The 111365-nt window shown below is 40.5% G+C and overlaps 1 protein-coding gene and 1 long non-coding RNA gene across 14 annotated transcripts; one reads left to right on the forward strand and one right to left on the reverse strand.

Annotated features, from left to right (window-relative positions):
- The first annotated feature begins 7437 nt into the window (after positions 1-7437).
- Positions 7438-92211, forward strand: RNASEH2B (ribonuclease H2 subunit B). 13 transcript variants are annotated; one of them, XR_003434766.1, is made up of 13 exons: positions 7441-7749; positions 33513-33584; positions 35605-35712; positions 37974-38050; positions 41801-41915; positions 52436-52500; positions 54126-54231; positions 56655-56736; positions 65513-65555; positions 78033-78113; positions 82664-82690; positions 85935-86049; positions 91405-92211. XR_003434766.1 is itself a non-coding variant. In XM_027116369.1 (12 exons), exons 1-12 carry the CDS (start codon positions 7686-7688, stop codon positions 91435-91437), a joined length of 873 nt encoding a protein of 290 aa, XP_026972170.1. In that variant the 5' UTR covers positions 7441-7685; the 3' UTR covers positions 91438-92211. The 13 variants fall into 13 exon arrangements, 7 of the variants coding, with proteins under 7 accessions (XP_026972175.1, XP_026972172.1, XP_026972176.1 ...); XR_003434765.1 differs by lacking the exon at positions 85935-86049 and adding an exon at positions 89276-89377; XR_003434767.1 differs by lacking the exon at positions 91405-92211 and adding an exon at positions 89276-89371.
- Positions 38695-47569, reverse strand: LOC113625645 (uncharacterized). Its single transcript, XR_003434771.1, has 2 exons — positions 46310-47569; positions 38695-40778 (listed from the first exon to the last, which is right to left on the reverse strand). It is a non-coding gene; the product is annotated as an uncharacterized LOC113625645 (long non-coding RNA).
- Positions 92212-111365: the final 19154 nt, after the last annotated feature.

Genomic DNA, 111365 nt, shown 5'->3' on the forward strand with positions numbered 1-111365 from the left:
AGTGAATACGTGAGGCACGAAGAGAAGGAGACCTAAGAAATGAGTAGTCTTTGGCAAGGAAAGGAGGACGTGAGAGGACTTTTGGGTGGGAGTGGGAAGAACTTCCCGGCAGAGGGAACACCTTGTGCCCAATTTTTGAGGGTAGAAGGAACACGGCATGTTGCAGAGGCAGAAAGAAGACCTGAGAGGCTGGGGTCACGGTGACCTAGTGGTGGGCAGGGGTCAGCTCATCTTGGTGTTGAATGCCAAGTTGAGGATTTTAAATTTTATTTGTTGGAAATTGTTGGAATTTCCAACATTGCTGGAAATAAAGGGGTTTAAGCAAGGCAGTGACTTGTTCAGGTTTTCACATCATCCACATTTCAAGTGCTTAAAAGCCACAAGTGGCTAGCAGCTACCTTAACAGAGAGCACAGATATAGAGCATTTCCATCATTGCAGAAAGATCCTTTGGATAACACTGTGGGAAAAATTGGACACTTGCTGTGTGGTAAGTGGGTTGGATTGGAGGGGATATTTCCAGGGTACAATAAAACTTGAACCTATGCAATGGCAAATCTAAGAACTTTTTGCAGTGGCAAAAAAATATATTTAAAAGTATAACCTAGTTGAAAACAAATTTTGCGTTTTGAAAGGACAATTTAACAGTTCTGAAAAGTACCAGTGCTTATATACTCATAAAACCAAGCTGTTCTCAAACATTTTGAGAAACTCTCAAAACATTTTGAGATCGAGTTCTAAAATTTGCACTGTTTTCTAAAACAAATATATCTAAAGATTGGTCTGGAGATAATGAACAGAAATCTATTAGCAAATTTACTAATTAGGGTCATGTCTACCCTTCTACGGAAACATTAAACATTTGTTTATTTGAAGTAAAGTCTCTTTAGTCAACTACCATAAATATTGGCTGCCTGTCAGAAATGATGTACCCGAATTTCACATGTTTTACATTTCCTAATAGTGACTTAGCCCACACAATATTTTTATATGACGACAGCTGTCATGAAAGCAGAGTATCTTGTATATACATTGGCTTTTGATTAATGAGCTAATGGTGGTTCCCTGTTTAAAGTCATTAGGCCTTATGTATGTTTAGCCAAAGCTCACTCAGAGTTGACAATGATGTTGATTATGTCATCCACATGTTAGGGTGTAGCCAAAATGATCATATTACTGATTAGCAGTGCTCTTTTAACGGTACATCACAACCCATTACTAGGTTGTGAAATCAACTTAGTAAATGTTATCAGCATTGAATAAAGAAAAGAAATCTAATAGCCTACAATTAGAGTACATTGAACATAATGTGTGTAAGTATTGGTTTGTGAAGCTTCTGTTTTATTTGTATGTGTGTCTTTTGGGTGATGCTGTAAAGTATATTTCTTACTGTGGATTACAGTGGAAAGCTTTTGAGCGACACTGGGCTTCTTTCATGTTTTTAGTTGCAACTATGCTTGGTTGTTCTACCTTTTTCCCTTTTCTTATGCTTTATTACACTCTTTTAGCACTCCTTGGTCAGCCCTCTGGGGAATCCCATTTTACCCCCTCCCATGGCATGTAAGGTTCTCACTTCTCCAAACTCATCTCCTGCTACCTCTTCCCCTTGCTCACCCCATTCAAGCCACGCAGCCTCCTTTGCTGTCCTCGAATGTGCCATAAAAGCTGCAGTCTGGAGCCTTTGCACTGGCTGTTCCCTGTGCCTGAACACCCTTCCCTCAGATATATGCATGCCTAACTCCCTTTCTTCCTTCAAGTCTTTGCTCAAATGTTACCCTCTTAATGAGGCCCACCCTGATTGCTTTATTTAAAACTGCAACCCTCTTAGTTCTCACAAGCCCACTTGCCCTGTTGTATTTCTTCCCTACACTCTACTGGCCCTCTTCTACTGCACTATAGAATGTGTTTATTATGTATATAGCTTCTCTGTCTCCCTCTACTAGATGTAAACCCCAGGAGGGTAGGCATTTTTATATGTTTTATTTACTGATATAGCCCAAGCAACCAAAACAGTGTCTGGCACAGAGTAGGTGTCAGTAATATTGTAGAATTAATTTAGATTGGCCCAAGTGGAGAGAGAGAGAGAATGAGAGGTACCAAGCACCAAATACAAAGTAACAACCAGGAGATTATTATTTCATTATTAGGTTATTTCCTGCCTTTTATCAAAAACTTCTAAAAATTGAAGTTTGTACGTACTTTTAAAGGACAATCGTTTTATTAAGTTCTTAAAAAATAGGAATATTTAATAAACTAATGAAGGAAGACTGAGTTTTCAGGAATGTCACATGGTCACTGTAATTACAAAAGTCAACATGAAATTGACTATTATTCTGTAGAAGGTGCAGCAGTTCCTCTTGAAATAGTCACTCATTACTTATTTTTGCTGTTGAACAAAACATGGGGTGGAATTCACATTACCAGAAAAATTGTTAATCTTTTGCAACAGATCAGCTATATTTAGCAGTTGCAGTTCCTATTTTCAGCTAGTTCAACAGAATTAGTTAATAAAATATCTTATTACTATTTGAAGAGTATTTTACTTGTAGGCAGAGAACAGCAGCAATGTACTGTTTTGACGTTATAAATGAATGTGTATCTTTTAAGTCGCTTAATTATGAAATTATTAGTAAAAGCAATCAGGACTTACCAAAAAGAGAACCAGAATATTATTGTTTTAGCACCTAGGAGGAAGCACAGAGTAAAAAACAAAAACAGAGTAAAAAACAAAAAAAAAACAGAGTAAAAAACAAAAACAACCTAGAAATTAATATTTGATATTAATTAATTAATTTGATATTAATATTATCAAATTAAAAATATTAACTGAACAATTTTGGAAAATATATCAAAGTAGAAAGAAATGATTAAAGGACAACTATGGTTAGATGTTAGTCACCAATCTTTTATTTTTATTATTCTTCTTAGTTGTAATCATATTCTCTATACAAGTTTGTACCCTGCTTTTGAAAATTAATATTTAAATGAAAAAAATTTTTTAATTAAAAAAATAAAAACTATGATGGATTTTGTAAACAGGAAAAAAAAAGAAGTCAGTATGTTTAAAAAAATAATAATAAAATAAATGAAAAATAGCCAGCATTTTGGCATTTCTCCATTCGTTAACTTGTTAGGTAACTCATAGCGTAAAAAACATGTCTCAAAAACTCTGCACTGCAGAAAATATTAAAAGCACATATAAAAGCAAAGTGAGAATAACTAGGACATCAAGCTATTGAAATTTTCTGAAGTGTATGGTGATTGCTTAGGCTGTCATGCAGCAAAACATGTAATTATCTGACTATCTGATTCACTTGACCATGGTGGCCTAGCCCTATAGGTAGTTCAGTTGCAAAAGTACATTTTGGAGCTTGAATTGCCTGAATTTTCTTACTACCTTAATTTTATGTGAATGTATGTAAGGTTTATAACTGTACACACACACACACATACACACAGGGAAATGAGTAAACACAGTGGCAACCCCAAGTTTAGCCCAAGACCACCAGGAACACCCCTGCAGCTGAACGGGAGAACACAGGCCATGGGAAGTCAGGGGCATCTTACTAGATGGAGGATGTTGGGAGGAAGCTTTGGAGGGTTGGGCTCTGGTTGGGTGACTTGGGGAGGGTCTAAGGATGCAGGGATCCACTCTAGTTTGGGTGCTGTTAGAAAGTGGTGTCCCAATAAATCTCCTCTACAGGGAGGGGGGAGCTGGGGTGAGGATGAAGCTGGAATTAGTAAAGAAGTAGCAGTCACTCATTTCAGCTAACAGATGAAGTGTTCAGTATTTTGTAGGTGGCAGAGTGACCTGTTTTTGTCTGTGCTTTGCCCAAATCATGAAGTGGCCTTGCTCTGTCCTCATTTTATTGTGGTCTCAGGACAGCCTTGTCTGAGGCGGGTGTTCTGGGAGATTTGTTTAAGATACTGGGAGAGTCACCATGATCCAGCTGGGAGCCCCAGGCCAGCTTCTGAATGTCTGGGGCTGCTCTTCTTTCTTTCTCAATAGCTTCAGTCATTCTTGTTGTTCTATAACTGGCAGATCTCACAGTTTTATATGTGGGTATTTGCATACAAATTATGCAACCTTTTGCAACAAGTAGGATCCCGTTTTGGGTTGGGTTGGATAAGAGAGTGAATATAAAGGAAATATTCTCCCCAGAAAGAATGGTTCAGTACTACTGCTTGGTCTCTTTTCTAAATAGTTGGCCCTTTTGAGAGCTGATGCCTTTCTCCTCCCCATATGATTCTCCAGTACTGTGTTGCCTTCCCTGTTGTCCCTAGATGAGCATTTGGCAACAAGACAAAACACAAGGCAACAATTCTTTCTTAGGATGAAAGTGATGATAAACATGGATTTTCATTCTTATTTTGTTTTGAAGGAAGAATTCTCATAAGTGTTTAATAATCTATTAGAGAAAAAAAAATCACTACCCTTAGTTCAAGCTCTCTCTGTTCTGGTCACCACTAAGCACTGGTAGAGGTCACTGGATTCTGAACTGTTTTTAAAAATTTTCCCCAGTTCCTTTTATTTTTCCACTAGAAAATGAACGTTTCTTATTTCTGGCATTTAGAAGAGTTTCTATGTTTCTCTACTCAGAGGTATTAATGTTGCTGTTCCCTTCTTATTCCTTGAAGAACGACCTGCTTGTCTCTTTGCGTGTTAGTATAACTAGTATAAAAATTAATTTATGGAATATTTTATGATATACTAGATGTAATCACTTTGTTCTTGTTTATAAAACTTAGGAATGGCACAGGCTACACTGACTATTACCATAACTGCCTATCTATCCACATACATGTTTATTCAAAAATATTTGTGGAGCATATGCTATGTGCCCATACAGCTTTGTCCTAGGCATTGGGACACTAGGGAAGAAGGGAGGGAAGGTTAAGAGCACAATTTCTGGGTTGGAATTCCTGCTCTGCCACTTGCTGGTTGTGTGTGTTGGGTAATTAGTTGATCTCTCTAAACTTTACATTCTTCCTCTGTAAAACGTGGGGATCATGCTGATACTTCCCCTTAAGACTTTTGGGAGGACTGAAAGAGTCAGAGTAACATGTTCAGCGCAGTACTTGTCACAGTTGGTATGCAGTGAAAGGCATCATTATTTTTTGAGGATAAACTGGTGAATTATTAGATGCTGTCCTTCCTCAAGGAACTGACTGAAAATCAGGCTCACCCCTTAGTGAGGTAACTGAGAAGACTGGAGGCATCTCATTCATGGGGAGGATGTTTGGAGACAGGAAGTGGAGTGCAATGAGAAGGTTTTGTCTCAGTGAGCCTGATATATGATGAAATGTTGTCTAGGCGAAGTAGATGGTGAGAGAAAAGGCAGAGGAATGAGGCTAGTTGAGAGGAGCGTGGTTCCGACATTAGGAACACAGTGTCAAGTGCTGGATGTGACAGAGGGGGCAGTTCCTCACGGCCAGACTGTGGTCAAGGTGGGGAGGGAGGGAGACGGTAGAAACTGTGGCTGGAGGGGCAAGTGAGAACCAGATCTCACAGGCCATGTGTTCCAAGCTTAGTACCTTAGACTTTACCCTGAAGACAATAGGAATCTTGAGCCAGTCTCCAACATCACCACTGGTCCTCCTTCCAAGAAGGTACTTAAATAATTTTTTTAAGTGAATAAATGAAATTGCTTAGAGATGTTTGTTGCAGCACATTTTTTTAAAAAAAGTTTTCATCCTTGGACCTAAATGTCAGAGAATGTATTATACTCTCATTCATAGGACATAGTGACAGTCATCCACGTGCACCCTGGCCCCTTTTGATTTTTCTTGCCTTCTCATTCCTTATCCATCCCCAATCCCATTCCCCTCCCTTTTAAAGGCACCCATTTCTTACGTGATACATGGCCTTAAATGTGCATATATCCTTCTAAAAGATATAATGTTGTTTTATGTGTGTTTTTAATTTACCTACATGGTTTTCTGCCATAAATCTCTTCCTACTTCTTTGTTTCCCTCTCGATATAAAGCATCCATGCTGCAACGTGTGCATCTAGTTCATTGCGGGTACCTCTAGTTCATTGCTTCAAACTGCTGCATAGTCCATATATAGTATACGTTGTAGCATTTTTTAGAATAACATTTTGAAATAATCTAAATATTGTACACTAAGGATTGGTCAAGTAACCTTGGTACATTAGCAATGTGAAATAGCATGTCTTCAATGACAGTTCTGGATGCCATGGGAAATGTGTTCATGGCAATGTTAAGGTACAAAAGCAGACAAAACTGTCTTTGCATTGTGAAAACAACCACATAAAAACACATGTTCAAACAGCCAACGGCTGGAAAGGATCAGAAAACGATGAAAACAGCTCTAGAGCAATACCAATCTGCTGCCTGCCCCAGAGTTAGCATCTGGGTCCCCCTCCTCAACCAGAAAGGCTTCCTCTCTGCCAGGTGTGTCCTGCAGTCAACTTGAGCTGCATTTGTCTCCCCTCATGGGAAACAGGACTGAAATAAAAAAATCTTTTCAGAAGGCTGAGATAGATCTAGTGCTGCACAATTTAACTCCCTTCAAGATTAAGCAAAAAAAGTTAAGTGCATTAAGAGTTATGTATATTCTCTTCCATTTGTGCAAAAAAAAAAAAAAAAAGACACATAAACTTGTTTTTGAATGGAAAAATTCTGAAGAACAGACAAGAAACTGTTAACAGTGATTGCCCCTGGGGAGGGGGACTGGGGATCTGGGGTAGCAGGGAGTCATACTATTCTGAAGTATGAGACAAATATTTATTATCTTCTTTTCTAAAACCATGGACTATTAAAATTTTATTTTTAAAAGTTTAAATGACTCTTAACTTTTTGAACATCGCTTTTAAAAGTCTTAATTTTTAACTCATTACAAATCAATGTCTTCCAAAACAACAAATGCACGTTTTGAGCCTCAAACTGTGCCCCTCTTTTTAGTAATGAGGACTAACCCCAATTTGAGGACCGCTTTACATGCATTTTGTTATGAATCACAAAGCACACCAGATTCTGACATTAATTCCAACGCAGAATGCAAATGATACAAAGAAACGTTGACAAGGAACGGTGGCATTAGGATTCCGATGTGATAGCTGTTGTCCTTAACGTGGATTTGCTCCACGCTTTTCCTCCCGCTAGGTGTGCGCGAGTCCGCCAGCCCTCAGAGGTGGTAGGCGTCATCCCTCCGGGAGCCCCTCTCCGCAGAGACTCGGCCTCGGCCCGCTCTCCGCAGGGTGGGGAGTCCCTGGGCGGAGGGCCGCTGGGCGCGGTGACCAGGCGCCCCGAGACTGAGGCCACCCCGCCCGCCGCCCGCCGCCCGCCGCCCGCCGCCGCCGCCGCCGCCGCCAACCTGGGTCGCCGCCCCCCGCGCCGCGTCACTGGGCGCCGCGGGTGAGCACCTACCATTGGCCGAGCCGCGGAGGGGAGAGGCCGTGACCCTTCCGCGCCGGCGGGCGACGCGCCAGTGGGCCGGCGGCCTGGGCCTGGCGCTCAGTTTAAAAGCTTAACCGGGACCGCTGGCGGGCTCCGGAAACGAAACGAAATTCGCCCCGCTGGCCGCCCTCCGGGCCCTGCCAGTCCCTCCGCGCGCCGCGCTCCCCGGAATCGACCCTTCTCCCGCCATTTGCCACCGGGCTCTCGCTGAGCCCGCCCTCCCAGGGCTCAGAGGCCTGCGGCCGCCGGAACCGAACGGGCGGCATGGCGGCAGGCGTGGACTGCGGAGAAGGGGCTAGCGCCCGGCAGCACGTGTTCCTAGTCCCAGGTAAACACGCCTGTCCCGGGACGGCGGCGCGCCCGGCCAAGGCCGGGCCTCCGGCCCCGGGCGGCCCGGCGCTAGAGCGCGCCAAACAGCGGCTGGGGCGGCTCCCGGGCGGGTTCTCGGCGGCGGCGGGGCGCGCCCCCTCTGGCCCGCGGCCCCTGAGCGCGCACCCCAGAGTGTTCACGGGTCAGCGCAGAGCCGAGGCGCAGCCGGAACAGGCCCTGCGCGCCCCTCGGCCGCGCGGGCGGGACCCGAGTGCCTCGCGGAACACGTGGTTCCTCATCTTGGTTACGAGTGCCAGCAGCTCCGCTTTTCAAAACCTCAGCAGGAAGCGCAGAAACCGACCAAGCGGATTTTCCCCGTTCTGGTCCTTTGTGGATCCATCGGGTGGGCTGGAGGGAGCGGCCCAGGTGGGGGGAAAGCAGTGCGGGTTCAGGGCCCCGAGTCCTGGAGGTGTCTGCTCTTGGGGTGTAATTAGGAATCCCCCACTCGACAGCTGGCTTGGCGGCTGAGTCCTACTGGATCGGAACCTAGGATCCAGTAGGTCCACATTGGCCTGGAGGCTGCGCTGTCTTAACAGGATCCCAGCCCTGGGACAGGCCTTGGTTTGTGAGGCAGGAGGGGAGCTGGATGGTGGCAGGGGTTAGGACAGGGGTGGTTCAGAGAGGTTCAGGCAAGTAGCTAATGACAGGAATGCTGGAGCCAGTATTTTCAGCCTCCCCCGGGATGATGACCACATCCAGGGTCTGCTGGGGCTTGGGATGATGGACATCAGTTGCCACCTATGATGGCATAAGATGGCAGAGTAAATGGAGTTTAGAACCAGGGAGTGCAAGACAGAAAGGTTTGGCCTTTTCATAGGATGAAACATTGATTTGACGGCATAACATTGGCTATAAGGAAAACCGATTGTTTTCTTTATGTAACTTTGATATTTAGCTTAGCAAATACAGTATTTTTGCAGTAAATGATACTCTGATAACTATATAGTCCCCCAGTAACCTAGATTTTTATGATGGATATTGAAAATAGTTACATGACCACCTGTCAAGACTATGTTGTGCATGTTTAACTTTTCGTCCCTTTATAAAGAAGTGTACCATACATAACGTGTACCAGTTTAAGTGTGCAACTCAATGAACTTTTCATATGTATACACCCCTGTAACCATTCCCCAGGTCAAGACCTAGAACTTTTCCAGTGAGCTCCTCTTGCCTGTTGGTAGATAGCCTCAGTAACCTCTATGCTGACCTCTGTCACCAGAAATTTGTTCTGCCTGTTTGGATAAGTGTGTGTTAACTTTGTACCTGGCGTCGTTTACTCAGCTGAGGTCCACCCATATTCTGTGGAGCAGTAGTCTCGTTTGTTGGTTGGTTTGTGTTTTCTTTGCTGGGTGTATTTTATTGTATGCATACTCATAATATTTATCTCCACTACTGTGGGTGGATGTTCGGATTATTTCCCGTTTGTAACTATTACGAGTTACACTTCTAAGAACACTCTTTTATGAGGCTTTTGGTAGATGGAAGCGCTCATTTCTCTGCAGTATAGACCCAGGAGTGGAATTGCCGGTCCTGGATATTGTATGGTCAGCTTTGGTAGACTCTGCTCAACGGTTTTCCAAAGTGCTTGTACTGATATATACTCCCAGCTGTTTGTGAGAGTTCCCGTTGCTCCATATCCTCACTAGAGATGTTTGTAGTTTGTATAGGAAAAGTTAGTGCAAAATTCAGGGTTTTCACAAAATCTAGTAAAGGGCTACCTGATACATGCTTTACAGTAGAAAACATCTCTTCTCACTGTTGTCACATCAATTCAATGAGATTTTAACGGTGGGAACTCATTCAGAATCAAGCGCATTATTTTTATTCAGATACACACAATGGCTGAGAATAATTTGAATTTCTTATCTTGTTCTATTTAATCAGTATTGAAATTTTCATTCTTAAAGTATGTCTGTATCCTCACCGTATTAAACACAAAAACCTTTAAGATCATTTAATATTGATCGCATCTCTGATAACTGTTGGTTTAATATGTCTACTGTCAGGCGGCGAGAAGAATTTCAGTCTAGTTCCTGTTCACAGCTGAGTTGAATTGTGACCTTCCAACTCATTGGAGGAGGCTGAGCCAGCTGTTAAGGAACTGTTAAAGAACAGTGTGGTCAGGCAGGCTGGTTCTGTAGGTCTTAGAACTTGAGCTTCTAGTGCCTGTAATTCTTCTAGCTGGACTTTACTGCCATCTGCAGGCCCTGGGTGTAGAAACACTGGTGGTCTGATAGTTAACTGCTGTGCAACTATGCTTCTCAATCTTGAGGGCATCAGTCATCTGGGGAGCTGGGCCCCATCCCCAGAGTCTCTGATTCAGTAGGTCTGGGGTGGGGGCCCTGAGAATGTGCATTTCTAACAAGTCCCCCCCCCCCCCCCCCCAGTGCTGCTGGTGCTGCTGGTCAGAGGACACCACTAGGAACCACTGAAGTAGGACCAGCCCTAGGGAGCTGGATTGGGAGATGGGAACCGCCAGCCTCAGAATTAGCTGTCTTTCTGGCGGGTCAGAATTTCCATGGTCAGGGGAGTGCATGTAAGTACAGGGTATGAGGCCCATCTTCACAGATGTATTTGTTGTTTCTTCCAGCCTATGGGAAGTCATCCCCAGTAAGTTATGCATTTAAGAGATGGAGACTATACCCTACCATAGGGCTGTATTATATAGTAACAGAGGTCTCTCTGCCACTCGTTTTCAGTTTGTCTGGAAAAGTCAAATATCTCAGAAAAACAAAAGCTGAAACTTGGAAGGGATACTTGGAGGTGGTCGGACGTAGCCTTGATTTTCATAGGCCAGTGGAGATAGAGCTGCCTTCCGTTTCAGCAGGGTAAGCATTCCTTGCACTTTGGGATGATCTCAAACGTTTCTCCCACACTCCCTGGAATACTAGCCTATTCGCAGCTTTGGTTACTGTAAGAGACCGTGAACATCTCAACTTTTTGGAATAAGGTAGAAGTTTCCATCTCTCTTTGCTGCCCTAAAAGTAAATGTTTAAGTTATATTTTTAATATTTTTCTCTAGTCCAAGTTTTGTACGCTTGTCAGTCCTAATAAGTTGGAGTGGATGCCAGCGTGAGAGGCCAGCGGGAACAGATTCACTGAATGTAGGAGAGAAGACTGTGTTATATGCTTCTGTGGCTGAACTCTGTTACTTAGCCATCTCCAAGGAAATGTTAAAGCATTGGGAAACCCTAATGTTACTTGTGGAAAAAGGGAAAGACAGAAATGATCTCAGGATCCACTTTGGCTGAAATCATCCCCCAGTCAGCCCCCTGATTAAAGAGCCTCCAGGTCAAACTGGAATTCAGATCACATCTTCAACTGTAGACAAGTTTTGCAATAAACTTATTCCCCTTCATTTTATGAAAATACACATTTAAAAGTATTTTAGGAAGAGTATTTCTCTTTGTTATTTTTTTCCCCCAAGATAGCATAAGTAATGCCAGTTTCTGGGGGGTAGAGGAAGGGGTACCCTTTGGGAGATAATCCCAGGCCTGCCTGCCTACCTTAGACATTCCAAATACAGTAATGACCCTTTTATGTGAGGTGCCATGATAATCACCATAAAATGTCATATTTGTCTCTCCAAAAGGAACACAAAAATAGATTTGTATAACTGCAAGCTTTAGAACTGTATTCTAATTAAAGGATTAAAAAAGAAATCAAATTTAAAAGGAAAAACTAATTTCCTATTTAATAATGGAGAAAATTTATGTTATTTCTGATTAGAGACTTGTAGCTTTTTAATAAGCCCACAAGAAACACCTCTTGTTTGAAAAGTAGAAGTTTAAAGTATGTGGCAAAGGAAGAATTACTATAGACCCAAATGACTTTTCAATGACCCTAAAAAAAAAATAAAACTTTTTTCCTCTTTTACCTGAGGGCATGTGGTTAGTCTCAGAAGAAGAAGCAAGTATTTTGTTCTTTGTCAACAGTGTTTGCTTGTATGTATGTTTGTGTTTAGAAATATACCTCGTGGGCTGAAAGCTTCCCTACTTTCAGAAGAGTTTTTTAACCAGGGAGGAACCTGCATTAACTTGGCCAGAGATAGGGAACCTGGAGGATTCAAGTGCTGACTTTAGACAACTTCTGAATCATTCAGCTCAGCTTCTTGGAAGATTTGTCATTTACTGAATAGTCTCCTGCAGGCTGTCAGCCGTTAGGGAGTCTTTGAGTTTTCCAGCACAGAGTGTATTTAACATTTTCCACACAAATCCTGAATCTGGCTTTGTCTTTATGAAACGTTTTTGGAGGGAACCCGACTGACCTTTCTCAGATGGCCACTCACTGGATCTGCTCCCCTTGCTATCCGAGCACATTCTGAAGTGGATGGACTTAATCGGTTGCCAATTGGTATAACTGGGCTGTTTCCAGAGCCTGATCTTGTCATGCTAGTAATTGTTCCAAAAGGCCCCTGGACGTTTATAAGTCAGAACTCATGACTCCCACATATTTATCCTCCAGGGCAGAAAAAAATTCATAAAAGGAGAGTAAGAAATGTTCATGATTTTTTTTCCACTTCAATTGCGGAATAGGGACTGAATGGGTTTTCCCCGTATCCTCTGAGCTTTAACCATGCTGTTAAGAAACAAACAAACAACAGTGTTCTTGAAAGCCTGGCTGTAATAAAACACACCTAAAACTAGATTTATGCTATTTATGAGCTCTGTGTCCTTGGACAGATTGCATGCTCATTGTAAAGCCTCGATTTCCTCATCTCTGCAGTGGGGAGAACAGTACCGGTCTCACGGGGTTGTTGTCTGTTGGTTTGAATTACACATACGCTCTCTCTTGCACCCCAAGCTTTTAGCCTCCCTGGCCTGGGACAGAGCAGGCATTCAGTAAACATTTGAAAGAATAAATGGCTCACATTCTGTTTCTCCCTGCAGCCATTGTCTTTGCTCACGCTGTCCTTTTTCTTCCCTTTCCATTTCCATCAACTTTAGCTTCCATGAAGCTAAGACATTTGTATGTATCACAAAGTGAATTCCAGTGTTCTTTTTTCTATTTCTGCCTTTATTGTACTAGCTATTCTTACTACGTATTTATTGGAACGCCCACTAAAATACTTAGCGATATTGAGGTTGCATAACTTCTCTTTCTTTGAGTGCGCATGACTTTGTGTCTGCCTGGACCCCTACCCACTCTTTCCCACGTTCTCTGCTTGGCAACTGCGTACTTATCTTTTATACCCAGTGCAAGTGTCACCTCTTCCAGGAAGCCTTCCTTCTGGGCCTCTCCCCGTTAGTGTGCAAGTTAGTGGTACCTCTTAGACCACCTACACATTTCATCGTCGTTATTCAGTTCACCGTCATTTTTATATGAGTATGTATGTATTGGACGCCCAGTACCTGCCAGAAGCTGGGGAGGATCCAGGCACGTTCTCCCCGGGTGGCCCCCGTTAGCTCCTTATTGGTGGGCTCATTGGCCTTAAGCTTCAGAACCCAACCTTGCCTGGTGCCTCTGAAAGCAAGCATGCCACCTAGGCCTTCCAGCCTTCAGAGGTCCTTTATATTTGTTTTTAAAATATCTTTGAAAGTGCCTTTCTGTTCTAGGTATGACTGTTCGCTAAAGTGGAGTGAGCTCGATGGTGAAAGGGTCCGATATGCTCTGAGCCTGTTTCCTTACCTGCCTCTGGAACTGCTAGAATCCAGGCTGGCTGAGGGCTTCCCAGCCAGAGCTGATTTCCCTGCGAGGGCCTGAAGTCCTCACAACATTTGGCAAGACTCTCTTCCATCGTCAGTTGCTCTTTTAACTTCAGTTCTGACCATCTAACTCTTCACTTACACGTTTTTTTCCCAGTGGTTTTTTTTTTTTCATTAACCTTTTTTATTAGAGCAGTAGTACGTACCCAGTGTAGAAATTTTAGTAATGCAGAAAAATATACAGAAGAAAAGAATTTGTCCATCATCCTGCCACTGAAAAATAACAATTTTGGAAATATTTTTTCCAGACTTTTTGTGTTGTATGTATCATAGAATGAATTCCAGTGTTCTTAAATATTTTCTCATTTTTCTATTTCTGCCTTTATTTCACTATTTACTCTTACTTCTTATTTGAGGGAACACTGACTAAAACACTCAGGGACACTGAGGTTACACAAGAGTACTGTCTGGTTCTGTTTACTATAGTTATACATAGAATTAGAAAAAGATGGTTAGACTGATTTAATGGGGAGCTAGGGGGCTGAAATTTTTTTCTTTTAATTTTGATAAAGACAGAAACTCAGACAGTGACATGAATAAAGCTGACAAAGAATCTGTAGGTCGTATTTTGAGCACTGAAGAGGCTTGTTATGAGTTTACTTATAACAAATATACCAAATAAGAAGTATTGCTTCACAGAGTAGGCAGTACATACTTGAAATGGATTATCTTTTTTTTTTAATATCTTTATTGGAGTATAATTGCTTTACAATGTTGTGTTAGTTTCTGCTGCATAACAAAGTGAATCAGCTATACATATACATATATCTCCATATCCCTTCCCTCTTGCGCCTCCCGCCCACCCTCACTATCCTACCCCTCCAGGTGGTCACAAAGCACCGAGCTGATCTCTCTGTGCTATGCGGCTGCTTCCCACTAGCTAGCTATTTTACATTTGGTCGTGTATGTAAGTCAGTGCCACTCTCTCACTTCGTCCCAGCTTACCCTTCCCCCTCCCTGTGTCCTCAAGTCCATTCCATACATCTGCGTCTTTATTCCTGGCCTGCCCCTACGTTCATCAGAACCATATTATTTTTAGATTCCATATATATGTGTTAGCATACGGTATTTGTTTTTCTCTTCCCTTTATTTTTTATTTATTTTTTTTTTTGCGGTACGCGGGCCTCTCATTGCTGCGGCCTCTCCCGTTGCGGAGCACAGGCTCCGGACGCACAGCCTCAGCAGCCATGGCTCACGGGCCCAGCCCCTCCGTGGCACGTGGGATCCTCCCAGACCGGGGCACGAACCCGCATCCCCTGCATCGGCAGACAGACTCCCAACCACTTCGCCACCAGGGAAGCCCCTGTTTTTCTCTTTCTGATTTACTTCACTCTGTATGACAGACTCTGGGTCCATCCACCTCACTACAAATAACTCAATTTCATTTCTTTTTATGGCTGAGTAATATTCCGTTGTATATATGTGCCACGTCTTCTTTAACCATTCATCTGTCGATGGACATTTAGGTTGCTTCCATGTCCTGGCTATTGTAAATAGTGCTGCAGTGAACATTGCGGTACATGTCTCTTTTTCAATTATGTTTTCTCAGGGTATATGCCCAGTAGTGGGATTGCTGGGTCATATGGTAGTTCTACTTTTAGCTTTTTAAGGAACCTCCATACTGTTCTCCGTAGTGGCTGTACCAATTTACATTCCCACCAACAGTGCAAGAGCGTTTCCTTTTCTCCACACCCCCTCCAGCATTTATTGTTTGTAGATTTTTTGATGATGGCCATTCTCACTGGTGTGAGGTCATACCTCATTGTAGTTTTGTTTTGCATTTCTGAAATGATTAGTGATGTTGAGCATTCTTTCATGTGTTCGTTGGCAATCTGTGTATCTTCTTTGGAGAAATGTCTATTTAGGCCTTCCGCCCATTTTTGCACTGCATTGTTTGTTTTTTTGATATTGAGCTGCATGATCTGCTTGTATATTTTGGAGATTAATCCTTTGTCAGTTGCTTCATTTGCAAATATTTTCTCCCATTCTGAGGATTGTCTTTTCGTCTTGATTATGGTTTCCTTTGCTGTGCAAAAGCTTTTAAGTTTCATTAGGTCCCACTTTGTTTATTTCCATTTCTCTAGGAGGTGGGTCAGAAAGGATCTTGCTGTGATCTGTGTCATAGAGTGTCCTGCCTATGTTTTCCTCTAAGAGTTTTATAGTGTCTGGCCTTACATTTAGGTCTTTAATCCATTTTGAGTTTATTTTTGTGTATGGTGTTAGGGAGTGTTCTAATTTCATTCTTTTACATGTAGCTGTCCAGTTTTCCCAGCACCTGAAGAGGGTGTCTTTTCTCCATTTTATGTTCTTGCCTTCTTTATCAAAGATAAGGTGACCATATGTGTGTGGATTTATCCCTGGGCTTTCAATTCTGTTCCACTGATCTATATTTCTGTTTTTGTTCCAGTACCATACTGTCTTGATAACTGTAGCTTTGTAGTGTAGTCTGAAGTCAGGGAGCCTGATTCCTCCAGCTCCGTTTTTCTTTTTTTGTGGTACGCGGGCCTCTCACTGTTGTGGCCTCTCCCGTTGTGGAGGATAGGCTCCGGACGCGCAGGCTCAGTGGTCGTGGCTCGCGGGCCTAGCCGCTCTGTGGCATGTGGGATCTTCCCGGACCGGGGCACGAACCTGCATCCCCTGCATCGGCTGGCGGACTTTCAACCACTGCGCCACCAGGGAAACCCTCCGTTTTTCTTTCTCAGGATCACTTTGGCTATTTGGGGTCTTTTGTGTTTCCATACAAATTGTGAAATTTTTGTTCTAGTTCTGTGAAAAATGCCATTGGTAGTTTGATAGGGATTGCATTGAATCTGTAGATTGCTTTGGGTAGTATAGTCATTTTCTTCCAATCCAAGAACATGGTATCCATTTGTTTGTATCATCTTTAATTTCTTTCATCAGTGTCTTATAGTGTTCTGCATACAGGTCTTTTGTCTCCTTAGGTAGGTTTATTCCTAGGTATTTTATTCTTTCTGTTGTAATGGTAAATGGGAGTGTTTCCTTAATTTCTCTTTCAGGTTTTTCCTTGTTAGTATATAGGAATGCAAGAGACTTCTGTGCATTAATTTTGTATTCTGCTACGCTACCAAATTCATTGATTAGTTCTAGTAGTTTTCTGGTGGCATCTTTAGGATTCTCTATGTATAGTATCATGTCATCTGCAAACAGTGACAGTTTTACTTCTTTTCTGATTTGGATTCCTTTTATTTCTTTTTCTTCTCTGATTGTTGTGACGAAAACTTCCAAAACTATGTTGAATAATAGTGTTGAGAGTGGGCAACCTTGTATTGTTCCTGATATTAGAGGAAATGGTGTCAGTTTTTCACCATTAGGAACGATGTTGGCTGCAGGCTTGTCATAGATGGGCTTTATTATGTTGAGGTAGGTTCCCTCTTTGCCCACTTTCTAGAGAGTTTTTATCATAAATGGGTCTTGAATTTTGTTGAAAGTTTTTTCTGCATCTGTTGAGATTATCATATAGTTTTTATCCTTCAGTTTGTTAATATGGTGTATCCCATTGATTGATTTGCATATATTGAAGAATCCTTGCCTTCCTGGGGTAAAGCCCACTTGATCATAGTGTATGATCCTTTTAATATGCTGTTGGATTTGTTTTGTAATATTTTATTGAGGGTTTTTGCATCTATGTTCATCAGTGATATTGGCCTTGGATTATCTTGAGGAGTGGATAAAGACTGAAAATACAATCAGATGCAGGAGGGGTGAAGATAAATTCACAGAACCATAGTGAACATACAGCCTGGCCAGGATGTTTTGAAAGCCATTTGAGCTTGAATTTTTGAAGACAAGCATGGTTTTCTGCAAACGACCTTGGTGTGTTTGCCATAAATAGGATGCCAGTTTGAACGGACCACGAGTCTACCTTAGTATGGTAATAACTCTTTCTTTAGTGTGGGGCCAACGCTTCCTGATTGTGTATTAGAAAGCGTGACTGTTGCTTCTTCAGGACTTCCTTAGCAGGGCCACGTGTTCCTAAGAAGGGCCGGCTGTGTTGGGGGCAGGGTGGCGGGCTGGTGGAGAGCTCAGAGACCTCTGGAATAGGGCATTGCAGTACCAGGAGGTCCAGGGTTTCTGCCTCTCTCAGCGTTAACTTCCTTGTCTCAAATCAACTTCTTCCGATTCCTATAAAACAGGCTGCATACACCCTGCACCAAGCCCCAAGCCTCCTGGTGTCTGCTGGGAGAAGCGACCCCTCTTTTCTTAGTTCTTTGTTTACGGTTTTCAAGACAGGCTTCTGACCAGCCCCTGAGATCACTTGTAACCCTAGCCTCTACCCACTATGAGCTGTAGCCAGGGAGGGGTGAGCTCCACTACCATTACAGGTGGGAGAGAGCGATGGCAGAGGGCGCTGAGGGTAGGGAGTGTTTTGTCCAGAGGAAGGAAAAGGTGCAGGATGGACAGCACAAGAGCCGACCACTGCCCTCCCTCTCCAGTGAGACCCGCTCCGGCCAGGAGCCTCAGCCACGTCACCCAGCCTGTCTCAGTCCAGCATTCTGAGTTTCCTGTTAATTGGTGGTCTTTGAATGGCATAGAGACATGGCAGAGGTTTATTGTATGGAGAATTGGGTTTGGCTATAACTTATACTCTCCTTCCTTTGCCAAGGTTTATATAATTTTTAGGAAACCTGTCTCCTGGGCCCGTATCTTCCATCTCTTATACCATTGTAATACACTCTGATGATATTGTGTGTTATTGTATTTGACCCTCACAGTGACCATGGGAAGTAAGCAACACAAGCTTTATTATCGCCATTTTACAAGACTCAGAGAAGTCAAATAATCTGCCCAACACTCAACAGGAATTAAGTGGCAAAGACTGTCAGCTCTCCTGCGTCCTCCAGGGCCCCTGCTCTGTGCGCAAGGCCACTCTGCTGGCCGATGATGGTCCTTGCCCCTGTGGGAGAGGTGGGAGGACAGGAGGGCTGGGTGTCCTCTGTTGTCAGTTTGATGACCAGGAACCAGGCACACCTCCTCTCCATGAGCCAGTGCCATTGTCATTGGACGTCCCAGTCAGGTCTGTCCTTTCTATCTCACCAGAATTTTCCTGCTTCCCGGATGTCTCAAGGCCTCGGCTCCATCTCTATATGTTGCTGTTCTTTGTGGCTTTGAGTTGGCTACAAACTTGAAGTTCTGCATCAGTTTCTTCTTCAGTGCACAAGCCATTCCTAGAAATGTGGCCATTGATAGGTCAGCCCTAAAAGAATGGAGATTTTATCTTCTATGGTCTTGGCAAAGGCCATTTTCTTCAAAACTTCAAAATGAAAAGATATTCTTAGAGGAACCCGGTACTTGGAAATTCTTTTTCTATTGCATGCCACTCTCTAGCTTTTCTTGGTTTGCCTCCTGTAGTGTTTGAGGAAGCTGAGAGCTTCAAAGCCAGGAAAATGACCCAGATCTCTTTGATGGCAGTACTAACATCTTGGGAGAGGAAGGCATATAGTTATTACTGAAGTTAGCATTCCTGGAAGCGGCAAGTAACTTGGAAATTATGCTGATTTGTCTTGCATGCATCGTATTTGTGTCCTAGCAAAGCGTTCCCAAGGAGGTATCTCTGCCAATCAGACAGAAGGGAACCAGTGGGTCTGAATATATTCTAATGGCTGAAGTCTAAAGAAAATGAACTGGGATCTGTTTAGGGCATATTGCATGAGTGTGAGAGTGATAATCTCTCTCTCTCTCTCTCTTTTTTTTTTCCTATTGGATCTTCATAAGAAACCTGAATAGCCTTGATATGGTATCTAAAAATAAAATGAGTGGTGCTTTGATGTCTGTTCTTTCTTCTCCGTTTAACAGGGGGTGTGTTTTTCTCAGAGCTTATCTGCTATGTGCCAAAAATCGGACAGGGTCACGAACAAATGCCCATTGCTTCCAAGTCATAAGAACACTTGGCAAAAAGGTGGCTCTCTCTCTCTCCTGTCTCGTGTCTTTGAACTTTAAACGATATGAAGAAACTTGTCTTAACCAAGAGAGGGATAAGAACGAGCTGCCAAGTTTAAAAACTAGTTGATAAATAACTTCATATCAAGTGTACAACACCCCATACTGTATACTCTGCAGATGAAAAATAATGTTCCATTTTGGCTTGTACAATACTTCACGAGTAACTTTTCAAACATACTGAATGTTTAAGTCTATGCATTGATAATGTGCTGTGCACTCTAATTTTTAAGCATTAAGATGTCATAGATAATTGGGGGCAGAGGATATATGCAGCTGTGCATAGGGTATTGTAATCGCTAATAACATCAGTTTCCTTTTTTTTCCATTGGTCAAACTTGACTTTATCTGTTTTTATCACCAGATGTTTCTTGTATCCCACAACAAATTTCTCTCATCCTTCTTTTATCTAGTTTTTGATCCTTTCCTTTTCTCTTTCTCACTTTCCTTAGCTCCCCCTCCTTCTCTTCCTTCTGCTGCACCCCTGACACTTGGGGGGTACTGGCTGGATTGGAGTGGGGCAACTGATGAGAAAGAAACCTCTGAGGAGGACAGGACAGGAGGGGGACAGATGAGTTTGAGATGTTGTGTCATAGGAGAACAGTTATACCAAGATAATTATTGTGCTTCATAGCCACAGTTTTGTTTCCTGAGTTAAGAAGGAAGGATGGGACTTCAGATTAAGAGATTCTCTAGGGCTTCCCTGGTGGCGCAGTGGTTGAGAGTCCGCCTGCTGATGCAGGGGACACGGGTTCATGCCCCGGTCCGGGAAGATCCCACATGCCGTGGAGCGGCTGGGCCTGTGAGCCATGGCCGCTGAGCCTGTGCGTCCGGAGCCTGTGCTCCGCAACGGGAGAAAAAAAAGAGGTTCTCTAAAGTGTCATAGTTTAAAATGTTTGTTGCCTGATTTAAATCTTGGCTCTGTGTATAGCTGAATAGCTCTGTGACCTTGGACAGGTTTCCTAACTTTAGGCAAATTTATCATCTACAAAACTGGGAGTTAAAATGGTACCTACCTCATAGAGATATTACAAGGATTATATGAGGATTATATATACATATAATCTGATGAATATATACGTGTATATATATATATATATATACACATACCTCATATATATATATTATAATGTCTGGTATACAGTAAATGCTGCATACATATTAGCTTTTATTTGTTATTTTACATTCACTGGACACAGTTGTCTCTTTGTCATGGGTATATTTTCTTTAAAGTTCAAATGTCAGGAAAGTAACAATCAGAGTTTCCTTTCTGTTGAGGTATTTAGATCAGGATGGTAAACAGATGGAAGATTTGCCGCTAGAGTTTGTGGTGACCAGTGGGACATAAAATTGGATCTTTATAGAGAAGGCAGAGACCATAAGAAAACTGTGTGGAATTGGTTAGACATCAACTCAAGAGGCAGGGCTTGAGATAATTGGAAGTTTAAGATATTATTGAATCTGAAATGCCGAAAGAGACTGAGGACCTGCTTCTGATTTGTCTGATTTTTTTCTGTTTTTGTAAAATACTCTTTTAGCCAGCATGGCTTATGTCATCTCTTATGTAAGAGAAAACAGTCAAAAAAAGAAAGTGTAAAGCTTACTCTTTAAAAAATGAAATGTGAAGTCTTATTTTATTCAGCATGGTTTTAAAAGACGGTGTTTCACATGAGTAAATTTTCCATATAAATGAAGTTTGGCTCCTTAAACATAAAAACTTGCTTTTATCATTTCTTACTGAGCTTGTTCTAAAAATCAAACAACACATTCATGTAACATTTATCGAGCATATTCCATGTGCCAGAAACTGCTGGGCACTTTACTACATGTTATCCTAATTTTTGCACATAAAATGCATTGTGTTCTGGCTTCTTAAAAAGAAAACACAAGCATAATTCTATGGCGCTTTGCTTTATTGCACTTCACAGATTCTGCATGTTTTTACAGGTTGACAGATTGTGGCAACTCTGCGTTGGGTAAGTCTACTGGCGACATTTCTCCAACAGCATTTGTTCACTTCATGTCTCTATGTCACATTTGGTAATTCTTAGAATATTTGAAACTTTTTCATTATGACTGTATTTGTTATGTTGATCAGTGTGATCTTTGTTGTTGTTGCTACTGCAAGATTACGACTCACTGAAAGATCCAATGATAGCATTTTTTAGCAAAATTTTTAAATTAAGATGTACTTTTTTTAAGCATAATGCTATTACACACTTAACAGACTACACTATAGTATAAACATAACTTTTATGTGCACACTGGGAGACCAAAAAATTCTTGTGACTCGCTTTATTGCGATATACGCTTTATTGTGATGTTCACTTTATTGCAGTGGTCTAGAACTGAACCCACAGTATCTCCGAGGTGTTCCCATACTGGTCCTAATTTAGTCTGCTCTTGGAAAGCTAATTGTTAGGCCCTTTGGTAGTTCTGTGCTTGGAATTCTTGACTTTTATATTTTGATCTTAATATTCCCAACACATTCTTAATGTTTCCACATAGTTAAGAGCAAGGACACTGGTTCTTAATTGAGTGCTTATTGCATGTTCTAGCCACTTTCACATTTATTTAAGCCTAACAAAAACCTGTAAAATAATTACTATGCCCGTTTTGTAAATGAAATAAGTGAGGCATGAGAGGTTGAATATCTTGCCCAAGGTTACACTACTGAGTAAGAAGAGGAGCTGGGAATGGATTATGGATCTGTCTGACTTCAGATCTTGTGTTCTTTCTATGCTGACATGACAAAGAAATAGGTATCAGTTGAAAATAGGTTTATAGAAGAAAACCCTTCTTTACAGTCCCAATCCTACTTTTCTGATTCTTTCCCATTATTCTAAAAGCAGATATTTTTTGCTTCCCTAATTAATTTACCTATCCTTCAGCTGGGCTGATGTTGCAGGTAAAAGTTAGAAAAACGATGGAGCTTCCAAGCTTGGTGGGTGAGGAGTTAGCCCATGGGATAACCCAGGATTTTCCAAATTTAAATGAAAAATTTTAAACTCTCTATCTTTTTTTTTTTTTTTTTTGCGGTACGCAGGCCTCTCACTGTTGTGGCCTCTTCCATTGCGGAGCACAGGCTCCGGACGCGCAGGCTCAGCGGCCATGGCTCACGGGCCCAGCCGCTCTGCGGCATGTGGGATCTTCCCGGACCGGGGCACGAACCCGTGTCCCTTGCATCGGCAGGCGGGCTCTCAACCACTGCGCCACCAGGGAAGCCCTAAACTGTCTATCTTTGACAGAGCCTTTAGCTTATAGTCAAAAGTAATTTTGTGTGCTTAAGGGACACACACAAAACTATCAACTAAGGGATATATTAGAAGTATTATAACAATATGAGTTATTTTTTCATACTAAGTCTTCAAAATCTGATGGCGGTAGATCCACTCCTCCGTAAAAGCAGTGAAAACATTGGCAAAGATGTCCAAAATCAACTTTTTCAGAACTCTTGAAATTAGCCAAAGGCTTCCAACAATCCGAGGAGTGTTTATTCAAGAAAAACTGCTGAATCTCACTGAGCAAGGTTTGTGGCATTGCAACTTGAACTGCTCCCATCTCCCTTTGCTCAGATCTACCGTAACCTTGAAAACCAGCAGGCTTGCAACCACTGGATGGGCAGGCCATGTTTGGGGCTCCTCAAAAAAAAGTCCCATTCCCAGAGCATTGTCCCTATTTGACCTGTCTTCCAGCTCCCTGGAAAAGCCCTGTTCACAGGGCATTGTTGTCATTTGACCTGACTGGAGCTCAGAACTCACTCGGCAGGAAAACCCTATCCCCAGGACCTTTGTCGAAAACACTCAGCGGCAATTGATACTCAGCTGCTGAGGGGGCAATGCCAGTTGCGGAAATGAGAACCTGGCCAAAAACTTAAAAGGAAGATACGGGAATAAAATCTCCGTAAAAGGCTTTGAAAAGCTCTGACATATTCCTAGGGAATTACAGCACTGTGCACACATGCAAGGCTGTGTGCATACCTAGGAAAGACCTGAGAAGCCCGATTCTCTCACCTCTGACTGACCTTGAGGCCCAAGAAAAGCAGTAAATAAAAGCTAAGGCAGAAGTTTAAATTGCCTGAGTGTTGAAGGCATGCCCCAACACACATGAAGATCCCCTCAGCAAATGTTGGGAGACTTTTTGGTTCAAAACTTTTAAGGATATCTCAGACCAGTCATTAACTAACGCTAAGCTAACTGAGACATCAGTGTTTGCACACGACAGGGAATAGAGACTACAGGATTTGTCCAGAAAAGTCACTAAACAAACAAATTGTAACAATTGCAACGATGACCAAAAGCAGCAACAACAATAAGTCTTAGAGAGTTAGGTAAAGGGACTCTGATTTCCAGAATTGTCACATTTATTGTTATATTATCTAAAATGTGCAGTTTTCAATAAAAAGATGTGAGACACATGAAGATATAAGAAAGTAAGCCTCATACACAGGGGGAAAAAAGTAATCAATAGAAACTGCTCCTGAGGGGTCCAAGGTGTTGGACTTATTCTACAAAGATTTTAATCAGCTATTTTAAATATACTCAAAGAACTAAAGTAAACTATGTCTGAAGAATTAAAAGAAAGTATGACAATGAAATCTCACAAAATAGAGTATATCAATAAAGAGATAGAAATTACAAAAGAATATATAAATTCTGGAGTTGAAAATTACAATGACTGAAAAGAAAATTTCATTAGCAGGCTCAACAGCAGATTTAAGCTAGAAGAGGAAAGAAACAGCAAACTTGAAGATTGATCAATTGATATTATCCAGCCTGAGGAACAGAAAGAAAAAAGAATTGAGAAAACTGAACAGTCTCAGAGACCTGTAGTACACCATCAAGCGTATCAGAATATTTATAATGGGTCCCAGAGGAGGAGAGAAAAAGAAAGGGGGACAAAGAATATTTAAACAATTAATAGTGAAACATTTCTCAAAATTTTTTTTTTTTTTTGCGGTACACAGGCCTCTCACTGTTGTGGCCTCTCCCATTGTGGAGCACAGGCTCCGGACGTGCAGGCTCAGTGGCCATGGCTCACGGGCCCAGCTGCTCCGCGGCATGTGGGATCTTCCCGGACCGGGGCACAAACCCGTGTCCCCTGCATCGGCAGATGGACTCTCAACCACTGCGCCACCAGGGAAGCCCACATTTCTCAAATTTGATGACAAATAATATACAGATTTAAGAAGCTCAGTAAACTCCAAGGGGATAAACTAAAGGGGATCCACACCTACTCACATCATAGTCAAACCATCAAAAGACAGACACGAAGAGAGAATCTTGAAAGCATCAAGAGAAAAATGACTTATCAAATACAGGGAGCCTCAATAAGATTAACAACTGACTTCTCAGTAGAAACCATAGAGGCTGGAAGTTAGTGGGATGACATATTAAAGATGCTGAAAGAAAAACTGTCAACCAAGGGTTCTCTGTCTGATAAAACTATCCTTCAGAACTGTGGGAGAAACTAAAGTATTCCTAGATAAAGAAAAACTAAGACCTGAAAATCACAATGGGGTCCTTCAGATTAAAAGGAAAGACACTGGATGGTAACTTGAATCTGCATGAAGACTATAGATCACTGGTAGAGATAAATACATAGATAAAAATATAAAAGACAGTACAGATGTATTTTTGTTTGTAACTCTTTTCTCTCTCTGATTTAAAATACAACCTCATGTGGCAATAATTATAAAACTGTTGATGGGCTTATATGAAGATGTAATTTGTACGATAATAATAGTACAAATGAGGGGGTAATACATTGCAGGGAAATTTCTTTATGATATTGAAAATTTCAAGTTAGCATTAATCTGAACTACGTTCTTGCAAGTTAAGATGCTGATTGTAATTCCCAGGACAACCACTAAGAAAATAACTCCCCCTAAAATATAGTGAAAGAAATGACAAGGGAATTAAAATTGTGTTCTAGAAAATATCTATTTAATGGGAAAGAAGTCAGTAATAGGGGAAAAGAGGAACAAAAACTTCATGACATATAGAAAACAAAGAGTTAAATGGCAGATGTAAATCTTACCTTATCAGTAATTACATGAAATGTAAATGTATTAAAAGTTGTTACTGGACAGAAAAGGGGATAATTATAATGATAATTAGGAAGCTGTAATAATTATAAACACATGCACCTAATGACAGAGCCCCAAAATGCATGAAGCAAAAACTGACTGAAAAGAAGGGTAATGTGGAAAACTGAGCAATAATAGTGGGAGATTTCAATAACTCATTTCAATATGGATAAAACAACTAGGAGGAAGATCATCGAGGAAATAGAAGACTTGACCAACTCTGTAAACCAGCAAGACCTAAGAGACATCTATAGAACATTGCACTCAACAACAACATTCACCAGAACAGACCATGATCTAGGCCATAAAACAAACCCCAATAAATTTCAAAGGACTGAAATCATACAACATATGCTCTCTAAAAATAGTGAAACGAAAATAAACAATTAATAGAAGAAAATTTGGGGAATTCGGGCTTCTCTGGTGGCGCAGTGGTTGAGAGTCCGCCTGCCAATGCAGGGGACACGGGTTCGTGCCCCGGTCTGGGAGGATCCCTCATGCCGTGGAGCGGCTGGGCCCGTGAGCCATGGCCACTGAGCCTGCGCGTCCAGAGCCTGTGCTCCGCAGCGGGAGGGGCCACAGCAGTGGGAGGCCCGTGTACCACAAAAAAAAAAAAAAAAAAAAAAAAATTGGGGGATTTCACAAATATGTGGAAATTTTAAGCAGCATACTCCTAAATAATCAATGGATCAAGGGAGAAATTACAAAGGAAACTAGAAAGTACTTTGAAAAGAAAGAAAATGGAGCACAGTAATGTAAGGAATGGAAGTAAAGCAGCGTTCAGAGTGAAATATATAGCTGTACATGCCTATATTAAAAAAGAAGAAAGATCTCACATCAATAACCTTATCTTTCATCTTAAGAAACTAGAAAAAGAAGAACAAACTGAACCCAAAGCAAACTAGGGGAAGAAATAAAGATTACAGAAAAACAACACAGAAAAATCAGTGAAGTCAAAGGAGGCCATTTTGAAAAGATCAACAAAATTGGCAAATCTTTAGCTAAACTGACCAAGAAAAGGAAAATTCAAATTACTAAAATCAGGAATGAGAGAGTACATCATTGCCGATCTTATAGAAATACTCAATAAAAAAGGAACATAAGGGAATACTATGAACAACTGTATGCCAACAAAGTAGATAATTTAGATGAAACGGACAAATCCCTAGAAAGGCATAAACTACAAAAACGGACTCAAGAAGAAGTAGACAATCTGAACCGACCTATAGCAGGTAGAGAGATTAGATTAGTAAATTAAAACCATTCCATAGAAAAAAGCCCAGTCCCAGATAGCTTCACTGGCAAAATCTTCTAAATAATGAACAAATTAATACCAGTTCTTTACAAGTTTCTCCCCAAAAATGGAAGAAGAGAGACTACCTCCCAACTCATTCTGTGAGGCCAGTATTACCCTCATACCAAAACCAGACAAAGATGTCATAAGAAAAGAAAACTACAGAATATATCCCTTATGAACATAGATGCAAAAATCCTCAAAAAGTAACAAACCAAATCCAGGAGTATGTAAAAAGGATTATACACCATGACCAAGTGGGATTTGTTCTAGGAATACAAAGTTGGTTCAACATACCAAAATCAATCAATGTAATATATTGTACTATTTCAATAAAATAAAGGCCCCAAACCACATAATCATCTCAACAGCCACAGAAAAAGCATTTGAGAAAATACTCTTTCGTGATAACAACACTCAAAAAATTAGGAATAGGAAACTTTCTCAGTCTGTTAAAGGGCGTCTATAAAAAACCCACAGCTAACATCATGCTAACATATTTCATATTTTTTAATGTATTGAAATAAAAATATTTTAGATATATACATTGCGTTAAATAAAATATATCATTGAAATTTTATTTTATGTATTTTTAATATGGCTTCTAGAAAAGTTTATTACAAATGTGGCTCATATTTATGGGATGCATTTTATTTCTGTTTGACAATGCAGTTCTGGACACGGGGGCTCTAGGTTCTGGCAGATCTGAGTCTTACTCCCTGCCCTGTAGCACTGGATAGTCGAGGTGCGAGGGCAGAGGATTGAGGGACTGGGGTGGAGAAGAAGCAGACAGGGGAAGATGAAGGGGTGTATTAAATGCAGTCTTTCTGTGAGCATAGAGGCTTTGTTTTATTCACAGCTATATCCTCAGTGCCTAGAATAGTAAAATTGGTAATAGAATCAGTTTCAATAAGAGGATAGTGTTTATTACTAAATGGTTACTTATTCACATCTGATATTTGCTGTAGGTACCTAGAATCTAGAAAATGAGAATGCAGTTTAGTGAGCACAGACGTGGCATTTGATAATCATCCAACCATGAGGTGAGTGTACAGATGCCTTGGAAGACTAAAGGGAACTAGACAGTGGTAGCTGCCGTTTAACAAAATGTTCGTTGTTGCCAGGTGTTTTGATAGTGCAAGGCAAATCTTTGCCCAACGATTTTTTTTTCATATTTAGGGAAAATATATCTCATGTAAAATTACCTGATTTCCAAATATTGGCACCTAATTCAAATTTTTAAAAATGTGCATAGCAAACAAAACCCTCCTGTGCACTGGATTTGACCCAGAAGCCAACTGAATATTTAGCTGGTAAAGTGAATGCATGCTTCCTTTGACTCCTTAGGCATCAAAGCAAAGAACTCAACCAGTGTTACACACAGGAAGCCTTCCCAGACCTCCTTATCTGTGTTACATCATCTTTCATAAGGTCTAATAGTCCATGTATTTCTTCTCAGCAGTTGTTGCATTTGCAGTCTACATTTGTGTGATTATTTGATTCAAGATATGTCTCTTCCATGGGACATCTGAAAACTCCCCATGGGTAGAGGCTGGGTCAGTTTTTACTAATCAATAATTAACAAATGAATGAATGAATTGGGCAGGAGAGATGAATTTTGAAATGCATGCTGTGTTAAAGAGTATAGCATCTCACTTGGAATTCTGTGTTGAAAGGTTGAGTCCAACAGCTAGTTGTTTTGTAGGCTCTATATGAGAAAAGATGACTTTTTTCCCCTGTTACGTAGACATTTCAGTGTTATCTACACTAATATATCTTAAAGCCTATTTCAGAGAACACTGGCATTTGCAGCAGAACACATTAATGTCAGTATTTATTTGTACTTAGTAATTCCAAAGTTCTCATAGTTTGACATTTTAGGCTGTAGCTAATCCTCTGGACTTACTGCTCTTCCTGGGAAAAATGGAAACACTGCTTTCCTTGAATAGTTATTAAAAATATCTTTTTTAGATTTTGGATATTTGTAAAGTTTGATTATTTTAAGCTCTGGAGGAATGGGAAAGCTGGAGGAAGAGCTGGCAAGGATCACTAGAACCAAAGTTTTCTATTAAAAAAAAGAAAAACAGAAATCAATAATAATTTGCCAAGTTACAGTTGAAAGATTTACTGTCATACTGAAATAAAGTAAAGGCTGTATTGCTGAAAAAAGAGAGGTCACCTTTTCTGTGCCTTGAGACATAATGAAGAAATGTGATGCTGGGAAGTGAGAAACAGCAGGCAGGGAAAGGAGAGAAGACCACAACCTGTTTTAGTTTGTGGACAAGTTTTTAACAGTGCTAAACTTTATCCTTTACATTTTTATAAGTTGCAGAAAGGAAAGTCTTAAAAGATTTCTTAAAATTGAATCTGTATGGTTCCATTTATATAACATTTTCAAAATGACAGCATTTTAGAGATAGAGAACAGATTAGTGATTGCCAGGGGTTAGAGATGGGGCAGAAGTGTCTATCAGTTTTTGCTTTGTGTATCTTGAAGCTCTGTGTGTGTGATTGTAAACACTGAGGATTATTTCCTCCTGACCCTTCTATCATTATAAAATGACCTTCTTCATCCCTGGCAATATCCTTTGTCTGTTATTAACAGAGCCATTGCATCTTTCCTTTAATTAGTGTTAGCATGATAAGCACACTCTATCTTCTTCCTTTTACTTTTAATCTACTTGTATCTTTATATATAAATGGTGTTTCTTATAGGAAGCATATAATTTTATCTTACTTGTTTATCTAGTCTGACAATTTCTTTTAATTGGGATGTTCAGTCCATTTACATTGAATGTGATTATTGATATGGTTAGATTTGAGTCTGTCATTCTGCTATTTGTTTTCAATTATCTCATCTGTTCTTTGTACTTTTTTTTTTTTTTTTTTGTGGTACGCGGGCCTCTCACTGTTGTGGCCTCTCCCGTTGCGGAGCACAGGCTCCGGACGCACAGGCTCAGCGGCCATGGCTCACGGGCCCAGCCGCTCCGCGGCATGTGGGATCTTCCCGGACCGGGGCACGAACCCACGTCCCCTGCATCGGCAGGCGGACTCTCAACCACCGCGCCACCAGGGAAGCCCCTTTGTACTTCTTTTACTCCCTTTCTGCCTTCTTTTGAATTGAGTGCTTTTTATGATTCTATTTCATCTCCTTTGTTGTCGTATTAGTAACAGCATTTTGTTTTGTTTTGTAATTTAACTGGCTGCTTTAGGGTTTACTGTACACATATTTAAATGATTACGTCTACCTTCAAGTGATATAACACCATTCCACATATAGTATAGGAAACTCTCAATGGTATATTTTCATTTCTCCCTTCCTGGCCTTTATGCTATTATTGTCATATATTTTATTTATGCATATGTTATAAACCCTGCACTAAATTGTTATTTTTGTTTAGTCAATGATCTTTAAAGATATTTAAATAGTAAGAAAAATTCTTTACCCCTGCAGTCACCACTACCAGTGTTCCTCATTCCTTTGTGTAGATTCATATTTTCATGGGGTTTCATATTCCTTCTAGCAGAAGAACTTCCCTTAGCATTCCTTGTCATGTGGGTCCATTGGTGATTATTTCTTTCAGCCCTTGTATTTCTGAAAGAATCTATTGACCACCTTCACTTTTCAAGGGTATTTTCTCTGGGTTCATCATGTGTTCTTTTAGTATTTTAAAGATGTTTCCCCATTGTCTTCTGGTTTGCATTGTTTCTAATAAGAAATTTGCTATCATTTTTAGCTTTGTGCTTCAGTACATGATGTCATTTTTTTCTCTCTGCTTTTAAGATGTTTTCTTTATTACTGGTTTTGAACTATTGATTCTGATGCATAATTTTATTCCTGTTTCTTTGTGCTTTGGGTTTATTGAACTTCTTGGATGTGTGGTTTTATAGTTTTCATCAAATTCAAAACTGTTCTGCCATACTTCAAATACTTCTTCTGTTTCCCCCCTGTTCTCTTTCAGGAGCTCCAATTCACACATAAATTATTAGGATGCTTGAAGTTGTCCCACAGTTTGCTGATACTTTATTTTTAATTCTTCTTTCTCTGTGTTTTCATTTTAGATAGTTTCTATTGCTATGTCTTCAATTTCATTAATCTTTTCTTCCACCATCAATCGCATCTGGTGTATTTTTTATCTCAACTTGGGTCTTTTTAAAAAATCTTCTGTGTCTCTACTTAACTTTTTGTACATGAGGAATACTGTGTTTAATCCTTTTGTCTCTTCATTCTAACATCTGTGTCTAACATCAGTACCCCCTCTCAATAATTGATTTATTTATTTTTCTCATTATGGGTCATATTTTTTTGCTTCTTTGAATGCCTAGTAATATTTGATTAGACATTGTGAATTTTACCTTTTTGGCAGATGAATATTTTTGTATTCCTATAAATAATCTTGAGCTTCACTCTGGGACACAGTGGAGGTACTTGGAAACAGTTTGATTCTTTTAGGTCTTGCTTTTAAAATTAGTTCGGTGGGACTGGAGCAACATTTAGTCTAGTCTGTCCCCTACCACTGAGGCAAGACCCTTTGGAGTACTGTACCCAGTGTCCTCTGAATTATGAGGTTTTCCAGTCTGCCTGGGAATAGGCCCAGTGCAGGGCCCCGAGTGCATGTGGGATACTGTTTCCTCTAATCTGTTCAGCTGGTTTTTCTCCTGCCCTTAGGTAGTTTCATCACGTGCATGCACTGATCAGTACTCTGTTGAATACTCTACTCAAGCAGTACTCTTTGCTGATCTCTGGGGTTTTCTCTCTTTGTTGCTCAGTTCCTGCATGCTGACCTGTGAACTCTAGCCACGGTGTCTTGAGAACTCTCCGCTCCATCTCTACAACTCAGGGAGTCAGCCAGGCTTCACCTGGGTTCTCCTATTCTGCACCGTGGCCTGGAAACTGTCTCAAGGCAGTAAGCTGGGGCGATCACAGGGCTCACCTCATTTGTTTCCCATCTCTCAGATAACTGTCCTGCATGGCTCAACCTCAGTGTATTGAAAATAGTTGTTTTGCATATTTTGTCCTTTTTATTTTTGTTTTTTGGCTGTTAAATTGGGTTTCTGTTATTCCATTTGGTTGCAAGTGAAAATCTCAAAATTAGGGGTTTTTTTCTTTATATATTTAATGTCACTATTGAGAAAAAAGTTGTACCTACACCATTTATCAGTAAGCCAGTTTCTAAACATGCTTGCTATATTTAAGTTTATGAAGATCTGAAGTGGGGTAAAGGGAGTGGGGCTGTAGAAAATAAAGGTGACTGTAAGTTCCCTTCCTTCCTCAGAGCTTTCTGATTTACTCTTTGGTAGATTGTTGCTCTGCTCCCTTATTAATCAGAGTCCCTTGGTTCCTTTTGGAGAGAGATTCTTTAAATGGGTTTAAATATGCCACTCAAAATGTATGAGGATGTTATAAATAAAATTGTCATGGTCTTTATGTTTTAATCTATATGATTTAAACTTTGACATTAAAATATCATGGAGGAAACATAATGAGAGGACTTAACTCACCAGATATTAAAATGTATTTTAAAGCTACAATAATTAAAATATTGAAGTACTAATGCTAATATAGCCACAGATTCATGGGTCAAAATACAGTGTCCATAAACAGACTCATAAATGTGTTTGAAACACTTAGCATAGGTTATTCAGTTAGATGGCATGGAGACAACTGAACAACTCATTGCAAAAAATTAAAGTTGGATATCTCCTCCCCATATCTTATACAGAGATGTATTCCAAATAGGTTAACTATAATCTAAAAGTACTAGAAGAAAATATGGGCAATTCACATTATCTTGAGGGAGAGAAGGCCTTTCTAAGTATAACACAAAAGATACAACCATGAAGGAAGTTATTGATGAGATTACACAAAGATTTTACATCTCGTAAGTGGTGAAATAATCATTAAAAACAGGGAGTTCCCTGATGGCCTAGTGGTTAGGATTCGGGGCTTTCACTGCCATGGCCTGGGTTCAATCCCTGGTCTGAGAACTGAGATCCCGCAAGCCACATGGTGCGCCCCGTCGCCCCCACCCCCCAAAAAAATATCATTAAAAGCAGATTTGATATCCTTACTGTGTAAAGACTCCTAATACAGTAGTAAAAAAAAAGATGAATGCTCAACTAGAAAAATGGGCAGAGGACATGAGTAGATAATCATAATTAGGGGCAAAAAACATGAATGTCCAGTACATATTGATTTTTTAAATGTTCTATTTAATAATAGTAACAATAAAAAAAATAATAAGAGCTATCACTTATTATTTATTATTTCTGTTTGTCTGAATATACGAACTTTAAACAAATTAGCTAGTTTAATCCTTTGAAAGGCAAGTGTACATATTATCATCATCATTTTATACATGTGACGGCTGAGACGGGACATGAGGACCCTTGCCTGAGGTGACAGAGCTGTCGGGTGCTTGAGCCAAGGTTTAACCCTTCTGAGCCCTGCTCCTCAGACTTCTCAAAGAAGTAAGTTAAAACTACCTTAAATTCCACTGCACTTCACAGAGAAGTTGATAATTTGCATAAGATCACACAATTTATAAGCAATAGAAGAGAGCTAAAATTTTTAGGAAGAAAAATCGTAAAAACAGAAGAAAGAAAAAGAGTAAAGTAAGTAAAGTGAGCAACAAAACAGATGTCTTTTAATTTTACAAACTCACCATTTCTTTTCAGAGTATTTAAAAGATGCTTCAAAGAAGATGAAAAGTGGGCTTATGTTTGTAAAACTGGTTAACCCGTGTTCAGGTAAGCGCTCCTGCCCCCCTCCCCCCGCTCTGATAATGGTAACTTGAACATTTTTAAAACGTTGTAGCTGAAAAGTGTGTATATTTATTTGTCTTTGTATGTTTGTTCTTCCTGAATAGCTTTTAAAGGTAGGATAGCATTACATGGTGACAGAAGCAAGCTAATGACATAACCAGTCTTCTAAGATAATTCACTTGACTTAAACGTTTTTTTATTTCTTCTTAAATTTAATCCATAGAGCTGTATTCATCAGAAATGATGGCAAAACAAAAAAAAAATGGAGCGTGTTTGATTTCTCTCTGAAAACAGATGAATTTTCCTTGGCCTTTTTAAGCCAACTTTTCCTAAAGTAGTTATCCAATATTAGCCTCCATTTATACTCATTTTATGTTATAAAGTAAAATAAATAACCAGAGTTTATAAAAAAAAAAAAGGAAGGCTTTTACTGGACATGCCAAGATTTTGAATAGTTTCATTTTTAGCTGTACTTTCCTTATTTTGTTCAGACCGAAAAGTAGTATATATATATTTTCCTGTCAAGGGGTGATTTTTTTGCATTAAAAACATTGTATTTTGAGGAGATACATTTTTTATCAGGAACAATTTTACCTTTATAGTCAGTGTATTTTGCTTTGTCTTATAATTTTTAGGCAAAAATATTAAAATACACTCTAAGTATATAGTAATATAGGTGATACTGTTTATCTCTGTGTGAAATTTTTCTCCATTAGTTTATTTTATAAGATTTACAAGGTTATTATTAATTTTATAAGGCTTTGAGTAGATACCTGATATTTGGCAAATTAGAGCATCCTCTTGGTGACTGTCGTACTGAATAGTGAAAGCAAGAGAAATCCAGTGAGCAGTGCCGTGTTGTTATTGTTGTTGCAAAGACACATAAATAGAAACAGCAAGAGAGGCAAAAATTCCGGCTTCCTCCAGTTTTCTTTTCCTCAAAATGAAATTGAATGTAATTGGTCAGTTATATTATGTGGAACTCCTAGGTATATGGAAGACTAAGATGAGGTGAGAAATGTTTTTTCAAGAGAAGTTTTAGTTATCAGTAAAGCATTTAACAAAAGGAAGGTACAAAAAAGGTCAGGCTTCTTGTAAAATTCATTTCACCTAAATGTCCGTGGACAACATTTTGCTATACTGACTATGGAGAAATAAAGGCTAACTTTTGCCGAGCACTTACTAACGTGCTGTGTTAGGAGCTTTACGTGTTCGTATTCTATCTTTTCAGTCCTTATAAAGAAAATACTGAGGTAGGTTCAGTATTGCTCGCATTTTACAGATATGGAGAGAGAAGTACAGAAAGGATTATATAGCTTCCCCAAGGGCTCACGCCCAGCATGTAGTTGAGATAGACTCAAACTCAGGGCCCTGGATTTTGCTATGCTTAGAAAAAAAATTTGTGCATTGGAGGGATTCATTCAGATTCATGCAGATGCGCCCAGTCCCCGCCCCCTTCTAACTTCCTTTTTTTTTTGGTGTTTTAAGAAAGGGAAATTTTCATCCAGTTGGGTGTGGCTTTCCTCACTCCTCATGGCGTAAAGCACGTTGCTGTTGTAGGGCCCTGGCCTTTCTCCTGTGGAGCTCGCCTCAGGTGTGCAGGCCCTGTCTCCCGCCCTCTGTATGGGAGGCTGTACACCGCCCTGGAGACAGGGCCCACAGGCCAACTCAGTTCATCTGGCTGAGCCATTAGGTTTGGGTAGTTTAAAAATGGGTTTTCCTTCCTGATCTGATAGAGGACTCAATGAGAGGCTCTGTAGCAGTTAAGATAAATGATTTGTACTTCTGTGTTTATTGGTCTAAGTTCAGTGAGGATTATACAGTTGGAAAACAAGCATCTGTATGTAATAGCTACAAGCGTTCCTTGGAGTCACTTTGTGTAGACTATATCTATGTATGTTTATGTTCATATTAGGAACATTCCTCAGAACTATTAGATAGTCTTTTGATATTTGTGTGTGTGTGTGTGAAAACTTACAAATAAAAAACAGATTTGTTTTAACAGGGGAAGGAGCCATTTACTTGTTCAATGTGTGTCTACCACAGCTGTTTGAAATAAAAGTTTTCAAGGAAAAACACCATTCTTGGTTTATAAATGAATCAGTTCAATCAGGTAAGTGACTAGTGTATATATTTACATTAACACATACCCTGACTTTGCCATCCTTCACATCTGTCTGCCCAGTTTGGAGTCTGGTCCATGGGTTTTTCTTTGTTGGCGTCAGAGCAGGGTTTAATCAAGGAGAAAGGAAAGATTTAAACAAGTTTAGATCAATAACTGTGTGTCTTAGATGGTAGGAAATTTTTAACTAACAATTCTGATTTTTCTCCTAAAACACTGACACACCCCGAGTCAGATGACTTTTGTACTATGGAGTGCACATTGTGTTCACTGGAAACTCTTTGCTCTTATCCATTTTTGAGGATCTTCAAGTTTTTAACATCTTATTTCCTTGCAAATGGATGTTGATATAGCTTCTAGAATAAAATAGAAGAGAAGAGAAGAGAATGCTTTCTCATATAAGTTACTATGGCCACCCCACCTGCCCCCAACACACACACCCAACACCCAATTTCTATTTCTTTTAAGAGCGTTCCTTTGATTTGGGGCTCAGTGTTGACTCTGAAGGAAAAAGGATGCCACACGTAGCCCTGACAGTTCTGGGTGAGAGTGGGAGGGTGCGTCATGGGGTATCTCAGTTCCCTCTGTCCCTCTGTCTCTCATTGTTTGCAGAGAGTGCTTTCCATTGCTTTCTAAGCCCTCTGCTTTCTGTTGACCGTCACCACTTAGTGCTAAGGTAGAAAGGCCACTTTGCGTTTCTTGTAAGGCATACAGAAGAAGAGTTTATTGCTGGTGTTGAATTTCATATACCTGTGTGCATGAGAAGATTTGAAGTGGTTTTCAGTTGCCGAAATGCAGTGGTAGACTGTGTATTTAGCCTGGTAGGTGCCAAGTATACATTCCTTTTTATTGTTCTCTTTTCTTATTTTTCATTTGGCAATATATGAGAGTTCCCACTTCTAATGTAGTATACTTGCCTTTGAGTTTGGCTGGAGAGACACAGTAATATCAGATGAAACTGGAAAATATTCAGAAGCAGTGATTGATTAGCTCTCCTGGACTGTCTGACTTGGTACCTGCTTTTTTTTTTTTACCTGCTTTTTTTTTTTTACCGGACCGGGGCACGAACCCACGTCCCCCCACATCGGCAGGCGGACTTTCAACAACTGCACCACCAGGGAAGCCCAGAAAGAGCTGTTTTTAAGAATGGCTACCAGGATATTGTTTTCAGACAAGAAACCTGTTTCTAATTTCTGAATATAATGGATGCCTCATATAAACTGAGCTTAGAGCTTCTGATAGGTTGTTTCATAAACTTCTCTTCTACTTAAAAAAATAATAATTAACTAATGTCATCATGTAAAATTACGTCCTTAATTTTTTTTCAACATACTGTGAAATGGATTCAAGTATATAATTTACGGTTAGAATTTCTTGGCTGTATAGGTAGGTTGCTCTGTTAGAGAATAAAAGTCAGTACATGTTTCCTGAAACCAAATTAATAAGCCTGGAGATGAATTGTTTATTGTTCTTTTTGATGAAATACCTCTTCTGGTTCATTTCCATGGAAGAAGGACTCTGGGACGCTTGGAGGGGAGTGTGGTAGAGAAGAGTGGGGCGCGGGCAGCCTAGTTGATTTGCCTTTTTTCCTTTCAGTGTGGAGAGCACCACTCATCTTACTGCAGAGATTCCAGTTTCTTATGCTCAGTCTTGTTAGACTTCTGCCCTCTTGCATTTTTCTTTGGGAGGAGGGATGGGGTAGTTTCTGGAGTGGGTAACGACCTCTGAGCTTTGAGTCATTGACAGTTCAGAGCTGTGAGCCCAGAGCCCATAGGAGAAGCCACGTACAGAGGGAATAATATTGCTTTCCCATGGCTTCGTCCTCAAAAGCACAGGAAATTACATTTTACTGCAGCTTTGTTGATAGACTTATACAGGTTTCCTAATGTTTGCCTGATTCACATTCTGTCTGTATTCCCCCGAACCCTGCTATTTTTTTTGGCAGGGGGTGGGAGGTGGGGAGAGGAGGGCCTCTATTAAAAATGATTTCTAAAAAAGAAATGGAAAGTTAAAGATCAAGTTCAGTGTCTTGGCTGTCCTCTCCACACCAGGGATTTGAAGCTGTTTGGAGTGAAATCTCGTGGACCATGTTCTGCCTTTTGAGAGAATCACATAATCTTGGGCCTGTGTAGGAGGAGCTTCTGAATTTGGAATTTCACATATATTTTTCAATGAATGGTTCCCACATTGGGATTAAGGTGAAATAACTAAGTTGTCTTTCCATGTTGTTGAATTCTCTTTTTAATCTGTAGGAGGTCTTCTTCACTTTGCCACACCCATGGACCCTCTGTTTCTGCTTCTCCACTACCTTATAAAGGCTGATAGAGAGGTGAGTTTCCCAGTTTGGGATATTAACAGTGGGGAAACAGAATAGATTGTTTTTTTTAACATGATCTCCTCTGTCTCCTTATAATGGTCCAAATGTAGACTCCCCACAGTTCAGGTTTAACTTGGTTGGTATACAACACCTATATCACTTGTGCTGGTACAGATCAGAGCACTGATCGGCAGACCTGAGATCCAGCATCGTGATCTTGGACTAGCTCACCAACGAGTCCTGAGAACTGCCTAACCCTTTGTGTTATCTGCCTTACTTGTTTGACAAAGTCTAACAATGAAATTCTCATTACGTACTCATTAGTTTTGAAATACAGTACAAATGTTAAGACCTCAGGCCTTAAGAGAATAAAGAAGATTTATCGTCTTTCATTTTCTTCTGTGTGAGACACTGTGAAACAGGTACTCTGGGGGTGTGTCCAGCAAAAGCTCCTTAATGGGGAAGCTGTAGTTGAGGAATCCCAGATGGAGTAAAATTTACCTTTGTGATATAAGACAGAGTTTATTAATAGTAATAGTTCCAGCCAGAGGTCCCAGGATACCTTTACAGTTGACAATTATTAAGGATCCCAAAGAACTTTTTGTTCCTGTGTGTTTTATCTATCAATATTGACTACATTAGAAATTGAAACTGAGAAATTTAAAAATAATTTTATTATTTTTAAAATAAAAATAAGCCCATTATATATTAACATATGACATGTTTCTAATGAAACAAACAGTAAAAGTCAGTGAGGAGTATGGTACTGTTTTACATTTTTGCAAATCTCTTTGATGTCTGGCTTGAGAGAAGACAACTGGATTTTCACATCTTGTTCTGCATTCGGTCTGTTTCCATACACTGTTTGAGTGGAAGTGTGTAAAGAATATGCAGCCTTTCACATGTGAGGTCAGAAAAGGAAGGAATTGTATATTAGCCTTTTAGATAGTTGTGGATACTCTGCTTTGATACTACTCCAAAAACCAACAAGTGGTGGTTTCTTAAAAGTTAGTTGCAATGTGGAATCTGAAACCCTGTCAATGAACTTTCCGTGTTCTTGTTAAAAAACAAAATTCAAATGAGTAAATTTTAAAGATCTTATTGGCTTTCTTGAATGATTCACGAATTGGGCAGCATCTATTCTAGCAGACAGAAAGAAGCTCCAGGGAACTGTACAAAATGAAAAACTTTTCCAGCCAGAAGGGAATAAGAACAAGAAAGTTCAACTAGACTAAAGGGGGATTGGTTGTGGCAACGTCACGTTTCTTTAGGGCATGCCTGGCGTCTATCAGGCAAATGACCTGGCTAGTGCTCGTTAGCAGATTACTGATTGGCTGGTTTAAGATTCCTCTTCTGGGTGAGCTGAAACTAATTAAATTAAGTCTCTGTTTGGGCTTAGCACAAACGACTCCATTTTGGGCCTGCTGTCTGGTTTTTAACACTCTCTTACGTTAAAATCTATTGGATCTTTCCCGCATATTACTTTGCAATATCATGCATTGGTCATTTGGAAAATATTGTCTCACTGAATTATGCGGGTCTTCCAAATGTCTACACACCTTATTACACACACACACACACACACACACACACACACGCACGCACACACACACACCTTTGTTAATTTAATATTACCAGTGATCTCTTTAGAAAACTGAGTGTTGGGAAGCTTGTCATAGTGGCAGACAAATTCTCTACAATTCTAATTTTTGCTTTAAAGTTCAAATTTTATCGTTGGCTACAAGCACTGTCAATCTTTCCCTTGAAGTGACAGGTTCACTTCATTTATGTGCTGTCAGTACCCAAGTCTGAATAACCATAGTTCATAGTGGTTCTTTTGGGTAAAAAATTGAGAAAAAGGCAGCTAGTTCTGCTCGCAACTCGGACAGTCACACAGCGCTTTTCCTTGAGATGATTCCTGAGCCTCGGCGACAGCCGAAGTACTTCAGCCACACTTGACTTTCATCACACAGAGCATTTAACCTACTTGCACTCCAAGGTCAAGATTTAAATAAAAGAAATTGCTTTCGCTCCTTGATCAAGGAAATCCTTAAGTGCAGCTGGGATTTTTTTACCTGCTTGTGCATGGCGGTGAAGAGTGCAGCGGCTGCTGGACGGTTTGCTGGTACCACCCTGACTGGTGCTGAGGAGCCAAGGCTTTTACCCACCTTTGCATTGAAATCATCAGTGCAAATGTTGACACAGTGAAAATGCAAGTAGCGTTGTAGCCTTAGCTTGAAAATAGTTTGGAGCTTGTGGACCCCCTGCAGGGGTACTGTATCTCCCAGGGATCCACCAACCACAGCTTGAAAATCTTCGAAATGACAACTTTAAGGAAGGGTGTTATTTAAACACTTAGAGGAATCTTATTTTTGCACTCTCATGTCTGCAAATAGTTTAAGTGCTTATGGGTTCTCACTGAGTACTTAGATCCATTCTCCAAAACTCGTGTTTTGTATTTATATTGGCTTTATTTGTGATAAATACTGAGAGTAATAAAACTGACTTAAAACTTTAGGTGGTGCTTTCTCCTGATGCACCTTGTCGTCTCTTATTCTCCTCCTCTCCTACATTCTGTGTTCTTTATTGTGGATTAGTGAAGTTTTATTCCTTAATCATGTTTCCCCTTACCTGGAAGCTACTGCGGTAGCCGCTGTAATTAGGGCACGGCGAGCAGTGAGGCCGGTGAGCCGTGTATCTCTAAGGAGCAGAAACGGTTCTAGTCCTTACCAGGAAGGCCCTAGAAGTATTCAGGGAAGAAGGTGGAAACTTCAGGTGGCTCCCGTTCCTGCTGTTTCTAGGATACATTAGCGGGAGGAAGCCACCAACCAGCCTTAGTATCAATACCTGTGTTGATGTACCTTTAAAGGCCCTCCCCCCATTTGGGGGAACTGTTTGCCTATTTCCCATTAAGACCCTGACTCTGGTGAATTAATCCTCACCCTGGCCCTCTGGGAGGCTCTGGGGGTGCTGTGGCTGGTTCAGGGAGGCAGATGCAGAATGAAGCTCATGGTGGTAGTTGGCTTTCACTATAAACCATTGCCCTCTCTTCTCAGATACTTAAAGTGCCCCTTAAAATAGCCCATGAGGCATTCAGATATTTCCTCCCCTACATTTTAGATGTGATCTTTTCCTATTTAATTAAAAAAATATTAGTATGTACTTTCAAAATGTTGACCCATTCTTTGTTAAACATGATTTATTTTAACGTCAGTAAAAATAATTCTTCTGTCTAGCTCTCCCAACTGTTATTAACTTTATATTCAAACAAATTTCTTATTGCAAAACCTTTTTATGTATATATGGTAAAGAAAACAAGAATGAAACATTAGTGTATTATGAAATGATGATGTCAATACTGTGTGGTAGTCCATTACATATTAGTAAAATATTACTTTAAAGTAGTTAAATATTTAACACATTGGGTGATCATGGAAGAATATAGATTAAGGTAGGAATCTAAAGACAGTAACTTGGGAAACCTGTGAATTATTCTTACTATCTGAAGAAAAAAGAGAACATTTAAATTAAAACATTTCTTGCCACTTGATGGAACCCAGGCGCTTTCAAGAGCTTCCTAAAGGGAGCCTAGAGTCAGTTCTGGAGCCTGTCCCGTTAAGGGAATCCTTAGGTGGAACAAGTGACTTTGAATTTAGTTTAAAGGTCCAGCTATGAGGTTATATATCTTTGTCTCTTTTTTTTAATGTATGAGTTTGTTGACTGGAGTACTTGCATCCTGACTGACTAAAGTCTTTTTTTCAGGGAAAGTTTCAGCCCCTGGAACAAGTTGTGATGGATGACATGTTTCCGAATTGCATCTTGTTGCTGAAACTTCCTGAACTTGAGAAGTTACTTCGACATGTGACAGAGGAGAAAGGTATGGCATACAGCCTTTGAAATCAGGTTTATGGCTGCCAGAAAAGCTGGGCATCCGTCTGAGAATGCAGTGGCTTGAAGGCCTGTGGAATGTGATGCTTATTCTGTGTGGGTCATAGGGGAAGCTGTCGTTCAGATTCGCTTCCACTTGTCAATATTCATCCTCTATTGCACTGGCTTGTTCAGTCTGCGAAATTTGAACCAGTGAAATATGGTGGCCTGTCTCCTGCAGGGCCAGGATTCACGAGGCTCAGGCTTTAGTCTCAGCTCTTCTTTCAACTAGGCTGTGACTTTAGGTAAGTGCCTCAACTGCTTTCTGCCTCGGGTTTCTCATTTGTAAAATTGAATAAAATCTATGCCTTTATTGATTCAAGAAACATTTATTGAGCACCTACTAAGAAGCATATGTTGAGCACTAGAGCCAGGCTCTAGGGATAGTTATAAATAAAATATTATCCTTTGCCTCACTTTGCTTCTACTCTGATGGAGACAAATGACAAGTAGGGCAATGACAGTAGGGAATAAGGGACGTGAACTCGGGGTTTTGTGGGGACGCACAGGACAGGTTTATAACCTGGCTTAGGTAGGGTGGGAAGTGCGGGTAGGGGGGTATTGTGTTGCTTTCCTGTGGGAGATAACCTCTAAGTGGAGGCTAAGTCAGAGTAGCAGCATGGATGTATGGAAAAGTTTGTCATGCTTAGCAAGATCCAAGAGGTTCAGTGATGCGTTTAGGTTAGTAAGGAAAGAACAGGGGAGAGTGCTGCGCAAGGGTTCAGGTGGTGAAGGGCCTTATACGTGTCTGGACTTGACCTAATGGTAGTGGAGTGTCAGCAAAGTTTTAAGTAGGGCAGTGCTATTGTGTGGAGAAGCTAAGGTCTGGTCCCCAGAGGCTGCCGCTGTGGTCCAGGCGGGAGGTGATGGTCACCTGAGCTTAGGAGGTGGAACCAGAAGGAAGTAGCAGCCTCGTGTGTTGACTGGATGATGGTCAAGAGAAGGAGGAATCAAGGATGGCTTCTGGGTTTGTGCCTTGACCCACAGAATGGGTAGAGATGGCCCCCTGGAGACAGGGGACATGGGTGCGAGGAGCAGGCTGGGGGTGACAGAGATGAGTTGTAGGCATTCATTTGAATTTTGAGAGGAGGAAGTGAGGCAGTGTGTGAATGTGTTTTGACAGGTTTGTAATAGCATTCAGACTTAGCATCAGTGTCTCCAAAAATCATCCACGTAGTTTTAGAGTTAATACGGAAACACAGTGTGAGAACCGAAACAGCAGGCTGATAAGTTATGGTTATTTGGGGTTCTAGATGGTTTGGCCAACTGTGGTAGTTCTTCTAGGACCAAGAAAGTGGTGACTCCAAGAAGTGTAAGCTTACGGTGGAAAAAGGGAAAACCTCATTCATTGCATTTCACATTCGAAGGGTCTACTAAATTCACACTTGGCCAGACACAGAGCTCTGTTTTGAGCCTGAGGGGTATGTGGTGCCCAGGTTTTTATCAAAGCAGCGCTATTAATGACACTCCCTGGTGCTGATCTTGGCAGGAGACAGTAATCTTTTTGTGGGTGACAAATGAAGTAGCTCATAGCCATTTCTGAAAGCTAAAGCAGTGAGGAATAATTACAAGTCATTTTCATTTTGCCAAGTTAATGGAAGCTGACAACACGATTAACTCATTAGCCAAAAATCTTCCAATAGCTGTATAAGAACAGTTGCCTGAAACCAAAACCCAGCAGCCCAAATTCAGAAATAGTATTAAAGCATTGTCATTTGTTAGTGTACAGCCTGTGTTCCAGAGCAGGAGCTTCCCTCACTTCCATTCCTTCCTCCTTGCTCACTGACCCCCTGACCGTCTGGTGAATCATTATCTGAACTCCTGTCCTAATCTCTTTCACTTCTCAACATCGCCTAACTTTTGGAAGTTCTGCTGTAATAGAAAGTGAATGCCCTACACTTGTCTTGTTTGACCAGCTCTAAATAACCAGTTGTAAACTTCAAGCTACTGTGTGTTTCTCTTTGGATCTTTGTGGAAAATGATGTCTGTCTTAGTATGCTGTCCTTGTATACAGAAATGACATGAAGAAAAATATTTCACATATTTGTGTTCTGCATCAAGGGGTGAAGCAAGCGATGTGGAATTGCTTCTGTTTTGATGAAGAGGCCTTTTTGAAGGTTGAGGCATTAGAGATCTTATTATTTCTTGTTTTAAAAAAATTGGGGGGGGAATTCCCTGCCAGTCCAGTGGTTAGGATTCCGTGCTTTCACTGCCGAGGGTCCAGGTTCAGTCCCTCGTCGGGGAACTAAGATCCTGGAAGCTGCGCAGCACGGGCAGAAAAAAAATTGTTTTGTTTTTGAACCTTCCATTATTTTAAGATTTACAGAATGTAGTTCATTAGGGGAAGAATTAAATTATGAAGGAACTGCCAAGACTTCTAGAGAATTGCATACATCTTTTACCTGCGAAATTTAACCTAAATTACTTTGTTTTGCCTTACTGTCATTAAAAAAGAAGGAAAGAAAAATTTGAGGCCTAGGGTTTTTAGAAACCTGGCATGTATAAAGGTTGATGATATAACTGCTTTGTAAATGAAAGTACATGGGCAAGGGAGGCAGTCTTTTTAATCAAAAAATTTAAAGGTACAGAAAAACTCGGGAAAAAGCTACAAATATTTGTCTCCAACCGCAAAATCAACCAGTGTTAATGTTTTGTTATTTTTGCTTCATATCTCTTTCAGGGAAAGAATTTCTTTAGGAACAATCTGGTAATCTGATCACAGGATCTGATAACCTACAAGAAAAATTAAGAATGTATTTGCTACATGGTTTTGAGCAAATCATTCAAACTTTTCAGCATCCTTGATCTGTGAGATGAAGGGTTAAGTGTATCCCTCTGCCATATGTTATAATTAGTACTCTGCAAAGTTGTTCTAAATCATAAAATAAAGCTTTCCTTCTCTTGCCTTTAGAGTGTTGAGATCTCTAAATTACAGCATATGAACATTATTTAAGAATTGCAGTTAATAGTATCTACTATCTACCACAAAGAGATGCTTTAGGAATTAAATGAAATCATACAAGTAAATCAGTGCCCAGAGAGTGCTGGGTGTAGAGTAAGTGCTCAATAAATGTTTGTACCATTAAGGCTTGTGAACTAGAAATTTTAAATTCTTTGCTGATGTTTAAGTACTAGGTATACAGTAAGTGACCAATGCACATTTGTTTGATGGTCCATTGATTAATACAGAGTCAAGTGGTTTAAGTAGGAGAATGGGGATAATCAGATAATAATAAAAATGTCTACCATATATTAACAAATTATTATATATCATCTCTATGCTTGTTGTTTTACGTATGTTATTGAATTCTTGCAGTAATTCCCTTTCATTGTTAGTAGAACCAGAATTTTTACAAATGAGGAAATTGAAGCTCAAAGAGTTTAAGCACATTGACTAACATCATAGAACTTGAAGTGGTAAAATCAAGGTTTGAACCCATGTCTGTCTGATGGCAACTCTTCCTCTTCCTTCTTACAACTGTGTAACGCTTCCAGGAGACTCTTAGAGTTTTTAGGTGTTGTCTCATGTAAAAATAGAAACTTAATTTTTTGTTAGTCTTGTATATCCCATTAATAATGTCTCTTTGTGAGACAAAGAGAGAGACAGGAAAGGAGACAGTGGGAACTTCTACAGCTTAAGGAAAAGACAATTCTCATCCTGGCAGTGAGCGTTCTGTTTTCCAGGCATCCTCTTTTAGTGATTGCCTTGGGTCCTGGCTGCTTGTTTGAATTAGATTTTTGTCTATTTTTAAGTTAGTATTTGGTTCCATTTTCTTTATTTTATTGCTAGGGTTTTTAACTAAGAAACAAAGAAGACTGCTAAAGAGTGGTCAGGTACTACCCGTGACAGGGAGCAGAGATAAAGAGGAAAGTTGATGTTTTTTCAATTCCATCCTCCCCACAGGCACTGTGCAGAGAGAGTAAAAACCCGAAATGCTCAAATTCCCCAGCCAGCTATTTTGATATTGGACTCCAGATGCTGTCTCAAAAGTCTGTGGCATTAAAGATCTCGTTAAGCCTGCTAGGTTTATGAGAACCTTTCCTTCTCCCTGCCGAATAAACCCAGCCACAGTTGTTTGCATCCTGAATGATGATGGTGGTGACCTTAGTTAGTTAGCACTGCCTGCTTTATTAGTGAAGGAAACGATGTGTCTCAGTTTGCTAGCTCTGGGGCTCAGCATGCTTCTTGCCAAAAAAGCTCCCATTCAGTGGAGAGATGACAGGGGAAAGGACTAATAAAGGGTTATGAACTTCATCTTGAGTATAATACTCTGTTTCATATTGCAAGCAAAAGCTATGCTGTGCTGTTCATTGTGATTAACAGGAAGAGCCAGGAAAACTTACCTGATTAAAATACCCCAAGCACAGTTGCCAAGTTTCTATCCCCAGGAGGCAGGAAAAAGAAAAAGAGACCATATGAGTTTCTCAGTTATGGAAAACATTCAGAAAGTAGATGTGAAAATCTGCTTCAGGCAGTTTGTTCAACAATACATCAGGGAAATTCAAGTTTGTGAACTGATTACCCAATTGCTGAACATGTTATTTAATTGTGGACTCCTTTTTATTCCATCTTTATTTTGTAAACCCAATCTTTCCAGATGTTTGAGACCAGTTTTATAGGCACCAGACACATTAGGGAAAGAAACCTTTCCAGCATGTGCACATGTCATCTAACTCACAAACTCGCAAATATTAAATTTAGGACACAATAGAACATGTTATGGTATTTTTCATAATTGTGGGTAATCTGTGGCCTTCGTGAATATTTTAAACCACCTTGCTTATCAAAATGTGTAAATTTTAAAATTAAACAGTAGTTTATGCACTTCATCCTTATATAGTATTTTGGGATATTCAAGCTTGGTACTTCTTAGTGATCATCTTGTCCAGGGGAATGTTTAGTTAGAAATAAATTTGTAATTTAAAAACTTCCTAGGAAAAAAACTCCAGGCCCAGCTGGCTTCACTGGTGAATTCTACCATACTTTAAGAAAAAAATAATACTCAAAGAAATAATGATACTTAGTCAAATTCTTTTAGAAATTAAATGAAGAAGGCATATTTCCCAACTAATTTTATGAAACTGGAATGGCCCCAATACCAAAATCGAAGTTATTACAAAAAGAAAACTAATCTAGTATCCCTTATGATCATAGATGGAAAAATCCTTTAAAAATATTTGCAAATTAACTATGTAAAAAGGATAGTACATTATAACCAAGTGAGGTTTATCATAAGAATGCAGAGTTGGTTGAACATTAGAAAATCAATCAGTATGAGTCACCATATTTATACATTACAAAAGGAAAACTGTGATCATCCCAGTAGATGCAGAACAAAACATTTGACAAAATTCAGTCATAATATAAATTCTCAGCAAATTAGAGATAGGAAGGAGCTTCTTCCTTCTGGTAAAGGACATCCATGACAAACATAAGCTAATATCATACTTCATTACTTTTGCAAGTAATATCATACTTGTAAAAGACTGAACACACTTTTCCCCTAAGATTGGTACAAGATAAGGATATCAACTCCTCATCCTGCTAGCGGAAATCCTAGCATTTGCAATAAGATAAGAAAAAAATTTGGACTTCCCTGGCAGTCCAGTGGTTAAGACTCCATGCTTCCACTGCAGGGGCATGGGTTCAATCCCTAGTCAGGGAACTAAGATCCCACATGCCAATAAATAAATAAATAAAAGCTATGCAGATCAGAAAGTAGATAGTGAAACTATCTTTTTTTCATAAACAGTATGGTCATGTATGTAAAAAGCTCCAAAGAATTTACCAAAAAAAAAAAATCACTAGAACTAATAAGTTCTCAGGATATAAGGTCAATATAGCAAAATTCTATTTCTATATAATAGCAGTGAACAATTGGACAGTGTAATAAAAGCACACCATTTATAATATAAAAAATCATGAAGTTGTAAGGATAAATGAAACGTAAAATATGCAAGACCAGTACACTGAACATTACAAGACATTGCAGAGAAATTAAAGAATTAAATAAGTAGAGAGATATACCATGTTCATGAATTAGAAGACTTAATATTGTTAAGATGTCCATTCTCTCCAAAGTAATCTATAGAGTTAATGGAATGTCTATCAGGCTTTTTTTTTTTTTGGTAGAAACTGAGAAGCTGATTCTAGAATTTATATGACTGTGCAAAGGATCTACAGTAGCCAAAACAATTTTGAAAGAGAAGAACAAAGTTGGAGAACTTACACAACCTGATTTCAAGACTTACTGTAAAGCTACAATGATAAAGAAATTATGGCATTGGTATAAGCTTAAACAGATAGATAAATGGAACCAAATAGAACAGAGGTAGACCCACATTTATGTAGCCAATTGTTTTTTTTTTCCAACAGTGTCAAGATAATTTAATGGGAGAAAGGATAATCTTTTCAACAAATAACCAGGAAAAATTGGATATCCATATGAAAAACAATTAAAATTAACTCTCACCTCAGAGTCATACAGAAAAATTAACTTGAAATGGATCAATAATTTAAATGCAAAAATGAAAACTATTGAATTTCTGGAAGAAGCCACAGAAGAAAACCTTTGTGACCTTGAGGATTGGCAAAGATTTCATAGGACACAAAAACTACTAACCATACAAAAAAATTATAAATTACATGTCATTAAAATTAATATCTTCTGGTCTTTGAAAGATACTATTAAGAAAAGAAGACAAGTCACAGTTGGAAGAAAATATTTATATGACATATATCTGATAAAAGATATATATAAATGTAAAAGGAACTCTTTTAACACAATAATAAGATGATATCCGGCCCTGTAGAAAAATCAGCAAAAGGTTTGAACAGACTTCACAAAAGAAGATTTATGAATAAGGCACATGAAAAGATGTTCAATATCATTAGTCACCAGAAAAATGTAAATTAAAATCACAGGGAAATATCACTGATATCCACCAGAGTTGCTAAAATAAAACAGACAGACACTACCAGTAAGTTATGGAACAACGGGAACTCACCTGCCTGGCTAGTGGAAGCATAAAATGGTCAAACCACTTGACAATTTCTTACGACTCAGTAATGCTACTCCTAGGTATTTGCCCAAGAGTTATGAAGACATATGTCCATACAAAGATTTGTGCAAGAATGTTCAGAGCAACTTTTTCAAAATAGCCCAAAACTGGAAACAACCTAAATGCCCTTCAGTAGGTGAGTGGGTATACAAAACATGGGATATCCATACACAGGATACTACTCCATAATACAAAGGAAAGAGCTATTGCTAGCTGCAGCAAAATGGAAGAATCTCACAGAAATTGTGTTGAGCAAAAGAAGAGGGTCACAAAAAAGTACTTACTGTATGATTCCATTCCTATGATGTTCTAGAATAAAGCAAAAACAATTCTGTAATCATAGCAGATCAGTGGTTTCCTGAGGTCTGGATAGGGGTGAAAGAATTGACTGTAAGCTCAGGGGAACTTCTTGGGCTGGTGGGTACATGACTGTATGTAGACATTTGGCCATACTCCTCAAATTGTACACCAAAAATGGGTGTGTTAATCATACGAACATTATTCCTAAATACAGTTGTTTTTTTAAAAAAATGAAGTAGAACTGATCTAGCACAAGAAGCTAAGCCTCCTGATTTCAGACACAGTTTGTTTTGGGGTTTTTTTGTTTGTTTGTTTTGATTCTTCCTCCCTCGTTGTTCTCTACAAGATAATATTGGCTCCTTCCTGTCTCCCACGGAATCCAGTGGGAAGCAAGGCAGAAGTGACTCAAGCCTGGGCGATCAGGAAGGTGATTTGGGAGGAAGATGACACACAGAGCCTCAGCTCGGGGCTCTGGGCTTCCTGGATGGGTTTAGTCTTGCTAAGACAGGATGAAGTCATGCCCAGAGAGAGATACAAGTTGGCGTCCAAGGAGGAGGCAGTGGAGCCGGAAAAGAGTCAGAGGAAAAGCCATTAGAGATGCAGAACGACCAAGAGAAAGGTTGTATAGGTCCATGGTGGAGAGTCTTTTCCCATAAGGAATAGGGGCGGAAGTACTGAGTGGGGTGAGGACTAATTGATCTCAGTAAAATGAACACCAGATGCACGGCTTTGAAGTCAGGTTGGGAAGGAATCCATGCTCCTGTTTACCAGCTCAGTGACTTTGGACAATTTATTTAACTTCACTCAAACCTAATTTTTTAATATGGGGACAAATAGTAGTTTTTACCTGAGATTCATTCTGAGCATTCAGTGAGAAACTGTGTATGAAGAACTTAGCACAGGCCTGACTATACATTAGACTCTGATGTTATTATCATTAACAAGTTATAATTTAATTTTTTCATAACTAAGTATTTGATGTGTGCCAGATGTTGTGCCATCACCTCATTCAATAGGTGACTTCCTGAGGTGACATCGTGCGCTGGGGGTGTAGGAGCCCCAGCAGTACGGCTCATAGCCTGGTCTCCACTTCTTCTGAACCAACATTTCCAGAGGGAAAGAAGGGGCCTGCAAGGGGCTCAGAGAGTGAACGAGAGGGAGGAAAGCTATGGCAGGTTGTAGAATGTCTTTTCAGGAAATTTGGAGGTAGAGACAAGAGACAAGTGAGTGGCAGAGTCAAGGTGGGATTCCTGGGAGAGACCTGACCACTGAGCCTCTATCGAGATTGTCTCAGGCAATGATCAGAACGTCTGAGACTCATTCAGCAGCATACATGTTCTAAGTGACTGCTGTATGCTCTTAGAATTCTCCCTATTTTTGTACAAAGAAATATTATATCACCTCCAGGGAGGCTGAGTCTAGCCTCATCTGCCTTGGTTCCACAGCACGCTGTTTGCCAAGCAGTCCTGGCTCCAGGAGAGCAGGCATTGCGCCTTGGAATTCTCAAACTTCTGGCAATGCCAGAAGTGGGTCCCTCATTTTCATTATTCCAGTGACGTGTCCTGAGGAGATGGGTGCAAAGGTCCAGCACCCACTCCATCCACCTCCTATTGCCCACAGTGTTGACGACCACAGGCTGAAATGGGGAGGAAATGTGCAAGAGCTCAGGCCAGCCCTTCCCCATACCAACCGTTCAGTGAAACTTCAAGCAGTTTAACAGATTGCTGAAAACCACCCCTGAACAAGCAGTTTCCGTTTCCCACCATGATCATGAGGAAAGAGAAAGCGTCATTCTGTGTAATTCAAGCAGAGTCACATGTGGCGAGTTTGCATCTGGTCGTGGGAATTCCAGTGGTCACGAAGGTAACTCCTGCATGGAGGCGGGAGGCCGGAGTGGAAGAGCTGCGTCTGCTGACTGCACAGAAAGCAAGAAACCCTGTGAATGAAGTGTTACCAAGGAAATAACGGCTTAATATCATATACCATGTATGACATTAAGTCGTTAGATTACATAAAGCTAGCTGGATTGTGAGGAGAGGAAGTATAATTTATATGAGATGAAACTTTTATCTCCATAAAGGGCCAGATTGAGCCTATCATTACTCTAAATTCCCCTGAAATAGCTATGGCTATATTGGTAATACATTGAAAGATAGATATATCTTTTCTTCTTTCTCCACTAATCCCACCAGAACAGCACTAAATAGTTAAAAAGATTCTTTTCCTGAATGAATGCAATGAACTTCATAGGCACCTGCATTTAGCTTCAATTTTCTTTCTTGGGATTTCCGTTTTTATTTTACAAAAGGAGTCTTTCATTGAAAACATTGAGGTGAGCTTAAAATTATTCAGAAAAATTAAGATTGCTCGGTATGTTAATTTGCTGAGTTTTAAAAATTACCTTTTGAGACAATGACTAGATTTATTGTGGTGACCATTTCAGAATGTGTATAAATATCAAATCACTACACCTGAAACTTAATATGATATTGTATGTCAGTTATACTTCAATTAAAAAATTAGCTTTCCTCCAGATTTATCTGTAGAATTGTTTTCAGTTTTATTGAGAAATAATTGACATATATTACTGTGTAGGTTTAAGTTGTACAAAATGATGGTTTGATTTACATATATTTTGAAATGACTATCAGTAGATTTAGTTAACATCCACCATCTCGTATAGATACAATAAAAAGAAGGGAAAAAAAATTTCTCCTGATAAGGACAGTTTGTATAATTTGATAACTTTCTTAAATTTCCACTCATTTAATAGTTGGTTGAGATCTGAGGTATCCCAGTTCTGTTTAGGGATTTTTTTTAATGTCTCAAGTATGTTCCCAGGGTTATAAATTGAGTTTTTCAAAAGTGTAAAATATTAGGATTTTTTTTTTTTTTTTTTTACCACACCTCACGGCTTATGGGACCTTAGTTCACCAACTAGAGATTGAACCCAGGCCCTTGCAGTAAAAGCAGAGTCCAAACCACTGGACTGACAGGGAATTCCCTGAAATATTTTAAAACTGTTATCTTGTATACGATATAAACTTACGAGTTTATTTTTTGTTTAATCCACTGCACTGTCTTTTTTTTTCTTTTAATTTAATCCAGAAATAGACAAGAAGAAATATTACAAGTACAGCAAAGAGAAGACATTAAAATGGCTGGAAAAAAAGGTACGGTACCGCTCCAATGCCTTGTGGCAGAAAGAGTTTAATGCTCCTTTTTAAACATATTTAGAGAAGGTAGTAAGCCTGACCCCAAAGACCATCTTGAACACCAACTGCAAGAGAGAAGCTGTACAAAGACCTCCAAGTGGGAGAAGAATCTTTGGCTTTTCATTCTCCCTAATTCATGTATCGTTTTAGCTTGATGTGTTCCTTTGACCTGCATCCCCATTTCCCTGTGGTCCTCACCAGTGAGAATGAAGAAGTTCTTGCTATTTGTTGGTGTAGACTTGAGTCTTTCAAGCCAGGTGATACCAGGGCTACGTGCACTTGATGCTGTTAGTCCTATAGGCGTCTCAGAGGTCGACGTTGCTCACGCGTGACCCACAGGGGACCAGGCAGATGGGATTCAGGCTTAGTGTCTGGATGCTGAAGAGGGGTCATCTTCCAGGCAAACCCTGTATCTTAGTGATCCTAAGAATTAGACCAATATAAGGTCTTGGGCAGTGTTTTTCAAATCGATTTAGTGGGTCACAGTCAGTATTTCTCTTAGAATGGAATGGAATAGAATAGGATAGGATGTATTAAAAGATAGCACAGAGTATGGGCAAGTATTAAGTATGACTGTATGAAACGTACTTATATATGTTTTGGGGTATTGGGTTGCTGTGTGTTTCTTATTATGGGTATAGTAAAGGAAAAAACAAAAAAGCTACTGGTCTAAGGATATTGCACACTTTCACCGTGACAAAGAATCTCGCCAGACCAGATCTATGGATGACAAAATTTTTGTAAGTTCAGTGGATACCAGTTCTAGTACTGATTCCTAAGATTCTCTTCTATCTTGTATGTGAAAAACATGTTTGTAATATCATGTTACTGAGCACATTGGGAACTTGGGAACATAGAAATGAACCTTGCAGAATTAATCAAGTTCTTATGTACAGAGTGGTGAAAAGATTTGAAAAGTACCCATGTTTCACTTTTCATTTGCTTTAATGGTAAGTAGTATTTGCATTAGTAGAATTCTGTGTAGGTGAAGAATGAGAAGTACTGAGCAGAAACTTGGCATTTTGTTTTTGCTCTTAGCAAATGATAATGACACAAAATAGCAAAGTGAGGTTTATGTTTATTGATTGTGTTTCCTTTCTTAAATTCCTAGGAAGTGAGAAATTTATATTATTTATTCTATTTAGAAAATCATTACATATAAGCTTTGTGCCATTTTCTGTACTAAGAGCTTAACGTACATTAACTCATTTAATCCTCACAACAGTACTATGAGATAGGTACTATCTTTATCCCCCTCTCATAGATAGAGGCACAGAGAGGTTAAGTAACTAGCCCATGGTCACAGAGCAAACCCAAGCAGCCTGCCTCCAGAGTCAGTGCTCTCATATTGTGTAGGCCTTAGGAAGTCCATGTACTGAGCTCATCCCGTAGTGCTGTTACTACCCTTCACCTTTCTTCAGATGTGCAGCTATCTCTCATCTTGTGATATCTGGTGAAGGTATTTCTAGATCCTCAACTACTTCTTCCTGGATCTTAACTGGATTGAGGACTGTCTGGAAAGTCATGGGGTTTCTAAAGTTAGTTGAATATACCCTGATATTCCCCTTTCGTTTATTTCATAGGTTAATCAGACTATGGCAGCGTTAAAAACCAATAATGTAAATGTCGGTGCCCGGGTACAGTCTACTGCATTTTTCTCTGGTGACCCGGTTTCCAGTGACAAGGAAGGTAAGTAAATCATTTCATCAGAAATTATTTTTGTCTGGAGTAAGTTGCTGACCAGAGTAAATGCCAGTCTTATGATTTTAAAATCTTAATGTCTCAGAAGCTTCACATTCTTGCCGATGTGTTCTCATAGATCTTGTGGCAGGTGTGCATTTTATTTCAGAACCAAGTAGTACTTCTGCCGTAGTTCACTTCTTTCACTAATTGATACTTAAATCATTCATTCAAGAAATATATATTTTGTGCTAACAGTAATAACAGCCCTAACAACCCTGGCTATCATTTATTGAGGGTGTGTTGTGTGCCAAGCCTTTTACTAAGCTGCCAGTGTGCACACATTAGCCCATCTGACCCTCCATCTAAGTCTCATTTTACAGTGAGAGTCCTGAGGCTGTGTCCAAAGTCACACAGCTAGTAAATGGTAGAGCTGAGCTACTAATGGAGCTTGCCTGACTCTTAAGCCCACACTCATAACCTTCCTGTTGTACTGTTCGTGTGGCACAAGAATTTCCAATGAGCTGTATCTGTTTGCATCTTACTCTCAAGAAGCATAGGTCCTACTGTAGGTCTCAGTATTTTGATTTTAGATGAAACTTTATTCAATTGGCAGTTTTTTCTTTTAGGTTATTAAGGTAAATTTTTTGCTTTTTTACAGTGTAGTGTCCTCTTATTTTTATATGTGTAGTTGAATAAAAACAGCTATCTAATACAATTAACTTTCTGAAATGGTAGGACAGACATTATTCTGACTTTAAGCTCCAATTCAGTGTTCCCCTGTTCCAGTATACAACTCCAAAACATCAGAGTTTCATCATTAAAAAAAAAAAAAAAAGAACTAGGAACGGTGGCCTGTTGGTAATTCAGGCAATCTTCGACTCGCAGAAATCCACCTTACAGTACGTTGTACATATAGATAATAGCTGGCTCCTGCCATTCTGGGAGTGGTAGACTTGCCCTTGACATCTGAGTTTACCAGCTATCAGTGTCTTTGATTGGCTTTAACAAAAGAAGAGAAGGGACTGAGTCAAATGGCTGGACAGATAGACAGATGCATGGATGGATGGATGGATGGATGGATGGATGGATGGATGGATGGATGGATGGATAAAACCATAGATTTTTGTTAAAGTAGGAGAAGGGGTGTTAGAGGTTATTTAGACAGATCTTCTCATTTTAAAAATGAAAACCTGTGGTCTTAGAGAAGCAGATGACTTATTCAAGGTCACCCATCCTAGCTAGCAGGCCAGGTCTTCTGCTCTGAGGCCAGTGTTTGTACCAATCTCTAAATATGAGTCTGGGCTTGGCTACATGACCATTTAGGTTCCCAGCCATAACGTAAGCTTTATACTCTGCATTCTTTCCTTTTTTAGATCTTTAGCTTGATATGCTACCAGAAGAAGCAAACAGATGATACATTGGCTTTCTTAAAATAACTTTCTTTGTCTATTCATGACTCATTAGATAATTACTAACTCAGAACCATGAGCATATTTTAAGAAGGGTCCAGTGATAACTTTCAGTTCTGTGCTGGCAGTGAAAATCTCTTACTGAAGACTTTTTGAGAATGAGGTGGACCAGGCAGCAGTCACTTCCTAAGTAATACTGAGGCAAATTGTTATCCTAACGTTGAAGGTAGAAGAGAAAGGAAAAAAAGAAGAAAATGAATATCCCAGCAACAAACCTGGGATATTGCTTTTGGTAGTTTATATCCCCTTGTGATTATCCCATCTATTAAGTTTGATTATCCCCTAGTATTCTACAAAAAATACTGAATTAAGGAACAGAGCTTTAAAACAGATTTTCTCTTATGTTCTGTATTTAATTGATACCAGAGTTTCATTTTAGTACTGAGAATCCAAATACTTTAGAAGTAATGATTATACTCTCTGCTGAGTTTTGTTTTTTTCTGTTTTTTAAGGCATTTTATTAGTTTGGGGGTATATATAACATTCAGGACTCTTATAAAGCAAGTACTTAATAGAGACATATCATGTATTATTTCTCTTAAATGAGCATACTCATTTACTGTTAATTAGATTTATTTTATATTGAAACAGACCTAGAAAAGATTAGTCTTTTAAAAAGACATGAATATTTCATATTGTTACATCTGATTTTTGAACTTTATCTGTATTCAAGGGCCTCAGCTAAGAAAAGAACCCTGAGTTTTTACCTGTTATTTAGTGGGCATCGACTGTATTGTGCTTGATTATCTCATCATATCTTTGATATCATCCTACATATCCATCCATCAGATTACCCCACTACTGTGACAGATAGATATGAGCATCCCCATTTCACAAAAAAAAGCTTAAGTGACTCTCTAAGGCCAGACAGTGCCAGAATTTGAACTCTGGTCAATTTGACTGTAAAACTACCATAATTATTACTAATTTTTTTTTCATTCTCCATTCTGTTTCTTTCAGAGGATTATATTTGTTATGCCCATGGTCTGATATCGGATTACATCCCTAAAGAATTGAGTGATGACTTATCTAAATATTTAAAGTAAGTGTGGTTCAGCTTTAGTCATAACTAAGCATAATTGTGCTTCTTGGTTTCCAAGAAATAGGGTTTCTTTATGGCTTATATCACTTTTTCTGATAAGAGATTATTCTTGAGTTATGTCATAGACTGTATGATTTGGAGGTGATTTTTAATGGATAGTTTTTTGATTGGAACAAGCTGATTTAATGGATACTAGTTGTAGGAACCCCTGAGTGTTAGGATTGGGGTTATCGGTTGTTTTGATATTAGAGGGTAAACTGTGTTAAAATTTTATCCCCAGCCAGACTTAACTGATTTGGTTCGTGGGAAAGAAAGAGTAGAATGGCAGAATAGAATATTTTTGAAAGTTATATTTAAAGGTTTTGTACCATTTTTATTATCATTAGATGTTCACTAAGTATTTTTATTATGCCCAACACTTGGAACTCAATGAAGAATGAAGCACAATCTGTGTCTTTGAGGGGGAAGAAGGGTTTGAGAATGACCTGATTTGTGTTCCTTCCTTCATAATGATCTTTAATAAAATATAAAGACTTTATCTTAGGCTGAAAAAAATGTTTATTTTCTGTATTTTAGCAACTGTTGTTCAGATTTCATGTGTGTGATGATTTAATAGCCTTTCCTGATTCTTATAGTAATTTTTTCCTCTGATACATGAATATAAGATGACTTTTTAATAGATACAGTTGCTGTTTTTAGCAAATTGCGTCTTAGGTCCTACTTTAAAAAAACAATTAGTAGATAACTGGTTTCTGTAGTATAGTAATATAGTATGTTGAAAGCCTGCTTTGAATTGATAAACATATCCTTCTGTTTAATATTTTCCTGGATTTCTTTGTACCTGCTTATCTTGTTAGAGACTTTATGTCTTTGTATTCCATTTTTTTTAATATTATTTTTCTAACATCTTTATTGGAGTATAATTGCTTTACAATGGTGTGTTAGTTTCTGCTTTACAACAAAATGAATCAGTTATATATATACATATGTTCGCATATCTCTTCCCTCTTGCGTCTCCCTCCCTCCCACCCTCCCTATCCCACCCCTCCAGACGGTCACAAAGCACTGAGCTGATCTCCCTGTGCTATGCGGCTGCTTCCCACTAGCTATCTACCTTACGTTTGGTAGTGTATATATGTCCATGCCTCTCTCTCGCTTTGTCACAGCTTACCCTTCCCCCTCCCCATATCCTCAAGTCCATTCTCTAGTAGGTCTGTGTCTTTATTCCTGTCTTACCCCTAGGCTCTTCATGACTTTTTTTTTTCTTAAATTCCATATATATGTGTTAGCATATGGTATTTGTCTCTCTCTTTCTGACTTACTTCACTCTGTATGACAGACTCTAGGTCTATCCACCTCATTACAAATAGTTCAATTTCGTTTCTTTTTATGGCTGAGTAATATTCCATAGTATATATATGCCACATCTTCTTTATCCATTCATCCGATGATGGGCACTTAGGTTGTTTCCATCTCCGGGCTATTGTAAATAGAGCTGCAATGAACATTTTGGTACATGACTCTTTTTGAATTATGGTTTTTTCAGGGTATATGCCCAGTAGTGGGATGGCTGGGTCATATGGTAGTTCTATTTGTAGTTTTTTAAGGAACCTCCCTACTGTTCTCCATAGTGGCTGTATCAATTTACATTCCCACCAACAGTGAAAGAGGGTTCCCTTTTCTCCACACCCTCTCCAGCATTTATTGTTTCTAGATTTTTTGATGATGGCCATTCTGACTGGTGTGAGATGATATCTCATTGTAGTTTTGATTTGCATTTCTCTAATGATTAGTGATGTTGAGCATTCTTTCATGTGTTTGTTGGCAGTCCGTATATCTTCTTTGGAGAAATATCTATTTAGGTCTTCTGCCCGTTTTTGGATTGGGTTGTTTGTTTTTTTGTTATTAAGCTGCATGAGCTGCTTATAAATTTTGGAGATTAATCCTTTGTCGGTTGCTTCATTTGCAAATAATTTTCTCCCATTCTGAGGGTTGTCTTTTGGTCTTGTTTATGGTTTCCTTTGCTGTGCAAAAGCTTTGAAGTTTCATTAGGTCACATTTGTTTATTTTTGTTTTTATTTCCATTTTTCTAGGAGGTGGGTCAAAAAGGATCTTGCTGTGATTTATGTCATAGAGTGTCCTATGTTTTCCTTTAAGAGTTTGATAGTTTCTGGCCTTACATTTAGGTCTTTAATCCATTTTGAGCTTATTTTTGTGTATGGTGTTAGGGAGTGATCTAATCTCATACTTTTACATGTATCTGTCCAGTTTTCCCAGCACCACTTATTGAAGAGGCTGTCCTTTCTCCACTGTACATTCCTGCCTCCTTTATCAAAGATAAGGTGACCATATGTGCGTGGGTTTATCTCTGGGCTTTCTATCCTGCTCCATTGATGTATCTGTTTTTGTGCCAGTACCATACTGTCTTGATTACTGTAGCTTTGTAGTATACTCTAAAGTCAGGGAGCCTGATTCCTCCAGCTGCGTTTTTCATTCTCAACATTGCTTTGGCTATTCGGGGTCTTTTGTGTTTCCATACAAGTTGTGAAATTTTTTGTTCTAGTTCTGTGAAAAATGCCAGTGGTAGTTTGATAGGGATTGCATTGAATCTGTAGATTGCTTTGGGTAGTAGAGTCATTTTTACAATGTTGATTCTTCCAATCCAAGAACATGGTATATCTCTCCATCTATTTGTAGCATCTTTAATTTCTTTCATCAGTGTCTTATAATTTTCTGCATATAGGTCTTTTGTCTCCTTAGGTAGGTTTATTCCTAAATATTTTATTCTTTTTTTTGCAATGGTAAATGGGAGTGTTTTCTTGATTTCACTTTCAGATTTTTCATCATTAGTGTATAGGAATGCCAGAGATTTCTGTGCATTAATTTTGTATCCTGCTACTTTACCAAATTCATTGATTAGCTCTAGTAGTTTTCTGGTAGCATCTTTAGGATTCTGTATGTATAATATCATGTCATCTGCAAACAGTGACAGCTTTACTTTTTCTTTTCCGATTTGGATTCCTTTTATTTCCTTTTCTTCTCTGCTGTGGCTAAAACTTCCAAAACTATGTTGAATAACAGTGGTGAGAGTGGGCAACCTTGTCTTGTTCCTGATCTTAGTGGAAATGCTTTCAGTTTTTCACCATTGAGGACAACGTTGGCTGTGGGTTTGTCATATATGGCCTTTATTATGTTGAGGAAAGTTCCCTCTGTGCCTACTTTCTGGAGGTTTTTTATCATAAATGGGTGTTGAATTTTGTCAAAAGCTTTTCTGCATCTATTGAGATGATCATATGGTTTTTCTTTTTCAGTTTGTTAATATGGTGTATCATGTTGATTGATCTGCGTATTTTGAATCCTTGCATTCCTGGAATAAACCCCACTTGATTATGGTGTATGATCTGTTTAATGTGCTGTTGGATTCTGTTTGCTAGTATTTTGTTGAGGATTTTTGCATCTATGTTCATCAGTGATATTGGTCTGTAGTTTTCTTTCTTTGTGACATCCTTGTCTGGTTTTGGTATCAAGGTGATGGTGGCCTCGTAGAAGGAATTTGGGAGTGTTCCTCCCTCTGCTATATTTTGGAAGAGTTTGAGAAGGATAGGTGTTAGCTCTTCTCTAAATGTTTGATAGAACTCACTTGTGAAGCCATCTGGTCCTGGGCTTTTGTTTGTTGGAAGATTTTTAATTACAGTTTCAATTTCAGTGCTTGTGATTGGTCTGTTCATATTTTCAATTTCTTCCTGATTCAGTCTTCACAGGTTGTGCATTTCTAAGAATTTGTCCATTTTTTCCAGGTTGTCCATTTTATTGGCATAGAGTTGCTTGTAGTAATCTCTCATGATCTTCTGTATTTCTGCAGTGTCAGTTGTTACTTCTCCTTTTTCATTTCTAATTTTATTGATTTGAGTCCTCTCCCTCTTTTTCTTGATGAGTCTGGCTAATGGTTTATCAATTTTGTTTATCTTCTCAAAGAACCAGCTTTTAGTTTTATTGATCTTTGCTATCGTTTCCTTCGGGTTTTTTTCATTTATTTCTGATCTCATTTTTATGATTTCTTTCCTTCTGCTAACTTTGGGGTGTTTTTGTTCTTCTTCCTCTAATTGCTTTTGGTGCAAGTTTAGGTTGTTTATTTGAAATGTTTCCTGTTTCTTAAGGTAGGCTTGTATTGCTATAAACTTCCCCCTTAGAACTGCTTTTGCTGCATCCCATAGGTTTTGGGTCATCGTGTCTCCACTGTCATTTGTTTCTAGGTATTTTTTAATTTCCTCTTTGATTTCTTCAGTGATCACTTCGTTATTCAGTAGCATATTGTTTAGCCTCCATGTGTTTGTGTATTTTACAGATCTTTTCCTGTAATTGATATCTAGTCTCATAGCGTTGTGGTCAGAAAAGATACTTGATACAACTTCGATTTTCTTAAATTTACCAAGGCTTGATTTGTGACCCAAGATATGATCTGTCCTGGAGAATGTTCCATGAGCACTAGAAAAAAATGTGTATTCTGTTGTTTTTGGATGGAATGTCCTATAAATATCAATTAAGTCCATCTTGTTTAATGTATCATTTAAAGCTTGTGTTTCCTTATTTATTTTCATTTTGGATGATCTGTCCATTGGTGAAAGTGGGGTGTTAAAGTCCCCTACTATGAATGTTATACTGTCGATTTCCCCTTTTATGGCTGTTAGTATTTGCCTTATGTATTGAGGTGCTCCTATGTTGGGTGCATAAATATTTACAATTGTTATATCTTATTCTTGGATTGATCCCTTGATCATTATGTAGTGTCCTTCTTTGTCTCTTCTAATAGTCTTTAAAGTCTTATTTTGTCTGATATGAGAATTGCTACTCCAGCTTTCTTTTGGTTTCCATTTGCATGAAATACCTTTTTCCATCCCCTTACTTTCAGTCTGTAAGTGTCTCTAGGTCTGAAGTGGGTCTCTTGTAGACAGCAAATATATGGGTCTTCTTCTTGTATCCATTCAGCCAATCTGTGCCTTTTGGTAAATGTAGCATTTAGTCCATTTACATTTAAGGTAATTATTGATATGTATGTTCCTATTCCCATTTTCTTAATTGTTTTGGGTTCGTTACTGTAGGTCTTTTCCTTCTCTTGTGTTTCTTGCCTAGAGAAGTTCCTTTAGCAGTTGTTGTAGAGCTGGTTTGGTGGTGCTGAACTCTCTCAGCTTTTGCTTGGCTGTAAAGGTTTTAATTTCTCCATCAAATCTGAATGAGATCCTTGCTGGGTAGAGTAATCTTGGTTGCAGGTTTTTCTCCTTCATCACTTTAAATATGTTCTGCTACTCCCTTCTGGCTTGCAGAGTTTCTGCTGAAACATCAGCTGTTAACCTTATGGGGATTCCCTTGTGTGTTATTTGTTGTTTTTCCCTTGCTGCTTTTAGTATTTCTTTGTATTTAATTTTTGACAGTTTGATTAATATGTGTCTTGGTGTATTTCTCCTTGGATTTATCCTGTATGGGACTCTCTGTGCTTCCTGGACTTGATTAACTATTTCCTTTCCCATATTAGGGAAGTTTTCAACTATAATCTCTTCAAATATTTTCTCAGTCCCTTTCTTTTTCTCTTCTTCTTCTGGAACCCCTATAATTCGAATGTTGGTGCATTTAATGTTGTCCCAGAGGTCTCTGAGACTGTCCTCAGTTCTTTTCATTCTTTTTTCTTTATTCTGCTCTGCAGTAGTTATTTCCACTATTTTATCTTCCAGGTCACTTATCCGTTCTTCTGCCTCAGTTATTCTGCTATTGATCCCATCTAGAGTATTTTTCATTTCATTTATTTTGTTGTTCATCATTGGTTGTTTCATCTTTAGTTCTTCTAGGTCCTTGTTAAATGTTTCTTGCCTTTTCTCTATTCTATTTCCAAGATTTTGGATCATCTTTACTATCATTATTCTGAATTCTTTTTCAGGTAGACTGCCTATTTCCTCTTCATTTGTTAGGTCTGGTGGGTTTTTATCTTGCTCCTTCATCTGCTGTGTGTTTTTCTGTCTTCTCATTTTGCTTATCTTACTGTGTTTGGGGTCTCCTTTTTGCAGGCTGCACGTTCGTAGTTCCCGTTGTTTTTGGTGTCTGTCCCCAGTGGCTAAGGTTGGTTCAGTGGGTTGTGTAGGCTTCCTGGTGGAGGGGACTAGTGTCTGTGTTCTGGTGGATGAGGCTGGATCTTGTCTTTCTGATGGGCAGGTCCACGTCTGGTGGTGTGTTTTGGGGTGTCTGTGGACTTACTGTGATTTTAGGCAGCCTCTCTGCTAATGGGTGGGGTTGTGTTCCTGTCTTGCTAGTTGTTTGGCATAGGATGTTCAGCACTGTAGCTTGCTGGTCGTTGAGTGAAGCTGGGTGCTGGTGTTGAGATGGAGATCTCTGGGAGATTTTCGCCGTTTGATATTATGTGGAGCTGAGAGGTCTCTTGTGGACCAGTGTCCTGAACTTGGCTCTCCCACCTCAGAGGCACAGCACTGACTCCTGGTTGCAGCACCAAGAGCCTTTCATCCGCACGGCTCAGAATAAAAGGGAGAAAAAGTAGAAAGAAAGAATTAGTAGAAGTAGAAAGAAAGAAAGGAGGGAGGGAAGGAGGGAGGGAGGGAGGAAGGAAGGAAGGAGGGAAGGAAGGATAAAAAGAAAGTGATAAAATAAAATAAAGATAAAATATAATAAAGTTATTAAAATAAAAAAATAATTATTAAGAGAAAAATAAAGAGGGATAGAGCCCTAGGACAAATGGTAGAAGCAAAGCTATACAGACAAAATCTCACACAGAAGCATACACATACACACTCACAAAAAGAGGAAAAGGGGAAAAAATCATAAATCTTGCTCTCAAAGTCCACCTCCTCAATTTGTGATGATTTGTTGTCTAAAAGAGGGAAGGAAGGAAAGAAAGAACGAAGATAAAGTAAAATAAAATAAAGTTATTAAAATCAAAAGTAATTATTAAGAAAAAAATTTTTAAAAAAAACGGACGTTTAGAACCTTCGGACAAATGGTGGAAGCAAAGCTATACAGACAAAATCTCACACAGAAGCATACACATACACACTCACAAAAAAAGGAAAAGGGGGAAAAATCATAAATCTTGCTCTCAAAGTCCACCTTCTCAATTTGGGATGATTCGTTGTCCATTCATGTATTCCACAGATGCAGGGTACATCAAGTTGATTGTGGAGCTTTAATCCGCTGCTTCTGAGGCTGCTGGGAGAGATTTCCCTTTCTCTTCTTTGTTCTCACAGCTCCCAGGGGCTCAGCTTTGGATTTGGCCCCACCTGTGCGTGTAGGTCGCCGGAGGGCGTCTGTTCTTTGCGCAGACAGGACGGGGTTAAAGGAGCAGCTGACTCGGGGGCTCTGGCTCACTCAGGCCGGGGGGAGGGAGGGGCACGGAGTGCGGGGTGAGCCTGCGGCGGCAGAGGCCAGCGTGACGTTTCACCAGCCTGAGGTGCGCCGTGCGTTCTCCCGGGGAAGTTGTCCCTGGATCCCGGGACCCCGGCAGTGGTTGGCTGCATAGGCTCCCCGGAAGAGGGGTGTGGATAGTGACCTATGCTCGCACACAGGCTTCTTGGTGGCAGCAGCAGCAGCCTTAGCATCTCCTGCCCGTCTCTGGGGTCCACGCTTTTAGCTGCGGCTCGCGCCTGTCTCTGGAGCTCCTTTAAGCAGCGCTCTTAATCCCCTCTCCTCGCGCACCAGGAAACAAAGAGGGAAGAAAAAGTCTCTTGCCTCTTCGGCAGGTCCAGACTTTTCCCCGGACTTCCTCCCGGCTAGCCGTGGCGCACTAACCCCCTGCAGGCTGTGTTCACGCCGCCAACCCCAGTCCTCTCCCTGTGCTCCGACCGAAGCCGTGCCTCAGCTCCCAAGTGCGCCCGCCCTGGCGGGTGAGCAGACAAGCCTCGGGCTGGTGAGTGCTGGTCGGCACCGATCCTCCGTGCAGGAATCTCCCCGCTTTGCCCTCCACACCCCTGTTGCTGTGCTCTCCTCCGCGGCTCCGAAGCTTCCCCCTCTGCCTCCCGCAGTCTCCGCCCACAAAGGGGCTTTCTAGTGTGTGGAAACCTTTCCTCCTTCACAGCTCCCTCCCACTGGTGCAGGTCCCGTCCGTATCCTTTTGTCTCTGTTTATTCTTTTTTCTTTTGCCCTACCCAGCTATGTGGGGGATTTCTTGCCTTTTGGGAGGTCTGAGGTCTTCTGCCAACGTTCCGTAGGTGTTCTGTAGGAGCTGCTCCACGTGTAGATGTATCCCTGGTGTATCTGTGGGGAGGAAGGTGATCTCCGTGTCTTACTTCTCCGCCATCTTCCCGGAAGCACTCCCTATTTTTTTTATATTCTTTACTGCTGAAATTTTTAAGTTTTGGTTAAAGACTTGAGAAAGATATGTCAATTAAACTCTAATACAAGAAAAGTAAAGTTTGTATGACTTTTTGTCAACAGTTAAAATAATTTTCACTTTTGTATATATTCTAGATTCATCATTTATGATGAAAAAATACAGTACCAAAATGCAAATTTTTAGAGGCTAAAGAAAAGCAATTCCATTTCAGCAAATGACTTCTCATTTTGTTCTTTCTCAGACAATTCCAATACTTAGAATTAAGGAGGCAAATGAACATTTATTCACTTAGAAAAATTTCACTCTTTCCACTGAGGTGATTGAACATTAAGATATATGGAGGTGACTAGATGAAAGTAGGACTTACTAAGTCTGAAGTTGGCCCAGTTTTTCTGTTTGCTTGTCTATGAAAAACCATGACTACGATTTTTATTTTTTACTCCTCAGGCTTCCAGAACCTCCAGCTTCAGTGCCAAGCCCTCCATCAAAGGTAAGAAGCTGTGACTAAGCTATCTTTGGAGGACTTAGAAAAATATTATACTTTTGCCACATAAATTTAGTTTAGTATATTTTAAAACATACTTCATTCAACTTATGTGGCATAAAGATTATACTGGGTTCTTCATCAGTATTTTTATTTCTGTGGCTTTTACGTGAATGATAAAGTGCTGTGAGAATCAAAGAGTTGATTTTAGCTGGATACCTGTGTCAAAATATTAAAGAAGTATAATTAAAATTAAGTCTTCTTGAGTGAGCTAGATCCTGTAATTAACTTTATTAATCACCAGGAATACTCTAGAACTAAAACTCATTTTTCCAAATATAATTGTCATGGGCACAAAGGCACATAGAGCATGATTTTTGCAACACAGAGAAGCTATCAGTGGAAAACCTTTCCCCTTCCAGATGTTCTCAAACTGCCACCCACAGCTCCTCTGCACTGTGGGCTATGGCCTAGGTTTGTCTCCCAGATATAGGGAGTAGAGAAGCCAGCTATAAACCACACTTGAGAGCAAAGAGTAGCATCCCGAAGTCCAGGCGTGATCGCAGACCAGTGAGCGCTGCTCAGACACAGGGAAGTAAACACGTGCAACAGCTTGTCAGTGAGGGCATTCTCCTGCCAGAAGAGTAATGAGTGCTTTGCAAATGAATGTAAGGTGGGTGTTAAACAACTTTCCTTTTTCCCTGCTTTCGAGGTGACCAACATACTCAGGATATTTTTTTTTTTTTAACATCTTTATTGGGGTATAATTGCTTTACAATGGTGTGTTAGTTTCTGCTTTATAACAAAGTGAATCAGTTATACATATACATATGTTCCCATATCTCTTCCCTCTTGCATCTCCCTCCCTCCCACCCTCCCTATCCCACCCCTCCAGGCTGTCACAAAGCACCGAGCCTATATCCCTGTGCCATACGGCTGCTTCCCACTAGCTATCTACCTTACATTTGTTAGTGTGTATATGTCCATGACTCTCTCTCGCCCTGTCACAGCTCACCCTTCCCCCTCCCCATAACCTCAAGTCCGTTCTCTAGGAGGTCTCCGTCTTTATTCCTGCCTTACCCCTAGGTTCTTCATGACATTTTTTTTTTCTTAAATTCCATATATATGTGTTAGCATACGGTATTTGTCTTTTTCTTTCTGACTTACTTCACTCTGTATGACAGACTCTGGGTCTATCCACCTCATTACAAATAGCTCAATTTCGTTTCTTTTTATGGCTGAGTAATATTCCATTGTATATATGTGCCACATCTTCTTTATCCATTCATCCCATGATGGGCACTTAGGTTGTTTCCATCTCCAGGCTATTGTAAATAGAGCTGCAATGAACATTTTGGTACATGACTCTTTGAATTTCGGTTTTCTCAGGGTATATGCCCAGTAGTGGGATGGCTGGGTCATATGGTAGTTCTATTTGTAGTTTTTTAAGGAACTGTTCTGTTCTCCTTAGTGGCTGAACCAATTCACATTCCCATACTGTTCTCCATAGTGACTGAACCAATTCACATTCCCATACTGTTCTCCATAGTGGCTGAACCAATTCACATTACCATACTGTTCTCCATAGTGGCTGAACCAATTCACATTCCCACCAGCAGTGCAAGAGTGTTCCCTTTTCTCCACACCCTCTCCAGCATTTATTGTTTCTAGATTTTTTGATAATGGCCATTCTGACTGGTGTGAGATGATATCTCATTGTAGTTTTGATTTGCATTTCACTAATGATTAGTGACGTTGAGCATTCTTTCATGTGTTTGTTGGCAGTCTGTATATCTTCTTTGGAGAAATGTCTATTTAGGTCTTCTGCCCATTTTTGGATTGGGTTGTTTGTTTTTTTGTTATTGAGCTGCATGAGCTGCTTGTAAATTTTGGAGATTAATCCTTTGTCGGTTGCTTCATGTGCAAATATTTTCTCCCATTCTGAGGGTTGTCTTTTGGTCTTGTTTATGGTTTCCTTTACTGTGCAAAAGCTTTGAAGTTTCATTAGGTCCCATTTGTTTATTTTTGTTTTTATTTCCATTACTCTACGAGGTGAATCAAAAAAGATCTTGCTGTGATTTATGTCAAAGAGTGTTCTTCCTATGTTTTCCTCTAAGAGTTTGATAGTTTCTGGCCTTACATTTAGGTCTTTAATCCATTTTGAGCTTATTCTTGTGTATGGTGTTAGGGAGTGATCTAATCTCATTCTTTTACATGTATCTGTCCAGTTTTCCCAGCACCACTTGTTGAAGAGGCTGTCCTTTCTCCACTGTACATTCCTGCCACCTTTGTCAAAGATAAGGTGACCATATGTGCGTGGGTTTATCTCTGGGCTTTCTATCCTGCTCCATTGATCTATCTTTCTGTTTTTGTGCCAGTACCATACTGTCTTGTTTACTGTAGCTTTGTAGTATAGTCTGAAGTCAGGGAGCCTGATTCCTCCTGCTCCTTTTTTCGTTCTTGAGATAGCTTTGGCTATTCAGGGTCTTTTGTGTTTCCATACAAATTGCGAAATTTTTTGTTCTATTTCTGTGAAAAATGCCAGTGGTAGTTTGATAGGGATTGCATTGAATCTGTAGATTGCTTTGGGTAGTAGAGTCATTTTTACAATGTTGATTCTTCCAATCCAAGAACATGGTATATCTCTCCATCTATTTGTAGCATCTTTAATTTCTTTCATCAGTGTCTTATAATTTTCTGCATATAGGTCTTTTGTCTCCTTAGGTAGGTTTATTCCTAAATATTTTATTCTTTTTGTTGCAGTGGTAAATGGGAGTGGTTTCTTGATTTCACTTTCAGATTTTTCATCATTAGTATATAGGAATGCCAGGGATTTCTGTGCATTAATTTTGTATCCTGCTACTTTACCAAATTCATTGATTAGCTCTAGTAGTTTTCTGGTAGCATCTTTAGGATTTTCTATGTATAGTATCATGTCATCTGCAAACAGTGACAGCTTTACTTCTTCTTTTCCGATTTGGATTCCTTTTATTTCCTTTTCTTCTCTGATTGCTGTGGCTAAAACTTCCAAAACTATGTTGAATAACAGTGGTGAGAGTGGGCAACCTTGTCTTGTTCCTGATCTTAGTGGAAATGCTTTCAGTTTTTCACCATTGAGGATGATGTTGGCTGTGGGCTTGTCATATATGGCCTTTATTATGTTGAGGAAAGTTCCCTCTATACCTACTTTCTGCAGGGTTTTTATCATAAATGGGTGTTGAATTTTGTCAAAAGCTTTCTCTGCATCTATTGAGATGATCATATGGTTTTTCTCCTTCAGTTTGTTAATATGGTTTATCACATTGATAGATTTGCGTATATTGAAGAATCCTTGCATTCCTGGAATAAACCCTACTTGATCATGGTGTATGATCCTTTTAATGTGCTGTTGGATTCTGTTTGCTAGTATTTTGTTGAGGATTTTTGCATCTATGTTCATCAGTGATATTGGTCTGTAGTTTTCTTTCTTTGTGACATCCTTGTCTGGTTTTGGTATCAAGGTGATGGTGGCCTCGTAGAAGGAATTTGGGAGTGTTCCTCCCTCTGCTATATTTTGGAAGAGTTTGAGAAGGATAGGTGTTAGCTCTTCTCTAAATGTTTGATAGAATTCGCTTGTGAAGCCATCTGGTCCTGGGCTTTTGTTTGTTGGAAGATTTTTAATCACAGTTTCAATTTCAGTGCTTGTGATTGGTCTGCTCATATTTTCTATTTCTTCCTGATTCAGTCTTGGCAGGTTGTGCATTTCTAAGAATTTGTCCATTTCTTCCAGGTTGTCCATTTTATTGGCATAGAGTTGCTTGTAGTAATCTCTTAAGATGCTTTGTATTTCTGCGTTGTCTGTTGTAACTTCTCCTTTTTCGTTTCTAATTTTATTGATTTGAGTCCTCTCCCTCTTTTTCTTGATGAGTCTGGCTAATGGTTTATCAATTTTGCTTATCTTCTCAAAGAACCAGCTTTTAGTTTTATTAATGTTTGCTATTGTTTTCTTTGTTTCTATTTCATTTATTTCTGCTCTGATCTTTATGATTTCTTTCCTTTTGCTAATTTTGGGTTTTGTTTTTTCTTTCTCTAGTTGCTTTAGGTGTAAGTTTAGATTGTTTATTTGAGATTTTTCTTGTTTCTTGAGGTAGGCTTGTATAGCTATAAACTTCCCTCTTAGAACTGCTGTTGCTGCATCCCATAGGTTTTGGATCATCGTGTTTTCATTGTCATTTGTCTCTAGGTATTTTTTGATTTCCTCTTTGATTTCTTCAGTGATCTCTTGGTTATTTAGTAATGTATTGTTTAGCCTCCATGTGTTTTTGTTTTTTACGTTTTTTTCCCTGTAATGCATTTCTAATCTCATAGCCTTGTGGTCAGAAAAGATGCTTGATATGATTTCAGTTTTCTTAAATTTACTGAGGCTTGATTTGTGACCCAAGATGTGATCGATCCTGGAGAATGTTCCATGGGCACTTGAGAAGAAAGTGTAATCTGCTGTTTTGGGATGGAATGTCCCATAAATATCAATTAAATCTATCTGGTCTGTTGTGTCATTTAAAGCTTCTGTTTCCTTATTTACTGTCATTTTGGATGATCTGTCCATTGGTGATAAAGTTCCCCACTATTATTGTGTTACTGTCGATTTCCTCTTTCATAGCTGTTAGCAGTTGCCTTATGTATTGAGGTGCTCTTATGTTGGGTGCATATATATTTGTAATTGTTATATCTTCTTCTTGGATTGATCCCTTGATCATTATGTAATGTTCTTCCTTGTCTCTTGTAACATTCTTTACATTAAAGTCTGTTTTATCTGATATGAGTATAGCTACTCCAGCTTTCTTTTGATTTCCATTTGCAGGAATATCTTTTTCCATCCCCTCAGTTTCAGTCTGTATGTGTCCCTAGTTCTGAAGTGAGTCTCTTGTAGACAGCATATATATGGGTCTTGTTTTTGTATCCATTCAGCAAGCCTCTGTCTTTTGGTTGGAGCATTTAATCCATTCACGTTTAAGGTAATTATCGATATGTATGTTCCTATGACCATTTTCTTAATTGTTTTGGGTTTGTTTTTGTAGGTGCTTTTCTTCTCTTGTGTTTCCCACTTAGAGAAGTTCCTTTAGCATTTGTTGTAGAGCTGGTTTGGTGGTGCTGAATTCTCTTAGCTTTTGCTTGTCTGTAAAGCTTTTGATTTCTCCTTCCAATCTGGATGAGATCCTAGCCGGGTAGAGTAATCTTGGTTGTAGGTTCTTCCCTTTCATCACTTTAAGTATATCATGCCACTTCCTTCTGGCTTGTAGAGTTTCTGCTGAGAAATCAGCCATTAACCTTATGGGAGTTCCCTTGTGTGTTATTTGTCATTTTTCCCTTGCTGCTTTTAATAAATTTTCTTTGTCTTTAATTTTTGCCAGTTTGATTACTGTGTGTCTTGTCTTGATTACTGCTGCGCTTCCTGGACTTGGGTAGCTATTTCCTTTCCCATGTTAGGGAAGTTTTCGACTATAATCTCTTCAAATATTTTCTCTGGTTCTTTCTCTCTCTCTTCTCCTTCTGGGACCCATATAATGCGAATGTTGTTGCATTTAATGTTGTCCCAGAGGTCTCTTCGGCTGTCTTCATTTCTTTTCATTCTTTTTTCTTCTGTTCCACAGCAGTGAATTCCACCATTCTGTCTTCCAGGTCACTTATCCGTTCTCCTGCCTCAGTTATTCTGCTATTGATTCCTTCTAGTGTAGTTTTCATTTCAGTTACTGTATTGTTCATCTCTGTTTGTTTGTTCTTTAATTCTTCTAGGTCTTTGTTAAACATTTCTTGCATCTTCTCGATCTTTGCCTCCATTCTTTTTCCGAGGTCCTGGATCATCTTCACTATCAATATTCTGAATTCTTTTTCTGGAAGGTTGCCTATCTCCACTTCATTTAGTTGTTTTTCTGGGGTTTTATCTTTTTACTTCATCTGGTACATAGCCCTCTGCCTTTTCATCTTGTCTATCTTTCTGTGAATGTGGTTTTTGTTCTACAGGCTGCAGGCCAGTTGTTCTTGCTTCTGCTGTCTGCCCTCTGGTGGATGAGGCTATCTCTGGTCCGTATTGTTAAAGACACTGAAGGCCATGTCCATAAGAAGGTTGAGAGGGGTTTGGGGACCCACGGCAAGCTTTTGCAGCTTCCTATGGATGTCAGGGGCCGAATGGGGGTAAATGAAGTAAGTTGCAAGCACAATGCGTCCCTCAAAAGCATCTGGGTCCACATTTGTATACTTTCTGAGGGAATCTACCAGCCAGGCCCGAAATAGGGCTGGATTTTTGTCCTCACCTTGGGCGATCTCTTAAACCTCATCATAGTTGACAGGTTTAATTATGCGCTGTTGTCTCATCCCTTCAGTGAGGCAAAGGATCATGTGGTCTCTTCTAGGGATACTAGGTTGGCCTAGTTCATAGTCCCAATTGGGATCAATCAGTGGCATTGCTGTCATGCCCACAGGGTAATAATTGGGTTGGACAGTGTATAATCCATCAGCATATGCTTGAGCATGCACCCAAATACAGGTCTTTTCGTCACGGGTGCTGCAGTGGGAAATGGCAACATTCAGGTCCTTCCAAATAAGGTCGTAGGAAAGCATTAGTCCCTGGAATTCTTCAGTGAACTGGCTAGGATCCTCTGAGAATCGGCCTAAGTGAGTGCAGCACTGGTTGAGGTCAGACAAAGAAAGGGGGTGCAGACTCTGGTCATTCCTTGAGGTCTGCCTGTTGCTTCTTAGAGGGGGCAAAGGAGCTCTGGCTGCACTTCTGGTATGGAAGGATAAAGAGGCTTATATGGTGCTGGAGGGGCTGAAGATGGCGAAAGAGGACTTGGGTCTTCTGTCCGAGACTTATTTTCCTGCAGAGATACTACCAGAGGGGGTTTTTGAATAGTTTGAACAGGTCCCAACCTGCAAGGTTCCCTAACACAGGACTTGCATAGCTCCAGGTTCTCTCTTAGGGCCATAAGGGCCTGAACATAAGGAATCTCTGTCCGTTTTCCATGCCTTTCGCAAAAAAATTCTAACTGTACGATGGTATTATAGTGGAGGCTTCCATTTTCTGGCCAGATCTCATCATCCTCAAGTTTATACTGGGGCCAGGCTGTATTACAGAAGAAGATGAGCTTTTCCTGTTTAAAAAAATCTAGAGAAAACTTGTCCCAGTGACTTAGAATGCACCCTGAGGGGTGAATCCTTGGGGATGGAGGAGATGCTCCCCACTGATCCTTCAGGGAGAGAGGGCTCCCATAAAAGAGAGGAGCACTACAGTTAGGATGTCCCTTTAGGGGTTCCCTCTGTCAGGACTGGCTACAGGCATCCCTGTTCACCTAGTCCTGTCAACTTTGGCCAATGTCAGGGTAGTTAGTGGCCCTGCCACATGGCAACTCTGCCAGCCCCAGAGTGCTGGGGCCTGTGTCCTATCCTGACAGCTCTGGTACCCAGGATGAACGACCTTCCTGAGGGTTTCTCTGTAGATTCTCTGACCATTGAGTAATCCATGTGTTCCAGGGTGTATTCCCCTGGAACAGACGTCTTCATAGTTCCAGGAGCTATTTAGGTCCCAGTCCCCTTTCTCTAAAAGGGTGGTCAGGATCTGAAAACAGGCACTGGCCACTAAGGGAGGTGGTATGTAGGACTGTGTACCAGCCTCCTTTCTATTATCTAGAGAAGTCTTAATTTCCTTTCATTTACAGTCCAAGTAAGGCTGCATTTTATATTTCCACAAAGTTGAACCTGATCATAGTTAATCAAATGGTCCGTGTCCCTGGCTGCCTGTGAAAATGGCTGGAAACTTTTCTTGACATGCCCTATGCATATGCAATAGTGAAATGTGTAGGACCTAGCAGCTAGGTTGGAAAACGCCTGACAAATTTCTTCCCCCCATTTCCAAGGAAGTAATAAGAGCAAGATAGAGACACAGAGACAAAGATAGTCAGACATAAGTGGACCTAAAATAATCCTGTGGGGATAGCCACAGGGAAAGGGAGGGTGTTATGTTTTAAGCTTGTGTGCCTAAAAACGTTACATGGAAGTTGTTTTAAGGTGGGTGGACAGACCTATCTTCTCTCTAGTCCCTTCCATGACCCACATATCCTTACACGGCAGGAGTCTTGTGGTGGGAAACACCCTGGTGTCTTACATATGCTTGACCCATGCCCACGTATGTTGCAGCAAGCAGGTCCAAAAGGTGACAGGCAAAGGGAGCAAAAGGGAGAGTAATGACAAGAAGTCAGGCAGTGGCTCTCAAGCACAAGTGAGATGAGAGGCTAAGACTTGCCAGGGAAAGGAGGAGGGATATTTGACCTCCCAATAATTCTCCTGGCTGGCTTACCACAGATGTTGCCAGAGGGTAGGTTCTTGTTTCCTCACAGAAAGAATTCAGAGACAAGTCACAAGAGGCCAAGTAAGCAAAGCGAGGATTTATTGAGAGATAGTAAACTCTCAGGAGGGAACACGGGCAGGCTCAGACAAGCTGAGGCTCAGCCCCTTTGAAATGACTAATGGTAGGCCCTTCTTACCCTCAGATATTTTGGTGGACACCGAAACCAGTGAGGTCACTAAGTTCCTAATAAATCAGGATAAGTCCTAAAGGTGATTTCAGAGTCTGGAAATCAGGTTTTGCTGGCCCTAGCCAAGAAACTCACCCCATCTCTCTTGAAGTTCATATCCCGTCCCTAACGCAGCTTCCATGCTTGGATCTCACCCCTCACATCAATATTTCTAACCAATACCAAGTACTCATTCCCAAGTGCAATGAGTCTAGCCTGTCTTGCTGCCTCTGCCCCTAGTGACCAGTGGAAGAGGGAGGGAAAACGCCAGTTGTCCGGCATTTACAATATGGCCCTCCTAAGGCCTACAGAAAAGTCCCCACACCTCACGACCCCTCTTGTAACGGTGGCCTCTCTCCTCAAGCCGCGTGGGTACACCCTCTTGGGCAAACCACTTACAGGAATGGCTCAGCTCCTCAGAAGTGCGCCAGGCGTGCACTGCCCCAGACGCCTGTCCCTCTGCGGCCTGAACATAAACCAGCTGCCTTCTCAGAATAACCCCAGCTCTCCTTCCCCTCCCCAGGATTGGCTGTGGCCTTGCCTTGGATAGATAAGGCCCTGCTTGCGGGACAGTGCACGCTAGGCCAGCTAAGTAATCAGATGAACCTAGGTGTATCCCTCCATAATATCCGCCACTCCTGAAGTAAGAGGCTGATGGGCCTCATCCTGGCAGCAACTGGAGCAGCTGTTGTTTGGTGGCCCCATGGGCGGCTTTGCCTACCTTGAGGCAATGTGTTGCAACCTGCCAGATATTCTGTCTCCTCTGGCCAGGACCATGGGGGAACCCCCTTTATTTCCTAGCAAGTGTGGTGATGGATAACAGACTGGCCCTGGACTATCTGCTAGCTGAACGGGGAGGGGTGTGTGCAGTAATCAAAAAATGTGCTGCACCTCCATCAACACCACTGGCCAGGTGGAAGAAGATATGCAAAAGATACACGAACAGGCCCAGTGGCTCCACACTTGTGGGAAGGGTGACCCCAGTGCCAGCTCCACATGGACTGCAGTCAGAGGGGTATTACCAAACATGACCTGGTTCCTACCCCTGCTTGGACCTCTGACTACAGTAATATTTTTGCTGATTTGGGGCCCCTGCCTTTTTAGTCTCCTGTTTGTTAAGTCTGTTTCTTCAGGTTACGACAGTGTCACCTACATGTGATGGTATGCCAGGGATTTCAACCCATCCTGCAAGAAGATGGGGACCATCAACACCCACTGGACAGGGCTGCAGCCTCCTTCTACTCCCCACTCCCCATCTCTGCCACTGTACATGACCCTGAGACCTCCTGTCTCTGACAGAGCAAGGTGATCTGGACCCCACTGGTAGGGACAATGCCCCTGCTCAGCTTGAAGCAGCTACGGAAGACGGACCGTCGACCCTTTGACCCTTAAAAGATTTTAAGGGTCCAGACTCCCTGAGGGGGGAGACGTTAGAGCAGGCAGTTAGCCAGACATGAGCAGAGGAGGGAGGCACAGGTCATGTGACAGGAGACCATAATACATCTTGCAATGACAGGGGTTCTAGGGGCAAACACAGAAAAGCGGGAACCTCCGGGCTGACAGGAGACCATATGTCTTGTGAAGACAAGGGTCCTAGAGGCAAACAAAGAAAGGCAGGAACCTCCTGGTCGGAATGTAACCTTTTGCTCATTATGCCCTCATTACAGTAGAATTAGCATTGCAACCAGAGCAGTACCCATCATGCACCGGCACCATGACAGATCCGAGCAAAGCCAAATAAGGACAGAAACTCCCCCTCCTCTCGGGAAGGTGGACCTGGGATGAAAACCAGGAAATTACTCCCCAAATCCCTCCCTCCTTGATGAATATTCCACCCAATCATTTTCACACCCCGTATAACCAGCTTGCCGAAAGGACTCACTGCTGCTCACCTGAGCCTGCCTGCGCTCCCTCCTGAGAGTGTACTGTCACTCAGTAAATCCTTTGCTTACTTGGCCTCTCAGTCTCAGCTCTGAATTCTTTCTACAAAAATACGAGAACCTACCCTCTGGCCGCACGAAGACAGCCACAGACAATTCATAAGCCAATCAGTATGGCTGTGTTCCAGTAAAACTTCATTTATAAAAACAGACAGCCAGCTGGACTTGGCCCCTGAGCGGGACTTGGCTAAGCCCAGATTTAGATCTTGGCATCTCATTTCTCCTACATCTCAACTTCACCTCCTAGATTATTTTAGTCGCTTTCTGAGGCTTTCCTGCTCTATTGTGTCTTCCTGGGGCTCCGGTTTGTACATTGCAAACTTCACTGGATGATGTACCATAGTTGAAACAAGTGTAGGATAATGTCTGCTGCTAGGTTTCCCATCTGTGTCTAGGATTTGATTGATTTTTACAGAAATATAGTTGATTGTTTGCAGGAAATAACGTTCCAGTGACTGTTAGGTATCTTTGCATCTGTGTTGTAATCCGTAGCATGGAGCCTCTCATCCTTAATATGTTTTGCATTATTTTATTACTATTACGTTTGACTATGTTGAGGCCCGGCTTCCAGTTCTCACCCCCTTGCATCTTTTGAATTTATCACTGTCAGCTGGCAGAGCTGAATGCAATCAGTGGATTTGGAGATGTTCCTAAGTGCCTTCTTTGCAAGTCATTTGTAAGAATAAGACCAATCTTAGCATTAGTTCCTCTGTACTTTTCTGTCTGCCTTTTTTTCCAGAACTGTACCCATTTAGTCAGACCCTTTGTTACTGTCTTTCTGAGCCACTTTTCTATTTCTTCTGAAACATTCCCCCAAATCTGTAGTGATTCAGTCTTTTAAATAACAGAAATTTAAGTAGATGTTACAGTTAATGTTTTTTTCCCAACGTATTCAACAGTGTGCTGGTGAAAAATTTCAAGACGTGTCATTTTACCCACTTGTATTGTACATGGGCTGTGGCATCTTTTAGTAGCGACTCTACGGTTCTTTGTGTAGTGAAAGCTGGGTGTGAAGAGTGAAGCTGGGAACAAATCTGCATTTCCTAGGGCGGGTCCATATTGGGTCTTGTCAACCCAGCGTCTCCACAGAGAGCTTGAAAATCTGTAAAAGTCCAAGTTGTGATCCCTGTGCAGTCAGTTCTCCATGTTAAACATCAAGACTTACCTGCCCTGCTATGTGCCTTTTACATAATAAATGTGTCAGATTCCTACTGTAATATGAACATATGGCCACAGTCTAGCTCTTGACAAGAGTCTCACATTCATTGATTGGTGAAAAATGCTCATGTGAAAGGTGAAATCATGAAGTAAAGGTTGACCTAATTGCATTGGGTTCAATGGAAAGAGCACTTGTACCATAGTTGAGATCTCACCTCAAGTCCTCTGCTAGGTGACCTTAAGCTGTTTACTTAACCTCTGTGCTTCCTTCTGCTTGCTTTGCAAGGTTGTTCTTATGTGGATAAAATGAGATAATTGAATTGAAAGGAGGTAAGAACATAAAGCTATACAAAGATGGTGACAGTCAGAATGCTGTCCCTGTATTCCTAAATGGACATTACAGCAGCCCTGCAGGTGAATGAAGTCGGGGTTCTGGCTGGACCCCGGCCACCTTAAAGGAAATTCTCTTCTTTGCCTTCTGTGCCTGCATTCACCCCCCCTTAGACTGTCCTGGAAGTCAGCAGTCACCTCGATGCCCCCTGTCCCTGGTACATACATTATGTGATCATACCGCTAGACAGCCTAAGGGCTGGGTCATGGGCTTGCCTGCTCACATCTCCCCATCACCAAGGCTGCTTCTTGGAAGGGACGTCTGGCTTAGTTCCTAGATAATTGGCAAAAAGCGAAGGGACTTGTAAAAAGTAAGCCCTCTGCAGGGTCTGCTGCTCCATTTGACCTCGCTATTGGTCCAAATTGCACATACATGTTGGGTTTTTTTTTTAATGGACTGATGTAAGTGTCAAGGTGACGTTTGACACTTCACTGCTCTAACATTGCAGAAAGTAAAGTTATCAGATGAGCCCATAGAAGCAAAAGAAGATTACACTAAGTTTAACACTAAAGATTTGAAGACTGTAAAGGTATGTGTCTGGGTGCAGCAGCAAATACTCTTGAATCCTGTGGCTGTTGCTGCATGGGGACTTCGAGGAACAATTGCATGCTTGATTGTGATTTTAACCATGAAGAATTATTACTTGCATTTCTGTGACTTAAGAATTAATTCAAAATTATGAATGGTGATGAAAGCGTCAAGCAAAGAAGACTTTGTACAGATAAAGAAAGGCAGTATACTTATTAGCAAGAGTGTGCCTCAACTTTGCAATATATTCAGAGTGATAGGATGGGGCAGAGGAAGGGGCTCCAAAGGTAATTTTTTGTCGACTCTCCTGCCCAGTAGCTTCCCAGAAATTATGACAATGACAACAATTATTAACAACTCCATAATTCAGCAACCACCCCAGCAAGTATTTTCATAACATTTCTTACTGATTTATCCTATACATCATCATATATATATATACACACACACATATAGTTTGGGGTTCTGCCTTTTTCATTTAGCTCTATATTGTGAAAATGTTCATGTCATTAAGCTTTCTTTGAAAAATTATTAATGGTTTTGTGATATTCAGTCATGTGTTATTTTATTTCACCACAGGGAATATATTTAATCATTCTCCTATTTTTGGACACATAGGTTACTTCTGCTTTTTTGTTTTTGTTTTAATGAGGTGATAAACATTCTCATTTATAGTCTGCATCTCTATTTCATTAGACACAATTTAAAACTAAGAGTAAAGGCTTAGAAAACATGAACTCTTTCCATGATTACTGGTATACATATATATAGCTAAAATGCTTTCCAAAAGTGTAGCAGAAATTTGTACTCCCAGCCGTTATTGCTGATGAGTGTTCATCTCACATTCTTGAAAACATCAAGTATTATTTTTATTCTTGAAAAATTTGCCTAAGTAGGCTACTTTAGGTAGAAAGGTTGTTTTTCCAAATGCTTATTGCCTATCTGCATTTTTGCAAATTGTCAGTTCATGTTTCTTGCCTGTTTTTATGTTGGGATAGTAATATTTTTCTTGTTGATTTGTAAGAGCTCATTCTAAATTCAGGCTATTAACACTTTTCATGACATATAGGGTACAGATAATTTTCCAGTTTGTTTAGGCTTTTCATTTGACTTTTGAACTATTTTAAGTTTATCTGAGGATTAAATATGGAAGTTTTTTATGATTTTCTCATTATTTTTATGCTTAGAAAGACCTTGCCTTGCCCCAAGATAGGTTAACTTCCACCTAGATTTTAAGAACACTTACTCTCCTTAGATTTAATGTTTTCTAAAAATTGTATTCTTTAATCTACATGTAATTTATCAGGGCATGGGCTATCAGGGGATAATCCAACTTGAGATTTGGCTAAAATAGCTGGTTATCTCAGTGCCTTCTGTAAGCAGGGACATTTTCGAGTTTCTCTTTGAGGAGTATTTCTGCCCCACCCTTCTAAGTGCTGCTTCCCATTGTATCCACTTGGGCACCGCACCAGTGAGATAAGAGGTTGGACCAGGATGTCAGTTAATTGCAGGGGATGGAGGATAACTTGTCTCAGAGACTGTCACTTTTCCCCATCCAGCCAAAATATAAGCCTACTAAATTATAAGTGACAGAATGTAAAAAGCAAATTTTTAGGGATCATATATTGACTGTGCCCTTAAAAGATACCTTGGCAATGGCTCTGTCTCACAGTTCCCAGAGAGACAGATGATTTTTTCTTTGCTGATTCCCATCATTTATGCTTTTGCTGAACACTGAAGTAAAATCAGCTGCTATTTCCCTTCTGCCAGTGCTTGTTATAGGACATGGCAAAACAAAACAAAACAAAAACAGTGACCAGGAAGAGAGAGAATTTTAAAAGGCAGAGTTATTTGGAGTCAGCTTTTTAGAAAGTATTTTTTTGTTGGAGGAAAAATGGGACAGCTATCCTGCTGGTCCTGGATGCTTTGCAATACAGGTTATCTTTTGAATATAATAGCTTTGTCCTTGCTTTCCCATAGAGCCTATGAATAAAATCAGATGGTAGATTGTTGTGAATTATTCATCATTTGGTAATACAAGGCTGTAATTCCTCCCTCTGACAATTGCTGCCTGTGTCAGTTCCATTGTTTGTGTTATTTCACTTAATACACCCTCCAGAATTATTTCCCCTAAAGTAAACCGTTGGTTGTAACATTCCACTCCTTAGAAGGCGGCAGTTTTGTCTCCTGCCTCTTTTAACATATTTTGTCTCTTAGATCTGAATTCTGAATAGAAATCAGAACTTTTAAGAAGAATCACTCCTTTATGAAGCATGTCAGCAGCAAATGCTTACCTCCCTTAACGAACCTTGAGACATGCATGGTCTTGTTTGATTTGCATGTATGATTTATAAATGTTACATTCATAACAATTTTTCTCTCTTATTTTCAATAACAGAAAAATAGCAAAATGACTGCAGCTCAGAAGGCTTTGGCTAAAGTTGACAAGAGTGGAATGAAAAGTATTGATTCCTTTTTTGGTGCAAAACATGTTAAAAAAATTGGAAAGATTTGAAACTTTGAAAATTAAATCAAGCAAAAATATTTGCCTTCTACATGTCCCATTTTCAGCCTTCCTCCATTCCACTGTACTTCCTAACCCTTAATTACCACCTTTTGAAAAAAAGTAGGAAGGGGGCAATTTTCAGATTCACTTGAACATTTCTTTGTGTTTGATTTTTGTGTTTTCCTGAACAAAATATGGGAAAGTAATTGTATAACTTCATGGCTTGTGGCCTTTGGAGTTTTGTTTGACATCATGAAAAGTAATCAAGTGAATAGAATTAACCTCTAGCATCACAATTTCCTCAATAAACTGATGTGTGACAATATTTGAGTGTATGCCTGTTATTTTATGCAACGTTGCACATGGTAGCTATAGCAATATGGTTTTCAATATACTGAGAGAAATATAACACAACTATCAGATAAACTACTACTTTTTAAAAGCCTTTAGTTTTGGGTAAATCTTTTGTTTAATGTATTTTCTGTTTTATGAATACATGTTCTTTGCAGAAAATAGAGAAAAGTATAAAACAAAAATTATAATCTCCCGACTTTTCATTACCTGGAGGTAATATGGTGTATTTTCTTCTATAATAATTTTTAAAGGAATTATAATAGTAATTTTATAACCTTTTTTCTTGACATCATTTTGTGAGCATTTTCCCAGGCTACTCTTCTTCATAAGTATACTTCTTTAATGACAGTAATTTTTAATTATTTGAGTATTTGATTATTTAATGATCATAGTCCTATCTTGGACATTTGTATTATTTTTAAACATTTGCTATTGGAAGAATCAGATTCTATGTAAATATTTGTCCGTATCTTTTATTGTTTTCTTAGAATGGATTTTTAGAGGTGGGCTTACTGATTAATAACTAAGGTTTTCAAATATATACTTTTGGGAATATATTTCACAGAAAGGTTATAGTATCTCGCACTCTAACAAATGATGGTATGAGTCCTTATCTTATTAGCTTTGAATAGTGTCTTTGCAAATAAGTGGAAAAAAGGCATGTTGGTGTGGTTTTAATTCACATTTTCCTGATTAATAATGTCGACTGAAAAAAACCCCACACAACCTGAAAGTTGAGAGTTATGTTTTATTCAGGGAACTTACAGAGGACTATAGCCTGGGAGGCAGCCTCTCAGATAGCTCTGAGGAACTGTTAACAAAGAGGTAAGAGAGAAGCCAGGATATGTAGGAATTTTTGTTGAAAAAAAAAAACATGCAGTCAAACATCAAAAGATTACTGCTAATCATACACACACAAAAAAAAACCCCAGACATCTCAAGTTAATGAGTTTAGTGCTTTTCTGGGTATGGGAAGATGCAAGAGTCTGGGCTCATTGAAATTACTCCTTTGATATGCATCTGAACCAGTATTCTGGTTCAGGGCCAGTATTCTGTTTTTCTCCATCCTGAATTCCCCTCAGGGCACACCGAGGTGGGGGGGCGGGTGAGGGGAAGCTCTGCAGAGGCTGATGGCTTGATGGTGGGCAGCATTTGTTGTTTTCTGAAATGGCAGGCAACATTTTTTTGTCCACAGTAATAATGTTCATTTTTTCACATTTACCTATCATTTGCCATCTTATAGAGAATTATTTGTTTATGGCCTTTGTTAAATTATTGGAGTATCAGTATTTTTCTTATTGATTCTAAAAAGTATTTTATAACTTAAAGACATTCATTTTTGTCCACTGTGTTCATTGTAATTTTTTTCCCTTGGTTTGTAATTATTTTCTCATCTATTTATTTTTTCCATTAGATTTGTAGGATCATTTTTACAGGTTCTAAGAGTAAATTCTAATGGGTTTTACTGAGATTTTGAAAGACCCATAAATTATTTTGAGAAAAACACATCTTTACAAAAGTCAGTGTCCTTATTCAGGAATATGGTATTTGTCTATATTTACTAAAATCCTAATCATACCTTTCACTAACATTTGGTTCTTCATCTTCATGTAGGTTCTAGATACTTCTTTTTAGGAGTATCTCTAGGTATTCTTGTTGCTATTAATGAAATCTTTTTTTTTTTTTTTCAGTTATATCTCCTAACTGGCTATTTTGTGGTAAAGTATTACATTTTTATATATTTATCCTTTAAATAACTAATTTACTAAACTATTAATCTAAATTTTAAAATTTTATTCATACTGGGTTTTCAATGCATAATAAGGTACATAATCTTAACTTCGAAAAATTTGTGTGCAGTTCTTTCTGATAGTTATAGTAGCTTTTATATCTTTTATATCATATTACATGGGTAAGACTATCTAGAACAGTATTGAAGAATAATATGTAATAGTAGTTATCTTTGCCTAATTTGTGATTTTATTAATGTGCGTTACCATCAGTTCTGACACTAGCTATTGTTAATGGGATAAAGAATATCTATCTTTGGTATTTCCTTTTATACTTAGTTTCCTTAAAGTTTTAATTAGTCATTGGTATTGGTTGTTATCAAATATCTTTTTGGCATCTCTTGTGCTGGTTGTAGAGTTTTTATCACAATTAAACTGTGCTTGAGTTCCTACACTAAACTCTACCTGGCAGTAGATAAAGGAGAGAGCATCATGGATGCTCCCTATCTGGTTTAACCATTGTCAAATCTAGTTCTCAATTAGGTTTTCTAGGCTTTTATTTAGAATGTTTGCATCTATATTCGAAAGCAATATTGCTATTAGGTCTTAGTGTTAGAATTCAGCTGGCTTTCAATCTTTCCCAGTATTCTGGAAGGAATAATTTTGCATAAGAACATTCTATTTCTGGAAACTTTTAAAGAACATCCGTGGTAAAACTGTCTGGCACTGAACCTTCTTTTGTCTTCTTTAATCTGGAAAAATTTCTCACCTATTCCTTGTCTTACTTGACCTTGACATTTTTGAAGAGCACAGGCTGGTTATTTAGTCGAATGTTCCTCACTTTGAGTTTGCCTAATGTATCCTCTTGATTAGATCCAAGTTTTACCTTTTGGGCACCCACAGAAGTAATGCTGTGCCTTTCTTAGTGCACCATGTCAAGAGTCACATGACCCAGTACTAGGGATGTTAACTTTGATTGCTTGATTAAGGTGGTGTCCACCGGGTTTATCCACTGTAGAGTTATTATTTTTCTCTTTGTAATTAATAAGTGATTTGTGGGCAAATACTCTGGCACTTTTAAGTATCCTATTCCTCATTCAGCATTCACTCACAAGTTTTAAAATAAAACTGATGTTTTTTCCAACTCCATCATCTCTTTTATATTTATTTATTTTACATTTATATTTATTTACTTTGGCATTTTTCTAGAAGGAAGGGCTTTCCCTTCTCTACTTATTTATTCATTTATGAGCTTATATCATCATGCACTTGAAGGTTATTTTATCCAGTGATTTAAATTACATTATTCTGTTCCTCATATTGTCCCAGAAGGGCCAGTAGGAGTCCCTTCAAGCTGCCTACTGTATCTTTTTGTTATGTTTCATTCATTTTTAAATACTTCATTACTTCTTCTGCAAGAGGGTATTCCAGACTCTTCATGTATTTTCCGTGTCCAAGCCCTGGAATCAGCCTCTTTCCCAAGGAGCCAGGGTTCCTTTAGAGGAGAATGGTATTTAGAAACCAAGACCCAGGCAAGAGGTGTGCTTGCTGCCACTATCGATCTGTGTGTGTGGTTTTTGTAGATTTCCTTTATCAGACTGAGGAAGTTCTTCTCAGTGAGAGTTTTAATCATGAATGGATATTGAATTTTGTCAAATAAGTTTTCTTCATCTATTGAGATGATCATGCAGTTTTCCTTTAGTAAAGGAATATATTTTAATATGTGAAGTATAATGATCGATTTTTGAATGTTGAACTTTATATTCCTGGGATAAACTCACTTGGTCTTTTCATATATAGTATTGTGTTTTATTTCCTAATATTTTATTAATGATTTTTTTAATCTCTGTTCATGAGGGATATTGGTCTGTAGTTTTCCTTATTTGTAATGATTTTGTCTAGTTTTGGTATCAGAGTAAAGCTGACTTTATTAAATGAGTTGGGAGTCTGTCATCACCCACTTTCTGAAAGCGTTTTTGTGAGATTAGTATTGTTTTTCCTTTTTATGTTGGACAGAATTCACTAGTGAAGCCATTTGGGCCTGGAATTTTTTTTTTTCTGGGAAATTTTTTAGTTACTAGTTCAATTTCTATAATAGATGTAAAGCTATTCTAATTTTCTTCTTTTTCTTGTGCCAGTTTTAGTAACTTATGTCTTTCAAGCAATGTATCTTTCATCTAGTTGTCAAATTTATTGGTATAACTTGTTTCTTATATTTTTATTATCCTTTTTATGTCCGTGAATCTGTAGTGATATTCCTTCTTTCATACCTGATTTGGTTGTGTCTCTTCTTTGTTTTCTTGATTATTTTCATTAAATTTGGAAAATTTCTGGCCAGTATTTCTATAAATTTTCTGTTCTTCACCCACCCACCCCCTTTTCTCTTCACCCTCTTGGCTTCTGGGACTCCAGTTACATGTATGCTAGACTACTTGATGTCCCACAGGTCCTTTAACTTCTGTTCTTCTTTATTTTCAATTTTACTTTGTCTTGTAGTGTTTTATTTTCTATAACCTCAGTGAATTTTTATTTCACATATTGGAATTTTCAGCTCTAGATGTTCCATTTGGCTCTTTTTTATATCTTCGCATTTCTCTCCTCATTGTGTTCTCCTTCAAGTAGTTCGTTAACAATAGCTGCTTAAATGTTTTTGTCTGCTAGTTCCAACATCTCTGACATTTCTGTGCCAATTTCTTTCTTTTCTTTTGTCTTTACTTTTTTACTTTGAAATAACTTTAGACTTATAGAAAAGTTGCAAAAACAGTAGAGAGTATACATATACCCTTCACTCAGCTTCCTCTAACCTTAACACCTTATATAACCAGTACAATTATGAAAAACAGGGACTTTACAATAACACAGTATTATTAACTAATCTACCCCCTTGTTTGAGTTTCATCTATTTTTACACTAATGTTTTTCCATTCCAGGGTCCAGTCCATCCTTCCACATTGCATTTAGTTAAGCATATCTCCTCTTTTCTGTAATGTGTCTCTCAGTCTTTCTTTATCTTTCCGTGACCTTGACACCTTGAGAGTACTGGTCAGTTATTTTGTGAAATGCCCCTCCATTTTTGAGATACCTTGAAATTGTGCTAATATCCTGTTTCTCATGTGATCATTTCATAATGCTAATAACTAATGATACTAATAACAACAAATACTGTCTAGCATTTATGTGCTTGGCACTGTTCTGAGCACTTTACGTATAATAATTCATTTAATCCCCACAGCAGCTGTAGTTGTAAGGCAGGGCGCCATAGGAGCCAGGAGAGTGACACCCAACCCAAAGGGCAAAAGGATGAGAGAAAGGCTACTTAAACTCTTGAATTATCACCCCTGTTGAAGGTAAGCTACTTAACAGCAGGAACTCTGTGCTATTCACCTTGTGTCTTGCACAGAGTATGCAGTTGGTAGATGTTGGTACACACTGGATAGGTTGGGCACAAATGTTGACTCTGTACTATTCACCTTGTGTCTTGCACAGAATATGCAGTTGGTAAATGTTGGTACACACTGGATAGGTTGGGCACAAATGTTGGATAGGTTGAGTATTCTAACCAGTGTCCTCACTAATTGAGACTTGATCTTTTTATCCCAAGGGTCAAAGTCATGATCTTGATCTATCTTGGTCTTTCAAATTGTCTAAGCTATTACATGACCTTCTTGTTGGTCCTTGAATATGCCGCACTGTTCCCATATCAGTGCCTTTGTGTGACTTGTTTATCTTTTATATCCTTCCTCCAGATCTTCACATGATTTGTTCCATCATGTCATTTCAAGCATCTCAAGCATCATTTTCTCAGAGATGCAATTCCTAATTCCTCACTTGCCTCCAATCCTCTCCCATCTTCCTGCCTCACCCTCTTCACAGAACCTTGCCTGACTAGGTCACAGTTATGTCCACAGCACCTAACATGGGGCAGCACAGAGCAGGCCTTCTATAAAGGTATGAGGTAATCAATCGATCAATCAGTTAGTCTGTACCGGACACCTCAGAAAAGTGTTCTGCAGTACAAAATGGGGTTCCTTGACATTTTATGGCTGAACTTTGGAATTCAAGTTTCATTCTGAGTGGTTTTCTGTGGTGCTCTTAGAGTTGAAGTTTAAGAACATATTCATAAACTCCTTGTAGAGGCTTAATAGAAATAGATATAATCTTTAATCTCTGGATAAAGGGCTGTGAATTTTCTTCTATCAGTTGATTAAACTTCACTTACTGTAGTCATTTTATCTGCGTCAGAACCTCTCAAGTTAGAATACATTGTTTACATCTGTGCTGTTAATAAATTTGCTTTTACATGGCATTTAAAGATTATTCATATAAAGCCCATAACCTAAATTATTGAAGTTTGAGAGTATATGTGGTCCATATACTCCTTGTCTTCACAGAAGCTTTTATTTTTTTCCAGCTTTATAGAGGTATAATTGACAAATTAAATTGTATATATTTAAAGTGTACAATGTGATGTTTTGATACACAAAGATTGTGAAATGATTACCATAACCAAGCTCATTAACATATTTGTCACCTCGCTTGTTTACCGTGTGTGTGTGAGATGAGAACACTGAAGATCTACTCTCTCAGCAAATTTCAAGTATACAATACAGTATTATTAACTATAGCCACTACACTGTACATTAGATTTCAGGAGCTTTAAATAGGAGCTCACATCATGACTTAGCTATAGATTAAATGGGAATCTGTGAAATCATCAATTTTGTTTTCTTCCATATTTGAGTTTACTTTTGACGTCAAGATACTAATCCTACTTGCAATGTGCAGTGTTAACTAGGAGTTGAATAGTAGTTGAAGAGTGAAAAACTAAAGGTGTTACACCTACCTGCCAAGTGCTATTCTGGGGAATAATATTAGGAACAAATCAATGTGGACTTTATATATATACATGCACAATATACACAAATTGACACACATGTATATACACACACACTTAAATACAAATACATGCACATATACACATATGCACCCACAAACATACATACGTATATACACACATACACGTATATATCCTATCCTTCCTTCAAATTTAAAGAATTTCAAACTAGAGACTTTTTAGACTTTATTACCACAGGTACAGTACCAAACATTGGGGTAGCGCAGAAAACTCAGATCCTTTGGCACTTTGCTTGTCTTACTTACATCATTTATCTTTTTGATTAATGTGCTGAGTTAGGGGAAAGTTTCAAAAGATTTCTGCAAACTCTAAAACCACTTGTGTACACACACAAGAGCCTCCATCATTTTCATCAAACCATTCGTATTTCTGAAACTGATCTCAGATTACCAACATCCTTTCCTTTTTTTGTGCCTGCTTTATCTTCGATTTAAATCTTCCTTGTACTTTAGCTCTCAGGCTCTTTCATCTTCCAGGTTTGTGCTTCTCGGGTTCTGACTCCCAAAGAGATTCCCCTCCATCAGGTTTAATGTGGATGTCAAGGGGGACTGGGTTTCATCCGTTCAGGTCTATTTTTAGTGCGCCGCCCTCCACTCCCACGCTCCCGTTTCTCTTACTCTTACTCGGGGCTTTAGCCAGACACAAAGGCAATTTGGCAGTGAGAAGCTGAAATGTACCCATTTACATTTACTAAATGTACAGTGTTTATACTGCATGCAAACTTATGATGACAATAACAGTAAACAGATGAAAATGAAGTGAAAATGAGCAACCATGTTTCAAACTAAACTAAAAAGTTTACTTTTAAAAAGTAAAATAGTTGGTCTAAAAAGGCCAATTAATTTAAAGGAGCTGGATTTATACTTGGTTGTAGTCCTAATCCTGCCTTAACTCTGACCCATGGACAAACCACTAGCATGGCTGACCCACAGTGGTGTCTTCCGTGTGAGATGAGACTAGATCATTGGGTTGTTTGATGTCCTGCCCTGCGGTCACTGCTGCTTGGGGCGCCTCATCTCCTCCACCCCTGTGAGGCTATGCCCTTGATTAGCATCTGTCCTGTGCTCACCCCACATCAGGCCCTTGTCTGAGCTCCTTGGGTGGATTCTCTCATCTGTTTGACTGGAAGCAAATACACCAACATGTTCACTCTGGCTATTGTGTTCATGTTATATATTTGTCTCTTTTCTTCATTTTCCATAGATTACATTACTTTGCAGTGGAAAGAACTGCAAAGAGCATAATTCTTAGAAAGTAATAACAAAGACTGGCAAAGTGCCTTGCAATTTTTAAGCACTTTTCCCATGAATTTATGTGTTTAAAATCCTTCCGGAAACCATGTGGCACAATTGGTATTATTTCCTCCATTTTACAGTTGAGAAGGGTAAGGTCATTTCATTTGCCCAAGGTCACACAGCTAGTAAATAACTGAGCCAGAACCTAAACTCAGGACTTCCGACTGCCGGGCTCTCCGCACCAAATTAACTCCCTTCCCCAGAGGCCCTAACTTTGACTTGCGTTGCATCCTGGGAAGTCACCCCTTCACCAGATTTGAAAGACAGCCTCTTCACATAGGTTAAGATTGACTTTCTCTGTTCTTAAAGTTGATCTAACTTAACTAGCTGCCTTGTATCACGTATTTTTTTTTTCCCAAACAGCCCTTTCTCCAGGACTAATCCAAGATTTGGAGATCTCCAGAGTTAGCTGCATTATACAGTTGAACCTCTTGGTGGAAGGCAAGGAGCTCTGAGTCTAGGAAGGCAAGTGAAAGGCCATTTGTTAGTGTCCTTGGACGATGTCCACAGGCTTTGACCTCATCTGAATAAGGCAGAAATGGTTAGATTCGTGCACCTTTTGATACAGACTTATACACTCCTCCAGTTTATATACTTCGCAGGGTCGTTAGACTGATGGAAAGTACCTTATGTTTAATAGTACTTTACAGTTTTTACAGCAATCCTGTATCAGTAGTTAAATTAATCTTTACAGCAACCTTCTAAGGTAGACTGGAGGGGGTGTATCCCTGTTTCATAGATGGTCCAAGTGAGGACACCCAGACTGTGAGTGGCCAAGCCCGAGGCTGCCCTTCCACCCTCAAGCCCAGCCCTCTCTCTTTTTTGCCTCCCCAAGGTTTTTATTGTTGTGTATATAGCTTTATGGCCATTTCTCCTTCAGTAGTCTGTTTTAATTGTGAATTTTATCCTAAGAAAGGAAAAATCAGATTTCTTCTGTTTCATCTTTTTGCTCTATTCATAATGAATTCTGCAGGTCAATTTATCCTCAGCAGTGCTGAGCCAGAATTGAAGCTTCTACTTAGCTATTGCATTTGCATGCCAAGTCTTTAATTCAGCTGTCAGCTTTTTAGCATTTACTGTACTTTTGTTAATAAATGTTATTTTGATGGTCTCACACTAATCAAGCCTATTTGAGACAGGGAGGGGCGGAGGGAAGCACCGAATGTGATTTACAGAAGAATCAGAGCTTCTTTATGGATGTTAAGAGAATTGTTACCTTACACATGTGCTTTAATCAGAATGTGTAAAATTAAAGTTAGTCAAGTTATAAGTTCTTTCAAAAGAAAAAAGGAGCCAAGGAATAAGCTTAGATTCATTTATTCTTTTAAGAGCATATACTGAGCACCCGCTTTGTGCCAAATGTTGTTCTAGGCACTAGGAATGCAGCTGTCCACATGGCAAAAAATACCTGCCTTCGAGAAGTTTCTGCTCTGGGGGGCGGCTAGATGGAGTGTCAGATATTGCCGGGGGCTGTGGAAGAAGCTGAGCAGGGAAGTGGACAGAGTTCTGGTGAGGCGGCTGGTCAGGGAAGGTCTAACCTCTGTCACATCTTATCCACTTATGGCATAGACGTCTGATTTCCATCAACTTCTTTTTTTTTGATACCTTATAGCTCCAGAGTAAATTGTTTGACTTTGTGATCAGTAAGAAACCAGCTTTCAATAATTACACTTGTTCCATGGCATTTTTCAGGAGGATATTAAGGACTACTACTTCCACCAGCAAGTCTATATTTATTTTTTATACATTGGATCTGCATAGGAAAAGAGAAGAAAACATGGTTTAAGAATTATTCACCTTAGAACTTTTTTTCATCTGTTTCTTGTATTATCATTTTTTTCCTAAAATGAGGGTATCTATTCCCTGAGTTTGGGCAAGCTTAACATTATTTTGTATTTCACTCCCTTTGAACACTGGAAGGAAAATGTGCGTCTCACCCACCTCCAGGAGCCTAACATTAGCCCTAGAATGAGGTCGCCCCAAAGGAAACCGCTTCCTTTGCCTGAGGGCTTCTCTTTTTTATTTATTTATTTTTGGCTGCATTGGGTCTTCGTTGCTGTGCACGGGCTTTCTGTAGTTGCAGCGAGCAGGGGCCACTCTTCGATGTGGTGTGCAGGCTTCTCACTGCAGTGGCTTCTCTTGTTGTGGCCAGGCTTCAGTAGTTGTGGCACGTGGGCTCAGTAGTTGTGGTTTGCGGGCTCTAGAGCACAGGCTCAGTAGTTGTGGTGCGTTAGTTGCTCAACAGCATGTGGGATCTTCCCTGACCAGGGCTCGAACCCTTGTCCCCTGCATTGGCAGGTGGATTCTTAACCACTGTGCCACCAGGTAAGTCCCAAAGGCTTCTCTTTGAAGCACAAATGCACAGCTGCTGATCTCAGGACTAACCCAACCAGCCTTGCTTTTCTGTTCTGGAAGGTGCAGATGGTCCTCGGGATTGCAGGTGACTGCTTCTCCTCACCAGGATACAACATGTATGCTCCTTCTCTCCCTAGGTGGCAGCACAAAGACAGAAAAGGGACAAGTGACAAAAGATCCACGCAAGACTTGGCTGCTTCTCACGTGATTTAAGACACTCCCAAAGGGCTAAAACTTTTTCTTCTGCACTTCCTAGAAAATCACCAACTGCCAAGAGATGTAAAGGACTAACCAGGAATGTTTTATTTCTGTGATCAATACCGCTAGTCCCTTCAGGCAGCAGCAACTCCCCCTGGAGGCGTCTGGCATGGAACTAGAAAGCACCCCTAGTGTGATTCTGCCCTGAGGAATTCAAGCCATATCACCCCTCTGCCCCAGCCTACCCCACCATAAAGGTATGGGTTTTTAACAGTCTGGTGCTTCAGATTTCAAAACATTGGGAGGAGACGGCTCATTGTGAAAATCGGGTCATTTCTTAAGCTGGACCCTGTTGGCCTGCTGTTTTCCTGGGGTCAGGACAGCACTTTTAGGTTTTCATGTGGTGACTGTAAGTACTAGATTCCACACCAGAAGACTTGACAGACCGAGTTTCTACCCTTATTAAAAAAAAGAAAAAGGGGGAATTGCCGGGAGGACCAGGGGGAGTAGTCAGCACGTTCACTGCCATGGCAGGGGTTCAGTCCCTGGTCAGGGAGACAGGATCCGCAAGCTGCATGGTGCAGCCCCCCCCCCCCCTCAAAAAAAGAAAAAAGAAAGCCTGCCCTTTCTTTACTCCTTATCAGTTTGGCAGCTTCTAGTTCATAACAATACCTGAACATGTGCATTTTATGGTGTGCCGGAGTTGTAAACATTGCTTCATTTTTAAAAGATTTGTCCAATGTGTGCATTATTGTAGTTATTTAGAGTGCGGGCATAAGATATGGGGGAAAGTTAGAAGTAGATGCCAAAAAGTAATTTAGCAGGGAATTCTGATGCATAGTGAAGACGTTTAGGGGGCGTACGCAGGTTTTGTGCAGACAAGTCCAGGAGTTTGTGCTGACTCATCAGCTTGACCTGCAGGAGGATTCGGGTGGAAGCCACTCGGGTGATCTTCATGCCTCCAACAGGACCCCAAACCTTCTCTTTGGGAAATAATTTTGTTTCTGAGTCTCTAACTAACTCCATCAGGTAAGTAGGTTTTGGAAAGTACTCTGTAATTTTTTACACACCTCCTTTCACACAGGGAAATTTTCTTTAATCTGTAGGACCTTTAACACTCCCGCGCTTCCGTACCTGATCGTGTGGTGTAGTTGTAGGGAATCCTCGTCTCCAAAAACTGAATTCTAGGAGTCAGTTGTGGAATTCGGGATGTCGCACAGGCTTCCAAGAGCGAGCACTCCAAAGAAATTTCCTGTTTGATTGATAGCCAGGCCACGTGGGTAAGAATCGAGAGCCTGACACATAGGTCGGCATAACACTGTGGTGTTAAAATTGGGCTTTTTCTGCCTTCTCCTTGCACGATCCCAAGTACTGTCCTTGGAGGTCAGTGGACATATATTTTGGCCCAGAGCAACTTCGGGGTGTGTTGTGTGTCTTTGAGCAAATTGGTTCTCCTTTCAGGACCACATCTCAGGGTGGGAGAGAAAACTGGCTTGATGCTGACTCTCCCCTCCTCCTGGAAGACTCACCCCTGGGAAACCTGTGTGGGCACTGTGCTCCCACTTGTGTGAGGCTCCCCCAATTTGAGAAAGACTTGGTGGAACAGTTCTGTGTCTTCTACTGGCTCCACTTCTCGGCTGTGTCTTGGCCCTCTGCCTCCCCTCCACCACCCTCTCGGCACACACACACGCTCACACGCGTACTCACTGCCTCAGATTTCGTCCAGCCCTTGGTGGCCAAAGCCACTGGATCCTGAGGACACCCAGGTCGTCACTGGAAGCCCTACTCTCTTACCTGTGCCCCAACCTCATATTCCACTGGCCTCTGAACTTTGAAGAACTACTAACATTTCAAATGCAGCACACCTAACATTACAGAAATTCATTATTGTTTTTTCTCTACACAAGTAAAGATGCTTCCTCCAAAAGTTAAAAAGAGAAAGCAAGAGCTGTTACCAGCCTCACCCCCACCCAGGCTCCTCTAGGAACTGTCTCCTTGGCCCTGAATAAGGTCCTTTTAGTTACCCAATTTCCAATATCCAGTTTCCTCTATCCTTTTTCTAGCTGGCAGCCCTATAGTCACTTTTCATGCAACCAACTTCATTGTTTTATCTAAGAATCAAATCCTGTTGATTCCTCCTTCAGAAATACCCCCCAGGACAGAAATGCTTCCCAGCACTCTCACATAAACCCCCTCCCTTCTGCAGCCAGCTGCCACCAAGCATCAGGTTTCCCACCTGATTGTCAGCTGTCTTGAGGGCAGAGATCACATGGCCCAGGTCTCGTCACAGAGCTGAGTGTTTTGTGTGTTCCACGAAAGCACGTGAGTCATTGATGCACAAATAAAACGAGATGCTTGGGCTTCCCTGGTGGCGCAGTGGTTGGGAGTCCGCCGATGCAGGGGATGCAAGTTCCTGCCCCGGTCCGGGAGGATCCCACGTATCACGGAGCGGCTGGGCCCGTGAGCCATGGCCGCTGAGCCTGCGCGTCCGGAGCCTGTGCTCCGCAGCGGGAGAGGCCGCAACAGTGAGAGGCCCGCGTACTGCAAAAAACAAAAACAAAAACAATAAAACGAGATGCTCCTTCTCTGTCAAATTGTCAGTAGTGCTCAGAGCTGGAGTAGCTGTGGGAAATGGGCACTGCTAAGGAGAATATAAAAAGGTACAACTTCTGGGGAGGCCGGGTTGGAAACAAATGTCAAAAGCTTTAAATGTTTGCACTGCCTTTGCTTCAGCAATACCCACTGTTAGAAATACAGGCTTAGGAAATAATCATGAATGTGTGCAAAGCATTAGCTATAAGAGTATTCGTTGTGAGACTATAAATAGTGAATAATTGGGAAAAAAACTAAATTGGAGAGCTGAGGGAAATTAGCTTTTAAAATTGGTGTTCAAAGTATAAGTAATTTCTCTCTCTTTTGTCCTTTTTTCTTCTTGTTTGTCTCATGTTAGAAATTTTTATGACAAACATATTACTATTACATTAATACAAAAATAATAACCTTAAAAATACTGGGTATATTTATACCATGAGTTCCTTAAATTTTTTCTTTCAAGCTTTTTTTTTTTTAGTTTTTAAAATTAAGTTTCTTGGAGAAAGAATTGATGTTTCACTATTGTGTGTTTAGTATTCAAGTGTATTCTTAGCAAATCTATAAGTAATCACTTAATTACTCTTCTTTCCTCAAAGCTCTGACAGTTTCAGATCCCTGCCATTGCTTCCTTGGCTTCACTTACCCAGTCAAAACTATGTTTTGCTTTAAACTGTATGCATTTGACATGTACCCGGATGGTGAAATTAATTAATTTTGCTCTAAAGATTTACTAAGAGCCCCAGAAATCATTGCAGATACTCTGGGGTATTTCACAACCAGACTGAGAATTACTGTATCTGTCTACAAAACTGAGGTGAAGCAAAAAAAACATGACTGATTAAAGAAAACACAGAAAATAACCTGACATTTGTTGCTACTCGCCCTTTTCTGGTTTTCTTCCCTAGCACACAGTAACCAAATTACTCAACTTCGAAGTAAGAACTGAAGTCCCTATCCCACCACCCCCTGCTTCACTTCTGACTTCTCGGTGCTTTCTCACTGCTCTTAGGGTGAAGCCCCACATCCTCCCCATGACCTGCAAGGCCTTGCCTGCCAGAACTCCAACCCTTCCATCTCGGTTACAGACACACTACTTTTTTTTTTTTCTGGCTCCACGGCTGTTAGACCTGCTGTTCCTCACCTAGAAGGTTCTGCCAGCCCTTGCGAATTAACTAAGTTCTGATCTTTCCGAGTTGGCCATGGGAAGCCTTAGGGAGGCTCAGCTGACCTTCCAGGCCAGGTCAGACTCCCTGCAGCAGCTCTCCTGGCAGCCAGTACATCTCCTTCCTGGAACTTTCACAGAGACGTGGTGATATTTGTACACATAACGATTAGACAAATGTTTCTCTCTCCAACTACACAGAGCTTCAGGGAGGCAGAGACCGTTTCAGCTTAGCATTTCTGCAGCAAACAGGTCACACAGCAGGGCTGAGACCACCTTCCTTGCCTGCTTGCAGGGTTGGACCTTGGTTGATGTCTAGAACCTTGGCTTCTCACACTGAGATCCTCCGAGCGGCCCACTGTGCCCCAGATGGCACAAACAATGTGGTGTATGCTGAACACCTGCTTTTCTACTGGGGCGCTGGAATTTGGGAACGTGCTGGCCAGGGGGTGCTCACGTGATCAGCCCCCAATAAAGACCTCAAGCCGAAGTCTCCAGTGGTCTCCCAGACAGTCACTGCCTGCCTATGGCCGCACTTGGCTGGGGGTGCACTCTGCGTGACCCCTCTCGCGGGGGCGGGGGGAACGAGCCTGAGGAAGCCTGCACCTGATCCTTCCCACTCCCCTTTCCTTGTGATTCGCCTGAGTCCTTATCACACAGCTGTGATAAACCTTGGCCGTGAATACAACTGCATACAACTGCTGTGAGTCCTCACAGCAGAGAGCGGTATGGTCAACACACCATTGTATCCCCAGAACCCTGCACGGTATCTGAGATTTCGTAAATGATTTACTACCTATTTTCTGAAAGGAAAATGAAAATGATCTCAGAGGGCTAGGGCTAAGGCTACCCTGTGGAAATTCTCAAAGGAACTAAGAAACAGAACTTATCAACTACATTCTAATAACCCAAAGAATGTACATACTTCTAAAAACGGCAGAATGAAATTGATTCAGGAAAGTTAGCAATGTCAGAGCCTGTCAGAATTTCTTTCTCACAAAGACGAATGTTCTGGATCTGTGACAGGGCTGGGGAGCCATGGGCCAGGACTTGCACACGGCTCCCCCCATGAGGTTTCCAGCTTTCCTGTCCCCTCCCTCCTTCACCATGTCTGTACACTGTCAGCCCATTGGACCAAGCAGAGTGACACTCAGTATTGGGAGCAACGCAACTTTGGAATCATCTGGAAGCCTTAAAAAAGACATGCTGGGACCCCACCCCTAGAGATTCTGATATAATTGGTGTGCTGTGTGGTCTGGGCACCAGGACTTCCATGTGCAGCCCCTCCTGATACCCTCACTCCCCTTCTTTTCCTCTACTGCCCCATCTCTACCTTGACAATTGTATTTCCCAAGGTCCAGGCTCCCACTCAAGGCCAATCTCTTATTTTTTGGAAGACTTCTTAAAATTTCTGTTCTCAAAATTACTGTTTTCTGCCAATAGGCAGGCACACTGATCAGAGGAAGAAATAACACCTTTTATCTCAACAGTACCGGAGGGGAGCCACTAGGACAAGCAGGCGGAACTCAAAACCGTAAAAATCAGAGCCATTTCAGAGCGGGTCATGACTAAGAACATCCCGACAGTGCGAAGTCATTCCTGAGAATGTTGTTTTTAACAATGATCAGCCGTCTACACCACCACTCGGCTGCCCCCTCTCCCCCATGCATGCTTCACTGACCTATCAAATGAAGTTAATTTTATTTTGAATATTTGATAAGAGCTCATTATCCTTGATTAGGGTGCGCATGTCACTTACTGCCTTTGGGAAGCACTCGCCTCCAGGAAACGTAAACTCATCCATTGCCAGTTTTCCACTCTTCTCTGGGGAAGACAGCCGACTCTGAGATGCATCAGCGTTAACTGGCAGAGCTGATGGTGATTTCTCTCTTCTTTGTAGCACCCAGCAGGGCTGCTCAGGGAATCCAGTGGGTGATAAACTGGGTGAGGAGGGTTATCTAGGTCTTGAAAGTCAGCAGAGGAGTTTGAAGTGGATGGAAGTGTAGGTTCTCAAACAGAAGAGAGGAGCCGTGAAAAGAGGGAGAGCTCTGTGGAGAAGGTGGGCCCGAGCTGGAATGATTGGATTTAGGCAGGTGTGGCCCGAAGCCAGGCCCAAAGGAGCAAAGAGCTCCTTTGGGAACGCATGCACCTACCGTGCGCCCACCTGCCCTTTGCTCAGAAGGAAAAGTGGAGAATTCCTGAGGCAGTCTCAGCTCTGGAGAATCCCTTTAGGGTATAATTACACTCTTCCTCTGCTTGGTGCGGTGGCCTAAAGGTGGCAGTGGAAATGCCAAGTCAGGTTGTGGTTAGAACCTCTGCCCCTGGGAGAGTCCACAAAGGCTGGCTAACAGGCCTGGGTGGACGTGGCCTGTCCAGGGGCCCTGGGGTTGGGCAGGCCCAGGCAGGAGTGAAGTCAGGAGACCTCATTTACTCAGGTGCTAAGAATGGCGTCAACTTTCAAAGCCCTCACCAGGCAGAGGTGACAAATCACTTAATGGGCACTAATCATTTTGTGGCTCATTTATCTTCCCAGTGAATACTTTTCAACACGAGCATTTACATTTCCAAAGAATAAGGCCTTGTAAAAAGGCTGGTGGAATTTATGGCTGCAGGAAACTGGCTCCCAGTTTGCTCTGCTGACAGGTTTATAAGGCCAAGGAAGTTCATAAGGTAAAATGAATTTCCAAGCAAATGAATTTTTCGGAAATGAGTTTTTGACCTTTTTAAAAAAAAAAAAAAATATACCAAGGTTATTTGCATTGATTTCATTAGTGAACAATGAGAAGTTTTCAAAATGCAGTATATCATTTTTTTTAATGTGAGCAAAAGCACCAATGGCTTTTTGTTTGTCTTATTTTTAAGAAACAATCTGGGTAAAAGATTCCTTGGGTCTTCAAAGATATTTATTTGGTCTATTTTTTAAATGGATGATTTGTCTAAATAATTTTGTTAAAGTTAGTAAATATCCTGTCGTTTAGAGTGTAGTTTCCAGAGCACTGGCCTGGCCAGGCAGAACGTGGTTACCGTAACACGTAACAGCCCGAATTCGGTCATCAGGGAACCGAGAGGAGAGGGGGATCCAGTTATTTCGGTTGCATTCAGGATTAGAGACTAAATCAGTACGTATTAAAAGGCCTGGATTTTTAAAAATTGCCATGGAGATGGGAAGGAAGGCAGGAGGCAAGGGCCCTGGAGACTGGAGATGCTACCACAGCCCACGCATGTCAGGCAGGACAGGCCTTCACACCTGCGAGAATTGCTCCGAGAAGAACATTTGGCCCCAAAACCAGGAAGGCCAGGATTTCAGTCCTGGCTCTGCCATCCTGAATACGTTATCTAACCCCTTGAAACCCCTATTCCCATGCCTCTAAAATGGAGCAGGTAATAATACGTGCTCCCAGGAGTATTAACATATGTAAAGTTCCTAGCCCAGAGCCAGGCCCTAGTCATTTTTCTCTACAAGTTAATTCTTCACTTGACACTTCAGAGGCCCAAGCTGCTCCCCCATCCAAGCAGCCTTGAGCCTAGATTCCACTACCCGTGATTCGTTTCTTGGACTTAAACCTTGGGTTGTCCACCCTGTCTTAAGGCTTTAGAGAGCCTTTCCCCTCGCTGGAGAAATGAGGTCCAGAAAGATAAGACGTCTTGCCCAAATGATAAACTAAGAAAATACCCTGAATACTTTAAATCTATAACCGGGGGTAATCACCAGTTAAATCCATTTCACCTGTAACCTGTCTTTACACATCAAAGTTGTTTTACTTGTTGCTGCAAAAGACCTGCACGTCATCCAAGGATCAGGGAGCCTAAACAAGATGTTTGCCCGAGGTGTTTTCCAGAAACTTGGCATCACCTGTGTCTATATGGAGCTGAGAAAGTTAAGTCTGGAAAGGACCACTGACCCTCCAACCCGCCATGCGCGAGTGTCCTCTAGGTGACCTTTTGATGTCAGAGGGCCGAGAACTCCACCCTCAGATCAGGCCGGGTGCCTCCGTTTTTAAACGTGCAGAGGCCTGTAGCTTAGTTACACTTGCACAGAATGACAATTACCCACCTTTTCCCAGTAACCTTTCTGCGAGCTCTCCACGCCCCAGACCGCCCTGCTGCTTTATGCTTTATCCCATAAATACCTGCGCCCCTTGCCTTCGGGGAGGTGAATCTGAGACCTCTTTGCTCGGATCCCTCTCTTTGCTGCAAACCTCGGTGTCTCAGCATTTTGGCTTGCTGAGCATCAGGGAAATGAGTCTGATTTGGCAACAAATCTACCTGAGTCTTCAAGATATCTATATGCTCTGGAAAATGAAATCCCCTATCCTATTATTTTTCTTTAAAGGATTTTCAAAATTAGCTGCTTCAATCATTTAGGCTTTTCATGTCGAAATCTGAAATACTAACATCTGCGTAGCTTTCTGGTTTAAGGTGAAGGTGGGAGGTCTGTCTTTTCTTCTTTGAAGTTGTAGAAAGCAAAAGGGAAATAAGAAATGAAGACTTAATTTCCATTTTCACGAAAAATAGGGAGTCAAAGCTGAAAACTACAAAACAGGTGGATGGGCTGGAAAAAGCAGGGGAGCATATAGGAGGGAGAGGAGAGGACAGTACTTGACTGCAGAAATCAGGATGAGTCAGCAAAATGCATTTGTAAAAGAGATCAGCTGAGGAACAGAATCTAAGCTTCATGTTTACAACAGAGAGACGATGTACAAACAGGGCAGCAAAAACCTTCCAGGACCCAGTTTGGTTGTGGAAAGTAGAGGTGATGGGGTTTTAAAAAATCGCATACTTGCAGGGAACGCCCTACCTACAAGCAGCAGGGAAAAAGATGCTTTTTGAAAAACCCCACAGCTGCTTGTCATTATTGGCTGGGGGGAATGTATCTATAACCAGCACAAAACCCTGGTTCATAATGAAAATTCCTGCTAGGCTGGGATGTGGCCCTGCAAGTATCTGGTCCAAGAAAAACTCACCTGCCTCAAAGGTGAGGCATCAAAAAGAACAAACCCAAGTTATTTCAAAGATACAGACCCAAAAAAGATCAGGAAAAATAAACAGCAGATAAAATGCTGCCAGAGAGCAGACAAAAACAGTAAGAAAAAAAGTATTTTTACTACCAATGTAAAATATTTAATGAAGCAGTTACCTCTACAAAGCCTGGGCACAAAGCAGAGACGCAGGAATCTATTTGGCAGTGATAACAGGACAACAAGAGACAACATGTGAGCTGACAGGGTCCAGGGTACAAATAGGAGGAAAAGAAAGAAACCAAAGAAACAGGGATGAATTGGAAGGAAAAAGAGATAACAATAAAAGCTTAAGTAAGGAGCTTAGAGGATCAAAATGAGAAAAACCAAGCAAAATTAAATGGATATGGGTATAAAAAAGATTTAAACAGGACACAAAGTGAGCATAATATTGACGCAAAAACCTGGTAATAATTGTACAACTGAAAAAACTTTACTGATGCAAAAAAAACAAAATCTTACCAAATAGACTCAAGGAACTCAAAAGAATAATACAATGTGACAAAGCGGGGTTTATTCAATGCAAAGGTGGTTCTGTTACTGAAAGTGGGTGTCCAGCTGCTCGCTGCTCAGAAGCCAATAAAGAGGCAAGCTTGGTGGAAAGGAAAGTTTGCTTTATTTCAGAGGCTGGCGGCTGGTGGGGGGAAATTCCCGGCCAAAGGCCGACTCCCCCCACCTCCACTGACAACCAGTGGGGCAAGAGCTTTTATAGACAGAACGGAGGGAGGGGGCTACCTATAGTGATAGAAACAGCACAGTCAGCTCTGACAATCATCTTGAAATTGGTCCTGCAGTGATCTGATCAGCATCATCTTGATTGTTTTAAGTAGAGTTAGGCTTCAGTTCCAGGGTCAGTTTGTTCCCATTTCCTTGAGGCCAGTTCTCGGAATCGCGGCAGCTTATGTCATGGCTACGGTCTGGTCATCGTGTAGTTAACTTCTTCCGTCTGGTGGGGTTATAGGATCTACAAGCCAGCTCACAGGATAGGGCTCAGAATATTACCTATAGCCCTTGAGAAGGAAATAAAGGTCCTTAACTTTGCTCCATGACTAAACTATTATTGTTTTGTCCTGTTTGGCCAATTTTCTTTGTTTCTGCATTTTCTCACTTCTCTGATTAAACTTATTCTTTGGCTAAAGTTTTTCTACAGACAAAAGGCAGTCTGGGGACATAGGGAAGGACCATAGGGTACTGCTCCATTTCAGTTCAATATTAGGAAGTCTAGTTATGTGAATTCAACATATTAATGATCAAAGAAAAATATGTATCTCTTTAGATGCTTAAAAGTAAAATTCAGTGTCCATTACTGACGTAAAAAATTCAGTGAATTAGGAACAGATGTGTACTTCCCTAACAAACCAAACTGAAAGTCAACATTATGTTTAAAGGAGAAATACCAATAGCATTCCTATTAAAGGCAGGAATAAGATTTAAATGTTATAAACAGTTAGAAAAGAGAAATTAGACATACAAAAATTGAAGAGTAAAGTTATCATAATATGTATACTTGGATAACCCAAAAGGATCATCTGAAGATTATGAAAAGATTTCAGTAAGGTGGCTTAATATAAAATGAACATTTTCAAAAGCTTTCATGCATTTAAACAACTTGTTAGAAGATGCAATGCAAAAAAAGACCTTTTTACACTTACAGTAACAACAAAAAAAAGCCAAGGTAACCAAGAATAAACCTAAGAAATGTTCCAGATCTATATGAAAAAAACTTTAAATTGATCCTAAAAGACACAAGAGCAGTCTTAAACAAATGCAAATATTCTTGAATAAAAGGAGTGAATTTTATAAAGATGTCAAATCTCCCTGAATTAAATATCCCTGTGTTTAAATACTACCAAGATAATTTTGTAACTAGTAACTATATATGTATGCATCAGAACAAATTCCAAGTGGATCAAAGATTAAATGCTAAAAGTAATAGAAGAAATTTGGGAGACTTAAAATTCTTTATAGCAAAACTCAACATAAGCAAAGTTCAAAGACAAGTGGGGAAAAAAATATTTGCACCTCATCACAAAGAACTAATTTTCTAGAAACTGAGAAGTAAAAGGGCAAGCCAATAGAAAAATGGGTGAGCAAATGGACACTTTAAATGAATGGAAATAAACCAGACTGCAAATGCATTTTTCCTTTGACTCACTAATTTTAGTTCTGGGAACATACTTGAAACAGTATAAAAAAGATATACAGGCAAAATTATTCATTACATCTTTGGTTGAGATAACACAAGATTGGTAACAACCTGAATGCTCATCTATGAGAGGCTAATTAAATAAATCATGTGTACCTGCATAATGTGTTCAGGTTATCAGTTGGTATAGGACCTCAAAATAACAGAAGTCAGAACAACAATGTATTATTATCTCTCACTTCTGTGGGTTGATGGGGCTCAGCTGGGTGCTTCTCACTTAGGAATTCTCGTGGAGTTGAGGTCAGATGGTAGTTGGGCTGGAATCACCTGAAGTCTCCACTGTTTTCCTTGCCCTATCTGGGGTGTGGGCCAGCATGGCAGAAATAGCTGGGGACCAACCGAGCATCTCTCTATGCAAGGTCTCTCCATGTGGGCTAGCTTGGGCTACCTCACAGCATGGAGGTCTGAGGGGCATCAATGACCTCCCCAAGCACCTGGCCCCCCAGGGGGAGTGTCCCCAGTGGCAGGAGGTGGGAACAGACAGCTTCATTCATGACCTACAAACACAGCCTCACTTGCACTATATTCTGTTGGCCAAACAAGTCACTAAGGCCACCACATATTCAAGAATCCATCTCTCAATGAGAAGAGAAGCAAAGAATTTGGGGCCACCTTTAACTTGCCACATAATGAAAGCATATGCAGTTATAAAAAAGAATGAGGATGGTCTCTACACTGACACAGAAAAACTCCCGGTTTTGTTGAGTGAAAAAAGCTAGGTGGAAAGCGCTGTAAAAAGTTTCTTTTGAGTAACACAGGAAGGAGTGGGGAATACAAACACCCATGTGTGTTTACTTGTATTTTAATACAGAAAATATAAACAAAACAAAAAACAATTTTGTCAACGAGAACAACGGGTGCACAGGTGTAGAGATAGGAGAAAGATATCTTAACATACGCCTTTCTATATTATTTTGACTTTTGAAGTAAATTGACAAAGAAAATACTTGGATCTTAAAAAAAAAAAAAATCCAAAGGTGCTCAACTTTGCTCCTTTCCTCAGAGCGTTGGAGCTACTTGGGGAAGGAATAAGGGGTCTTATTTTTACAATCCTATAGGTTTCCAAGGAAATCCTCTGTTTTACCTCCACAATAGTTAAAATCAACCCAGAAAAATGGTCCATCAGTTATATGGTTAGTTACAGCTGGTAATATTGCCTACAAATTGTCATATTTGTGCTGGCCTGAGGGTATGGACAGGGGGTTTATTGTCCTTCATCGTCAAACCCAAACTACCATTTAAAATGCAGTTTAAAATGTTGAAATTGTCAAAGTCGAAGATAGGGGTGTGCTGGTTCATGAAAGCCAATTGTTAAATATTCAGGAGTTTTGCAAGCCATTTGTTAAACTATTCGTAGACGGCTGATTCCAGTATATAAACAAATCAATTTCAGGTTGCAATGAGTGTTACGAATGAAAAACACAGGGAAGTGCAGCACAGAAGGAACTGGAGAGAGTGCTCACTTATACCAGGCCATCAGGCAATGTGGCACATGAAAATAATAATAGATTTCATCAGTGAGACAGGATTTCCACTCTCTTTCTATTTTTGTAAGAATCCATACAGACATGGGTTGTATAAGGATTTTTTTTAAAAAATAGTTAACATTTATTGCACAGTACATGTGCAAGGCACTGTGCTTTGCAAGCATTATCTTGCTAATCATCATAACAACTTTTTGATGTAGGCACTGTGATGATTGCCATTCTACAGAGAGAAAATTGAGAGTCCAAAGGTGGAAAGTGATTTGCACAAGCCAATAAGCAGCAGAGCCAGACTCCAAATCTGGTGGCTTGGCTCCAGTGCCCACTCATTTAAACATCTTGCTGGAAAGCCCATTACATTATTATTTGAAAAACTCAAACACATGAAGGAGAAAAATAAAGTCACCCATAATTCTAGTTCCTGAAGATGACCACTATTAACATTTTGATCTAAATCAGAGGCTTTCAACTGTTTCTCCACCCCGATCCATCTGAGGACTGTGGCTCACTTCTGTGAGTAACTGTGGCTCAGTCTGAACAGATATTGTCAAGGGTATGAAGACTGAAATCTGAAAAATCCCACATGTGGTTTTTATACAGTCTGATCACTGTCTCATTTTATTTCTTTCAATAAAGGGCATGGTTTTTCAAAGTTCACATTGCCCACGATCAAGCGTAAAGAAGTTTGATATGTTTTTATTGGAATGGCTAATGGAAAGCTTTCCTGCATTGTTCCATCCCTACTGATTTATCGGTACTCTCACTGGCCAGCAACTTGCTTTACTTCTCTGAAGATGCTAAGGTATTATGGAGCTATACGCATACATGCAGAGTCACGATACGATATGAATGTTACCTGAAAGCATGGTTAATATTCAGATACACACACACAAACACACATACACTATTTTTTGCAAGAGCTGGGTCAAAATCAATTCTGATTTTGCCAATCACAATCACTGTGAGTCACAATCACAAGATTAGAATAGTATTTTCAAATGTGTTAAAGAGAAAGGCAAAACCAATTCCTTTTTTTTTTTTTTTTGCGGTACGCGGGCCTCTCACTGTTGTGGCCTCTCCCGTTGCGGAGCAAAGGCTCCGGACGCGCAGGCTCAGCGGCCATGGCTCACGGGCCCAGCCGCTCCGCGGCGTGTGGGATCTTCCCGGACCTGGGGCACGAACCCGCATCCCCTGCATCGGCAGGCGGACTCTCAACCACTGCGCCACCAGGGAAGCCCCCAATTCCTTTTTAATCAGAGGGTTTTTAATTTTTTTTCTATCATAAGTTGATGGCCACAAAGATTCTGAATGGTTTTCTAAATGTATTTCAATATTTGGGAAGCTAAAATGACTAATGATTATATGCGTGAGTGTGTATTTCTGATGCTCATTAATCACAGGCAAAGTAGTAGACAGCTCAGGTTCAATTAATAAATTATCCCTGCAAGTCTGGGCATCTTGAACTTTCACAATGGCACTTGTTGAATCTGGGAAAGTGTGAGAGGCTTCTCTGTAAACTGATTTTTCTTTTGGTCAAATGCTTAATTTGAAAAATTTTTTGATGTGTGAAGAACTTATAATGAAGACAAATTTTTGTGTAAAGATATTATATGCCAATAACTTTAACTGATCATGGACATTAACCAGTTGAATCACATTAGCTATGACATATTTCGAGGCTGTTAACCTCCATTTTAGTTCTCCTTGATTTAAAATTTTTTTAATTCCTGATTTTTAATTGGTTTTCCCATTTTCTTCACTCTGATTTTTTCCTCTCAGTTCATTAGTGCTCGGTCTCCATGGAACAAGGCCTTGCTGTGATGGGGTGTGATTCAGTCTGGCTGGTCCCGCCCACGGGGTGATGTTCTTGTTGCTTTGTTGAGTGCCTGAGTGATCCATTCTTGAGCGATTTGTGACTTTGGTCTCCTTTGTGTTTGTCACTAGTGTTTTCAATCCTTTTCAATTCAGGTCTTTATTGAAGAAGATACTTTAATGATGTTTTTCATTCTTGCAATGCAAGTTTATAACAGTATTTCCAAACAAATGTGTTCAATAGAGATGAAAAAAGTCAAACTGATTTTTCCGTAAGCAGAAACTTAATTTTTTCCTAACGTAAGACGAAGCTGATGCTCTAAATGATTTTGAATCTCCTTAAAAGTTTTTCCACCCTTGAATAAGATAAAACAAGTCATGTTCAGAGTGGTGTTTATTAGTCGCTGGCAAATTAGTAGACGGTTCCTGACACCCCCTGCTTTGTTTGATTAATGTATTCTCTCTACAGTGGGGCCTCATTGGCATTTGTTGATCTGAGAAAGCATTAGAGATTCCTACATAAGTCTATTTTATTTATTTTATCATATGCTTAAAAAGTGTCTTATATAAAAGATGTCTTTCCTTTTTCTCAGTTCCCATTGGCATCAGCCTAGCCTAATCCAAGGCCATGACATCGGAGGAAAATTCAGGGGCTGCAAAGTCCACAGCCACGGACCAAAGCCCACTCTGAGTTTTCTCCTCCAGGACAGAAAAGAGCAATGGCCAGGATCTGAGGGCACTTTACTTTTTGGTAATATGGGTTCATTCCAATCCAGTCTGGGACACACTGAGTGAACCTTACTGCATGTTTCAGGCTCCAAACTAACCATTTGTTTAAACAGCTGGATAGTTTAGGTGAAAAATTCAGTTTTAACGTTTTTTTACATCTCTCCTGTTGAGTTCACTCCAACTATATGCATCTGATGTAGGTGCTTTATAAGGGTGCACGAGCTAGTATGTATCGGTTGAACATTAGGAGGGTGCAACCTGGTGGCCAAGAGCTAAGACCAGAGTTGGGCAGGGCCCAGTTCTTACCTCTGCACCTGTTTCCCCGTCTATAAAATGTGGATAATCATGGCACTTACCTCACACGTGCAGGACTACGGCACGTGGCTGATGCCTGGCCTATAACAAGTACTGGACCGATAGCACCCACGACAGTATCACCACCATAGTTTCCCACATGAGCACCTATGTACCTAACACTGCCTGTTGACTGGAAACTGCTCTATCAGGTAGACACCAGGCTATGACCAGCCCCTCTTCTCCTTCAGCCAACTGGAGCCCTCCATGCGGGGGAAGTGAAACAAGAGAAAATACTCTGAGGCTTCGCATTTGGAAACCGGAAAACAGATGCGCAGAGCAGCGCCCACCTCTGTTTGAATTGTACACTGTAACAGGTTTTCTGATGCCACCTTTACAAGGATGAGTTAAGCAGTTCGTTGACATATCATTATCACGTTTTGAAGTTAAACAGCCACAGGATCTATGAACTCTCATCACGCAGTTAATTATTCCTGGATTTCTCTGTGCTCCTGAAACATATTCTATTTATTTAACCCTCCCCTGGGAGCGCTGGCTGCCTTTGTCCCCGTGACACAGCCAGTGGTGTAAAACCTCTGCATCTGTCAGATTTCTCCATGTGGAACATAATTGCCTAATTTCCATTTGAAAGTACAGCCCTGACATTACAACTACATAGACCCACCAGTGATCACAATGATGTCCTGACACCTACAAGGGGATGGGGGCGGAGGGGTGCCTGATGCCATAATAAATGTGCACCAGATGAATGCTTGCCTTCAGATGGACCAGGTCTGAGTTTACAGCTGCAGATGAAGTGTTCCATGGGAACAACAAAAAAAATAATAAGAAGAAGAAAAGAAAAGAAAGAAAGAAAAAGAAAAGACTAAAGAAAAAGAAACCAACAGATTAGCATCAGCGTGAGTCTGGTGGAGCCAGATGGCTCTCTGTGGAAACGGAGCTTTCCCGCTTTCTTCCAGTAACCCCGACCAGCAGACAGCGAGCATGCTAAGAGGGGAGAAAAATGATCTCATGCCTCAGCCAGGCACATGATTCTCCTTCTTTCTCTCACACACAACTTGAGCTGAAGGAAAGTTGGAAAAGAAAAAGGGGTGAAAAAGAAAGGGCGGGGAAAGTCAGGTTGTCATTAAGAACAAGCTGGTCAGAGCCCAAAGGAGGGTGAGACACAAGCCCCTGGCCAGGCAAGGCATCGGACAGCCAGGCTCAGATGCCCACGAAGGGGAGAGCCATGCCGAGGGAGGTCCGGGAGGTGGGAGGGACTCAGCCCATGTCCACCAACTTGTCCACAGAGGCTTCGTGTATAAGAGGCTGGGAGATGGGTTAAGAAGCCATGGGATTAAGCTCTGCGCTCCCTTGGGGAAGGACGGTGGATGGTGTTTTCAAATTCTTACTAATGAAAATATCCGCCTCTCTCCGTGGGCTGGAGGCCAGGGTGTTTGTAATAGTCCTTGGCCTGCTGGACCAGGTCGGAAGCCGCACCAGCCATCTGCTTGGATCCCAGTCTTCTGTGCCCCTGGCCTGTGCCCTGAGGAAGGCACTGGAGCCAGACAGAGTTCCTGGGTAAAACGAACCTAACAGGTTGTAAGTGTGGGAGGGGACCTCCGAGGACCTAAGGCTGAGAGGAGGCTCATCCCAGCGTCACTCCGCCCTCCCTGCTGAGCAGAGCATTCACTGCTCATAAACAAAAGTCTGTGATCTGGAGTGACAGCCAGACCTTGGACTGATGCACCTGGGGCGGACCACCAGATGTTGGTGTCAGCACACAGCACTGGTGGAGGCCGGCAGTGTGCAGGAGTACCATGAGCTAATCTGCCCTCTGAGTGAGTGTGTACACACCCCAGCTTGGCACTGAGGCTCCCGAGGGCTCCCACCCAGAGAGGTGCGTCCCAGAACGAATGCTCCCTCGGGAGTGCCGGGGGCTCACGGAGCACGTTGTCGGCCTGGCTAGGTCTCCCTGGGCACCTGAAGTTTGTCTCCACCAGTGTTTACTCCAAAGAATAAATAGTAGGCTCCAGGGGGATGCCAAATGCACGATGTAGTCATTCAGTTACAGCTGGAAAAGATTATTTTGATCCTAATAAACATGGAACAAAATCCTCTCCATTTTCAACCAGGGCTGGGGCACCTGCCTCGCCATTTCTGGCATCTTCGGTAGAGCTGAGCATTAAACTGGCATATTCTATCAGGGCCAAGGAAGCTGCCAGCTGGGAGCTGGGGCCACAGGCTCCTGCTTTTCTCCTTCCAAAAACAAAACAAAAAGCCACTACTCCACCAGGCAACCGTTTTGCTCTTCATCCCTCAGGCAGTGCTACCACCTAACTGCTCCTAGTTCTGTCTGGGCTGGCTTTCCTCCCTCACCACTGAGCTAAAGGATTTTGAAAAGAAAGCACACAGGGAAAGTAACAGGAATCGCGAGCTGGATCATCTTTCCTTAGCCCCACTTTAGCAGTAAGACCACTTAACTGGAGCATTAAAAAAAATCACATTCACAGAGGGATTACTAAGCGTCCATAACTCTTCTAAGGGCTTTGTGTATATGTCACGCAATCCTCATGACACCCCTACAAGGCAGGTCCTCTGATTATCCCCATTTTACAGAAGGAACATTCAGACACAGAGATGATAAGCAACTTTCCCCAACACACACAGCTGCCAAATGGTAGAGCCAGGATTCAAACCGGGCTCTACCTGGCTCCAGGGTCCACACATCCAGGCTGCCCTGACCTTTTTGATGTTGTCGTAATGTTGAACAGCACGTCTTCTGCTTAGGCTATTTGCCAGCGCCAGGGGTATGATCTTGGGCTACTAAATCTCCCTGAGTTTGTTTCCTCATCTGTCAGTTAGGGACTGGAAACATTGTCTTATCATGGGGTTGTTGCCAAGAGCAGAAGTAACGTGTCACATGCATGCAAGGCCAGTGCCTAGAATTTGGTTATCTATAAATGTTAGTAGTTACTATTGTTGTAAATATCAAGAGCATCTTTGTGCTCTCGTATTTCACTGTGAGGCAGTGAAATGGGTGGCGCAGCTGTCACTAACCCCATTTTACAGGTGGTAAAATTGAGATACCAAGACATCAAGCAGCAGAGGCTGGCCAAGAACCCACATCTCTGGAGATTGCATTCAGTCTAATCCTGGCTTGTTCTGGCCCTTCTGAACTACGGGCCACACCACCTATTTCTAGACACAAGACACAGTTGTTGTCTGGAAGGACAGCAGAGCAAAGAATTCAGCTCTTTCCGCCTTCCCTTCCCCTCCTCCTCCTGAGATTGGCAGCCGACAGTCAAATCTGCCCTCCTAGGAACTGCTGAAGACAGTTAACGCCTCTTGGGACAAGTAAGGTCCCAGCAAGAATGAATCACAAAATTACGTGTGCCCTTCAGATTTTCCTTCTTACATAGGTTAAAAAAATACTTATTTTTTCACCATCACCAAGTGCAGATGCTAGACCACCAGACCGCTTCTCTGCCGCCCCTCGCCCCTGACCCCAGGCCTCTGAGAGCATTTCCAGCACTCGCCACTCGCCACTGCCCAGATGTCCCCATGCCGCAGGAAGAAGCAGTAGAGGGGCCTTCTGAGTCTGAAGGCAGCCGGCCAAGGGACCTGGTGGCTGGCGGCACTCTGCCTAATTTCCCAATCTTTCCTAACTCTGCCCTTCCGGCGATTTTCACATTTTCTCCTCCATTTTACTTTCAGAAAATCTCTGGGGAATGCGGCTTTTGTTCTATCGCTTCACATAATTCCCAGGGCTGGGAATGAAAATGATTTCCTTTCACAATCCCTGGCTGAGTGCCTTTCACATCCCGGCTGTGCTCTGGGGCAATTTATAAACTGCGGGGTCTGGGGCTCTTTCTTCCTCCTCTCTCCCATCATCATTTAGAATAAGACATTGCCCATGGCCAGCTCTGAGGTCAGGGTGTCCTCCGAAGTCAGCCACTGGGGCTTCTGCTCCAAGGCAAAGACTCAGTCGAACCACAGTGATGAGAGCAGGAGAGCCGTTCACTCCCGTCAGAAGAAAACAGAAGGAGGCCCTACAGCCCAACTTCTCATCCACGAGAACAAACAAGACCCAAACAAGTCTCCAAGTATCGGGGTTGGCTTTGAACTGAGACTGTGAAAGCACATTTTCCAAACTTGTCAGGATTGTGTTTCATTTCTAGACCTTTATTCTCAAAGGGACAATGAGGAAGAGATGCAGCTTAAGAAGTCTTGAGCTGAGAAATGAAGTTACTTTTCTTTGCTGCCATTACACTGAGCAGGGGAAAAATTAACCCGAGGGGTTCGTGTTTCCCTGTCACAACAAAGCACAGAAACCAGACAGCAGCATGTCATTAGGAAAGCAATGTACCTTTGAGCTGAAGACCACTGTCCGTCAGCTGCCTCCACGGATTCCTGTCCCTCCACTGGACTCCCTCCGGGTGCCAACTGGTCAGAAGCTGAAACAAGACAGAGGGGTGAGCCGAACAGTCAGGCCTCAGACTGGTCCCGGGTCAGGGGCTCTGTCTGAGCCCAGCCCCAGGGAACAGAGTGGACACCATGGGCTTACTTTGCTACCTCCTGAGCAAGAGAACATCTTCACAGC

This window comes from Aethalodelphis obliquidens, unplaced genomic scaffold (genome assembly GCF_003676395.1).
Source record: "Aethalodelphis obliquidens isolate GAN/ISIS:26980383/991018 unplaced genomic scaffold, ASM367639v1 scaffold16, whole genome shotgun sequence".
Taxonomy (NCBI): Eukaryota; Metazoa; Chordata; class Mammalia; order Artiodactyla; family Delphinidae; genus Aethalodelphis; species Aethalodelphis obliquidens.

Excerpts from the sequence above, each read along its gene's own strand:
- RNASEH2B (XM_027116368.1), top strand. The coding sequence starts at position 7,686 with ATGGCGGCAGGCGTGGACTGCGGAGAAGGGGCTAGCGCCCGGCAGCAC. Across the intron at positions 56,737-65,512 it reads GACTTATCTAAATATTTAAA|GCTTCCAGAACCTCCAGCTT; the intron begins GTAAGTGTGGTT and ends TTTACTCCTCAG. Across the intron at positions 78,114-80,510 it reads AAGATTTGAAGACTGTAAAG|AAAAATAGCAAAATGACTGC; the intron begins GTATGTGTCTGG and ends TTTCAATAACAG.